The 121,896-nt window shown below is 47.1% G+C and overlaps 2 protein-coding genes across 2 annotated transcripts in view; both read right to left on the bottom strand.

Moving 5' to 3' along the window:
- Positions 1-881: 881 nt before the first annotated feature.
- Positions 882-70,014, bottom strand: CSGALNACT2 (chondroitin sulfate N-acetylgalactosaminyltransferase 2). Its single transcript, XM_060241032.1, has 8 exons — positions 69,930-70,014; positions 36,969-38,214; positions 20,397-20,613; positions 19,277-19,378; positions 16,107-16,285; positions 8,548-8,642; positions 6,203-6,284; positions 882-2,421 (listed from the first exon to the last, which is right to left on the bottom strand). Exons 2-8 carry the CDS (start codon positions 37,624-37,626, stop codon positions 2,129-2,131), a joined length of 1,626 nt encoding a protein of 541 aa, XP_060097015.1. The 5' UTR covers positions 37,627-38,214; positions 69,930-70,014; the 3' UTR covers positions 882-2,128.
- Positions 70,015-87,641: 17,627 nt separating this feature from the next.
- Positions 87,642-121,896, bottom strand: part of RET (ret proto-oncogene) — a 209,657-nt gene continuing 175,402 nt past the window's right edge. Inside the window, exons 16-22 of the mRNA XM_060242607.1 lie at positions 121,825-121,896; positions 121,611-121,733; positions 117,520-117,590; positions 108,709-108,846; positions 102,926-103,025; positions 91,835-91,982; positions 87,642-89,930 (exon numbers count right to left, since the gene is read on the bottom strand). The exon at positions 121,825-121,896 is cut by the window's right edge and continues 143 nt beyond it. Of these exons, the coding sequence (XP_060098590.1) occupies positions 89,773-89,930; positions 91,835-91,982; positions 102,926-103,025; positions 108,709-108,846; positions 117,520-117,590; positions 121,611-121,733; positions 121,825-121,896 (810 nt within the window). The 3' untranslated portion in view covers positions 87,642-89,772. The remainder of the gene's footprint in view (positions 89,931-91,834; positions 91,983-102,925; positions 103,026-108,708; positions 108,847-117,519; positions 117,591-121,610; positions 121,734-121,824) is intronic.

Here is a 121,896-nt window from a genome sequence, read left to right as displayed (position 1 = left end):
GCTGCAGCGATCTGCACTAGCTGTAGTTTCAGAGTCAGGGTCAAGGGTAGCCCCGTGTAGAGAGTATTACAGTGGTGTATTCCCGAGGTAACTGTAGCATGGATCACCACTGCTAAGTCGTCATGCTCCAGAAAAGGGGCCAGCTGCCGAATCAGCCGAAGATGAAAAAAGGTGGATTTGGTAGTGGCTGCTACCTGGGCCTCCATAGCCAGAGAGGACTCCAGGAACACTCTTGACCTTAGGGGCCGGTATTAGTGGCACCCCATCAAGAGCTGGCAAAGGGATCTCCCTTTCTGGGCCACCCCGACTCAGATAGAGACCCTCCGTCTTTGTCGGATTCAACTCAGCCAACTCAGCCTGAGCCAAGATGCTACAGCTTGTAGAGCCAGGTCAATTGTCCGGGGTACAGTCGGACGGGCCACCCATCAATAGACAGAGCTGGGTGTCATCTGCATATTGATGGCATCCCAGCCCATACCTCCTGACAATCTGGGCAAGGGGGTGCATATAGATGTTAAATAACATCTATATAACAGGAAGGAAGGAAGATGGGGAAGGAAGGTAAGAAGGAGAAGTGGAAAGAAAATAACTTTAAATGCATTTTCCAAGCCGCTGGCTGGCTTGGCTTGGAGAAGTGATCTAAAGAGAGAAATGCCTTCTCCAAACTGGCCGACAGGATGGTGGGGGGCTTTGAGAGCCACACAATAGGTGTGAAAGAGCCACATGTGGCTCTTGATCCACAATTTGGCCACCCCTGTTCTAAGCTGCTCTGAGACTCTGATTCAGAGAGAAGGGTGGGGTAGAAATCTACAGTCTGCTGCTTCCTCAGCAATACAAGCACACGGGTCTCACGTCAAATAAGTAGCCTCAAGTCCAAAGAATTAAAATACACAGGTATTCAATTTATTTATAAAGAGAACACGGCAAGCCGACTTGCGTTCCATTCTCCCCATATTTCGGACACGTCACACTGTTCTCCACGTTACATGAAGGCAAAACTATATGTTAAAAATGCAGCAATGTCTGGACCTCTTTTCAAACAGTAAACAGTTGTTCCGAACACAGAGCTGTATCTTTTAGTTGCCGAGGAACAAAAACGGGCACAACGGGTCCGACGTTACCTTTGCAAACCCTAGGAATGACCGGAGCCCAACTCTGCCTCTAGGCCACCACTCTGAAGTTTCAATGGGGCTTGAACAAGAGGCAATCTTGGGCCCTCTGCGGGAAGCAAAATGACAAGAAAACTAGACCCAGGAGGGCAGAGTCAAAAGAGGATACCAGTCTAATATTTAAATATCTCTTCCATTCCCTTTTACCTGGGAGACAAGCTCCAACCTTTGAGGAACAAAGGATATCAGAAGTGTCACGACAAGCCAGTGAAGTGAAAACTTTTGCGTTCAAGACAGTCTCTCTCTCTCTCTGTACATCTTGGAACATGCAAAAAAAAAAAGTATTTGGCTAGTAGCTAAGATTAAGCAAATAGCACACAAGCTCAATTCATTTACAGTCTGATAAGAAGCAGCATGACCACATTACTGTAACTGTTCCGTAGCCTCTTTTAAAAGAACTGAAACATATTTTTAAGTTAATTTATGTACCTGACGGTTAATAAGGCAAGTTCAGGAAGTCTAGTTGCACTACATACCACCACGTTTCTGTATAGGAACCCTCACTGGCTTTTTTGCCTGTTTTATTCTTCCTTCACGGAGTTTATACATATACAGTGGTCCTTTTTCTTTAAAAAGCTACAGTGAAATGAGCAGCGCAGAGTAACTGCAGGCAGCGGAGAAGACGGTTTTTGCTTGCTTGCAATTCTTACTGTCGCATAATGCAGATCTGAGAAGTGAAAAACATTTGAGAAGGAAAACAACAGAGCTGGAGGAGTTAATACATTCTGCTCGTTTCCGCCCCCCCACAAGTAGAAATGCTCCCTTCCACGCAAGTGCCTGATCTATGGTGAAATGTACCCAAATAGGCCAGACGAGATCTCGAACTCAACTTCGCAAGGGAGAGAGGCACTGCGTTTTTTTAAAAAAAGAAAAACAAAACGAACTGAGTTAATTAAGGCTTTAAGAACGATGCTGGTCCGCGGTGCTGTGGAGTCCTTCAGGTTGCGCTGTGGACTACTTCAACCTATCGCTTCGCTGCTAGTTCGGTAGGCCTGCTTACGCAGGTGAGCCTCGATCTCCTCCCTGAAGACCAGCATCCCGAGGTGAGAGTGAGACGCCTCGTTCATGGCTTTAGACTGAATGCACATGCGATATTGCTCGGGAGTCAATTCGTCGGCGCAGTGCTTCTCGTGCCAGAGGTGGAAGAGGCCCGGCACCGGAGTCCTGACCACCACCAGGTCGCTGTGCAAGTACTTCCGGTAGAGGTGGACATCCTCTCCGCCCCAGCCTTTGACTTCCAAGTCAAATCCTCCTAGGAGGGAGGAAAAAAAAAATCCTGAGCGAGCAAATAGAAAGCACACCTTCGGAAGCAGGGAAAAAACAGAGCAGGGGTCCCCAATCTTTTTGAGCCTGTGGACGCTTTTGGAATTCTGACAAAGCACGGTAGGTGCAGCCAGGGCCAGCCCTAGGACGCAGGATGCCCCAGGCAGCCTTGCTGCCCCCCCCCCACGCCTTCCCTCCCATTTTAATGCCCGAGAACGGACGGTGAAGCTCTGCGCTCCCAGGCCTCTTTCAAGGCCACCCCCGCTGGAGCCCCGGGAGCACGGCGCTTCACTGCCCACTCCTGGGCATTAAAATCGGGAGGGAGGGGGAGGCAAATAGGGATTTGCCTGGGGGCAGGGGCCGATTTTGAAGCTCCCGCCCTGCCGGCACCCTAGGCAAATGCCTATTTTGCCTAGTGGATGGGTCGGCCCTGGGTGCAGTCACAAAATGGCTGCTGAGGCTTACCAGCAGTTACGCAGCAAAGATCCTTGTGCTGCTGTAGCAGCTGCTGCCAAAGCATTTTTAAAAATATAATGTGCATGGCCAATCAATTCTCCAATGGACAATCAGAAAACTCGCCTGGCAGAAGCCCCACTTGGATCCGATTACTTACTAAAAACCACTTGGCGGGTGCCAGGAAAGGTACCTGTGGGTGCCAGGGTGCCCATGCTCACCATGTTGGGAACCCCTGAACTGGAGCATAAGTCAAGATGAGAAGAGAGGTTGTATCAGTTTATATGAGAGGTCACACTCCCTTCTCAAGCAGAACCTCTCATTTTTTATTTCTTATTTTTAAAAAAGAAGGAAATGGAAAACAGTTAAAATATGGTTTTGTGCTGCAGCATGAAGATGAAGATTCTGTAATCGCACCTGAGATTCATAAAAACGTTTCATGTGCCATCAGTTTAGCTGAAAGCTCGGCGACCAGTTCAGCATGGCATATCATTCCGTTTCTCTCAACTGGAATTATTTCATTAGATTTGTGTTCAACGGTTACTCTCTATTGTGAAACACTTTTTTAAAAAAAAAAGCCAGGGCCATTGAAACTGACCCTTCTCGACGCTGCTTCTTCATAAGCAAAGGTGGAGTTAATTCTAAATTATTTCTTTAAAACATTTCTATTCTGCCTTGTCTTTTCTGACTTAAGATGGCTCGAGATGGAACCACTGGCCTGCTAGGACACAAACAGCCCCCATAACAAGGAGATAGATTAAAATACACATATTTACAACACACAATTAGTGAAAATATTAGAATGAGCGTAGTCAAAACCTGCTTGAACAATTTGTCATCCACCACACCAGGGACGGTCAAACTTGCTTAATATAAGAGTCACAAAGAATAAACATCAGATGTTTGAGAGCCACAAGACATGAACATCAGATGGAGGGAGGGAGGGAGGAAGGGAGGGAAGGAGGGAGGCAAATAGATGGGGGAGGGAGAGGTGGAAATAAAATATCTTTAACTTTAAATGCATTCTCTGGCTGCCTTGGTTTGGAGAAGGGATTTAAAGAGAGAACTGCCTTCTCCAAGCCTGCTGAGTGGGCAGAGGGGGCTTGAAGAGCCACACGATATGTGTGAAAGAGCTGCATGTGGCTCCCGAGCCTCAGTTTGCCCTCCCCCCCCCCCGCACCACACGCTCTCTGGAGCAGAGAAGCAGGAGTTCAGAAGCACCTGAAAGACTAACAGCATGAATAGCAGGGGAGGAGCTCGCGTGAATCACCGCTCACGTCTTGATTTGAAGAAGTGACCGGGGGTTCACAAAAGCTCCTCCCCTGCAGCCACAAATGTAGTTAGTCTTGAAGGTGCTCCTGGACTCTCCCTCTTTTCTACTGCTAAGAAAAAAAAAGAAGGTAAAGGCCAGGTCCCCTGCACAAGCACCGGTCGTTTCCGACTCTGGGGTGCCATTGCATCACGTTGTTTTCACAGCAGGCTTTTTTTACAGGCTGGTTTGCCATCTCCTTCCCCAGTCATCTAAGCTTGGCCCCCAGCAAGCTGGGGACTTATTTGACCGACCTCGGAAGGATGGAAGGCGGAGTCAACCTGGAACTGGCTACCTGAACCCAGCTTCCGCTGGGATCGAATTCAGGTCGTGAGGAGAGAGCTCGGATTGCAGTACTGCAGCTTTACCACTCTGCGCCACGGGGCTGTTTTCTACTGCTACAGGAAGACTAATACGGCTACCCATCTTGAGAGCCAGTTTGGTGTAGTGGTTAAGTGTGCGGACTCTTATCTGGGAGAACCGGGTTTGATTCCCCACTCCTCCACTTGCACCTGCTAGAATGGCCTTGGGTCAGCCATAGCTCTGGCAGAGGTTGTCCTTGAAAGGGCAGCTGCTGTGAGAGCCCTCTCCAGCCCCACCCACCTCACAGGGTGTCTGTTGTGGGGGAGGAAGGTAAAGGAGATTGTGAGTCGCTCTGAGACTCTTTGGAGTGGAGGGCGGGATATAAATCCAATATCTTCATCTTCATCTTCTTCATCTCCTTGGCAGACAGGTCCAGCGCTACTGAGTAGACCAGGTAGGTGGCTGTCTAGGACGCCATCTGGACTATACAGGTGCCAGGCACCCCCTCCATCTCCCTGCGCACAGCCTCTCTTTGCTGCTCACTCTGCTGCAGAAGCAGCAGGAGGGGCGGTGGTGGTGCAGACTACAATTCCCGCTGCTTGGGGAGTCAGGCTAATGAGATACAGAGCTGGGTGTCATCAACACATTGGAGACCACCCACCCCAAAGCTCCTGATGATTTCCGCCAATGAATTGTCTTACACAGGGATTAAAACATATTGGGGATAAAACAGATTTAAAGGGCATTCAAATAGCAGACCTTTTAGGGGGAGTGTGAGCAAGTGTGGCAGAGATCGAAGAGGCTCAATAAAGTACTTGGCTTCATTTTTGCTTAACAATAATGTACTTAACTTGATGGACCTAACCTACAAAACCTGGAGGTAAGAGAACACTACTTAAAGTGGTTGTGTATTACCGTATTGCTGTGCAAAACGCTACTGCCAATGAAACTAAAAATCCAGTGGAGAAGAATCCAAGTGGGCGGCTGTGTTGGTCTGAAGTTGTAGAACAAAACAGGAGTCGTTGCACCTTTAAGACCAACTTAGTTTTATTCAGAACATATGCTTTAAGCACACTTCATCAGACGAGGAATCCGGTACAGTGAGCAGAGCCATACTTAGCTGGTAGGCAGTGGCTCAGAATGCAAAATGGTTCAAATTTAAGATCCAATGACAGCATAGTAAAATTATTTGGTAGGCAGCGGTTTAGAATGCAAAATGGTACAAAGTTAAGATCCAATGACAGAATAGTAAAATTAACAAATTGAGCAAACCTTTGATCTGCATAGCATGAGCATGCAAAAGCAATAAAACAGTAATATGTCAAAATGTGGGAATGTCTGTTCCTGGGCCAAAAGGAAGGCATTTCTATATCAGAATAACTGGGTTAAGCCACAAGATGGCGCTGAAGAACACTGAGCGAAGCAGTTCCAGTAATTTATGCCAGCTTTTCGAAGGCTAAGACTGAAATAACAAGAAGTCATATGAGCGAATAATTCACATGTCTTTACTGCCATGTTTAGAAACCCAGGATTAAATTGCTTCCGGAAAGAAGGATCTATTCCAGCTTTAAAACTACAGTAAGGACCACATGCCATAGAGCAGGAAGTGGCGAGACGCATTCTCGACGAGACCAACGACAGAGGATGTTGGACAAAAAACCCCCCGAAATAAAAACTGAAGATATTTACGTTGGATGCATCTTACCGACAGTCAAGAAGTCTGTTCGATACTGACAGGTCATCCCAAAGCCAAAATCCCGCCAAAAGCCAGAGTCCTTTTTGTGCACCTAAAATTATAGACGCATATTGTAGGTTTTGCCTGAGTATCTAGATGTTACAAAAGATAGACTTGTATAACTTAATTCTATGAGGCATTTGTTGTTTCACACAGACAACCCCCTCCCCTCAACACTCCCCTTCTGTTTCCATTCTTCTAGGGGACCTGCCGACTCCATTTGACATTCAGGTATTTATTTAATTGCTTTTTATATATGCAACGGAGGGTCCAATTGTTGTCTCACATATTTCTTCCCAGAAGCCCAAATTCTTCTGCCTACGCTCTGGTTTCCATGGAATTATTTAATTCTATTTATCAAAGGAATTTAAAAACCTTTCCCTTCTGGCCAGGGCTTTTTCTGTAGCAGGAACTCCTTTGCATATTAGGCCACGTACCCTTGATGTAGCCAATCCTCCCAGAGCCTACAGTAGGCCCTGGACTAAGAGCCTGGTACAGTCTTGGAGGACTGGCTACATCAGGGGCGTGTAGCCTCATATGCAAAGGAGCTCCTGCTGCAAAAAAGTCCTGTTTCTGGCTAAAAAGAGTGAAGTCTGTATCGGCAAAAGGCCTCACTGCCTTGAAACATCCTTTTCTCTTCTCCCTTCTGCTCTTTTGGCACCCTGCCTGACAGAGTTCCAGAGAGCTTGAAATCTCAATCTTTTGTGACACTTCACTTGGGTCAATAAGAAAAAAAAAACACTTCATGGCTTTTATTTTGGGATTATTTTTGGGGGGGGGGAAGCAACTAAGCTACCTGGAACCTCTATCGAACTGACAGCACAGAGGGTGAAAGTTGATAGGGTTGATTTTAAAGAGCGCCCGCGGGGTTGCCTCTCGAAACGCCAGCCTTCTGTGAAGCTGGTTGGGTTTTTTTGGTCAGAATGCCCATATCTTCGCGTCTGCACTCCCACTCGCTGTCTGCACCAGGCAAGGCTAGAAGGTTGCAGATTAAGCTGTGGTTCAAAAACAACCAGAAAAGCTCCCACGGCATGTCCCTTCAATGCTTCCTCCACACCAATAATGTTTTATTTGCTTTTGACCACTGCAGCTGTGATCGGTGTTCCCTCTGAGTTAGTGCGAGCAAGCTCACAGATCTTTAGTCCCCAGCTCACACCTTTTTGTCTTCGCTCAGGAAAAATGGCTCCAGAGCAAACAACTTTACGCAGGAGATTACAGCTTTCATGCCAGCAGCTCACAAAGTAGAATTTTTGCTCACCAGATGCCACAGCTTAGAGGGAACACTGGCTGTGATGGGTTCAGAGGCAGGCTGCCATGCTGGTCTGCAACAGAAGAGCTGGATTCAAGACCAGCTGCCCCTTAGAGGCCAACAATTTGGGGTGGGGGGTATGAGCTTTTGAGAGTCAAAGTTCCCAGATGATATCCCCAGACCGGACTCAACTCTAGCTCTGATGCCCATGTGCAGCCCAATCCTCTTGCCTTCTTTATCAAAGCATGGGGGTGAGCGCCGGCAGGATGCACTGAGATTTCTCTCCTCTCTCCTCTCTGCTGCAAGGTCTGAGGGTGAAACCTGGAAGGAGGCAGGTTTCGATATCGATGGAGATGCCAATGCAGGGGCTCCCTAGGGCAGGGGTGTCAAACATGCAGCCCAGGGGCTGAATCAGGCCCCCGGAGGGCTCCTATCAGGCCCCAGAGCAACTGGCTGTCGTCTGCTTCCTTCTCCCTCTCTCTCTCTTGCTTCTGTCGGCATCACAGCTTGCTTTGCCCGGCTTGCTCAATCGCACAGACGCTACAGAGCAAAGCCTCTATTTTCTCCATTGGCTGAGGTTCCTCCCTTGGGGAGGAAGGGGTGGGGAGGCACAGCTTGCTTTGCAAGGCTCTCTCAGTCCCACAACAGAGCTACTGAGCCAAGTCTCTCTTCCTTCTATTGGCTGAGGCTCCTCCCCCTCCTGGTCCCCTGAGGAAGGACGGAAGGAGCCAGAGCTTCCTTTGCCCTGTTCTTTGGGTCCCATGGGAGAGATACAAAGAAAGCACCTTTAAGACAGAGTGCTAACGTTTTAATCATGCTTTAAGTTTGATTTGTCTTTGTCCCTTATAAAGTTGACATCTTTGCTACCTGGCATTACATTTTATGACACACATGGCCAGCCCAGCAAGGTCACATTTATGTCAGATCTGGCCCTCATAACAAATGAGTTCGACACCCCTGCCCTAGGGCTTCCTCTTTACAGACCATCTAGCTCCCACGCGCACCCCCCCCCCCAATGTCCTGACATGGAGAGATGCTTAAGCTTCTTTAGATTCCAGCCGCTTACCAACTGCTGCTCCACGGGGGGTGGCACATCTTGATTAGCGTAGACAATGGCAGGATTATAAAGGCTGAACACCACGGGGTAGAAAACTTTCTTGCCTGTGGAGACAGGAGAGGTTTGTTAATTCAGCGTAGCGGGAAAGTCAACTGCACTTCTTGCACAGGAACCCCAAACTGCTAATTGGATTTCTGTCGATGACTTATAATGCCAAAAGACTGGCAGGTGATCTGCCTTTCAGGGACGAGATTGTTGAATGTGAACCCAGAAACAGCAGCACTTCCCCGGCAAAGGGAATTTTTTTTTTAAAGGAACGGGACGCTGTAGCTTAACCATTCAACTACGAAGTTCCTGTGTGACACTTCCCCAAGTGTTCCAAGTCAAATGGCCAGTTTGGACTATATCTGAGGACCTTTGGGAGGCAGGAGTCCTGATGGCTGACCGTCACCTCTGATGGTCTCCTCCACTAATATTGGGGGGAGGGGGTTGACTTCACATTTACAGTGCGCCCTTGACTCTTCTCTTAAGGTCACTTTTTGCAAACAGGTCTTCCCTGCTCCCCCTTTGTTTTCTGGTATAGTTGGCCATTAGGCCTGTTCACCTTTGCACAACTCCAGACTTCTGCAAGCCCCTATGCCAAACTTAACAGCATGTCAAACTCAATAGCACTAAAAATTGCCTGGTCAACACATCATGTTATGGAGGCAGGTAATTATTCAGGTCTTTGCTTCCTGTTATCCAGCATGAGTACGGTTTCTCAAAGCACCATGTTCTAGAAGCCAATCACCTTTCCCAAAAGAAAACGTCACTGCGAGATCACACTATCCGTTCCTCCAAGTTTGCACAGTGCGTCAGTCAAGCATGCGGTTTCAATGACGAGTCAGGTTTGATACAAAACTACGTTTGTTGATAGACCGATACTTTCTGCGTAACAGTTTCTTGAGAGTGAAGCTAAAGATACATTGATACAATACTTTTAAGGCACACTTCAAAAGGATTCCAAAAGGTGGGGGCGAGGGATGCGCTCTCACACATAAACTATCATAAATGTCTGCATTCTCATAGCGTTATCAGGACTCCATCCTTGCTTTCCCCAGATGTGCCACACTCCCTAACAGGAATGTATGGGAAGGTGCTGATTACTCTTTCTCAAGTTAGTTTCGTTTCTCTCTACTTCTACTTCGCAAGCAATAAAGCAAGAAGGGGGAGGGGGAAAGAATAACAGAGCTACTAGACCTTGGTCCTCCATGATATTTCACAGGCCAGCTTTATGGGGGATTCTAAAACAATCAATTACCAGTGGAATTCTACCATGCTTGACATACTGCCCCCCTTAACATCAACATCGGGGTTTTTGAGGGAATGCTTTATAGAACTTGTTTACTAAATCAGGGGCTAGGACATTTTGTTCTGCCACCCATTCATTCTGGCTAGCAGGGAAATGATTCCACTTAATCAGATAATACAACACTCCACGTTTCACTTTAGCATCTAAAATTTCTTCTACTTCACGATGACTCTGATTCCCAATCTGGATAGGTTGTGGAGCTGGTGGTCGAGGGTGCCAAGGAGTACCACCCCGGTCTCTTTGCAAAAGACTGCAATGAAAGACAGGGTGTATTTTACTAGACATCTTGGGTAACTCCAGTTCAACTGTCACTTTATTGATTACCTTTTTTATTTTGAATGGACCCAGAAACCTATAAGCCAAATTCTTTGAAGGCTGATTCAGAGGAAGGTTTTTTGTTGACACAAGCACAGAATCACCCACTTTGAAATCCCACATGGGCACATGGGATTTATCATATTGTTTTTAATAAGCTTCCTTGGCCAGTTCTAGATTTTCTTGGATTCCCTTCCAGCTTCCCTCCAATTTGCCCCACCATTGTTCGAAACAGGTGGAGTCTCGGGCCCGCTCTCCCCCCAGCAGCAATGGGACAGGCTTGCCTTCGTAGCCATTCACAATCTGAAACGGGGAAGCTTTGGTTGAGCTATACACACTGTTGTTGTAACCATATTCGGCAAATGGCAAGAGGCCAATTAGATTGCTGGTGGTTCACATAGCACCATAAATACTGTTCTAAAAGCGCGTTCATCCGTTCCGTTTGTCCGTCGGTCTGGGGATGGTATGCTGAGCTCAACCCCTGTTCTATACCCATTAGCTTGCAAAACTCCTGCCAGAAGTTGGCAACGAACTGTGGGTCTCTGTCACTAATGATCTTATCGGGGAATGAGTGGAGTTTCACAATATGGTGGAAGGGCAAATAAGCTAGCCTCTTAGCTGTTGGCAGTTGCGAACAAGGAATGAAATGCGCCTGTTTGGAAAAGGTGTCTACTACTACCAGAATTACGGTCTTCCCCTGCAAGACTGGTAGTTTGACTATGAAATCCATTGATACTACGGACCAAGGATGTGTAGCTGTTTCTAGAGGCTTCAACAATCCAGGGGGCTTCCCTCCTCTTCTCTTCGCCATTAAGCAAATACGGCAAGAAGCCACAAACTCAGAAACGTCCTTTTTCATAGAGGGCCACCAGAACTGCCTGTTAATTAGTTGCAGTGTCTTCACATACCCAAAGTGCCCGGCCAGTTTATTGGAATGGCAAAATTGCAGGACCTCTGAGCAGAGGCTCTTAGGGACATAGAGGTTGCCATCTTTATACCAAAATCCATCCTCCCCCTTTTGCACTTCACCCGGCCGGTATTCCCCTTCGGTGGCCAGCCGTTTCCGCCCCCCCCCCCCACACACGCACACTTCTCTGTCTGCAGATTCTGCCTTGATTTGGACCGTGTGGTTACCATAGCGGCTACTTGGGAGGGGGAGATCAGGGAGTCCACTACCTCCTCTTTCTGGCTATTGTGCTGAGGGAGGTGTGAGAGGGCGTCTGCCAAGAAATTTTTTGTTCCCGGGATGTGCTTTAGTACAAAATCGAATTTAGAGAAAAATCCCGCCCACCTAATTTGCTTCACAGTGAGTTTACGGCAGCCAGTGAGCTCCTCCCAAATTTTTGTGGTCGGTCCAAATTTCAAATGGCAGCTTGGCGCCTTCTAGCCAGGACCTCCAGGTTTTTAAAGCATAGGTCACTGCAAAAGCCTCTTTGTCCCATACCGACCAATTGCTCTGCTCCTGAGAAAATTTCTTAGAAATATAGGCACAGGGTTTCAGCCTCCCCTCCTCCTCCCTTTGCATGAGGATGGCTCCGACAGCAATGTCGGAAGCGTCACACTGCACAATGAAAGGCCTTAATTCATTGGGGTGACTCAAGACTGGCTCACTGGTGAACAGTCTTTTAAGCTTATTGAACGCTTCCTGACATTTAGGCATCCAATTTAGCTTTGCTCCCATTTTTTTGGAATCTGGACCCTTCTCCTTTGTCTTCAATAATTCAGTGAGGGGCAACATTATTTGAGCAAACCCCACTATGAAGGTACGGTAAAAATTGGCGAACCCGAGGAATGATTGGAGCTGTCTACTTGTCCTCGGGGGAGCCCAATCTAGTACCGCCTGAACCTTACTCGGGTCCATGGTCGGTCTCCGCCCAGACACCCTGAAACCCAAGTAATCGAGTTCGGATTTATGGAACTCGCATTTGGACAACTTAGCATACAATTTGTGCTTTAGCAGTGTGCTGAGAACTTCCCTCACTAGCTTCACATGTGATTGGAGGCCTTGAGAATAATTATGTCATCCAGATACACCATTACCCCCTTAAACAGATATTCTCTCAGCACTTCATTGATAAAGTTCATGAACTCTCCTGGCGCTCCTTGCAACCCAAATGGCATCAAATTGTCCCATTGGTGTATTGAATGCTGTTTTCCACTCATCCCCCTCTTTGATGCACACCCTGAAGTACGCATCTCTCAAGTTCAATTTAGTAAAAATCTTCCCCTCCGACACTGTACTGAGTAAGTCCTTGATGAGGGGTATTGGATATGCATTAGAAATGGAAATCCCATTGATCCCACGAAAATCAGTACAAAGCCTAAGCGAGCCGTCCTTCTTTTTCCTAAAGAGGACGGGGGCTGCGTGGGGGGCCGTGGCAGGTCGTATGAAGTCTCTCTTCAGGTTCTTATCTAGGAACTTCCTCAGCTCCACCTTTTCAGCCCACCCCATTGAGTACAGCTTTGCCTTGGGCAGGGTTTGCCCCGGTATCAGTTCAATGGCACAGTCCACGTCCCTATGGGATGGGAATTCATCGGCCCCCTGTTCACTGAATACCCCCCTTAAGTCTTGATATGCCTTAGGGATCATCTGGACTTCCTCCATTGTCAGGCAAATCTTCTCATTTTGGGGTGGCGGACTGGGGCCCCACTCCTTATTTCAATAATGGGCTCCGCACCTCGTATCATTGAACTCTATTGTCTGGTCCCCCCAGTGGATGTCTGGCTCGTGCTTTGCCAGCCACCCCACTCCCAACACTACATCGTAAGAGGAGGATGGGGCTATTACAAAAGCCTCCTGTTCCCAGTGTCTTTAATGCCCACCGGCACCAATTGAGTCTCTAATACGCATGGCTCCCCCCTCATTACTAACCCATCCATTTGCTCGAATTGGATGGAATGCAGCAAAGCCACTGTGGGAAGCCCCAATGCGCCCACCAGTTTAGGGGTGATTATGTCTCTCGTGCCCCCCAAGTCAATCAAGGCTTTCACCTGAATGAAGCTCCTGAGTCTGCTGTTTAACAAAATCACTGGTACAAAATATAGCGACCGCGTTACTCTCGCCTGGAGTGGTGCCGGTTTGTCGGCGACCTGCTGATTGGCACCATTGAGAGCAGGTTGTCCTCGTTTCCCGCCAGCTCGTCCTCCCAGGACATTTCACTCAGCTCATCGATAACGATGGTCGAATCCAGCACCGAGCTCGCGGCCACGCTGTTCTTCGCCGCATCCTTAGGGCGGCTGGTCTGCTTCCTTGGAGTTGGAGTGCTTGTCTTGGTGGTGGCTGATGCTGGCCTAGGGGGGTTAGGGCAGCTGCTGGCCAGGTGGTTCGGGTCCCTGCAATGGAAACATTTGCGGACCGCCGTGGACTTTCCTGCTCCTCCTCCCACCTGGGTCGTCTTCTCCTCTGTCTTCACCCTAGGTTTCTGATCACGGCCCGTCTTGCCGCTCTGCTGCTGGCGCTGCATGGCCACTCTCTTCGTGTTGGTCTCTACCTCTCCCGCCAGCTGTATCCACGCCACCAGGGTGGTTGGCCTCGCTTGTTGCAGGGCTCGATCCAGAACACTTGCATTCAGCCCCCGGGTGAAATGCTTGATCTTCATCAGCTCACTCCACCCCCTCACTTTAGCTGCGTTGGTGCAGAACTCGGCCGCGTACTCACGGATCGACTTAGAGCCTTGTTGTATGTCCCTTAGGGTGGCCAATGCACGGGTCTCCTGAAGGGGGTCCTCATATTGGGCCAGCAATGCTTGGAGGAAGGTGGCCACATCATCCAGTTCCGGGCTCATGGCCTCGTAGAAACTCATGTACCATTGCTTAGCGGCTCCCTTCAGTTTCGATCCCAGGTAGTCCACACGGCTAAATTCATCAGGGAAGGTGTTTCCCCAATAATGCTTGTAGCTATTGGCCTGGATTGTGAAGTACTCCACCTCTTCAGGGGCCCTGTCGAAGGTGGCCTCCAACTCCCTCCCTCGGCCGCTCTCTAGAGGGGCCAGGGGTGCTGCCGGTTGCGCCCGGGGCGGTATTGCCGAGGGTCTAGCCACAGGCGATTGCGGGGCTCTTCTCGGGGCAGTCGTCCTCATAATATGGTCGACTTGCCTGTTGAATTCTCCGGCCATCATGGTGGTCATCGCTTGCATCACTTCCCACAACCCCTTGGCGACCTCTTCGACTTCCTTTCTTACCATCGAACGGAACTCTCGAGCAATCTCGTCTTCCTCATCCCCCGGGCCCATTATTTCATGGGTCCCAGCCGCTTCCACCTCTACCAAAGGTGGATCGCTTTCCGTGCAGGTCGCTGCTGCGCTCCCCTCCTCTCCAGGCTCGGCCGCCTCACCTGCTCCTGTGGCCATCTTCACCAGGTGCATGTGCCTGGTTAGGATGGCATCTCTGCACGCCGGGGCCTCGTCCATCATAGTGGTAGAGGTGCGCGGTTGCCACTGGCGTGGGGTGACCGAGAGTTGTTGAATATGGAGCGGGGAGCCCTTCCCAGTGACTCTCTGGGCGTCCAGCATGTGCCACGGTGGGGTTGGTGCTCTCGCCCCTTCTTCAGGTTCTGGAAGTTCACTGCTCACTGGAATCTTTTCAGCCATCCAGTTACAAAGTTGCCAGGGCTATTAAACTTCTTATAGGATCACTCTCAAAATGTCAAGCATGCGGTTTCAATGACAAGTCAGGTTTGATACAAAACTACGTTTATTGATAGACCGATACTTTCTGTGTAACTGTTTCTTGAGAGTGATGCTAAAGATACATTGATACAATACTTTTAAGGCATACTTCAAAAGGATTCCAAAAGGTGGGGGCGAGGGATGCGCTCTCACACATAAATGATCATAAATGTCTACATTCTCATCGCGTTATCAGGACTCCGTCCTTGCTTTCCCCAGATGTGCCACACTCCCTAACAGGAATGTATGGGAAGGTGCTGATTACTCTTTCTCAAGTTAGTTTCGTTTCTCTCTACTTCTACTTCGCAAGCAATAAAGCAAGAAGGGGGAAGGGGAAAGAATAACAGAGTTAATAGACTGTCTGTTGTGGGGGAAGACAAAGGAGATTGTAAGCCACTCTGAGTCTCTGATTCAGGGAGAAGGGCGGGGTATCAATCTGCAGTTTTCTTCTTCAGTGACATCCCCCCCATCCAGAAGCTGCAAGGAAGCATGGCCAAGCTATCCCAGCACAATTCCTTTGGACTCCTCGACTGCTGCTGCTCCCTGTTTCTTTGCCAAAGGCAGATCTCCCAGGCAACCGACAGTCAGATGGCTGGTCACTCCATATGCCACCTGTTGCTGATCAGCTGGCTGGTGGGTGGGTCTTTAGAGTGTATGCTTACACCCTCTTTGGGCCTGGGGGATGCTGACTTGGCACTGTAGAGTGCCAAGAGGGAGGTCTGGCATTGTCACTGCACCCTTCCCACACATGCAGCCTCCTTTGGGAAGGCGGCAGCTGCCCTTGCTGAATCCAGGAGTTGTGTAACCAAACAAGAGAATCACGGCAAAACAGGCAGGAGAATAGAAAGCAATGCTCCTGTGAAACCCAGCCTTCAAAAAATTACAAAATGAATTACAAAGTAAATGTTATAATAAATACAAACGTATAATATATTCAAGTTCCATCAACATACTGAACTCAGTCTTTCATACACTCCAAGGAACTAAAACACGAGAACACCAGTCCCATTGTTTTTTCAGCAAATGAATGCCCAGACTTCTTCAGGAAAGTTCTGATGAAAATAACAAATGTTCAATCAGTCCAAATTCATAACAAGTGCAGCCAGCAATCCAAAGGCAACAGGTTTGTACTTGTGCCCCTGTTTCGCATATAGCTTCTTCAAGCTTCTAATAAAGATTTTGATACATCGGGTAAGAATGCCACAAACCTTCATCAATGAATAACCCTGACATACCTGGCTCGGCGTTCAAGCGACAGCTATTCAAGAACTCGGCTGTGAAATAAATATCAACGTCGCAGAAGAACATCAGGACCTCGCCTTTCTCCCAGGCTCTGGCGCCGACATCTAACCCTCGGCCACGATTGAACTCTTCGTTCAAGGACACAAGTGTGTAATTATGAAAGTTCGTATCTCTAGAAAGAAGGAGAGAGAAATTAATGAGAGGACATTTTTTCCCACGGTCCCTGGCACAGCAGCTTAATGATAAAATACATTCCGTAAACCAGGGACCTCCGTGGTGCTTGGTGGCCATGGTGCCCCCCCCAACACATTTTCTGGTGCCCGTTTTTAGAAAGCGGGTGGGGCAAGGAGGGTCTTTTGTTCAACAAGGCGTCTGATTGGCTGTGCAGGTTTTTAAAAACCTTGTTTTGGTAGCAGCTGCCACCACAGCACCATCTTCACTGTGTGACTGAAAGGTAAACAACTGCAGCTATTCTGTGACTGCCTCTCGAGGCAGCCATTATGGGGCAACTGTTCTGTGGCTGTGCCCACCACTGTTTCAGAATTTCGAAGATGCCCCCAGGCTAAAAAGGTTGGGGACCCCTGCCATTGGCTTTGCACAGTCATGGCCTAACACACCTGAGCTTCTGAACAGTGTGGAAAAGAACTGGCATGGCCAGACACCTGCTCATGATGTAGGTGGTCCCACCTTCCTTACTAATAATAAAACAGCATGCATACTTTGTTGTTTCTTCTGGAAAGCCCTCCTCCCAGCTGGAAATGGACGATTATGGAAAGCAAATGCACATCTTCTCCTTGAAGCATTTAACGTATTTGCCCCAGAAATGCTTTAGCAAACTCTAGGCAGCCTGCCATTTCTAGCTAGAAAGGACATCCAGAATCCTTCAAGAGGCATATGCAGAAAGCGTAAGCAATATAAGGTAACCACCGGAAGCAATGAAACTTTCACGCCAAGCGTGTAAATATGCGTTTTTAGCGAAGTTAAACAAAACAGAACTCAGGAACACTGAACATTCTTGAAATTTTTCAACCGACTCTAAGGAACCTAGTATTCTCTCCGCACCATCACGGGTGGAACACTTAAGAAATTAAAGGCTTCACCCACGTCTTCATTAAGTCCTATTTGAAGAGGCTATCGTTCTTTGTGACTGTTGAGAGACTTGGGGAAAATTTCAAGAATGTTCAGTGCTCCTTAGTTCTGTTTTTGTTTAACTTCACTAAAACGCACATTTACACGCTTGGCGTGAAAGTTTTATTGCTTCCGGTGGCTATTTTTTGCTTATCTTCACACCGGTTCCAGATGTATTTACTATATACAGAAAGCATAGCTCTCCGTACAAAGCAATTCCATACATGGAATTGTGTGTGTGTGTGTGTGTTCACCTTCTCTTCTTCAGCTTTTCTGCTGAACATTATGGAAAGCAAATGCACATCTTCTCCTTGAAGCATTTAACGTATTTGCATAATTCCAGGGGGAATGCATTTTGCCTCTTTACCATCACCAGAAAGAGAAGCTGAAGAAGAGGCGGAGGAGGGGGAACAGTCTTTAGCTTTTCCTTTGTGCAGCTTTTTAAAAGGAGCTTAGTTTGATAAGCTCCTGGGCTGCACAACGTCTTGTCCCCAAGTCACTGGTGCATCTGCAGTACGAATTAGCAGCGTGAGGGAGGCATGGGCGAGGGCTTGAAAAAGGCTGGAAGAGCTGTGCTCAGATGCGTTGCCCCAGATGCCCCTTGTCATGATCTGTGCAGGCCTGGGAGACAAGGCCTAGGGAGGCCTGGGTCTAAAGACCAGTGTGGGAGTAGAAAGCAGACACAGCCTACAATCCCTACAATGCTTGGTGCCCGCTGTAACCGATCATTGTCCAGGGATTGTGTGAGGGGATTGATACATAAACTTTGTGGGCTGTGGAACTGCGTCCTTTTCTCTCAACGAGTCAGGCTGGGAGGACAGTCTGGGGCGGAGAGAAGGATCCCTCACTCAGAAGGTAGCGTGAGTCACAGGCAGTCGGCCTGGGGGAAAGGGCTGTGGGCCCTGACGACTAACAGGCTAGGGGGAAGTACAGGTAGCCGCGTTAGGGTTTATTTTCCTTTTCCTTTATCCACTGTTTTATCTATTAAGCACCGTGCCTTGTTTAAATACCCATCCCTATATTAATAAACCTTTATCTTTTTAATGTTCTCTGCCTGGTCCTCACGCCTGTGTTTCTCGGCTAAAAGGGGCATTTTTGGTTGGGCTCGGGAGGGTGCTCTGGGCCTTCCAAGGGACCTTCAATCCGGAGTGGCGGCAGTGTTGGACAGCAACCCATCTGGGTCATGACACCCCTCCTTGACGGAAATGGCAGATGACTTCAGAGGCTGCTGCTCTCCGGCTGAATACTCCTTAAGTTCAACAGAAGCTGCCTTATTTGAATGCATCTTAAACTGAACCGGTGAGTAAGAATCAACGATCGAGGCGAATTCGACAAATTGGTTCTAAACAACACAAGCCAAAAGGGTACATTGGTGCCCAACATAGATACTAAAAAAACAGGCTGCCAGAGTATGCTGGGAACTATAGGGCGAAGCACAGTAAGTCAACTACTTGAAAGGTCATACCCAGTTTCTCTTTACTCCTAGCTCAGCAAAACACATGCAATAATATCTCAATATGTTCATTTGGAACTTCTCGTTTGCTCATCTCAATCCACCTTTCCCAGATCCAGGCACTGAAACTTTCCCCGCTTTACATGGGAAAATAATTATGGCAAGACACCAGCTTCTTCTCCCAGTCTAAAGAGCCAGTTTGGTGTAGTGCAGAGGTGGCCAACGGTAGCTCTCCAGATGTTTTTTTGCCTACAACTCCCATCAGCCCCAGCCATTGGCTATGCTGGCTGGGGCTGATGGGAATTGTAGGCAAAAAAACATCTGGAGAGCTACCGTTGGCCACCCCTAGTGTAGTGGTTAAGTGTGCGGACTCTTATCTGGGAGAACCGGGTTTGATTCCCCACTCCTCCCCTTGCACCTGTTGGAATGGCCTTGGGTCAGCCATAGCTCTGGCAGAGGTTGTCCTTGACATCTCTATCTTCTTCTTCTACTAATAAAAACCAAGCAACTGATTGCTAGGCCACAGATACACATCCATACTAAGTGTTTTTTTAAAGTCATGTTTGATTTTTCTCCACTCACCTAGCAACCAACTCTAAGATACTCTTGACTTCAGAAAGCCCTTCTTGGCCAAAATATACTACAGTGAGGTGAATCCGCTTGTCCTGATTAATGCACACGTCCCTTAAAGAAAAAGAAAAATGACGTCAGGTGATACGCTAACAAGAGGTCTTTCAATCAAACATTTTTGGTTTAGAGGTGGCAAGTATCAAATCAAACACACACAAGCAGAGCCCTACAGCTTCCAACCACATTTAAGAGGATCCCTGCTGGGTTTGGACCAATAGTCCATCTAGTCCAGCATCTCATTTCACACAGTGGCCAACCAGTTCCTCTGAATGCCCAACAACAGGGCATAGAGGCCGAGGCCTTTCCCTGATGTTTCCTCCTGGCTCTGGGACTCCAAGGTTTAGTGCCTCTGAATGTGGAGGTTCCCCTCAGTCACCACGGCCAGTAGCCATTGATAAGACTTCTCCTCCATGCATCTATCTAGTCCCTTTGAAACTGCTTATTCTCTGGTAGCTAATTCCATATTTTAATCACTCTCTGTGTAAAGCAGTATTGCCTTTTTTTCCATCCTAAATCAGCTTCATTGGATGCCCTTGAGTTCTAGTATTTTGGGAGAGGGAGAAAAATTGCTCTTTGTCAACTCTCTCCCCCACCATGTATAATTTTATATGCCTTTATCACGCCCCCCCCCCCCAGTTGTCTCTTTTCTCAACTGAAAAGTCCCCGATTCTTCAGCCTTTCCTCAAAGAGAATGTGTGCCAATTTAGGAACCAATCTAAATTAATCAGGAGAACAGTGTAGCGTCTGTCTTGAATTATAGCAATACGTGGGTGAAGTCTCTTCCAAACGAACAGCAGCGTTCCAATTTAGGCTTCTCCTGGCTACCACTCGGTTAAGAAGGGGGAACTGCTGATTCACTGACTAGTAAGGATTACAATCCACAAGGTCCGAACTCTAGCATGCAGCAGAGACCAATGACGTCTTACACATTTTAAAAGAAACTACTTCTGGGTAGGAAGTTTGAAAAGCTGGTGTTCTCCAATTTGTCTGGTTCATACCCAAACTAACCGGCACCCTAGAAAGAAACACAATTACACTCAATGGCTGAGGGCATAGTTTCCAATGCACTTACCTGAAGTTTTGCATGAACTGGGCAAAAACTTCTGTCCTTCCAGCGAGGGGAACAATAATGTCGATTATGGACCTGGAAATGTCCACAGTTTCACTCTTTACTTTCATTAGGGGCCCAAAGGGACGGAAGAGGGTGACATGCTTGTACTCCATATCCTCTGCCTTCTTGTAGAACAACTCATACTGTGTCCCTTTGTCTCTCTCAGTGCGGTAATAGCCTTAGGAACAATCCACAAGAGGAACTGATTCAGTCACAAACTTAAAACTTAGCGACAACAAAGAGTCTGCTGTTTCAAGAATTACTACACAGGAAAAAACATGGCAAATTTCAGGTTGTTAATCGGTCAGATGCATTACAAGATAAAGAGGAAGGAACAAAACAAATCCCAGACATAACTGTGGATTATCACTACGATTAGGTTATTTATAGTCCAGCTTTTTCACTGAAACCTGAGGCAAATTGCATAGTGTAAGACAGGCACAATCAACAAGATGGGGACATCCAATGAACAATACAATATTGAAATCTGAAAGCAGACATTTCTAACAGAGCTAATACACAGCATGAGGTTTTCAGAATGATATATTAAGTGGTGTATAAACTACCTAGTCTGGAACATACTCTCAATAATAGGTAGCCATACCGTGGGGTAGGTCTCAGTCATTAGGACTTTAACAAGGCAACTTTCTGACCATTTCTATACAGTCCTATTTACCTAAGCATAAGCCCTCTTGAACAATTCTGCTTTGCATAGTTTGCAGAAAGTCAGGAAAATGGGAGCCTTTCTAACTAGGGAGGGGCACAAATCAAACCACAAAGCAAAATCCATCACAAATTTTGCACTGTTCATAGTTTGCATGAAGTTCATGACATGTCTAGTGTCACCAACTTCCACAAACATTTAAAGTACTTTGTGGTGGTTTGCAGCTGGAGTAGAAAATGAGTTTAAAGGGACTCTGAGTCCCTTTAAACTCCTGCTTTCTGCCCTCTGCAAAACAGCTGAGCAGTGGGGAGGCCCTCCCTGCCACTCAGCTGTTTTGTGCTGTTTTTAAACGGACTGCTCAAGATAGCCCGAAACATCTGTACTGCGTGGCAAAAGCTGCTCCTCACTGCTTGGCTGTTTTTCATGCTTTCTGCAATCTCTGTTTAAAGGGACTGTGGTTCCTTTCAACAGGGTTTACAGGTACACGAACCTCAAACCATCTGTGGTTTGGTTCATGGTTCGGCCACAAACTGAACTACATTTTCCTGGTTTGTGCCCATCCCTATTCCGACCCTCCTCAGGGAGGCCATTCCATAAGGTGGGTCCACAACAGAGAGTGCACAAAAGCAAGCATGGCTACCAATTCTGCCCATTTGCAGGATAGTACTTGCAGAAGGCCTTGCTGGGATGAGCAAAGTTGTCATGGAGGAGCATAGAGAGAGAGGAGGTCCCACAGATGAGGGATCAAGGCCATGAAGGTCTTTGTGATAGTTAATATCTTGAATTGAGCACATAACTGATGGGCAGTCAACAGAATGACAGCAGAATGGGGGTGATAGGCATGTTCTCTCAATCATAACCTAGCTGCAGCATTTTTCTGGTTCACAGAGGTCAAGCAGAGCACAAGGAGAAAGCTTCATGTTCGATCCCTGGCATTTCCACTTAGAGGATAACGGAACTCTAGAACGACCTTTGCCTGAAACCCCTTGGAAAGCTGCTACACATCACCAACGGAACAATGAGCCCACTGTATAGCGCAGTGTCTGAACCACTCCTGCAAGAACACAAACAGGCAAATTTCTCATGGCCTTAAGAAACTGGCCAGACTGCTTAGTGCAGACTTTGCAGAGTCAGTGCAGAAACCCAGTGCTCAAAATAAAAAGTCAGCACACGCGCTCATTATCTATCGGAGAATTTTATCGACAGATTAAGATGCCTAGTAGGTCAAGTTCCACCCTGAGCAGATGACGACTTGGCTCGACCGTGCTAATCTGCAGCTCTAATCCTTTTGAGAAGATCAATACCTACAATCAGTTTACTGACTTTCGTAGTACAAGTTCATGATGTTGCTTTTTAACATTCTAAGCAGGCGGCTTCGGTGGGGAAATTTAGCCCAGCTATATTTGAAAGGGTTTTATTCATGCAAATGCACATTTTCAATCTTTTCCCACAGACGCTGCTGCTTCTACAAATTAATTGCAGAGAATGCTGCCAAATGAGGACGGTGAAGCAGCAGAAGAAAAGTACCTTATATATATATATTTAAAAAAAAAAAAAAAAAAGGTTACCCCATCATCTATAATGCAATCCAGCGGTATTCAGAAGCCCTGGACTAAAACGACTATGTAAGGGGCAATCAATGACAACGAGATTGTTGTTTGAAGGAGATATGTCTAGTCAGGCACTAAAAGTAGCTATTGTTTCCCCTAGCTTGCTTCAGAACCCTCTTGCTGAAAGAGGTATATTATTCCCTTCCCGTTTATTTCCTTGATAAATGCATCGGGAAATCAACAGTGGCAGATCTTTAACTGAACAAGCACGCTTGTATTTGCAGTACATGCTGCTCAAAATCCGGCCTTTTGAATCTCTGCCAGGCTGGAAAGAACAAAAAGGGGAAATTGCTCAGGGAAAAAGTTTTGAGCGTGGAATTCTTTGTGAGCAATCTCATCTCATTCGCTTAATGAATAAAGTACTCTTCATCTGCCTAGCTGTGTGACCGGAGGACTAGGTACCCAGAGCTGGTATCTGAACCAATCATCCTTAAACCTTGGTCTTCACATATTTTCTTTGGCTTGACGAGCCAGCCTGGAAATTTAGACGTTAGACATACTTTTTTTCAGTTTTCAGGGCTTATAACTTTATGGCCATGCTTTCTAATGACTGCTACCACAAAACCTAACCCTGAATTCTTCAGTTTCATGTCATTTTTAAAAGAAAAGCTATCAGTGTTGTGTAGCATATAAATGGATATGGAGTAACCCTGGTTGTCATCATAACAAAAAAGCTAATTGGCTCTCACCTAAATAAAATTTGTGCTTCTATTTAGATTAGATTCAATTAGCCCAAGGGTGACAAACTCATTTGTTGTGAGGTCTGAATCAGACATAAATGACACCTTTTCAGGCTGGGCCATATGTGTACTTATTTAAGATTAGGTAACAGAGACAAACATTTTTTAAAGACACAGACAAACACAATTAAATGGTTATTTTTTTAAAAAATATATCTTAAAACATTAGCACTCATTGATCTTAAAGGTGCTTTCTTTGTAGCTCTCCCATGGGATCCAGGGAACTGGGCAAAGGAAGCTCTGGCTCTTTCCTTCCTTCCCTAGGGGATGAGGAGGGGGAAGAACCTCAGCCAATAGAAGGAAGAGAGGCTTGACTCAGTAGCTCTGCTGTGCGATTGAGAGAACCTAGCAAAGCAAGCTCTGCCTCCCCTCCCCTCCTCCCCAAGGGAGGAGCCTCAGACAATGAAGAAAATAGTTTTGCTCTGTACTTCCTGTGCAATTGAGCAAGTCTTGCAAAGCAAGCTGTTATGTAGAAGGAAGCAAGAGGGAGGGAGAAGGAAGCAGATGTCAGCCAGTTCCTCGGGGACTTGATAGGAGCCCTCCGAGGGCCTGATTCGGCCTCTGGGCCGCATGTTTGACATCCTTGAATTAGCCCAATCTGGATGGCCCAACCGTACCCGATTTCAGATCTTGGAAGCTAAGCAGGGTCCATCCTGGTTATCAGTCAGATGAGAGACCACCAAGAAATTCCCAACACTGCTAAGCAGAGACAGGCAATGGCAAACCACCTCTGAACATCTTTTCCCTTGAAACCCTCACAGGGACAAAGCACCTTATACATAAGAGGCACCTACAATAAATGACTGTTCAAAGTACCATACGCCACAATGAAATTACTAGAGACTACAACACCCTGGGATTTGTTGAGCCCTGATCTAATAGCGACCTGGTTGGCCTCTTCGTGACCGACAAGAGCTCACTGAACAACTGCACAACGTTATGGGTTTCAACCTACTTTGGGGGCTCTCCACATCTGCAGAAAACTTTGACTTTGCAAAACAAACAATGCTAAATGCTTGAATGCTGAGTCTCAGTTAAAAGGATGGGAGGGAATGCATCTAATCAAGCCTCTGGGAGGGAGAGATTTTGGAAGCAGTGGGGATAATTTCCAGGATCTTGCTCTCCATGAGATAAGCGAGGTCTGGCATACACTTTAAAGCATTAGCCGATCGTACTACTTGCATTTGTACAGATCATTTCACAGCTTCTGGCACAGGTGCCCAGTCCGTTGTGGATTAGGTTATGTTATGGGAATGGGCTGCATTTATGTTTTTAGAAAGAGTTCTAAAAAAAAAATCATCTGCAGAGATCTCTCTCTTGCTCGCTCTTATAGTAAGCAGGACTTTGGGAAGTGTTATGTTGTACCAGGTATGTTGACTGCCACTAAAATCCGTATCTAATCTCTGTTTGAGCTTGCAGTGCGGCAGTGCCAATTGTTTATTCATCCAACATCATCTCCTCAGCCCATGCTCCTTTCTTCATTCTGGAGTCAGCTACAAAGCACTTTACTAATAGTCTCAAGCAACCTCATGCACAGTATGAAGAATTCATTTCTATTACTAATGCTTTTTGGAAACTGACCAACTTGCCCCAAGGATTTTTTTTTTTTTTAAAAGAACTTTTTGCAATTAACCTGGGACGTATAATTAAAAAGCAAACGGCGACTCAAGTGTTCTCCTAGACTTTCATTTCTTTACAGTACCCTTGCACTATAGTTACCAAGATGAATTATGGACATCAGTACTTAAAATAATTATTTGGCGCTTGAATTCAAAAGCATTTCTCAGAAGAGAGGAGACGAAGGGAAAATGAACATGATTTATCAACCAGCATATTTTGTATTAAATTATAACTCTTAGGAGGCAGAGCATGTAGATTGTGTGTCCTCCACAATGCAGCTTCTGTGTAGATAGATCCAAGAGGGCAGCCGGGTTGGTCTGAAGCAGCTGAACAAAGCAGGAGTCAAGTCGCACCTTTAAGACCAACCAAGTTTTATTGAGAACGCAAATAAAACTTGGTTGGTTTTAAAGGTGCGACTTGACTCCTGCTTTGTTCAGTGTAGCTTCTGGACAAAGCAAATTAATTTAAACTGCGATCCTGGAAAGATTCACTCCTTTCTAAGTCCACTAATTTCAACAGACCGTGACAAGCGTCACTCCAGTTAAGACTGCCCTGTTAAAAACTGGAAAACCTCCCAGGTCCCAATAAAAATGCTGGACACTTATCGACCCCATTTCCAAGGAAAAGCCTTCCCATGTACAATAATAGTTGTCCACAGGAGCCTGGAGAGGAGATGACTGAGAGGTGATACGACAGGCAACTTCAAGCATTTGAAGGGCTGCAACACAGAAGATGGAGTAGAGTCGCTTTCTGCTGCCCCAGAAAGTCACACCAGAACCAATGGACTGAAATTAAATCATGAGTTTTTGTCTAAACATCAGAAGCAACTTTGTGCCAGTCCGAGCAGCTCCTCATTAGAACAGGCTTCTGCAGAAGGTGGTGGGCTCTCCTCCTCTGGAGGTTTGTAAGTAGAGGCTAGATGGCAGCAATGCTGATTTTATGAATTCAGGCAGATTGCGAAGGAGGGGCAGGAAGGGGTGAGCCAGTGCTCAGCTCTCATGGCCCTTTCTTATATACCCAGGTTAATGCTGATCGCCACTTTGGTTCATAGAACCATAGAGTTGGAAGGAACCTCCATGGTCATCTAGTCCAACCCCCTGCACAATGCAGGAAACTCACAAACACCTCCCCCTAAATTCACAGGATCTTCATTGCTGTCAGATGGCCGTCTAGCCTCTGCTGAAAAACCTCCAAGGAAGGAGAGCCCACCACCTCCCGAGGAAGCCGGTTCCACTGAGGAATCGCTCTAACAATCAGGAAGTTCTTCCTAACGTTGAGCTGGAAACTCTTTTGATTTAATTTATCTGGAAGGAATTTTCAAATTGGCCGAGGGATCCGGGAGAGTTTTTTTTTACCTTCCTCTGGGGTCCCTGGGGGAGTGGAGGGCAGCTGTGACCTTCCTGCATGATGCAGGTCCGTGGCCTGTTAGCAACCAGGCCACAGAGAGGCAGAGGTGCCGCACCACCCCTTTCGATCCGCCCGAATGCAGCGAGGCAGAGCAGCCCCATTGCTCCTTTCACCTGCCCGGGATCTGGGAGGATGACAAAGGCACTGTGGCCTTGCTCCACAGGACCACTTCTGTAATCTGCCCTGGTCCCAGGTGGATGGAAGGGGCAGCATGGCAGCGACCTTTGCCTACTCCTCATTTAAAGACCCCCATAGGGGGCAGGGATAGGGCTGGGGGCACCCTGGAGTGGCAAAAGCCCCAGCATCACCACCCCACACCGGTCTGTGGAAAAATGGTCTTCCACGAAACCGGTCCCTGGTGCCAAAAAGGTCGGGAGTCACTGATATAGGGGGTTGGACCCTGAAGGGCCCTTCCAGCTCTATATTCCCATGTTTAACTACAGTCTTCTGCTGAGGTGCATCATAATGTTAGAAGCGGACAGAAAACTGTATTTAAACTGCCAAAGCTATTTCTGCTTGCTTCTCACAATTACGAACGGTGATATTTGCACAAGGTCTGCTGCACAATAAATTCGATCCCTTGCCACCACTGACTAGATCGTGATCATTTCGAAGATATACCTACCAGCAGGCAAAGGGCTAAAGCAGTGAATAGGCGCACTGAATAGCCGGTTCTGACGCAAGTCTGCAGCTATCGGTCTGCAGTACAGACTTCCAGCGCAAAGTCAGGGGGGCGTGGGAGGGGTTATCCAATTATGGTGCGGTGGGAGCCGGGCCTTGTTGTGCAAAACACTGCAGCATGTGTTTGGGACATAAAGAAGGCAGCTTAGTAAGAGAAAACTGAGAAGTACTGAGTCATGTTCGTTGATTCCCAGAAGATCTTAAAACGGAGACCAGTGGCTTTTATACAGAGGGGGAAAGCATCCAAGCAGTTATAGAACAGTAGCAGGGAAGAGGTAGCAGGCAGTTAAAGGCCACGGAACTCAGGCGATCATGCCTATGAAGACTGCTTTAAGGCCTGGTCAATAACAATGATTCCTCCTTGAGCTATGGCTTTGGTTTAAGTTTAAAATGCTTCTTGCTAGCGTAACATCTTGTACACTGCTTCTGAACCTGCTATCATCTATTTACATTTAGAGATGAGGTACAAAATAGTCATGCAAGGGTTTAATTGGCAAACAAGCAAGAAAGTCCCAACTGGAACAGGAAGTTAAACTAAACCAGTCAGTTCAAAGACAGCAATGGACTCTACTAAGGCCTATATTTAAGCCACCCCGGATTTCTCTACGCCTCAGGAATGTTAATATACTTCATGGTCAGAGAATCTTCAACAAATTCTGCAACGTGATACAGACTGCATCTCCCCTGCAACCGAGTTGGCTCCCTATGTCAGCGGTAATAACTCAGTTGCTCTCAGACAGGGCTACCAAGTCCCTGCCACAGAACAGCTGGCCAGAGGGGACTTACTGGCAGCAGGGGGAGGCCTAGCCTAGCCTGGCATGGCAGTGACATCGCTGGCAATGTTGCCTTCAGCATGCACCGGAAGTGAACGCCATCACATAGCTCGTGACAGAGTCACTCTGGTATCCAGGCAAAAACTCGATGGTAAAAGTTCTTAGACCATAGAGTTTTCCCCAACTACCGGAGCACCCCACATCATTGGCAACATGTCACTCCCGGTAAGTGCTGGTGTTGACGTTGTCAATGATGTTACTGTCATGCCAGTTGACGTTGTGGATGATGTTACTGTCATGTCTACCCCTGCTGCCAGTTTGAGAGACCCTTTATTTCTATCCCTGGCACAAGGCCCTTTAGGAAGCACCCAGCTCACCCCTTCTCCAGTCTATCCAGCATTGCCTGTCTTAAGGTGGGAACCAATCTCCAAGCTTCATCAAATGGTCTTGCCCACTTTCCTGAAACCAAGGCAATAGATCAAGTGTCTTCCAAGTCACAGAGTATCACTGCTCTAGGTTATTCCCTTAATCTGCCTCCCCACAAAAAGATTAAACTGTACAATGACGGCATCTGAGCTTTCCCCCTTTTTAAATTACTCTTGAGATTAATTGAGGTACTTTAGACACCATTTGGAAAGGTAGGGGGCAATTTTTTTTAAAAAAACCACCCAAACAGCTAAAGCGGCAGTTATCACAAACACTGAAGCGGCAGCTCACTGGAATGATTGTGACAGCTGCAAACCAGGTCACCAACAGACCCTGTAGAGATCTCATCATGCTTGGGAACTTCACAGATATACAGAAAAATGTGACTTTGTAAATTAAAGACTGGCGGTCCAGACCATTTCCCTTCCTGGACGCTCCTAGTTTGCCTGGACTATTTTACAGATTATATTCGCCAGGGCTTTTTTTATTTGTAGAAAAAGTCCAGCAGGAGCTCATTTGTATATTAGGCCACACCCCATGACACCAAGCCAGCCGGAACTGTGTTCCTTTTTTTCCCCGCCAGCCTCAAAGGGTTTTTTTTTTTACTTTTCAAAATTTTTAACAACTTTTAAACCACAATTGTCCAATACTCACTACAAAATTAAAAAGGTAAATGTAGTCCCCTGTGCAAGCACCAGTCGTTTCCGACTCTGGGGTGACGTTGCATCATGTTTTCGCGGCACACGTTTCACGGGGTGGTTTGCCATTGCCTTCCCAGTCATCTACACTTTCCCCCCAGCAAGCTGGGACGCATTTCACCAATCTCTGAAGGATGGAAGGCTGAGTCAACCTCGAACCAGCTACCTGAACACCCAGAAGCTGGGATTGAACTCAGGTTGTGAGCAGAGAGTTTGACTGCAGCTTTACCGCTGCAAATTAGTTAAATACAGAATTAAATAACTAAATAAAAATAAATCAGTTAAATACAGTGGATTTTTTGGAATAATATCATATTGAACTAAATATTCCACTATATATTTCATCATTTTTAAGGGATAAATTGGAGCATGCATAGGCCATTTTAGAAAGGATAAAGTAGTACCATATTTTAAGTAACCACTGTTGGGTAGTGGGTGGTTTTTCTAACAATTTCATAGCTATGACATTTTTTGCGATAATAAACAGATTAATTCTGTTTTAGAATTTTCTGTGTGTAGTAGTTTCCAGTTTTCTAATAGTATTACTTCGAGTGCAGAGGATAATGTTACATTTGTGATTTCTTTTATTTTGGCTATTATTTGTTTCAGCCTCAAAGTTTTTGCAGTCTGTCCTTATCCTTTCATTCTGCCTTTACGACTTGGGTTACGGACCCCCTTTAGAGAATTCTAGTCTGTTTCTTCATTTAAACCACAGAGTTTTTAGGTTTCACCATATGACTAAAGAGCTAGCTGTTTTGTCAAACGGTTAACGTTCTCAAAGAAGTTGCTTCAGACACTGCAATATTAACTTCAGACACTGCAATATTAAAGTTTGGATCATTTCCTGCCCAAAAGCTACATTTTATTTAGTGGCTGATTGAAACAAAATTCCTTCACAAAGTGACCAGTTTCCAAATATGACTAATATCCTCCCATTTATAAACCCATAGAACCGTGAGTCTCCAAAGCAATTTGCTCAGTTCAAATCCTGCTTGTGATTACATTGATGCTTGACTGAATGATCTCAAGACAGTCGATGTGTGCTGTTATTTGGTCATTGCTTTGCAAGCGGGCATCACCTCCAACAGGACGTCTCCGCTTCACATATATGTCGGTTAATGAGAGAGATTGCCAGCATAATCTGCTGTCTCAGCCTATTCTTCCAAACTTGCCTCACCAAGCAATCACTCTTTAAATCCAAATTAAACATGTATCCGGGCCAAGTCAAAGGCTGCTGGGTCAGCTAAATATTTAGCCGCGTCCCTTACTATAGAAATAGCCAACAAAAATGTTTTTAAATTAAAATACAGACGTTTACCTAACTGGATGACGAAAGATTCAGGTGAGCAGCTGTGTTGGCCTGAAGCAGCCGAATAAAGTTTGAGTCCGTGGAACCTTTAAGACCAACGAAGTTTTATTCTGAGTATAAGCCTTCATGTGCATGAACACCTTCTATACCAGGGGTGGCCAAACCGTGGCTCGGAAGCCACATGTGGCTCTTTCACACATATTGTGTGGCTCTCAAAGCCACTTCCCACCCTCCATCAGCTGGCTTGGCGAAGACATTTCTCTCTTTAAAAATCACTTCTCCAAGCTAAGCCAGTCGGCAGCTTGGAGAATGCATTTAAAGTTAAAGGTACTTTCTTTCCACCTCTCCCTCCCTCCCTCTCCCCCTTCCTCATCAACTTAAGTAAAGTAAATTTATTTTTATATCCCGCCCTCCCCTGCCAAAAGGCGGGCTCAGGGTGGCTCACAGACATGGGATAGCCATGATTTGGATAAAATACAGTCAACATAAAACAGGTTAAAATACAATTAAGTTACATAGGTTAGTTAAAATAGATAAAATAGCTATTATAAATTAAATTAAGTTAAGGTGCTAATTAAATTAAGTCAACTTGCTTTCTTTCGACCTTTCTTTCAATTTTTCCTTGCTGCCTTCCTTTCTGTCTTGAAACTCTAAAACATCTGACATATATTGTGTGCCTCTTAAGTTAAGCAAATACCCCTGTCCTATACCCAGAGTAAAACTTTGTTGGTCTTAGAGATGCCACTGGACTCAAACTTTGGTTAATAATTAAGATTTCTTTTAACTGAATCAAGAGGACGGGGAGATTCTCAAGACAAGCCAGTAAAATATTCTGCAAGGCTGCTGAATGTTGCTGGGGAGAAAAACACTGTGCTTCATCCAAGCCTGAAGCATTCCAAGTGGGTTACAAGTTTATGAAATGACCAGCTACACAAGATGTTAAAACCATTAATGGGAACAAAACATTAGGGAAGGTTTGGTCATCAGGGATGCTTAATTCTGACAAAACTCGTATTAGTTTTTTGCCCAGTGCTGTCTGCTCATGCACACTGAACTATGGATTAACTGTAACTCTCTCTAAAGAAAGGAATGTTATAACTTAAGAGTTGAAAAGGCCCAGAAAAATAAGCGGGAAGCATTCAAAGCACGCATAATTTCCCCCAAGCCTCCCCCCCCTCCCAGTTTTTTTCCACAATAGAAAAACTGGAAATTTCTGTAATGCGTCAAGTGCTTAAGGCAAGATATTACTTAGTCAAAACACACGGTAGGATGATGTTTTATATAAAACAATCTGGAGTCTATTTTCAAGGATACGATGATCGTTTAAATGTGACTGGCACTGTCCACAATTAACAAGTTACCATGCCTATGCTACTATACGACTGAAGGACTTCGGTGTTTTCAATGTCAACAGTTTAACTTGATATCCAAAATATGCTGCGCGAGCCCTATTATAACTGTATGAGGCAGCTTCACGTGGGTGCTGCCCTCTAGCACAGTCTGGAACCTCCCTCTTGCCCTCATTTTCATCTTTTCATCTAAATCACGCTGTGGTGCTACAGTGCAGCTTGGCAGGGAAAGGGGGGGGGGAAGGAAGCCCTTTAAAGGGCGGAAGGGTGTAGAGCTGCTGGGCCCCATTCTGACAACAGAGCTTAGCCGCAGCCCAGCTCCTCATAGCAGCAAGGGGCAGAGGCCAGGCAGATTCTCACAGCTGCTCCACAGATTCCACTTTGAACCAGAGAAGAACAAGCCTATTTTGTTTTTAACTGCTGCTTACAGTGGAAAACTCCAGGAACTGCAATAATTATGCTAGGAATAAAGCCCGATGGCATGCCGTTGCTCCCCTTTAATGTAGGAGCTTCCTGGTTTCCATGTGGGAATTCTTCCATGTGGAAGAATTCCCACATGGAAGCAACCTCTGATAAGAAAGCATTGCATGCAGTGTTCCCTCTAAGCTGAGTTAGCGTGAGCTAGCTCACAGATTTTTAGCCTCCAGCTCACACATTCGTCTTCGCTCAGGGAGAATGGCCCCAGAGCACACTGATTTATGCAGCAGCTCACAACTTTAATGCCAGTAGCTCACAAAGTAGGATTTTTGCTCACAAGACTCTGCAGCTTACAGGGAACATTGATTGCATGTATTTCATTTCCCCCCCCCAAAATGTTCTTTAGGGTAAAGGGAGGATCCAGGTTTTCCTTCCACGGTTTCAAGATTTCCAGAAATTACACATCTTTAGTTACATCACTGTGGCCAGCCGCTGGCCCATCCAAATGATTTCCTGCTACAAAAGAATTCAAGAGCTTCCTAAATCTGAGTATGAAGACACTGGCTTGGCCACAGAAGAAATGCGATCTTTTCTGCAGGCACTGTTCTCGAGCGAACTACATTAACAGCGGCACTTTGGGCTTGCGTACACTTTGCATGTATTCAAAGTACTTCTCATACATTATGTACAATACAGTAAGTATGCTGTAAAACGAAGAACAGAGTCGATGAAATGCTCGAATGCCTCGGAAGAGCTAACTTCAAATATGCATATGGTTAGGGATATGGCAGATGCAAAAAATTAGCACCCACACATACACAGAGCAGTACTTACCACTGTAACGTGCTACGGTGAAAATGACAGTCTAAGCTGTGGAGTCTTGTGAGCAGAAATTCTACTCTGTGAGTTACTGGCATTAAAGTTGTGAGCTCCTGCATAAATTAGCTTGCTCTGGAGCCATTTTTCCTGAGCTAAGACAAAAATGTGTGAACCAGAGGCTAAAAACTGTGAGCTGACTCATGCCAACTCGGCTTCAAGGGAACACTGGTCTCAAGACAATCTTGGACATGAAGATTGTCAACCAGCTTAAGCAGGGACTGCTTTGCATTTTAGGCCACACATCTGATATAGCCAATCCTCCAATAGTTTACAAAAAAGAGCCTTGTAAGCTCTTGGAGGATTGGCTACATCAGGGGTGTTTGGCCTAACATGCCAAGCAGCTCATGCTAGAATTCCACCCCTGAGCCTAAGGAGTCATTGCTGTATTTTATGATTGCGTTTTGGAAACTAACACTGCATGATTAAAAGAAAAAGATTCCTGCTGCGCTTGGCTCAAAGCATGATTCTGGCCCATTACATTACAAAACTGCAATGGGAAGTGCCAAGTGCTCCTAGCCCAGGATTACTGAAATATGCTCCACTACAGTACTCAAAAAATGGTTGCTAAGAACACTGCTAAAACTCAGTGAGACCCATCAAGCAGAGCTTGGGACTTAGGGCAAGCTACAGGAAGGCGAAATCAGAAGGTGAAATAGAATGGCCTTCATAAGATCAGAGGAAGGAAGGAAGGAAGGAAGGAAGGAAGGAAGGAAGGAAGGAAGGAAGGAAGGAAGGAAGGAAGGAAGGAAGGAAGGAAGGAAGGAAGGAAGGAAGGAAGGAAGGAAGGAAGGAAGGAAGGAAGGAAGAAAGAAAGAAAGAAAGAAAGAAAGAAAGAAAGAAAGAAAGAAAGAAAGAAAGAGAGAAAGAGAGAAAGAGAGAAAGAAAGAAAGAGAGAAAGAGAGAAAAAGAGAAAGAAAGAAAGAAAGAAAGAAAGAAAGAAAGAAAGAAAGAAAGAAAGAAAGAAAGAAAGAAAGAAAGAAAGAAAGAAAGAAAGAAAGAAAGAAAGAAAGAAAGAAAGAAAGCTCTCCAATTCAAAACACCAGATTTGTTCAAGCAAAATATGATAGTGAGGCAAGGAACCAAATACCAAACTGGGAAAGTAACGTACTTGGTTGGTAAAATTTTCCACCAAATAAAATGTAGGCTACGTAGTGATGTACCTTGGTCTTCTAGAGGCTTCCAACCCCCCCCCCCCAAAAAAAAAAAAACCCAGGGGAGATTTCAAGTCCCAGGCAGGATTATCTGACTCTGCCCACCCTAGACCATCATACACTGTTGTGGGCCACAGGTAACTTTTGCAAAATTGAATGCTAAAAGACTCCAGATCTTCAAACTGCTGGCTATGACCTTTAAGGCCCTTCACAGCTTTGTACCCCAATATCCGGATGAACCAATATTCCACATGCCCCTGCTGTGTGTCTGCTATGATCATCAGGCAGCCATCCGCAGCTATTCCACCACTCAGAATGGTCCATCTGGCATCAACCAGAGCCTGGCTCTTTCCATTTGTGGCTCTGTGGAATGGGCTCCCAGAAGTGAAGCCCCCCCCCCTCCTCCTTGGAGATGTCCAGGAGGTTCTTCCAGGCCTGTTTGTTTCCCAGGGAGTTGAGGGTGGTTGAATGGCAGGCATCTTTCAGGGATCGCAGAGGGAAGAAATCTGGGGTTTGCAGTTTTATTTTGGTTGTAACTGAAAATGTTTTTAACTATTATTGTAAGCCGCCATCAACCAAGAGGAAAGGTGGAATATAATTGGTTTAATAAATAAATATAAGTAAATACCTTTACCTGATGTTGGGGTTAAGTTTTGCCGCACAACTAGCAAAGAATGACACACAAAACAGCTAAGGTACAGTCCCAACCTCTGCCAACTTGGTTCCAAGGCAAAGGCTCATGTAGGTCTGGTGCTACAGGAATGACTGTGGGGCGAAGCTCGGGCTTGTGGTCTCTCAAATTCCTACTCCTCTCGTGCCCTGTAGTTCCATCACTCCCTCATCAGTTTGTGCCACACCGGGGTTTGCACTGCGCAAAAAGCAGCAGACTGCAGTCGGCCAGTTCATTATAGAAAGCACACAACTCAAGCCAAAAAGAGAACCACAAAACATGAGGGGGAGCGAAGAGCACACACACACGGCTCGTTCCACAGCCATTCGTGGGAAGTCAAACTACAATGTGGTTCTACCCTTGAATGCTGCCACTGCAACATCTGTACGCCTATGAGGTTTTTTTCAGGTAGGAAGAATGCACAATTGAAAGTGTATGCAACAGCTGGCACAATATGATACAGCCAATTATTCTGGTATCCTGAATATTTACACATTTTTAAAAAACACAATTGTTTGTTTATATATCAACACTATTCTGAATAACCTAATTGAAGTCTTAAACACTGGGGCGAGATTTTTTGTCCCGCTACTTTCTATTTTTGACTTTTTGTTACATTTGGTGTTCTCTTATTGATCTTACATTCTGCTTTTGTTTTAGAAGAAGAAATTGGATTTATATCCTGCCCACCACTCTGAAGAGTCTCAGAGCGGCCTACAATGTCCTTTCCCTTCCTCCCCCACAACAGACACCCTGTGAGGTAGATGAAGATATTGGATTCATATCCCGCCCTCCACTCCGAAGAGTCTCAGAGCAGCTCACAATCTCCTTTCCCTTCCTCCCTCACAACAGACACCCTGTGAGGTAGATGAAGATATTGGATTTATATCCCGCCCTCCACTCCGAAGAGTCTCAGAGCGGCTCACAATCTCCTTTACCTTCCCCCCCACAGCAGACACCCTGTGAGGTAGATGAAGATATTGGATTTATATCCCGCCCTCCACTCCGAAGAGTCTCAGAGCGGCTCACAATCTCCTTTCCCTTCCTCCCCCACAGCAGACACCGTGAGATAGATGAAGATATTGGATTTATATCCCGCCCTCCACTCCGAAGAGTCTCAGAGCGGCTCACAATCTCCTTTACCTTCCCCCCCACAGCAGACACCCCGTGAGGTAGATGAAGATATTGGATTTATATCCCGCCCTCCACTCTGAAGAGTCTCAGAGCAGCTCACAATCTCCTTTCCCTTCCTCCCCCACAACAGACACCTTGTGAGGTGGGTGGGGCTGGAGAGGGCTCTCCCAGCAGCTGCCCTTTCAAGGACAACCTCTGCCAGAGCTATGGCTGACCCAAGGCCATTCCAGCAGGTGCAAGTGGAGGAGTGGGGAATCAAACCCGGTTCTCCCAGATAAAAGTCTGCACACTTAACCACTGCACCAAACTGGCTTTAATTGTTGTGTGTGTGTGTGTATTAATAATTTAAACTTCACCATCTGAGGTCCCTAACTGGGTTGGAAAGGCAGTACAGAAATTCTCCTCTCTTTTTTTTTTTTTTAAATTAAACATACTCCAGAGCTGGGCCAATGATTGTACTATTTGAGCCCCCTGATTTTTATCTATGCGACTATTTACCTGCACAGTTCAGTGTTAGCAAAATGAATACTGCATATAACTGAAGAATTACCTGCAATACCGTTCTACATATCTGGAAAGGAAAGGGTTCAGGAGCCAAGCTCGTGGGGCATCAGTGATCAAGCCCCGACTGAGCCTTAACAATACATTAGGGTTCGGAGTGGGCCACAGGACATGTGTGGCCTTTGCCTCCAACATGCACGCATGAACCCTATTGCATTATTCTGGCACTGAAGTTGCCATGAAATTGCAGCAGGAAACTCCCCTAAACTCAGTTGGTGAACCAGATTTAGGAACATACCGAACTACCAGAAAAATAAAAAATTAGTGGATCTTCCAATTCCTTGCATCTATCCCTAAATTAACTTAACACATTTTAAGCTCCATTAACAATGTATTTCCCAACAGCTAAAGCAACTTCTTCGTGGGTTTACTATTTTTCCTAATGAGGCTGATTCATTCTGTTCTAAGCACCCAAACTAGAATCTGAAGTTTTATATGGAGTACCTTCCACGAAATCGTTTTCACTGTACAGCTGTCTCTCCCCTATTTCATCATCTTCATCTTGTCCATCTTCTTCATCTGGGTTATTGATTACCTCGAGGCCAGCCTCAATTACTTCTACCAGCTCATCTCGCTTATCTTTCCTGACGGGCTTCTCCTCCGGGTGCCGCGTGAGCCCCATCTCCAACTGGAACACCTTCGTCGAGGTAAAGCTTTCAAAGGGGACGACGCCGTACTCGCTAGGCAGTTTGGCCCCCATGCTCACTTCTGCTTTATCGATCTGAGAATGCAAATATTCTAGGAGATCGTTGGGCGTTTGCTCTTTGGTGGCCGGGTAGCCCATGCTGCTGACTTTAGGGCTTTTTTTCTCCTGTAATAATTTCAACTTCTCGCTCATTTCCTGGAGCTCCTGCTTCAACTGGGCAATCTGCCGCTTGAGGCTCATCGCCCTGGTCTGGTAATGCTCCTCTTGTTCCTGCAGAAGGGCTTGGTAGTGTTCTTTGCCAAAAGTCTCCCCTACGATGCCCGGAAGGGAGCCATTGCCGTCTGTCTGGGGAGCGCACTCGAGAAGATACATGAAGAGCAACAGACTTAAGAGTAAAGCAAGACCAACCAATAGCCATCGAGTCCTGGCTTGAAACAGGAAGCCCCTTCTGGGCATTCTCAGAACCCGTTCGTTGTCTTCCAACTAAGCAGCTGATAATTTTGGTCATCTCTTGCTTGTGTTACTCACAAGGAGACATGGTTTCAAAGAGGATTCAAAACAACTCTCGCCAATGCCCAAGTACATCCATTTCTGTGCGAGCCATTGTCCCCCCTCAAAAAATCTTGTCTTGTTCAAGCAATACTGTAGAGAGTCCCAAATCCAGTATTATTACATTTTCCATTACTGCATGTAGCTACAGTCTAACCTGTCAGGTACAGCCTCCATTATGTTCATGGCAATTTGTCTAAGCACACGATGGGAGCTATGAAGGGCTCATAATGCCTTCATTTTCTGAAAGCGGCCGGCTGAAAACGTGTCATCAAATTCTGAGACATATAAAGTGCAAAGAAAAAAACCCGATCTCAGCTTCTGGGCTTTCTTACAGTCATGGCCACTCGTTGCTCTTGTCCATTTATGTGGCCCATAAGAAACATCAATGATGTAGCTGTAATTTTTGCTGGACGGTCTGAGATATTTCTCTCTGGCGCTGTGCTTCTCTCTCCCACTGCTTCACAATCTGAATCAGCAAAATTAAAGAAGAGCCTAAAATTAAATGAAAAGTACAGTTGATTAGCACTACAAAGTAACCAGACATCTGGAAAGCGCATGAAGGCAAGTCATAATATCCCCAAAAATGTAGACATGATAAATTACTGATTTAATTTTTGGGGCTGGTCCAGAACAGGGGAAGAATTACACAGCTTCAGTCCTTGCTACTGTGTTAGACATCAATGATTTCCTTCTTGTGAAAATGTCTGAAATAAGCTCATACAAAGGGCTAATATAAAACAGCTTTTTCTTTTCAACCACATAACTAGCTGACAGAATTCTTTCCCCATGCTGTTCTGTCATTTCTGGAAAACACAATTAGCCATTTAAAAAAAAAAAAACAGCAATGACTAAGAACTTTGCAAATGTAGCTTCCATTTCTGATTATACTTCCCAACTCAGTGACTTGTGATTTTAATTTCTGGAGAATGGACATTGAACACATTTTAAAAGGATTTAGAATTTTGTTTTCAAAATAAGAAAAGATTTGAATTTGCACTAGTCTCGGCAAAAAATTTAAAATAAATCAGAAGTAAAAACAACAGGGAGCTGCTACAAGCTCTGGAAGTGTCTTCCAACCTGAAGAACATTGTACCATGATTAAAGTTGCCACAGCGGAGAGAAAAGATCAGGAAAAAGAAGCACATGTCACCAGGAGAGCACAGAAGCAAAAATGGGGCATGTGGAAATGTTAAGGGGCAGGGAAGTGCATGGTAGGGAAAACAGAAAGGGATACTGGAGAAAAGAGGAAGAAGAGACATCGATCCTATCCTGTCTGATGAAGGGAGCTTTAACTTTCGAAAACTCATACCCCCAAAATCCTGTTGGTCTCTTTCGTGCTGCTGAACTCGAAACTAGTTCTTCTACTGAAGACCAACACAGCTACCTGTGAAACAATCCCATCCAAACTTTCTATATCTGGCATGTCTAACATGTGGCCCGGGGGCCAAATCAGGCCCCTGGGGGGGCTACTATCAGGCCCCGAGCAACTGGCTGTCATCTGCTTCCTTCTCCCTCCCTCTTGCTTTCTTCTGCATAACAGCTTGCTTTGCAAGACTTGCTCAATTGCACAGGAACTACAGAGCAAAACCTCTGTTTTCTCAATTGGGTGAGGCTCCTCCCTTGGGGAGGAAGAGGAGGAGGGGTAGCTTTGCCAGCCTCTCTCAATCGCACAGCAGAGCTTCCTTTGCCCAGTTCCCTGGATCCCATGGAAGAGCTACAAAGCCTTTAAGACCAATGAATGCTAATGTTTTAAGTTTTTAATCCTTTAATTGTGTTTGTGTCCTTTATAAAGTTTCTGCTACCTAATCTTAAATAGGTAAACACATGGTCCAGTCCAACATGACCTGGCCCGACCCAATAAGGTCTCATTTATGTCAGATTCAGCCCTCATAACAAATGAGTTTGACAACCCTGTTCTAGATGATCTTTCCTTGGAGCCCCTGTCACTGCTTTCAAACATCTGTCTGCAGCTCCCGCTTTACTCCCCTTCTTGTATACATCAGATTTCCCAGCAGCACGGGGCAGATTTCGGCATACTCATTGCCAAGGCCTGCCACAGGCAATACTCCCAATGTATTACAGCCTGGTCCTCCTTCAACCACCGCCAGCGCAAAAGAACAGGTATACGTGACTCTCCCAGCCCAGGATCCCCAACCTTTGGGAGCGTGCAGGCACCTCTGGACACAGCATAATGGGTACAGCCACAAGATGGCAGCCATGGGATGCAAAGACAGCCACAAAATGGCTGCCCCAACGAGCATCAGGTGAAGAAAGCACCGTTTTAAAAATAAATAAATAAAAATATGCAATCAAATCTCTAATGGTCAAACAGATGCAGAGCAAAAACTACACCTCACCCTGACCACTTTCTAGAACTGCTTAGAGGGCACCAGGAAATGTGCTGGCAGCACCACAGTGCCCACAGGCACCACCTTAGGGATTCCTACTTTCAGGGGTGGAATTCTAGCAGGAGCTCCTTTGCATATTAGGCCACACCCTCCTGATGCAGCCAATCCTCCAAGAGCTTACAAAAAAGAGCTTTGTAACCTCTCAGAGGATTGGCTACATCAGGGGTGTGTGGCCTAATATGCAAAGGAGCTCCTGCTAGAATTCCACCCCTGCCTGCTCTAAACAGCACAGGAAGTGAACACTATACCCCAGGCTAGTTGCAAATGTGAGGCTTCAAGCCCTGCTCCCTTGTTGCCTCTTTTAGAACTTCTGACTTTCCTGCATGTGGTTAGCATCTGGTGATCTGACCTGGCATTCAAGGGCAGGGGTTATAGTCATGATTTTCATAGGATCATAGAGTTGCAAGGGACCTCCAGGGTCATCGCGTCCAACCCCCTGCACAATGCAGGAAACTCACAAACACCTCCCCCTAAATTCACAGGATCTCCATTGCTGTCAGATGGCCATCTAGCCTCTGCTGAAAAACCTCCAAGGAAGGAGAGCCCACCACCTCCCGAGGCAGTCTGTTCCACTGAAGAACCGCTCTAACGATCAGGAAGTTCTTCCAAATGTTGAGCTGGAAACTCTTTTGATTTAATTTCAACCCATTGGTTCTGGTCCTACCTTCTGGGGCCACAGAAAACAATTCCACACCATCCTCAAGATGACAGCCCTTCAAGTACTTGAAGATGGTGATCATATCACCTCTCAGCCACCTTCTCTCCAGGCTAAACATCCCCAGCTCCTTCAACCTTTCTTCATAGGACGTGGTCTCCAGACCTCTCACCATCTTCGTCGCCCTCCTCTGGACCCATTCCAGCTTGTCTATATCCTTCTTAAAATGTGGTGCCCAAAACTGAACACTTCAGGTGAGGTCTTACCAGAGCAAAGTGATACCATCACTTCGCATGATCTGGACACTATACTTCTGTTGATACAGCCCAAAATTGCATTTGCCTTTTTAGCCACCACATCACACGGTTGACTCATGTTCACTGTTGACTCATGTTCATTTTAACTCATGAGACAATCACAACGCTTGTGTGAATTAGACAATAGTGAGTAGGGATAAGAGCCTAGCCAAAATGAGAACATTTATCCCAGAGAAGTTACCTGCACATGCTTTTAGAAGTGATTATTACCAGGTGTGTCACTGAGTGAAACATGTGATGTGATCAGTAACAGGCAGAGAGAAGAAAATTCAGCAAGCGCTGATGCAAAACCACATCTATTTGTTCACTTTATCCCAAGGATATGAGGAACATGTCATATGAACATATGAAGCTGCCTTATACTGAATCAGACCGTGGGTCCATCAAAGTCAGTATTGTCTACTCAGACTGGCAGCTGCTCTCCAGGGTCTCAAGCGTAGGTTTTTCACACCAATTTGCCTGGACCCTTTTAGTTGGAGATGCCGGGGATTGAACCTGGGACCTTCTGCTTACCAAGCAAATGCTCTACCACTGAGCCACCATCCCTCCCCTTAGACATATGAACATATATGAATATATGAAGCTGCCTTCCACTGAATCAGAGCCTGGATCCATCAAAGTCAGTCTTGTCTACTCAGACTGGCAGCGGCTCTCCAGGGTCTCAAGCGTAGGTTTTTCACACCTATTTGCCTGGACCCTTTTAGTTGGAGATGCCGGGGATTGAACCTGGGACCTTCTGCTTACCAAGCAGATGCTCTACCACTGAGCCACCGTCCCTTCCCAATTCAAATATGGATTTGAATTTCGGCCACACATTTAGTAAAGATTTTCTGTGTTAACACCATATGTGGTTCTCCTTCCGAACGCTGAAAAGGAAGCAGCGCACACTTTGTAACTATTTGGTTCCCTTTTAGAACAGAAATATTTTTAAAAACATCTACAAGCCAAGCATTGTGCACGCAGTTTCTAATTAAATAAGTGCTTCAAATATCTCATTTGGGCAGAGCAAAGAAGAACAGGCAGGGCACCGTTCGTTTACAACAGCAAGCCAAAACTCAGCAAAAGAACCCGGTATTTTTTGTCTTGAAGAAATCCTTAAAGCATTCGTTCATTCTTGTGACAATGATGGAACATCCTTTGGGCTGCACTCGGTTTCTCAATACACAGGAAGGACATCTGTTAAGAGCTCACAGCTGTATTTAACAGTAAACTCAACCACAAAATGTATTTTGAAAACCTGATGTTCCTTTGAAGAAAGCGTATGATAGGTAGCCAGTGAGATGTTTTAGAAAGAGCCAAGGACGCCTGATCATTTAAACCAGGGGCAATCAACTGTTGGCTCAAATGCCAGATCTAGCATCCAGAACAACTTTATCGCGCTTAAAAGGTAAAAGTAAAGGTAGTCCCCTGTGCAAGCACCGAGTTGTTACCGACCCATGGGGTGACGCCACATCAGGGCATTTTCTTGGCAGACTTTTTATGGGGTGGTTTGCCATTGCCTTCCCATGTCATCTCCACTTTCCCTCCATCAAGCTGGGGACTCATTTCACCGACCTCAGAAGGATGGATGGCTGAGTCAATCTTGTGCCAGTTTGGTGTAGTGGTTAAGCAGACTCTTATCTGGGAGAACCGGGTTTAATTCTCCACTCCTCCACTTGCAGCTGCTGGAATGGCCTTGGGTCAGCCATAGCTCTGGCAGAGGTTGTCCTTGAAAGGGCAGCTGCTGTGAGAGCCCTCTCAGCCCCACCCACCTCACAGGGTGTCTGTTGTGGGGAGAGAAGATATTGGAGATTGTAAGCCACTCTGAGTCTCTGATTCAGAGAGAAGGACAGAGTATAAATCTGCAATTCTTCTTCATCTTCAGTGAAAAATGTGCTTTCCACATTTGTTATATATGTGATCAGTAATGTGTCTATTATATGGAGTTCTTGCCTGGCTCAGTTTGGTGTAGTGGTTAAGTGTGCGGACTCTTATCTGGGAGAACCAAGTTTGATTCCCCACTCCTCCACTTGCACCTGCTGGAATGGCCTTGGGTCAGCCATAGCTCTGGCAGAGGTTGTCCTTGAAAGGGCAGCTGCTATAAGAGCCCCCTCAGCCCCACCCACCTCGCAGGGTGTCTGTTGTGGGGGGAGAAGATGAAGAAGATTGTAAGCCGCTCCGAGTCTCTGATTCAGAGAGAAGGGTGGGGTATAAATCTGCAGTCTTCTTCTTTCTACCTGAACCCAGCTTTTGCCGGGATCAAACTCAGATCGTGAGCAGAGCTTGGACTGCAGTACTCTGCATCACAGGGCTCCTTTATCGAGCATACCAACCTTTAAAACCACTTGAGAGGGAAAGTTATGTGTTATAATGATCATACTATGTTGATTAGTGTAGGGCAGATGACCACCATGAACTTGCCCGTGGTGATGACGTTTCAGAAGGACAATTTATTCTTCCATCAATAACCTTTTTCTGTTTTATAATCTGGACTAGTGACTAGAGACAGTTTAACAGAGCCCCATAACCATTTTTAACCAAAGTAAAAACATGTGACCATGCAGGTTTCCAGGCATGATTCCTGGAGGTTCCAGGACACTGTACAACCCCTGAGCTGCCTGTCAAGTCTGATATGTATAAAATGATGGTTCTGTAACTTTGGTTCATTGGTAAAGGATTCTGGGTAAAGCATACTGTAAACTAGCTGCTGAGAACTACCCCTCCTTCCCCTCTGCCTTGCTATGTCTTTGTTGTGTAGTCGCTTTGAAATGCTGATATGGGAACAAGATAACTGAGCCCTCTCAGGCCGAGTGCATGTAGGAGTCCGGAGGCGTCAAGCCCTCGCACTGAGGGAGAAAGTAACATCCTGGTGTGAAAGTAGATTGTATAGAGGGCCCCCCCCCCGCAGGAATCCTTTGATCTGTACCTTGAAAAGCTGGGTCAATGTATATGCTCCCCAGTCCTTCAATGACTATCTTGCTCTGTAGTTCTGTATTCAATAAACTATGATACTTTGTTTCTACAAGGACTCGTTATTGAAATCAGCAGACTTGACATTTTGAAGGACTCCCCTTTTTGGAGTTCAACCGTTCCGGCAACTTGAAAAGGCGATGGCCGACCAGATTCCGGACGACGGAGAATTCCCCATCAGGGAGGAGGAGGCTGAGACACCCTGGCACATCCACACTGCCAGAAGGACCGCGGCCTCTCCTCCCCACTTCCAACTGGTGGTCACCCCACGGCAATACCAGCCGAGGACATCCACAGCGCTTATGGAGCAAGCCCCGGTGCGCCAGGAGGCTATTATGACCCGCCACACCAGGCGCGTTCAACTGGCCGAAGCCGCGGCTCCCGACACGGGTGAGCCGAGCGAGGGGGCAGAGCCGATCGTAACCCAGGCCCTGAGTGGAGAAGGGGACGGCGCGGAATGCCCCGCGGACGACGGGGGGCAAGAGCCTAAAGACCCGCACGATGAAGACTACGAAATGTTTCGAGCGATGGTCCGTCGTGAGGTAGATGGGGCCATGAAAGACCTCAAGGACCAGATGCAAACGCTGACGGCGCAGCTGGGGAGAGCACTAGGAGTAACCAGCGCCCGACAACCGCCACGAGGTCGCCCAGCCCCGCCAGGACCGGTCGCACCGGCGAGGCCAGCAGCTCCCCCCGCACCGGCAGCGCCCCCTCCCCCTCCGGCTCCAGCCCGACAGAGAGATGTGGGGGGGGGGGAGAACTGGACGCTACTTTCGACGGGGACCCCGAGGAAGTGAACTACTTCGCGATCCAGGCCAACAGTTACATGTACTACTGGGGAGACTCCTTCCCTGACGAGATGAGCCGAGTCGACTACCTGGGGTCGAAATTGCGAGGGGCCGCCAAGAGATGGTATGTGAGCCTGTGCGAGACCAACGACCCGGTGCTGCGTTTCGTGAACACGTTTGTGCAGGCTTTACTAACCCAGTATGAAGACCCGCTGCAAGAAGCCCGGGCGCTAGCGGCGCTGCGAAATATGAAACAAGGGTCCCGATCCATCCGGGATTATGCCGCGGACTTCCAAGCCAACGCGGCTAGGGCCCGGAACTGGAATGAGGTGATCAAGATTGAACACTTCGCCAATGGGCTGAACCCCAGCATCTTAGACCGGGCCCTCACTCAAGCGAGCCCCGACACGCTAGTGGGCTGGATCCAGCTGGCGGGCGAAGTGGAGACCAACTTAAAGAGAGTAGCTATGCTGCGCCAGACGATGGCCACAGGGAAGGGGGTGCCTAAAACCACCCCGGGGAAAAGCGAGGCCCCAAAGCCGAAGAGACCTCCGGCGACCGTCCCTGCTGCTCCCCGCCGCTGCTTCAGGTGCGGAGACCCGAATCACTTAGCGTCCAACTGCCCGCAGCCCCAAGGAAGATCCGGCCCCGCACAAACAGCGCCTAGGCAGAGCACCCCAGGACCAAAGAAAACCCCCGGCCGCCCTAAGGATGCGGCTAAGAGCATTGCGCTGTTGGCACCGGAAGAAACGCTGGAGGAAGAGGTCCGACTCTCCGCCGCCCTAGCCGACCTGGCATGGGAAGAAGAGCCAGTGGGAAACGAGCCCGACCTGCTGTAAAGGGCGCCGGAGAGCAGGTCGACCGGGAGAAGGCGCCACTGACGGTAAAGACCACGGGGAGACTGTATTTTGTGGTAGTAAAACTGCTAAACCCAAAGTTAAAGAGGTTCCTGCAGATTAAGGCCCTCATAGACTCGGGGTGCAACCGGGAACTAATTTCTCCCAAAGTGGTGGAAGCCCTAGGGTTGGAGCGCTCACCACTACCCCACCCCATGATGTTTGCCCAGATGGATGAGTCGGTGATGGGGGGGGAGCCGTGTACACAAGAAAGTGAACCCTGCCCGCTAGGGATCGAAGGCCACTGGGACTCCGAGACTTTTGTCATCGCCCCAGCTTGCAGCTACCCCATTGTACTGGGGGTGGGGTGGCTGGAGAAACATGAGCCGCTCATCCGTTGGAAAGCTCAGACCATCCGGTTCCCCGACCCAGACTGTAGGCAGCACGTGTGGAACCCGGGGTGGGGGCCGAGAGAGCCCGCAGCGCAAGAGAGGGCCTGCGTGCTGGTAGAGGAAACGCACCCCGTGCCGAGAGCTTACCGCGACTTAATGGAAGTGTTTAGTGAGCGGGAAGCCAACCAACTGCCCCCCCACAGAAACACGGACTGCGCCATAGAGCTCATCCCGGGTGAGACGCTACCGCGCGCCAAACTCTACCAGATGGGGTGGGCCGAAAAGAAGGAACTGCGGAAGTTCCTAGACTTGAACTTAAGCAGGGGATTCATTAGACCCGCAACGGCCCCCCACACGGCCCCCGTACTGTTCAGAAAGAAGGATGGTACGCTTAGACTTTGCACAGATTTTCGCGGGTTGAACGCGGTGTCGATGTCCAACGCCTACCCCATCCCCCTCATCAAGGATTTACTAGGCACGGTGGCGGGGGGAAAAATCTTCACCAAACTAGACTTGCGAGACGCGTACTTCAGAGTGCGCATCAGAGAGGGGGATGAGTGGAAGACAGCGTTCAACACCCCGATGGGACAATTTGAATATCTAGTAATGCCATTCGGACTGCAGGGGGCCCCGGGGATGTTCATGAATTTCATAAATGACGTGTTAAGAAAGTTTCTGTACAAGGGGGTGGTGGTGTACCTTGATGACATCATTATTTACTCGCAAGACGAACAATCACATGTGAAATTGGTGAGGGAGGTGTTGAGCACCCTGCTGGAGCACCAGCTATACACCAAACTGTCCAAATGCGAGTTTCACCGCACTGAACTAGACTATCTGGGCTTCCGGGTGTCCGGGGAAGGGTTGGCAATGGACCCAGAGAAGGTGCGGGCGGTAGTAGAGTGGGCTCCCCCGAGGACACGTAGACAGCTCCAATCATTCCTCGGATTCTCCAATTTCTATAGGGGGTTCATTGAGGGGTTCGCGCAAATCTCCCTACCCTTAACTGACCTCCTCAAGACCAAGGGGAAAGGGGCGGAGGCGAAGCGACCCGGGGCCAAGTTAAATTGGACCCCCCACTGCCAGGCAGCGTTCGACCGGCTTAAGCAACTGTTCACTAGCGAGCCAGTCCTCATGCACCCCGATGAGCATAAGGCCTTCGTGGTGCAATGCGACGCCTCCGATGTCGCCGTAGGAGCCATTCTCATGCAGAAAGATGGGGAGGGGAAGCTGCGACCCTGTGTCTTTATCTCTCGAAAGTTTTCTGATGAGCAAAGAAACTGGTCAGTGTGGGACAAAGAAGCGTTTGCCATTATGTTCGCACTGAAAACATGGAGGTCCTGGCTAGAGGGAGCTAGAGTACCGTTCGAAGTATGGACAGATCACAAAAACCTCGAGGCACTGACGGGGAAAAGGAAACTGAGTGAGAAACAGATCAGGTGGGCGGGCTTCTTCTCCAGGTTCGATTTTACTCTGAAGCACATTCCGGGGACCCGGAACTTTTTGGCGGATGCTCTGTCCCGGCTCCCACAGCATGAGAGCCAAAGGGAGGAGGTGGTAGACTCACTAATTTGCCCCATGCAGGTGGCGGCCATGGTCACCACCCGTGCCCAAAAGAGGAAGGAGCTAAACGGGCTCAGCCGTGAACGTATTGCCCTAGAAGCCGAGAGGGAGGGAGGTGGGCGGCCAGAGGGCGTGCAGAAACGCAAGGATGGGTTGTGGTACAAGGGAGAGAAGCTATACATTCCGGAGAAACTGAGAACAGAAATACTGCAATTGTGTCATGCCTCAAAATTAGCCGGGCACTTTGGCTATGTCAAAACACTGCACCTAGTAAACAGGCAATTTTGGTGGCCGTCACTAAGGAAAGATGTGTCAGACTTCGTGACAGGCTGCCCGGTGTGCATAATGTCGAAAAGGAGGGGAGGGAAGCCTCCCGGGCTGTTGCAACCCTTAGAAACAGCCACACGCCCCTGGTCAATTGTGTCCATGGACTTTATTGTAGAGCTCCCCTCTTCAAGGGGGAAAACTGTGATTCTAGTGGTGGTAGACACGTTCTCTAAGCAAGCCCATTTCATCCCCTGCGCACAACTACCCACGGCCAAGAAACTGGCAGCATTGTTCTTTGACCACGTAGCCAAACACCATTCAATTCCGGACAAGGTCATTAGCGACAGAGGGCCTCAGTTCGTTGCCACCTTCTGGCGGGAGTTTTGCAAATTACTGGGCATGGAACAGGGGTTGAGTTCAGCCTATCACCCCCAGTCGGACGGACAGACGGAGAGAGTGAACGGGGTGCTGGAGCAGTATCTTCGTTGTTTTGTCTCCCAACGACAGTCTGACTGGGTAGACCTACTCCCGTTTGCAGAATACGCTTATAATAACAGCACTCACAGTTCCACCAAAACTTCCCCCTTTGCAACGGTGTTCGGTTATGAAGGGAAACCGATCCCAATGTTACCGGGAGGGGGAGACCCCACTACAACTTCTCCGTTTGAGCAGTGGTGGCAAAACCCCAGTCAGTGTTGGCCCTCAATACAAGAGAACCTGAGAATAGCTAAAGAGACTTACAAACAACAATATGATAAGTCTCATGTGCCAGTCTGGGAGTTAAAGGTGGGGGACTCTGTGTTTCTATCAACCAAGAACTTGCCCCTCTCCCAGCCATCTAGGAAATTGGCGCCGAAGTTCGTGGGTCCGTTTAAGATCAAACGGGTGATTAATTCAGTAACTGTAGAGTTGGATCTGCCCCCCAGCCTTGGTAAAGTTCACCCTGTGTTTCATTGCAGCTTACTCCGTCGCTGTCCGGCCCCATCCAAGTGGTACCCCGGGGGACCAGAACCCTCCCCCTCTTTGAGTAAAGTAGGGGGAGTGACTTCAAGGAGCACCGGAGAGCTGAGCTGCATCAGAACCCAACTCCGTCCCACCCGAGGCCCCGCTTAGGGGGGGCAGTATGTCAAGTCTGATATGTATAAAATGATGGTTCTGTAACTTTGGTTCATTGGTAAAGGATTCTGGGTAAAGCATACTGTAAACTAGCTGCTGAGAACTACCCCTCCTTCCCCTCTGCCTTGCTATGTCTTTGTTGTGTAGTCGCTTTGAAATGCTGATATGGGAACAAGATAACTGAGCCCTCTCAGGCCGAGTGCATGTAGGAGTCCGGAGGCGTCAAGCCCTCGCACTGAGGGAGAAAGTAACATCCTGGTGTGAAAGTAGATTGTATAGAGGGCCCCCCCCCCGCAGGAATCCTTTGATCTGTACCTTGAAAAGCTGGGTCAATGTATATGCTCCCCAGTCCTTCAATGACTATCTTGCTCTGTAGTTCTGTATTCAATAAACTATGATACTTTGTTTCTACAAGGACTCGTTATTGAAATCAGCAGACTTGACACTGCCCCCCAGCAAATGAACTTGCAGATCTAGTCCAGATCCCAAGCTTGTCTAAATTAGCACTAGGAAGCCTTCCATCTCAACTGAGTTGCATGAAAGGGCTCTTGCTACATTGTCAGCAAGCCCTACCAGTAAGTTGTGTGATTTTCTTTAGAACGGGTATCCCCAATGTGGTGCCCACCACGCCAATGCCTTTCCTAGAGCGTGCCAAGTAGTTTTAGACAGTAGGAAGGGTCAGCTGGGGCTTTTGCCCAGCAAAGCCTCTGACTGACCACTGGAGATTGCTTTGGCAGCAGCTGCCACCACACCACAAGGCTATTCACTGTGTGACTGGAGGTAAGCCGCGGCAGCTGTTTTCTGTCTGTTTCCACCTCCTGTGGCAGCCATTTTGTGGTAGCCATTTTGGGGCTGCGCCCACCACAGCATATGAGAATGCCAAAGGTGCCCACTGAAACAAAAATGGAGAGCCTCACAACTGGGTCTAATAAATAAAACCATTTGACTGGCATTTAACCCTGAGATTTTGAGGAGAAAAAGTTCAGGGGGTTACTATAAGGTACCAAGTGCCAAGAAAATAGATGTTGATCTACAACCTATACTTGGGAGCTACCTCATGCTGAAAAGTGCAATCACACGCAACGGGGGAAAGCAAATATACAGTTCATTCAGGTCACGAATCCTCTTTGAACCTCAGTCAGACAAGCACCAGGGCTGCAGAGCTCCCATTTGCCTAAAGTTTTAGAGCATCTCCACATGGTGCCCAGCAGCTCTGGGACTGTATCCTTCCTGACAGCCTGGAGAATGCATTTGAAGTTAATGTTGCTTTCTTTCCACCTCTCCCCCCCCCATCTATTTGCCTGCCTGTCTGCCTTCCAGTCTTGCGGCTCTCAAACATCTGACATTCGTGTCTTGCGGCTCTCAAACATCTGACGTTTATTCTATGTGGGTCTTAGTTTGGCCACCCTGTCATAGAGAGTTTGAAGGAGCCATACAGGCCATCTAGTCCAAACTCCTCCGCAATGAAAGGTCAGCCTAAAGCATTCCTGACAATGTGAAGCATCCCCCCTTAAACATACTTCTGCACCCGCATTCACAAAGCACCCTCCACAATGCCTTATGAACATATGAAGCTGCCTTATACTGAATCAGACCCTCTTGGGTCCATCAAAGTCAGTATTGTCTAAGTCAGGGGTCCTCAAACTTTTTAAATAGGGGGCCAGTTCACTGTACCTCAGACTGTTGGAGGGCCGGACTGCCGTTACTGTACAAGGCCGCGGGCCGTCAGTTCTCCGTCTTCTGCATCTCTCTCCCTTCCCCACACCACACACCCTGGCCTGGGAACTCACCTCACCTCGGTATCACCTCACACTCTGTCTCCGCCGCCTCAGCCCAGTGCCGGAAGTGTGCGTTGCTAACGCGAGTTTAGGTCGAACGTCACTTCCGGTCTGATTTTGCCATAACCCGGCGGGCCGCATAAACGTCCTCAGCAGGCCGCATCTGGCCCACGGGCCGTAGTTTGAGGACCCCTGATCTAAGTAGACTGGCAGCATCTCTCCAGGGTCTCAAGCTGAGGTTTTTCATGCCTATTTGCCTGGACCTTTTTTAGTTGGAGATGCCGGGGATTGAACCTGGGACCCTCTGCTTCCCAAGCAGATGCTCTACCGCTGAGCCACCATCCCTCCTCTGCTCTCCAGGGTCTCAAGCAGAGGTTTGTCATGCCTACTTGCTGGACCCTTTTTAGTTGAAGATGCCGGGGATTGAACCTGGGACCTTCTGCTTCCCAAGCAGATGCTCTACCGCTGAGCCACCGTCCCTCCCCAATAGGTGCATGTGGAGGAACTTTCCAAGGTGGAGAACATCGCTCAGGAAGATTAAGAACAAGGACATCTAAGCATCACAAGCTGACCAAATTCATAAGCCAAACTGGGCAATTATGAACTGCAGTAACATCTTAATCTAGGTTCCAGTTTCAGCCCTTTAGGTTCCCAGTTCTAGCTGGCTATCCTCAGTTTACCCACTGCCATAGATTCTCAAGCCCACTCCTGCAGAATGCAAGATACACACAGGTTAGTCTGCGCTATTAAAATAAATAGCACCTTGCTACTTTTAAAAGCCACACAGCTTTTTATTACACCAGCCAAACAGTCCTATTCTTATAAGTAAATTACCTCGACTTCATTCTTTCCTCCAGGCCATTGTGTGGATTTTTCTGAAACACTTAAACCTTTCCACAGGCTTCAAGACGGCCCTTTTGTTTAACTGCCTGGTGGTTATCGGATTCAATCAGGAACAATAAGTTACCAGTTTACAAACCGAATAAGCTTTATTCCCAGGGGATAATATGTCGAGTTTCCATATTTGCACTTTATTTTTCCATTTTAGCAGAGCAACTAAAACGCATCTCCATCTGTAAGGGCTGTTATCCTTCATTAATCTTTATGGGGACATATCAGAAAAGTTTGCCAATTATTACTTTTGAAAACAAGCCACACAATTTGTATTGCCGGCTCGTCCACAAGACCCTTTGCAAAGTCATCGGGCAGCAAGCTGAACAGTCGTAAATACTGCAGGTCGCACACAATAAAGCTCTCATCTTCGGCAATGCGTGTCACAAAAGGATTCTTGAAAGATGGATGTTGCATGTTAGGTTGGAAAAGCTTAATTCAGCAAAGTATGTCTGTGGGACTCGTTTAAAGGCCCTTGAAGTCAATAAAGGAATTTCTGTCAAAGTTCAGGGAGCGTGCAATTATGTTTGTCCTAAATCCAAAGGGTCTACTGAGCCAGCAATATTGATGGCTCATCTATAGATTATCCACCTACCGTCTGATTTCTGCAGAGAAGCTCTCTGCCAAGGAGGAGGATCAAGATTGGAAGCTTTGCTAGTCTGCCACAGCAGCAGAAAAGAGCAAGAGTCCAGTAGCACCTGAAAGACTAACAACATTTGTGGCTGCAGGGGATTAGTTACGTACTCACAAAAGCTCATCCCCTCCCACAAATTTTGTTAGACTTTCAGGCGCTACTGGAGTCTTGCACTTTTCTACTGCCTAGAAGGGCATCCATTTAAATACAGCCACTGCAAACACACAGGGGTGTCAAATATGCAGTTTGGGGGCCAAATCAGGCCCCGGAGGGATCCTATCAGGCCCCCAAGCAACTGGCTGTCAAATGCTTCCTTCTCCCTCTCTCTTGCTTCCTTCTGCATCACAGCTTGCTTTACAAGGCTTGCTCAACTGCACAGAAGCTACAGAGCAGTCTCAATTTTCTCCATTGGCTGAGGCTCCTCCCTTGGGGAGGAAGGGGGGGGAGGAATAGCTTGCTTTGCCAGGCTCTCTCAATTGCACAGCAGAGCTACTGAGCCAAGCCTCTCTTCCTTCTATTGGCTGAGGCTCCTCCCCCTCCTAGCACCCTGGGGAAGGAAGGAAAGAGCTTCGTTTGCCGAGCTTCCTGGATCCCATGGAAGAAATACAAAGAAAGCATCTTTAAGACCAATGAGCACAAACATTTTAAGCATGTTTTCTTTTTTTGAAAAAAGATATTTGTGTTTGTCTGTGTTCTTTATAAAATTTATATCTCTGCTCTCTCTCTCTCTCGGCTTGACTTCGCGAACGAAGATTTAAGAAGGGTGCAGTAGTCCACGTCTGCTGCAGGCTCGCTGGTGGCTGACAAGACCAATGCGGGACAGGCAGATCCGGCCACAGTGGCTGCAGGGAAAAGTCTGATTTGAGGTTGGTGCTGTAGCAGTGCGATTCTTCCTCAATCTCCTTTTGTCCTCAAGACCAGCTATGCGTGCGTTCTCAAAGGAAGAGACAGCCTGGTGGATGGTGTGCCTCCATGCTTTGCGATCTGAGGCTAGGTCAGACCACTGGTGATGGTTGATTTGACAGGTGCCAAGGGATTTCTTCAAGGAGTCCTTGTACCTCTTCTTCGGCGCCCCTCTATTTCGATGGCCGGTGGAAAGTTCGCCATACAGAGCAATCTTGGGAAGGCGGTGGTTTTCCATCCTAGAAATAGGCCCTGCCCAGCGCAGCTGCGTCTTCAACAGCAGTGCTTCGATGCTTGTAACCTCCGCCCTCTTGAGGACTTCAGTGTTGGTCACAAAGTCACTCCAGTGGATGTTGAGGATGGTGCGAAGGCAGCGCTGATGAAAGCGCTCAAGGAGTCGCAGGTATCTCTGCTACCTAATCTTAAATAGGTACACACAACATGGCCCGGCCCAACAAGGTCTCATTTATGTCAAATCTGGCCCTCATAACAAATGAGTTTGACACCCCTTCACAACATTTTTCATAATCATTTAGTCACCCAAAGTCAGCATGTTGTTGGTTCTGGTGGTTTTAATTTACCTGCAACGTGACACACATTCATCATAATGCTCTGTTTTGAAAACAATCTCACAAGTGGGGGGGGGGGGGAATCATCAGCAAGATATTAAGTCACAGCTGTGGCAACAGAAGTTGAACCTACCGAATGGAAACTACTTACTCAGATCTCTAATTTTAACTACTCTAATCTTACTCCGAACTCTAACTAATATCACACACTTATTATTTATATAAATCTAGTCTTCAAAGACAGAATCTGACCGACTGATCGTTCACTTGCCATCTAAGGCAATAACTCTTATCCGAAGAAAACCCCAAGACACAACAATCGTGAGGTTTGACTTGTGATTATTTTCCATGCAGATATGCAACACAGTGGGAGAACGGGCAGAATAACAATCTCCCATGAAGTCAGTTCCTGTGGATTACATCATTGGGACGCAGCTTTTTGCATTCCAAAAAGGAATCTTTGAAGTGAAAAATAAATCTGATAACCTTCTGTTTCATCGTTTTGGAAGGGATGGACTAGACTTTCAAATGTTCAGAGCGCAATCAAAGAGAGCCTATGAAATGACATTTTTTTTAGTATGGCAGAATGGTCTGCATGCTGAAAACAGGAGTGAGTATATATATATATATATATGGTCTCAGTCTTCCTCTAAGCAGTTCATCATGTTAGTCTTAAGGCACTCCTCTGCGCTAATTCAAGCTAGAGGAAAGTAATACAACTAAAACCATTCAATAAGCTTCATGGCTAAGCAATATTCGGAATTTGGACTTCCAGTGCCCAAATCTTAACCCAGGGGTGGCCAAACTGCGGCTTGGGAGCCACATGTGCCTCTTTCACACACACTGTGTGGTTCTCGAAGCCCCCACCACCCCGTCGTCAGCCAGCTTGGAGAAGGCATTTCTCCTTAAATCACTTCTCCAAACAAAGCCAGCTGATGCCTTGGAGAATGCATTTAAAGTTGCTTTCTCTCCACCTCTCCCTCCCCCCATCTATTTGCCTTCCTGCCTTGCGGCTTTCACAGGTGCGGCCACCCCTGTTCTAACCTCTCCACCATCCTGGCTTTTAATATATCAATTATAATTTTTTTTAAAGGATAAGCACTCCTCCCTTTTGTGAAATACTGACCTGAATGCAAATTATTTGCACCCCGCCTAGAGTACCCTGACATGAAGTGAATAGCATAACTCGCCAATACGCAGAATGCCTGATCAGCTCTTATTCTGTATTCAAGTAAGCCGAGGAACAAAAAGGACTGACATTTTAAAGATTACAAACAAAACTATGTGGAAAATAACTACTGTTTCTTTCTTGCAAAGAGACAAGGCAATTGCACGGAATTGCATTTCCAGTACCCAGAAACGTCTCTTCTTCCCTCCCATCCACATGTATGAACCAAAAACAAGCTTATTCTTAACAACAGTAGCAACATCTACCTAGTGGAGTTTATTAACTAATCATCCAACTACAAATGCCTTCCTTCCAGGACCCACAAGAAACGTTAAAGTGTTTGAGCCTAAATGGCTCTCTCACAGTGGAGACTCCCTACTGCGTCTTTCACTGCACTAGGAACCATTAATTTTGCCAGGCTCCTGCAATGCATGTAACTGGAAAATCCACTTCCTTCCCAATACGGAGAAATAGCAGAATAAGCCACACTCAGAGAAAGCATATCTAAAAAATGGGTTCTCCCTGTAGACATGTAATACTAAATCAACCCTAAACCAATCCTTTAGTTGAGTAAGCTGTGCCCAGTTCTGAATCCAGAGAGTTGAATGCTTCAGCCATTTTGTAGTTGCGCCCACCACATAGTGTAGGGTTGCCAAGTCCAATTCAAGAAATATCTGGGGACTTTGGGGGTGGAGCCAGGAGACTTTGGGGGTGGAGCCAGGAGACATTGGGGCGGAGCCAGGAACAAGAGTGTGACAAGCATAATTGAACTCCAAGAGAGTTCTGGCCATCACATTTAAAGGGACAGCACACCTTTTTAAATGTCTTCCTTCCATAGGAAATAATGAAGGATAAGGGCACCTTCTTTTGGGGCTCATAGAATTGGACCTCCTGGTCCAATCGTTTTGAAATTTGGGGGATACTTTGGGGAGAGGCACTAGATACTATATTGAAAATTTGGTGCCTCTACCTCAAAAAACAGCTCCCCCAGAGCCCCCGAAACCTCCAGATCAATTCCCCATTATACCCTATGAAAAGACGTTTCCCTCTCCACCCCCCTCCCCCCCCCCCTTTCTGGGAAATCTGATGCAGGAGACAGAACTCACTCACCTCCGGAGGTGCAAAGGCACATGGTCCTTTGGGGGCATGGCTGGGCTCCCCTCCCTTCACCGGCCAGCTGACTGGGGGCGGGAAGGAGCCTGAGAAAACGGAAGAGCTCTGGCTGCTGCGATCGGGGCTGGGTGGGAAGGGCTGCCGTTCTCCCCCTCCCCCCCCCCCCGCTTTCCCTTTTATGGCCAGCGGGAGGAGGAGGCTCCAAATCGGGGGTCTCCAGGCTTAGCGGGGGATTTGGGACCCCTAACATAGTGCCAGAATCCCAGAGGGGCATGCAGGCTCAGAAAGGTTGTGGATGTCTGGTTAAATGTAGTATAATGTGCTTCTTCTACAAGAGGCACATTTGAGTATGCAGATATGAAGGAGCATTAATTGCTACTCTGAACACCACTCAGCTTTTCAGCATCAAATGTCAAGAACAGTTCATCATTACGCTTGTCAAAAGCACTTACGGAGAACTAAAATTGCCACAGTATTAGGACACCACATCTGTACTACCTAATAATGTAGAATGGCCGCTCTTATGAGTCAGGTATCAGGAATACTCATAAAGAGCCGTTTGAAGATAAGCGGATTTTCAAGCCAGGCCTGGAAAATCGTTCAGGTAGCAAAGTCACCTCAAAGCAGTGCAATTAAATGTGGAGCTGAATGTATAAGTCAATGCAATAAGAATTTTCCACAGTATGGCATAGTTCCCAAATCCTTGGGTCCAGCTAGTCCCATAGGAGGAGCATGAAACTAGAAACACCATTAAAGACACACAACAGACTGGGCACATGCACAATGTGATAAACAATGTTCCCTCTAAGCTGCAGAGTCTTCTGAGCAAAAATTCTACTTTGTGAGCTGCTGGCATGAAAGTTGTGAGCTACTGCATAACTTAGTGTGCTTTGGGGTCATCCTTCCTGAGCTAAGACAAAAATGTGTGAGCTGGAGGCTAAAAATCTGTGAGCTAGCTCACACTAACTCAGCTTAGAGGGAACACTGAACACAACTGAATTCTTCCAGCTGCCTGCCTAGGTTTTCAATCACAATGCCGTAGCTCTTTCCATTTTTAAATACTTCCTGTCTGCTGTCCTAAAACATTAAAAACACAACAAAACTGGAGATGCCGGGCATTGAGCCTAAGGCATTCTGCATGCGAAGCAGATACACTGACACTGAATCACAGTCCCTTCCTGTAAAGCTCAGAAGTTGAAGATGGGATGATGTGCTCTTTCACTTCCTGCTCACGTCATCTGCAGCATATATTTCAACATTAGCCACGAAGACAGTGTCAGGTGGGTAGCCGTGTCAGTCTGCAGCAGAGAAGTTAAATTCGAGTCCAGGGACATCTTGGACACCAACAAGATTTGGGGGTATAAGCTTTCAAGAATCAAAGCTCTCTGAGAAGCTTTCCTACCTGCCTGACAGCTTCCCGAGCTGCTGCCAGACTGAGCAGGTAAGACTTCAGGTGAGCGCTGACTCTCAAAAAACATATACTCAGAAAATGTTGTTGGTCTCTTAGGTGCTACTGAACTCAAATCAGGCACTAGCCACGCTTAGCATGACCCTGAATTTGATTCCAAATGCTGAGTTGCAAACCCCACCCAAGTTTGGGTGAGTCACCGTGACTGAATTCAACGGAGAACTTCCTGACAGAGTGGGTTCCTCAGCGGAACAGGCTTCCTCGGGAGGTGGTGGGCTAGAAGGCCACCTGACAGCAATGCTGGTCTTGTTAGTTTAGGGGGAGGCGTTTGTGAGTTTCCTGCATTGCGCAGGGGACTGGACTAGATGACCCTGGGGGTCCCTTCCAACTCTAGGATTCTATGGGAAAGAAATTTATACAGCCTAGCTCACAGCCCCTTACTAATAATTACAGGCCAGCAATGATTATTGTCTTTTAGCTGCTCCAGGCTATCAGTTCTATCAGAACAGTATTGATTGATTGATTTATACCACACCTTTCTTCCCAATGGCTTACATCCTTCTTCTACCTTAGGGACCGCCTCTCCCCATATGTTCCCCAGAGAGCACTGAGATCCAGTTCCCAAAACCTTTTAAAAATCCCTGGGCCAAGAGAGGCTAGATTGAAAACAACGAGGGAGCAAGCCTTCTCAACAATGGCCCCCCGATGGTGGAATCAACTTCCAGAGGTGGTACGAGCCCTGCGGGACCTGAATCGGTTTTGCAGGGCTTGCAAAACCACCCTCTTTCAGTTCGCTTTTAAGATAGAACCCGGCTAAATTGACTTCTAGCCATCTTATATATGTCTGTGAATTGTAGCACCTTAATTACTAACACATAACGGCTGTCTTATCTAATTTTAACCTAATTTATAAATGTAATTTAATTGTATTTTAATTTGTTTTACTGTATTGATTGTATTTTATTGAAATCATGGTTGTACCATGTCTGTGAGCCGCCCTGAGCCTGCCTTTGGCGGCGGAGGGCGGGATACAAACATAAATTTATTATTATTATTCTCTCCTCCATTTTATCCTCACAACAACCTTGTGAGGTAGGTTAGGCTGAGAGTGTATGACTGGCCCTAGGTTATCCCCAGCGAGCTTTCATAGCATAGTGCAGATTTGAACCTGGATCTTCTATAACCTACTGCGACACTTTTAACCGCTATACCACTTTCTTTGCTTAAGAAAAAGATGGGCAAAAGTTGATTTTCATCACACCGCTGCACAACATGCAAAGGGGACACAATTTTATCGAACACGATTCAAATCTTCCTCTGCAACTGCTGCAATTACATTTTCTTCCCAAAAAACAAAAGTAGACAGGAACAGATACGTGAACATTAACCTTCACTGAGGAGTGGGAAGACAACTGTCAGCTGCAATAGTGATGCTTTCCTTAATACGTAATTATGAACTCAAGTGGTTTTATAACCAGCAAAAGCTACTTTAACCAGTACTGTGCCAGCTGCAAAGATATTGGCAAGGTAACATTGAGAGCATTTCAAGAACCTGGTTTGAATATACTGCAGTACAAGAAAACTGCATGGAGGGAGGTGGCGCTCACACTTTTAAATCTATATTCTGGCTTTCCTTCAAAACAGCATAGTACCAATCACCTTTGGTGTTCTCTGTGACAGGGAAGAACTGCAGTATCAAGGGGGATAGCAGATGCCAGCTTCCCAAAGGTCTTATAGTCTATTTCAGTTCTGATATGAGAAAATGAACAAAGATAAAGGTAGTCCCCTGTGCAAGCAGCAGTCGTTTCCGACTCTGGGGTGACGTTTTCATGGCAGACTTTTTACGGGGTGGTTTGACATTGCCTTCCCCAGTCATCTCCACTTTACCCCCAAGCAAGTCGGGTACTCATTTTACTGACCTCAGAAGGATGGAAGGCTAAGTCAACCTTGAGCCGGCTACCCGAACCCAGCTTCTGCCGGGATTGAGCTCAGGTCATGAGCAGAGAGCTCGGACTGCAGTCAAACTCTGTTTGATCCTGGCGGAAGCCGGGTTCAGGTGGCTGGTTCGAGATTGAAGATGACTGAGGAAGGCAATGGCAAACCACCCCGTTAAAAAGTCTGCCGTGAAAACGTCGTGCTGTGACGTCACCCTACAGTCAGAAATGACTGGTGCTTGCTCAGGGGACTAAAAAGGTAAAGGTAGTCCCCTGTGCAAGCACCAGTCGTTTCTGACTCTGGGATGACGTTGCTTTCACAACGTTTTCATGGCAGACATTTTACGGGGTGGTTTGTCATTGCCTTCCCCAGTCACCTACACTTTCCCCCCCAACAAGCTGGGTACTCATTTGACCGACCTCAGAAGGATGAGTCAATCTGGAGCTGGCTACCTGAACCCAGTTTCCACCGGGATCGAATTCAGGTCACGAGCAGAGCTTAGGACTGCAGTACTGCAGCTTTACCACTCTGCGCCACAGGGCTCTTACACAGGGGACTACCTTTACCTTTTTTAATGAATACAAACTTGCATTAGAACACAAGAGCCCTGCTGGATCAAACCAGTGGTCCATCTAGTCCAGCATTTGTCTCACAGTGGCCAACTAGCTCCTCTGGAAGTCCCACAACAGGGCACAGAGTCCTTCCCCCAAGCTTGCCTCCTGGCACTGGTATTCAGAGATTTACTGCTGCTAAACAAGGGAGTCCCTTTAGTCACATTGACTAGTAGGCACTGATAAACCTCTCCTCCATGAATCTGTCTAATCCCCCTTTTAAAGTTGGTAGCCAACATGCTATGTTCCTGAAACACCTTTTTTTCCTTAGGGCAAAGAGACGACAGAAGTTAACGGTGAACAACCAGAATCAGTTTGCCCTACTCCAATGAGATAGGTCACATGCTGGATATATTCTTCACCAGTTTTTCCTGTAGGAGTGTCTGGGAAGTTTATTAGTTTGAAAAGACCCATGGGTTTATGTACACAACCTCATCACTAGATTCCAAGGTACTGCCAAGAGATAGGTAGCAGTAAGCAGAGAATAAAGCAATTCACTGTGAAAGGAATTAGACAAGGAAAGTGCTTTTGAAAGCGCAGCAAGCCAGAAAACATGTTGGGCAATTTTCTGAGAAAGAAAACTGTCTTCTCTAGAATCCTGAAATATCTTTCCCTTGTTTTAACATGTGAATAAGGCAGATTAAAATGGTAGGTTCAGGTCAAGAATTTCATCCCAAGTTTGCCAATTTTCAATTCTCCTCCCCACCGTTACTTATTTTACAGGTGGGGGGAAATACTTTCAAGAATTAACAGTACTAGCCCTCAAAATGAGAAGAAGCTGAAATGCCTCGCATAATTTATTGATTTTCCAGCTGACTTCAAAGTTTCATGTATCAGCCAGAGAAAAACCCTTCAAATAAACACAAGACAAACGCACACCAGATAGAAGAAGCCTAGCACTTTAAGGTTTTTAAATGTACTCCACTTGCCGTTTTTCATTTAACACTTTTCTTATTTACATAGATTCATGAATGAGACGCCTTCCCTGAGCGACACACTGCTTACACAATCAAGCAAAATACTTTGATAAAATGTTTGTGCGCCAGAAAGTTGAACCACGCGCCAAGCAACCTCGCCACCTGTTCCTTATTTTTTTTAGAAACAGAGAAAAAAAGAGACATTAACGAAAAAGACACATTAATGACAAAATGCAAATGTAGCGTATGCCCACCCTGCCACTCATAAAGGACTGAGTGTGTTCTGACACATTAGACCTTTTTCTGGTCTCGCAACATGCTCCTTATTTCAGACAGCAGCAGCCCCTGATGAAACCAACATTCAGAAGGAAGGGCTCATCACTGTCGCTTGGCCCAGCAGGCAAGGAAAGCAGATGGAGACGAAACATGTCTCAGGCTTTTGAGTCCTGAACCAGGAATGTTACAGCATTCACTTAAGGACAAGCTTTCCTTAACCACATCCCTGCCAAGAAAAGTCAGGCTGCATTCAAGACTTCTCCTTTACTATCTCATAGCTTGGCATGGAAGATCCACCCCCAAGCTATCTTTTACAGGAAAGAGGAGGGAAAGGAAAGCAGTGCTCCGACTGTTGGGAGTGGGTGGGGGAGTCTCCTGCTGTGCTGGATTGTCTACACACACACGGATCATCATACACCCATGAGCAAAAGAACTCTTTGCAAAACGCTACCACTCATCTTTATGGTTCTCTTCTCCGGGGTCAGAGTTGGAGGGTGCATCACAGCATACCTGTGTGTGCATTCAGAGCACAAAGCTTTCACTGTCCATGCATGTGCACTGCTTTATAAAGGCAGCTACGTAGTATGTACACATCGTTAATTGGTATTCCTCTTCTTTCTCCAAGGAACTCAGGCCACTGTACTTGGTTTCCCACTTCCTACGTATCCTCTCAACAACCCTCTGAGGTAGATTAGGTGGGAAACGTGACCGGAACAAAGTATTTCAGGGCAGGGATCTGAACCCAGACCTCTCTAGCCTCAGCTGCTAGAACCACACTTGGCACAGCAAGAGTTGTACAAAAGAGAAGGTTTTTATACCCTGCTTTTCTCTACCCTCAGGAGACACAAAGCACCCTTCTATCGCCTCCCCTTCCTCACCCCCACAACAAGCAACTTGTGAGGTAGGTGAGGCTGTGAGTGGCTCAAGTCTTCACATGGAGAAGTGGGGGATCAAATCAGGTTCTCCAAATTCAAGTCCACTGCTCTTAACCACTATACCACACTGGCTCTCCCAGTTCCTCCCACCCACCCACCCCCGCTCCAATTCTGCACCCTTTAATTTTAGTGGCTGACCAAAAGGAGCTGCAGGGCAGAGAGGCTCCCGGTCCTAAACAAGGTGTGCAAGATTCTGATTCCTGCAAGACTGGGGGGGGGGGAGCAAATTTTAATCCTGTTCCTCTGGGGTTTAAAAAGAAAAGCATACTGGATTTAACAGTAGACTGCCACTTTTGCCCTGACCTGAGTCGCCCAGGCTAGCTCGACCGTGTCACATCTCAGAAGGGTTTGCCCTGGCTAGTATTTAGACGGGAGCCGACCACGGCAGTCAGGGTTCAGAGCTGTGTTTAAGCTGTGTAACTGTGAGCTAGCTCACAATTTTTAAGCCTCCGGCTCACCCATTTTCGTCTTAGCTCAGGGAAAATGGCCCCAAAGCAAACTAACTTCTGCAGTAGCGCCCAAAGTAGAATTGTTGCTCACAAGACTCCACAGCTTAGAGGAAGCGTCGGTACGGAGACAGGCAATGGGAAACCACCTCTGAGCCTCTCTTGCCTGGAAAACTCTGTGGGGTTGCCGTAAGTCAGCTGTGACTTGATAACAGACTGCCACTAACACATATTCTTGATTCCGTGGAATACTCGATATTCACCATGGTCAAATCGGCACATTGAGCTCTATAGTCCAGCACAGTTGTTATGATTTTAAACATACCAATGATGTACTTAAGAAATTTTAGAAGTGAACCGTTTTAATCTGAAGATCTGCTTTTTAATTATGATTTTTGGAATGCAAATTTTTATACTGTAATTTTATACTGTAATGGCCAATGGCCTCGTACAATAAACCTATTGCCTACCTATCTAGAAAGCAGATCAACTGACTGGTCTATTAACATTCAACTTAATTTCTCAGTAGCAAGTCAGAACCAGCATTGCAGCTTAAATGCAAACCACTCCTCTTAAGGTTTTTTTTAATGTTACATGAAGGATATTTTCTGATAACAGGGAACTCTGGTTGAAGTACCTACAGCAATTCCACCAAAAGAAGACAAAGGTAATCAGTCCTTAAGGTTCAAAAAGTAAGAATGACAATTACCAGATCCAATAAGAAGAAAAATGGCAATGTTCTCACAAAGCAAGGGTTTTTTTTTATTTTAGCCTTTTATATATAGTTTTTCCTACCCCCCCCCTTTCTTCTTGTTTTGCTATTCTTTGTTGTTATTCATTCTTTAATGGAAAAAAAAATTAAAACCACAAAGAAAGCTTGACGAGAGACACTCCCAGCCACCTCTACAACTGAGGCTTTCTGGCAAGTCTTCAGTAACTCAGTTGATTAAACACAATGATGAAGGTACCAATCCCCCATCCTTTCTCATTTTCTTTTCTTCCACCTTGATTAGCAGGAGTAATATACATTATTATATACACGAAGAGCCTCGTGGCGCAGAGTGGTAAAGCTGCAATACTGCAGTCTGAGCCGTCTGCTCACGACCTGAGTGCGATCCCAGTGGAAGCTGGGTTCAGGCAGCTGGCTCGAGGTTGACTAGTCTTCCATCCTTCCATGGTCAGTGAAATGAGTACCCGGCTTGCTGGGCGGAAAGTGTAGATGACTGGGGAAGGCAATGGCAAACCACCCCGTAAAAAGTCTGCCGTGAAAACATTGTGAAAGCAACGTCACCCCAGAGTCGGAAACGACTGGTGCTTGCACAGGGGACTACCTTGACCTTTTTAATAGACATTACCCAAAATTTTGACGGATTGACAAGTGAATAATTTTATTTTCCCTCTTCTATCAGCTTCCAGTTCGTTAGTAATACGACTTCAATACCACTTTACCCAACTAGTACCAAATCTGCACTATGTTAACTAGAAAGCAATCTAGTTTCTTTGTTTCAAAGTATTTCTACCCTAAAATGATCCAGGAGCCGCAAGAACAAATTGTCAATTTCCCATGCACTTTCCCATGCCCGATAGGCCTGGTATTCGAGACCCGCTGTTGATAATTGCATCCACTCACCTCTCCTGACAGGAGTAACCCTTTTAAATCTATTTCATTGTTTATTAATACCATACTGTAATAGCAACCACCATTTACTATTCACGCAGCACTCTGGAGGTTCAAAACGCTTCACACACTTTACGCTGTCACAGTCCATACAAAAACCCCTTTAAAATGATCATCACAACCTTGGCGTAGAAATGAGCTGAGCAGGGAGTGGGAGTGGGGGACAAGAGAGAGCGCTCATTTGAGAGCAGGCAAATCCATGCCAGAAGTAAGGCCTGAACCCAGAAAGCTTCCTGATTTACAGTCCTCCCACCACAACACACCAACTCCATTTCTGCCAGCTTGATTGGATCTTCTTATATTTACATCCCACCTTTCTCCCTTATGGAGACCCAAAGCAGCTTACGGTCAGTCTCGTCTCCATTTTATCTACAAAAGCAGCTTACATCATTCCCCTTCTGGTTGTTGCGCCCCAGGGTCTCCGTTAATTACTCTCAGCATTCCACAACTAAGAAGGATACATTTACACACCAATCTCCAATTCTGATATAGTTGCTTCACTATGTGAGATAGCCAATTTGGTGAAGTGGTTAAGTGTGCAGACTCTTATCCGGGAGAACTGGGTTTGATTCCCCACTCCTCCACTTACACCTGCTGGAATGGCCTTGGGTCAGCCACAGCTTTCCATAGGAGTTGTCCTTGAAAGGGCAGCTGCTGTAAAAAGCTCTCTCAGCCCCACCTACTTCACAGGACATCTGTTGTGGGGGGAGGTAAAGGAGATTGTGACTGCTCTGAGACTCAGAGTATAGGGCGGGATATAAATCCAATATCTTCTTCTTCTTCTATGTCCTCCACCCCCTGGAATTGAATTCAAACAAAATAATAATCATATATACTAAGCTTGTTATTCCTGTTTGTTCCTTGCATCTGTTAAGCATCTTCATTATGCTGTATGCTAATTTGCTGCTTACCCTCTACTTATATGTATGGACTGGTAACTTCCATTTCACTGTATGTGAAGAACTGTGTGCGCACAAAAGCTTATACCATAAATACAAATTCTGTCTTAAAGGTGTCACTGGACTCAAATTCTGTTCTTTTGCTTCGGACCAACAAAGTAACCCATCTGAATCTCAACCAGGTCTGACATTCTAACCACTAAACAACAGTGGCTCTTATTTGAGAAATGAGCATCTAACAGGAGAACAGAGGGAAACTGTTTCCTTATTTGTTTCCACTTTTAAAAGTCCAGGATCTATTTTGAGTGATTAAGGGCCACTGTAGGAAAAACTCTGTTCCTTCTTAATAAAGCATTCTTTTTCTGAAAAAGAAATACAAAGAGTACCTAAGATGCAATTCACTTACCACTATAGACCTCATTTAAGTTTCCCCATTCATGTAACACCCCATAGAAAACAGTAGCTTATGGCCGATTTTCAAAGACAGATCACAGTGTACAAGATTATGGGGATCCCAAATGCAATCTGTGAACCCAGTTTCACAGTCACACATTACTTCCATGTTCTTCTCTCTTCCTATGTATCTGCTGATCCCACTCCAAGTCTAGACCATGATGTGGTGTACAAAAAACTACACCCCACATTCCTGCCACAACTATGACCCCAAAGAGATACAGCACAGGAAAGGAACTATTAGGACACAGGATCTTCTGCAACTGGTTAAATACACACACCTGGACCATATCTGTTTGGGGTAACAGTGGAGGAGAGAGGCCACACTCCTACTGTACCCCACCACAGTCCTGATCCGTAGCAGAAACAGCACATAGAGGGAGGGGTGAGAGCACAAAAGTAATGCATGACTGACAGAGTTCAAAGAGTGGGTCTAGGACCCCCACCCTGCAAGTGCTGTCCTCACGCAAGAAGGATTTCATGTAGAAGCAGCTCAAATCTAAAGATGCAGTAAGAAGAAAAACTTCTGGAAAGAACTGAAGAACCGGATGCTGAAACCACTAAGAACAAAAACTAAATACCAATCTGAGCCTGAACAAAACACATAATATCCAAAGTGTGCAAGAGTAGTCCAACAGTGCACGTCCAGAAGTTATTTACCCAGACAATTTACTCGTTAGCATCTGCCACAGAACACTTTGCCTTTAAAAACTGCAGGACATGAGGATGAAGAAAACGATTTGATGCCATTATCTTAAAAAACAAAAACCCTTAAACTGAAATCAACAAGACTATGCACAGAGCAAAGACACCTGGCATTATTAGAATGAAAGAGAGACTTGTGAGGAAAAGACAGCAAAGGGGGTTTTGCACGTATTCAGTATGAGGTCTGCAGCACTGAAAAGATGGGGATGGAAGAGGGGGAAGAGACTCCATTTCCATCCTGACTTAACCACCCCTAGTCTACACATGGGCGCTTTTTTTTTTGCGCGCTCAAGAGGCTCCTATTCCAAGATCACCTGCCAGGCATCCTAGAAAAGGAGGAAAGGAGAAGGAAAAAAAGGTTTTGTTTAGGGGGAAGGGTGGGAAGTGGGAAGACCAATCAGACAAGGTTGCAGCCACAGGTGAACAAGAAGGTTAGGGTTTTAAAAAATGGAAGACACGTGTAGGTGTGGATGCAATGCCACCTGTCAAATTATATCTATAGATATATACAAACATGAAAAGAAACCCAGTAAAGGTGGAGGGAGGGCAAATGGGGTTTCCATGCTTGCTTTAAACAGAGCAGGCTTCAAAGAAAGAAGAGGAGGGGGGGTATCTCTATAGGACAGACGTGTGTAGGTGTGGATGCAACGACACGTGTTCTATTACATATCTCGATATATACAAACATGCAAAGAAACCCAGTAAAGGTGGTGGAAGGGCAAATGGAGTTTCCATGCTTGCTTTAAAACAGCCCGGATTAGGTGTCAGTGAGGGAAGAGGGGAGTGTTCCTAAATATGGCAGACACACATAGGTGTTAATGCAACTACACGTGTTCTATTACATATATAGAAACATGCAAAGAAATCCAGTAAAGCTGGAGGGAGGGCAAATGGGGTTCCCATACTTGCTTTAAAACAGCCCAGATTAGGCTTCAAAGAGGGAGGGGGGGGCTCTCTATACAGCAGACACGTGTAGGTGCGGATGCAACGACATGTGTTCTATTACATATATAGAAACAAGCAAAGAAACCCAGTAAAGGCAGAGAGAGGGCAAATGGGGTTCCCATACTTGCTTTAAAACAGCCCAGATTAGGCTTCAAAGATGGAAGGGGGGGGTCTCTCTATACGGCAGACACCGGTAGGTTTGGATGCAACGACACGTGTTCTATTACATATCTAGATATATAGAAACATGCAAAGAAACCCAATAAAGGTGGTGGAAGGGCAAGTGGGGTTCCCATACTTGCTTTAAAACAGCCCAGATTAGGCTTCAAAGAGGGAAGGGGGGTCTCTCTATACAGCAGACACCCGTAGGTTTGGATGCAACGACACGTGTTCTATTACATACATAGAAGCATGCAAAGAAACCCAGTAAAGGCGGAGGGAGGGCAAGTGGGGTTCCCATACTTGCTTTAACACAGCCCGGATTAGGCTTCAAAGAGGGAAGGGGGGGTCTCTCTATACGGCAGACACCCACAGGTGTGGATACAACACGTGTTCTATTACATATATAGAAACATGCAAAGAAACCCAGTAAAGGCGGAGAGAGGGCAAATGGGGTTCCCATACTTGCTTTAAAGCAGCCCAGATTAGGCTTCAAAGGGGGAAGGGGGGTCTCTCTATACGGCAGACACCCGTAGGTGTGGATGCAACGACACGTGTTCTATTACATATCTAGATATATAGAAACATGCAAAGAAACCCAGTAAAGGTGGTGGAAGGGCAAGTGGGGTTCCCACACTTGCTTTAAAACAGCCCAGATTAGGCTTCAAAGAGGGAAGGGGGGGTCTCTCTATACGGCAGACACCCGTAGGTGTGGATGCAACGACACGTGTTCTATTACATATCTAGATATATAGAAACATGCAAAGAAACCCAGTAAAGGTGGTGGAAGGGCAAGTGGGGTTCCCACACTTGCTTTAAAACAGCCCAGATTAGGCTTCAAAGAGGGAAGGGGGGGGTCTCTCTATACGGCAGACACCCATAGGTGTGGATGCAACGACACGTGTTCTATTACATATCTAGATATATAGAAACATGCAAAGAAACCCAGTAAAGGTGGTGGAAGGGCAAGTGGGGTTCCCACACTTGCTTTAAAACAGCCCAGATTAGGCTTCAAAGAGGGAAGGGGGGGGTCTTTCTATACGGCAGACACGCGTAGGTGTGGATGCAACGACACGTGTTCTATGACATACATGGAAGCATGCAAAGAAACCCAGTAAAGGTGGTGGAAGGGCAAGTGGGGTTCCCACACTTGCTTTAAAGCAGCCCAGATTAGGCTTCAAAGAGGGAAGGGGGGGGGGTCTCTCTATACGGCAGACACCCGTAGGTGTGGATGCAACGACACGTGTTCTATTACATATCTAGATATATAGAAACATGCAAAGAAACCCAGTAAAGGTGGTGGAAGGGCAAGTGGGGTTCCCACACTTGCTTTAAAGCAGCCCAGATTAGGCTTCAAAGAGGGAAGGGGGGGGGTCTCTCTATACGGCAGACACCCGTAGGTGTGGATGCAACGACACGTGTTCTATTACATATCTAGATATATAGAAACATGCAAAGAAACCCAGTAAAGGTGGTGGAAGGGCAAGTGGGGTTCCCACACTTGCTTTAAAACAGCCCAGATTAGGCTTCAAAGAGGGAAGGGGGGGTCTCTCTATACGGCAGACACCCGTAGGTGTGGATGCAACGACACGTGTTCTATTACATATCTAGATATATAGAAACATGCAAAGAAACCCAGTAAAGGTGGTGGAAGGGCAAGTGGGGTTCCCACACTTGCTTTAAAACAGCCCAGATTAGGCTTCAAAGAGGGAAGGGGGGGGTGTCTCTCTATACGGCAGACACCCGTAGGTGTGGATGCAACTACACGTGTTCTATTACATATATAGAAACATGCAAAGAAATCCAGTAAAGCTGGAGGGAGGGCAAATGGGGTTCCCATACTTGCTTTAAAACAGCCCGGATTAGGCTTCAAAGAGGGAAGGGGGGGGCTCTCTATACAGCAGACACGTGTAGGTGTGGATGCAACGACACGTGTTCTATTACATACATAGAAGCATGCAAAGAAACCCAGTAAAGGCAGAGGGAGGGCAAATGGGGTTCCCATACTTGCTTTAAAACAGCCCAGATTAGGCTTCAAAGAGGGAAAGGGGGGGGGGGGTCTCTCTATACGGCAGACACCTGTAGGTGTGGATGCAACGACACGAGTTCTATTACATATCTAGATATATAGAAACATGCAAAGAAACCCAGTAAAGGCGGAGAGAGGGCAAATGGGGTTCCCACACTTGCTTTACAACAGCCCAGATTAGGCTTCAAAGAGGGAAGGGGGGGTCTCTCTATACGGCAGACACCCGTAGGTGTGGATGCAACGACACGTGTTCTATTACATACATGGAAGCATGCAAAGAAACCCAGTAGAGGCGGAGGGAGGGCAAGTGGGGTTCCCATACAGCCGGGATTAGGCTTCCAGAGGGAAGAGGAGAGGCTTAGGCGGGGGTCTCCCTCCAGGGCAGACAGGGGAGGGGAGGGGAGGGAATGGGCGCCCCCCCCCGCATCCCGCTCCCCCCCCCCGGGGGCGCCCGCCGAGCTCACCTCGCCTCCTGCAGCTCCTTCTCCGCCGCCTTCCTCCAGCTCTCCTCCAGCAGCGGCCCCACTTCCTGTGAGGCAGCGAGGGAAAGAGGCGGCGGAGGAGGCGGCGACAGGGGCCGCCTCCTCCTCCCTTCCCTCCCCTCCCCCTCCCGGCTGACGCCACCGACGGAGCTCCGCCCCCAAACTGCCACCGGCGCCCGAGACCCGACCTGGGGGGGGGGGAGGGGCGCGTCGCCACAGGCGCGGAGCCGCGCACGCGCGCGCGGCCTCGACCGCATAGGTGTGAGAGACAGCGAACGAGGGAGGCGGGGGAAACGGTCTCGCCTCGCCTCAGTGACCTCGTGACCGCCCGAGCTCGCGGCGCGTGGCCAACCGCCAGGTTCTTCCCGCGCTTTTTTTGAGGCTTGCCCACTCCACGTGCGGAAGTACCTGGAGATTTGGGGGTGGAGCCTGAGGTGGGCGGAGTTTGGGGAGGGGAGGGACTTCAGTGGGGTAGCCACCCCTCCGAAGCAGCCATTTTTTTCCAGCGTAGTGGTGGTGGCATAGCTTGATTAAGAGCCGTGTAAAAGAAATGTCAGATGTTTGAGAGCCATAAGGCAGAAACGAAACAAAACAAATGGAGGGAGAGGGGGAAAGAAAGCAACTTTTAAATGCAGTCTCCAAGCCAACTGATGAGGGGGCGGGGGCTTTGAGAGCTGCACAATATGAATCCTTGCGAGTAGGGTTGCCAAGTCCAATTCAAGAAACATCTGGGGACTTTGGGTGTGGATCCAGGAGACTTTGGGGGTGGAGCCAGGAGACATTGGGGGTGGAGCCAAGATCAAGGCTGTGACAAGCAGAATTAAACTCCAAAGGGAGTTCTGGCCATCACATTTAAAGGGACGGCACACCTTTTCAATTCCTTCCTTCCAAAGGAAATAATGAAGGAATTATCTTTCGGGGCTCATAGAATTGAACCCCCTGGTCCAATCTTTTTGAAACTTGGGGGGTATTTTGAGGAGGGGCACTAGATGCTGTACTGAAAATGTTGTGCCTCTACCCGCAAAAACAGCACCCCCCCCCGAGCCCCAGATACCCGTGGATCAATTCTCCATTATTTTCTATGGGAATAAATATCCATAGGGAATAGTAGAGTACCCAGCAGACATTTCCCTCCCCTTCCCCCACTTCCTGACCACCCTGAAGCGGGGGGAGGGCCTCCAAACCAGGGGATCCCCTGCCCCCACCTGGGGATTGGCAACCCTACTTGCGAGTGAATTTGAAATTGGACTGTATATTTTTAAATGCTTCGAACTGTCAAATTGTTTTAATGATTTTTCTGTATCTTGTTTTTAACACTGTGTTCTGTTAATTATTGTTAGCCGCCCTGAGCCTGTTAGGGGAGGGCGGGATAGAAATGCAATAAAATAAATAAATAAAAATAAATAAAAGAGCCACACTTTGGCCACCCCTGCTCTAGCAGAGGTAGCATAAATGTTTTAAATAAAGAACATTGAGGCGAGTAGCCACTTGATCTGAACCTATGGAACAAAATTTGAGTCCTGTGGCACCTTTAAGAACAACCAAGTTTTATTCTGGGTATAAGCTTTTGCGTGCATGTGCACTTCTTCAGATGTCTTAGGAGTTGTATCTGAAGAGGTGTGCCTGCACATGAAAGCTTCTATCCAAAATTAAACTTGTTGGTCTTCAAGGTGCCACTGGACTCAAACTTTGTTCAAATAATAAATAAGTGATGTAGGTAGTCATAATTCCAGGGGACCTCCAGCTCAGCGTCTGGAGGTTGGTGACCGTTTCATGTTTGGTCTACAAAGGACAAAATGGCCGCTTCTGTGACATCACATCCTGGCTGATGTCCCTCCTTTTCCCAAACCACACCCTCAAGAGATTCCACCCCCAAAAAATTTCTAGGTATTTTCTAATCTAGAGCTGGGAACCCTAAGTATTGTCTCTCACACAGTCAAACACACGCTTTGCCTCACAGCAGACAGGTTGCACTGCAGATCCCTTAGGGGTGTCAGCTCCAAGTTGGGAAATTTCTGAAGATTTGAGGGTGGAGACTGTGGAGGGGATGAACGTCAGTGGGATACAATGCCGTAGAGTCCACCTTCCAAAGCAGCCATTTTCTCCAGATGAACCAATCTCTGTAGGCTGGAGATCATCTGTATTTCAGGAGATCTCCAGGTCCAACGTGGAGGCTGGCAACCTCACATGTATACCACTTCACACATACAAGCCCGCTGAGTTGTGAGAAATGTTGCTACATACAAATGTAAAATCACCTCACACAGAACCATGTCACCTCACATATGTATGTTAACCTCACAGGTATGCAGGCCTCGGATTCAGTGGGAGCTCACAGGAGCACAGCTCCTGAACCTTTCAGAGAGTTCCACCTCCTTCTGAGAGTTCCACCTCCTTGTCCACTGAATAGTATTGCAGCTGCATAACAATCCCTGGATGAGCTCCACCACCTATTTTTCTACAAAATAACCCTTGCAGGTATGCAACATCTTTTGACAGATATTGGTGTGCTTTTTACACACTTTGTCCCACACGTGTCACTGGACACATACAGTGTGTCTCATAGTGTAAGCATGTTACTTTGGGCACACAGTTGCCTAACATGCACACAGAGGCAGGCTGAATGGCTGGATGGTTCTCACTATTTCAGAGACTGGGGCGCTGTCTTCCTTCACCAACCTTCCAACGAGTATTTGCTCTCTGCAGATTGAAGATTTTTTTCATGCTCAGCCTTTTCTCCATGGGCTTTGGACTCTGTTTTCTTTCTCCAAAAAACTTCCTGAATAAAATATCTTCATAGTGCAGATCCACTCGTTACAGATGAAGAAATGAGTGCTTGTCCATCTAGATTTATGTTGGAATAAAATTATGTTAGTCTTTGAGGTGCCACAAGACTTACTATTTTTTTTCTAAAAAAATAATCTTTCTTTGGACATCTCTGGCTCTTGTTAAATTTCGACTGCAAAGTACTTCACTGCAATGAATTGCTTCTGTGGCACTTTTTCAAGTGTTTGAAGGGCTTCGCACCATTTTATTTTTATTTATTATGGCATTTCTGGCCCATTCTTTTCCCAGCAAGGCTCACGCTGGATCATAAAAGTTGAAAACCAGCCATAAATACAATGAAAAGAATAAGCTTTCAGCGCTCATTAAAACCAGCCACTACAATATCTGGTTTTTCTAAAGTTTCCCTCCTAAATAGTTGCATTTCGTCTGCTGTGCAAAATAACAGTTATGTGGGGGCTTTCTCGGGTTCATTAAGTGTGCCATTCTACCAGCCTCCATCTGATAACCATCTTGTAAAATAGACTGAGAAGATTATTCCAATATTGTAGATTGTAGCAGAAGCACAAAGAGAAGTGACTTGTAGTAGTAAGTAACAGGCTGCATTCAGATGGGCAATATGGCCAGACAGTAGGGCTGCCAGCCTCCAGGTGAGGCCTGGAGATCTCCCGCTTTTACAACATATCTCCAGCTGGCAGAGATCAGCTCCCCTGAAGAAAATGGATCATAAAAGGGAATCACTGGACACAATGTAACTTTCACAAAACAGTGTACAAATATATTTAGTGCAAACTGAATTGAACAAAAAGAACAGAACGTTGCGTATACAGTATGAATAATGTCCCCACAAAGTCTTTCCACAGCCTGAAAGGCAGCTTCTTCTGATGGACACCGGGGTGGGCAGAATCCTTTGAACTCAGCATTCAACTTCAAATGGCACGGAGGAAGTAAGGAGGAATCGCTTATTGCAGGACTCCTTGTGATGTCGACAGAATATACTTTATCAGCCTCCTTCTTTCAACGTTATGCGGCGCCTTAACTAAATGTTCTTTATGCATGGATTAACGCATGCTCTTCTACAGGTGCTGCCAGCTCAGGCACATTTAGACACACATCTGGGCCCCAAGCCTCTGGTGCACCCACCTCATCTCCAGCCGCCTCAATTCCGCCTCAAAAAGCCACCGGGTACTTCCCAGTGGCAAACTGCTGAAGTGCTTTCACGGTATGTTTCCAAGCCATCTGAACGGCTAGCAGTGGTGGAATTCTAGCAGGAGCTCCTTTGCATATTAGGCCACACATCCCTGAGGTAGCCAATCCTCCAAGAGCTTGCAAAAAAGAGCCTTGTAAGCTCTTGGAGGATTGGCTACATCAGGGGTGTATGGCCTAATATGCAAAGGAGCTCCTGCTAGAATTCCACCCCTGATGGCCAGGGCATGTTGTGCAGCACTTTCCAAGCACATGAGTGGCGTGACCACTCCTCCAGTCCCACGCAGCCTGTGCCCCTCTTGCCAGCCGGGAGTGTGCCGTCTGCTTGCAGCGGGGCACCTCAAACTGCTGGCTTTAAAAAAAAAAAAAAACTGAGAAGCTGCCTTTCTGAACCCAGCCCAAATTTGAGCCCGGTGGCACCTTTAAACCTAACCAGGTTTTATTTTGGGTATAAGCTTTCGTGTGCATGCATACTTCTTCAGATAGCTGAAGAAGCATGCATGCACACGGAAGCTTATATCCAGAAGAAAACCTAGTTGGGCTTACAGGTGCCACTGGACTCAAACTCTGTTCTGCTCAGAGCCTTTTTTTTTTCTTTTAAAAGCCCAGCAGAAATCATTTGCATATTAGGCCACACCTCCTGACATCACCTCCCAGATAAGAGTCCGCACACTTAACCATCACACCAACCTGCCTCTCCCCTTGCCAGGGCCGTAGCCAGGATTTTGAAGATCGGGGGGGGGGCATTTCCATTGGGGGGGCACTGATGCCCCCAGCACCCCACATGACCTTCCCTCTAGTTGTTCTCCCTCTGACACCCTCCCCTCCCCCCCCAAGGAAGGGAGGGTGGCGATGAGAGTGACGGGCAGGAGAACGGGCAACAGGGAAGGAGGCGAGAAGGTGGTGATCAGGGCTGGGAGGGACGGAAAGAGGCCAGGAGAAGACGGATCGGGGCTGGGACTGGGAGGGAGGGGAAGGAGGCGGGGAGAAGGCAGCGATCGGGGCTTGGAAGAGAGGGAGGGAAACTGGGAAAGAGGCCAGGAGAAGCCGGCGATCCGGGCAGAAGCAGCCCCCCACCTCCCCGCCAGTTAAAGGGCCCAATGATCAGCTGTTCCGCAGGCCCTTTAACCAGCACGGGGGCTGGGGCTGCTTCTGCCTCCAGCCCCACAGTGCTAGTTTAATGGCGGGGAAGGAAGGGAGGGTGGTGGCGAGGGGCAGGCAAGGAAGAGCTCCCTTCCCTTCCCTCCTCTCCTCTCCCTGCTGCTTTCCCCACCACCACCCTCCCTCCCTTCCCCACCATCAAAATAGTGTGTGGGGCTGGAGGTAGAAGCAGCCCCAGCCCCTGTGCTAGTGAAAGGGCTCGCGAAACAGCTGATCGAGGGCCCTTTAACTCCAGCAGGAGGCTGCAACTGCTTCTGCTCTCGCCTGCCAAATGCTCACGGGGCCAGCGGCAGCCCCCAGAACCATGGCAGAGGCCCCGGGGCCTTGCCCAGAAATCGGGGAGGGGGGCTGTGCCCCCACAGGCCCCCTCGTAGCTCACGGCCTGCCCCCTGCCTAACTGGTGATATTATGGCACCTGTCGGGCAAAAGAGATTAACTCAGCAAGTGGTGGCAGCGTTGCCTAAGGGTCTGGGATCAGTTTGTTTGGTTTTTACAACAGGCGAGTCAATTCCTCTTAAATGTGTTGAGGAGAGGACGGTGGGGAGCAGAGCTGCCCTGCAGCACAATTAGTCGTGTAGATTTGTGCCACTAAGGATTTGCTCTTTCACAGCTCAAGTTCTTCGAGGGTTGCACGCGGAAGTCATTTCGGCAGGAGACGTTCTTGCCGTGTTCCAAAAGGGGAGGAGAGCCCACTCAGGAAGTGTTATATTGCTGAGCTGCCACCAGGGCCGGCTCACTAGGCAGCTGTCTAGGGCGCCAGGAGGGGGCGCTCCTCTGATCGATGGGTGGGGCGATGGAGCACTGTGCAGCGGAGTGAGGGGGCAGGGGGCAGTGAGCCTGCCTGGGGCGTCATGTGCCCTAGAGCCGGCACTGGTCCTGTGGTCCAGGAGTAGGCTTGCCAGCTCTAGATGGGGAAATACCTGGAGGTTTGAGATGTGAGAACTCTTGGGAGAGCAGGGGAGGGGAAGGACCTCAGCAGGTTATGATGCCATAAAGTCTACCCTCCAAAAGAGCCCTTTTCTCCAGGGGAACGGATCTTTTTCAACTGGAGGTTGGCAAACCCCAAGCAGAGGTCATCCCGTGTCAGAAACAGGTGGCCAAAAATGGCAAAATTGGACACTGCAGGAGGTTCTGACGTGTAGGGCCAGGCTAGCCTGATCTCATCAGGTCTCAGAAGGGACCGGTTATCTAATAAAGCCCATTGTTTGCTTCACTGACCTCCCTGGCCCTACAGTAGCAGCTGAGGACTGCTCACCTGGATGTTCAGTTCAGGGACAATGCAGCAGGGGACCTAGTTACAACCACTGTTTGCTTCCTTGATTCCCAGTGACCCTACAATGCTGACTCGAGCACAGCGAGGGCTCCTCAACCTGCCAACCGGTTTGCTGGATGATGCAGTGGGGTATCTAATAAAGGCCATTGTTTGCATCACCGAACTGCTTGGCCCTACAGTGCAGTCGTGTAGCACCAGAGGGCTGCTCACCTTGACTTCCAGTTTGGGGGATAAAGAAGAAGAGAAGAGAAGACATTGGGCTTGTACCCTGCCCTTCACTTGGAGTCTCAGAGCGGCTTACAGACTCTTTTCCAGGGGAACTGATCTTTTTCATCTCCCCACAACAGACACCCTGTGAGGTAGGTGGGGCTGAGAGGGCTCTTTTGAGAACTGCTCTTTTGAGAAGGAAGTACCGTATTTTTCGGACCATAAAACGCATTCCCCCCCCCAAAAAAGTGGGGGGGAAAGTGTGTGCGTCTTATGGAGCGAAGGTACCTTCCTCGGGGGGCGCGATCCGTTGCCTCCGCCTCTGATCCCGGCGCTTCCCCCGCGCCTGCCTGCCTGGCTCCAGCTTCTTCCAGCAAGCGCTGGGATCGCTCCACGCTGCCCCCACCGCAAACCCAGCGCTTCATGAGCGCCGGCTGCGGAGAGGGCAGCGTGCTTCCTCTGTGCCTGTCTGCCTGGCTCCAGCTCTGATGCTTACAGCAAGCGCCAGGATCGCTCCCTCCGCCCTCCGAGCCCAGCGCTTGCTTTAAGCATCAGAGCTGGAGCCAGGCAGACAGGCAAGGAGGAAGCACGCTGCCCCCTCCACAGCCGGCACTCGCGAAGCGCTGGGTTTGCGGTGGGGGCAGCGTGGAGCGATCCCAGCGCTTGCTGGAAGAAGCTGGAGCCAGGCAGGCAGGCGCGGGGGAAGCGCCGGGATCAGAGGCGGAGGCAGCGGATCGCCCCCCAGGAGGAAGGTGCATCCTATGGTCCGGAGCGCCTTATGGTCCGAAAAATACAGTACTTCTTCACCCAAAGGGTGATTAACATGTGGAATTCACTGCCACAGGTGGTGGTGGTGGCTACAAGCATAGCCAGCTTTAAGAGAGGATTGGATAAAAATATGGAGCAGAGGTCCATCAGTGGCTATTAGCCACAGTGTGTATATAAGTGTCTGTGTGTATATATATAATTTTTTTGGCCAGTGTGACACAGAGTGTTGGACTGGATGGGCCATTGGCCTGATCCAACATGGCTTCTCTTATGTTCTTATGTGACACAGAGTGTTTGACTGGAGGGGTCATTGGCCTGATCCAACATAGCTTCTCTTATGTTCTTATGTGACACAGAGTGTTGGACTGGATGGGCCATTGGCCTGATCCAACATGGCTTCTCTTATGTTCTTATGCTTTTGAGAGAGGAGCTCTAAAAGAACTGTGACTGACCCAAGATCGCCCAGCAGGTCCATGCAGAGGAGTGGGGAATCAAACCTGGTTCTCCCAGTTTAGAGTCAGCGCACTTAACCACTGCACCAAACCAGCTCTGAACCACTACAACAAACAATACTCATTGTTGATAGACCCAGTAGGGCAGCCGGGTTGGTCTGAAGCAGCTGAACAAAGCTGGAGTCAAGTTGCACCTTTAAGACCAACCAAGTTTTATTGAGAACGTAAGCTTTCGTGTGCTCTATAAGCACACTTCATCAGACATACCTGATCCCCTCATCTGATGAAGTGTGCTTAGAGAGCACATGAAAGCTTACGTTCTCAATACTCATTGTTGGCTTCATTGAGCTACGATGTTGGCTGGCAGCACAGTGAGGGCTGCTCAGCTAGCCATCCATTGGCTGGATGATGTAGTGGGTTATCTAATAAAGGCCATTGTTTGCATCACTGAACTGGCTGGCTGTACAGTGCTGGCTTGTAGCGACAGAGGGCTGCTCAGCTTGACTTTCAGCTTGGGATGATGCTGTGAGTTGACCTTTTTGCTTCATCGCGCCAACGGGTCTACAATGCTGGCTTGGAGCAGAGTTTGCTGGATGATGCAACAGGTCATCTAATAAACTCCACTGCTTCCATCCCTGAACTGCCTGGCCCTACAATGTTGGCTTGTAGAACCAGAGGGCTGCTCAGCTTGAGTTCCAGTTTTGGGGATGATGCTATGGGTGAACTAATAATACCCACTGTTTGCTTCCTTGAGCCCAGTGGCCCCTATAATGCTGGCCCGGAGCAGAGCAAGGGCAAATCAGCTAGCCCTCCAGGGTCCAGGTTTTGGATTTTTTTCTGGGGGAATGTGGCAGAACGGAGTTCCAGAACCTCTTCATGGAAACAAAGTTCTTTTTAAAATGCTTAAAAGTTCATGAGGAGCACCCATGTGTTTCTCCTTTATTTTGCTCTTGAGAGTTCCAGAACCTCTTTTTTTCTCAGAAGAAAAGCCCTGAGTACCTGGGTCAGTCCAGGTTAGTACTTGGATGGGAGACCACGAAGGAAGGCCAGAGTTGCTACACAAAAGAGACTGTGAGCCAGCCACTCTGAGATTCAGAGTGGAGGGTGGGGTATAAATCCAATATCATCATCAATCATCTTCTTCAAAGATGAAGGCCCGTTGTTCTCATAATGCACTGTAGGGGTACTCATTTTTCTAATATATGAACATTCTCCATTGTGAGTCGAAATGAAAAAAGAGAGCAATAATTTAGATACAATGCGGGGGTGGGAATGCAAGCCTGTGGGAGTCGCCTGAGAAACAACCGAAGAAGGAAACGCAGTGCTCAGAAAACAATACTTTTAGCAAAGGGCTGTTTCTGAGAAAACACAGATTGTGTTTTGCTTTTGGGGAGCTCTGAGAAATGGAAAGCGTAGTCATTAGCCCAATTTGCCAGAGGGCCTTTTCTAAAATTCCACACTTCGGAACTTAATGGAAGCCTAATTCCAGCAAGGATCCCCGTGTGATGCGGCTTTTATTGCTGCAAATTAGTTATAATTGGCAAAGCCCAAACGTAAGCAGAAGCATTCTGAAAAAGGCTCAAGAAATCAGTCCCCCCGCACCTGAACATCATTGAACCGTTTGTGCTACAAATGAATGATTTGGAACCTTTCATTTTTAAATACAGGCGTTGCTGAAGTCTAGCCATGTTTTCTTCTCCCAAATTTTGTCAAAAATGTATTGCTACATGTAAGGTTATGTAATAGTCATGGGGTGGACTGTCCAATCGCCATCCTTTTGTCCTCAAGCTATTTTTCTCCAGATCAGGTAGGTGTTTGGTGGAAATGCTGGGTATTCCTCTCGTTTCCTGTTGTGTATGACTCAGTATTAGGGCCAGTGTCAGTGTACTTTGAGGTGGGGTAGCTCCCAGGGCCCAGGGTTTCTGGTGGGGCCCACTGCAATGAACCATGCATCTCACTGACTGCCAACCTGTCCTTTCCCCACCTACTAGAAGCAGCGCTGGTTCAGCCACTAGACAAACTAGGAGGTTGCCTAGGGCGCTGGGAGGGGGTGCGCCTAATTGGACTCCCCCCCACAGTGCCCAAGGAAAGGGAAAGGAAAGGTCCCCTGTGTAAGCACCACTCGTTTCCAACTCTGGGGTGACGTTGCTTTCACAACATTTTCACGGCAGACTTTTTACGGGGTGGTTTGCCATTGCCTTCCCCAGGCATCTACACTTCCCCCCCCCCCCAGCAAGCTGGGTACTCATTTGACCGTCATCAGAAGGATGGAAGGCTGAGTCAACCTGGAGCTGGCTACCTGAAAGCCCAGCTTCCACCGGGGATCGAACTCAGGTCGTGAGCAGAGCTTAGGACTGCAGTACTGCAGCTTTAACACTCTGCGCCACGGCTCTTCAGTGCCCAAGACAACTGCCTAAATTTCTCTCTCCGCCCCACCACTGCCAGCTCCCTCCCTTCCCTTCCGCCGCCCTCCACCGGCCCCTGCCAGAGGAGCGCACCACAATAAGGCTGGGCCCAGCGGCTTTGAAGCAGCTGGTATCTGAATGTTTTTTGAAGAGAGAGCTGGAAAAGGCTTCGCTCCCCCTCACTTCCGGTTCCGGAAAGGAGCAGGAGAAGCCTCCTCCAGCGCTCTCTTCAGAAAACGTTCAGGTGCCAGCTGCCTCAAAGCCGGTAGGGCCCAGCCTCATCGCGGCGCGCTCCTCTAATTGATGGGTGTGTGTGTGTGCACGACAGTGCGCAGTGCTGCAGAGGGAGGGCGGGAGGCAGCAGGCAGGAGTCTGCCTGGGGCGCCCTAGGGCCGGCACTGTCTAGAAGGGTTGAGATTACTTCCGCTTGAAATTGTGGAGCCGTATTACAAAGTATGCCCTTGGTTATGTGGAGTTGTCATATCAGAGATTCTACTGACAAATGTTAATCCAAAGAAGAAGAGGAGGAGGAAGCCACCCTTCAAAGCAGACATGTTCTCCAGGGGAGCTGATCTCTGCCAGCTGGAGATTAGTTGTAAAATGGGAGATCTCCAGGCCCCACCTGGAGGCTGGCAACCTACAGGTCAGGCACCTTACTTACTCAGGAATAGATGGTTGAATATGTTCTCCAAAATGACTCTGGGTTTCTGGCCCAGGAGCAGAGCTGTGTCTCCTGCAAGCTCCAACAAAAAAGGGCAGCCTTGAGATGCTCTTTTCCCACCCCAAAAACACTTAGTATCAACTGCCGTTCCCACCCAGGAATTGGCCCACCCTCCTGCAGCATTCATTGTGACAGACAGGTTAGGTTCTGTCTGTTCCCAAGAGTGATGAATGAGAGCTGACAGAATGGAGTGGAGAGCAGTTGGCAGCTGGGGAGTTGAGAGAGAAAAGAGTATGTTGGATTGAGTGAAACTGTGGAGAAGAGCCACCTAGAGATGGCTGAAAAGCGTCAGTTTATAACAAAGGATTCCAATTGTAGGACTAGGGAAACAGTTTAAAAAGTTCAAGGGAAAAGAATTGTTGCTACCTCTCCCTTGCTTTCTTTAGTGTTTAAACCATAAATAAAAGCTAACTTTTTGTTTTGTTTAACCCTGTGGACTTTGTGTCTCAAGGAAAGAAACACACACAATGTCTCAGGATGGACGCTAGACAGACAAACAGACACGATACGAAGAAATGGTGACAGTGTGTGAATGGAACGGCGTATAAGCCCGCGATCGCAATAACTCAGTGAAGCAGTTGAATGAAGGCCTGTTATTAAAGGGGGCTGGGCTACCATGTCTGTAGATATTTCTGTGAGAGGAAAACAGAGAAGTGAAATGGTCATGGCTCCCTATATATATTAACAAGCAACATTTTACAAAGTTCTGATGTCTAAAAGAAACAGGAACATCAGTTTTGTTTCAGAGACCTGGGTTTCCTTTCCTTTACCCTTGCAATCTTTTAACAGCTCTACAAGATCCACTTTTCTGATAATTTAATTGGCTGTTCTTGAAATGTTTAATCAGAATATTACCTTGTACCAGTATCAGCTTTCAACTTCACCTGTCCCCTAGGGTCCTTGCATTTGTTCAACAACTTTAAGAAAATGTATGCTAATTTTGCTGATCGCCCCATGGAGTAGTAACTTCCATTTCAATGCATCTGAAGAAGTGTGTGGGCATATGAAAGCTTATACCTTCAATAAGACTTCCTTGGTCTTAAAGGCACCGCTGGGCTCTAACTTTGTTCTCTTTTCCATCCAGTTACGTGTAACTTAACTGCTAAATTCTGTTGATCAACAGTCGGACACAGACCTGCCCTTTCAGAGAGCCAGTTTGGTGTAGTGGTTAAGTGTGCGGACTCTTATCTGGGAGAACCGGGTTTGATTCCCCACTCCTCCACTTGCAGCTGCTGGCATGGCCTTGGGTCAGCCATAGCTCTGGCAGAGGTTGTCCTTGAAAGGGCCCTCCCACCTACCTCACAGGGTGTCTGTTGTAGGGGAGGAAGATAAAAGAGACTGTGAGCCACTCTGAGATTCGGAGTGTAGGGCGGGATATAAATCCAGTTCTTCTTTATCAGCTCCTCCCTTTCCATTGAGATTTACTCAGACTTATGGTATAATTTACACCAAACCTTGACTTTTCTTCACTCTTCCCCCACCTTCCACATGAGATCTCCCAGCGTAGATTTTCTGAGCTGGATGTTTCAGGCTAGCCTGAGGTTGTCAGATCTTGAAAGCCAAGCAGGGTCAGCCCAGTTACTACTTGGATGGGGACCGCCAAAGATGTCCAGGGGCGCTATGCAGAGGCAGGCAATGGTAAACCATCTCCGTTTGCCATTATCAGCTGTGATTTGATGGCACTTTCCAAACCATCTATCTGACAAAGTGGGCCGTGACTCATAGAGAGCCAGTTTGGTGTAGCGGTTAAGTGTGCGGACTCTTATCTGAGAGAACCGGGTTTGATTCCCCATTCCTCCACTTGCAGCTGCTGGAATGGCCTTGGGTCAGCCATAGCTCTCGCAGAGTTGTCCTTGAAAGGGCAGCTTCTGGGAGTGCTCTCTCAGCCCCACTTACCTCAAAGGGTGTCTGTTGTAGGGGAGGAAGATATAGGAGATTGAGCCGCTCTGAGATCTGGAGTGGAGGGCAGGGTATAAATCCAATATCATCATAGAAGTTCATATTGAAATAAATGTTTGTCTTTTAGCTACCAATGTGCTTTATTTTTTCTGAAATACATATTATTGTCCTGTCTACTTTAAAAGAAAGAAAAAAAACTGATTCAGATTTTGCAGCTATGAAAAGCTTGGAAGGTTCCAAACGTCTAGTCTCGTTTCTCGCATGTCCGGTGGCTGAGCGTGATTAACAATTCTCATCAGATCAGTAACCCTTAAAAGTGGAAGCACTTCAGAGAGATTCCAGGATTATCTGGTGCAGATTAAAAGAGTTGTACAGCATCCCGACAATATCTGCCGTCCACTAAAGAATCCTAAAACGTTTCAACTCCTTTGCAGCATTTGGAACTGTTGCTCTCGCCTGTTGATACGGCCCCATGCACTGCACTGAATGAAAATCTTTTCCGCCCATTTCGTTCATATACAGGGAACCTTAGTCAGCTCAACTACTGGGTCCAGTTGGGCCAAAGTCAACAGACCTTATAGGGGAAGGATTGCAGGCAACAAATCTTAAATTTTTGAGGTAGTGATACAATGTGCCTTCCAGAGGAATGGTTGTAATCAACTAGTAAGAAATATGCAAGATAGGTTAGATAAGGTTTACCTGCCTGGTGTAATCAACTAGTGAGGAACTTGTAAGACTTTTCTTCTGCACTGGCTGCCGATTGTGTACCAAGTTCATTATAAGGTGCTGGTTATTACCTTTAAAGCCCTATATGGCTGAGGACCTGCCTACCTTAGGGACCGCCTCTCCCCATATGTTCCCCAGAGAGCACTGAGATCTAGCTCTCAAAACCTACTACGAATCCCTGGACCAAGAGAGGCCAGATTGAAGGTAACTAGGGAGCAGGCCTTCTCCACAATGGCCCCCAAATGGTGGAACCAACTACCAGAGGAGGTGCGAGCCCTGCGAGACTTAAATCAATTTCGCAGGGCTTGCAAAACCACCCTCTGTCAACTCGCATTTAAGACGGCACCCGGAGATGACACCTAGCCATCCTATACACATTTTGAACTGTGGCACTTTAATTTAATTTTATATCTGATAAATTTTTAATTGTTAATTAACTTAATTCTGAATTGTATCTAACTATTTTAATGTATTGATGGATTTTAGTGTAATCATGATGTAAACCATGTCACGTGAGCCGCCCGGAGCCCGCTTCGGCAGGGGAGGGCGGGATATAAAAATAAATTTATTATTATTATAAGATAGGTTAGATAAGGTCTAACTGCACGTATAAAATACGGACGTTCAGAGGATTAGGAAAGGCTGGACAGAATACATGGCTTTGAAGGGGAAAAGAGGACATGGCGGCTAGATAGTGGGATGCTATTTCTGGCAGAAGCGGCAGCAGCTGGCAACACCATGAGGATGGAGGACTTTGCACACTGTGGAAAGAGCAAGCAAGGGACTGTGGATCTTGAACCTTGTAAACAAAGGTTAAGATGTTGCCCCGGGAGCTATCTGGAATGGTGCTGCTTGGAGACTGCCTACTTGAGACTCAGAAGAGATGCGCAGTGCTGGCACTTCTGACCGGTAGGCAGCATGGGGATTCTGGCTCGGCTAGGGAGCACAGGGGCCTGGCCTCCCATTCTTTCCTGATCAACAGAACAGCGTCTTCAGCCTGCCGCACTTCAGGTCTCAGCTTCGGTTCCTTTTAACCTCGGGATGCCTCTCTGGTAACTCACAGCCACGAGCTTGCAAATGCAGAGAATTCCGGATGTGCCTTAGTTTGTCAGCATCCAGGTTCAGTTAAAAAAAAAACAAACCAGACATTTTATAGCTAACGGCATTCTAAAAGATCTTCTAGCATTGGGAAAAGTGCACAAAAGGGCAGCTAGAACGATTAAAGGGTTTGGAATACTTTCCCTATGAGGAAAGGTTAAAACGCTTGGGGCTCTTTAGCTTGGAGAAACATCGACTGAGGGGTGACATGATAGAGGTTTACAAGATTATGCATGGGACAGAGAAGGTAGAGAAAGAAGTACCTTTCTCCCTTTTTCACAATACGAGAACTCAAGGACATTCAATGAAATTGTGGAGCAGTTGGGTTAGAATGGGTAAAAGGATTCACCCAAAGGGTGATTAACACATGGAATTCACTGCCACAGGGGGTGGTGGCAGCTGCCAGCATAGACAGCTTCAAGACGGGATTGGACAAACATATGGAGCAGAGGTCCATCAGTGGCTATTAGCCACAGCGAATTGCTGGAACTCTCTGTCTGGGGCAGTGATGCTCTGTATTCTTGGTGCTTGGGAGGGGAAACAGTTTGAGGGCTTCTAGTGTCCTGGCCCCACTGGTGGGCCTCCTGATGGCACCTGGTTTTTTTGGCCAATGTGTTACACAGAGTGTTGGATGGGATGGGCCACTGGTCTGATCCAACATGGCTTCTCTTATGTTCTTACAAACTTGTTGGTTTTTTTTTTTTTTACAATTCATACTCTTTTGATGATTCCTATTATTTCCCTGTTTGTTCCTTCCCATGCACACGAACATCCCGTAATTTCTGACTGGAGTTTTTAGATGAATGTTGTCATCGAAATCTCCACTAGTGGGACATTGGACTGGGCTTGGTTCTTCCCTGGGTAGTACAACCCGTATTATTATTTAGAGGGCAGTGCAGGATGTGAATGAACAATTACAGTCAAAGATGACTCAGAACTAAATACAATAACAGCAGATACAGAATGTGCCTGTAGATTTTTATGGCAACACAATGCAGTATCAAGAAACGCCTGTGATTTTGCTGAATTGGCTTTAAAGCCGTAAAGGCATTAAGATAATAGAGTAAACTATGCCCATTAGTAGAAAGTCAGCTCTGACCTTTCTCTAGTTCCTCTGGCAAATTAAACTTGTGACTGTTAGATTACATTACGTAACACACTAAACGGGGAAGTGTCTTTGAAAATGGTTCAGAAACTTAAATTGTTCCAGTGTGCAGCAGTCACTGGGCTCTTTCACATTTTCATTGATTGTGTGTCCCTGTTTTGTTTTGTTTTCTCTCTTTTCCACATGTTTTGCTCCCTCTAGTGACCAATTCAATATTACATCAATGTATGTCTGGCATAAAAAGAACATAACGTAAGAACATAAGAGAAGCCATGTTGGATCAGGCCAATGGCCCATCCAGTCTAACACTTTGTGTCACACAGTGGCCAAAAAAATTATATTATATATATATATATATAAACACACACACAAACACATATATGCACACTGTGGCTAATAGCCACTGATGGACCTCTGCTCCATATTTTTATCTAACCCCCTCTTGAAGCTGTCTATGCTTGTAGCTGCCACCACCTCCTGTGGCAGTGAATTCCACATGTTAATCACCCTTTGGGTGAAGAAGGACTTCCTTTTATCCGTTCTACCCTGACTGCTCAGCAATTTCATCGAATGCCCACGAATTCTTGTATTGTGAGAAAGGGAGAAAAGGACTTCTTTCTCTACTTTCTCCATCCCATGCATCATCTGGAGAAAGGGAGAAAAGGACTTCTTCCTCTACTTTCTCCATCCCATGCATCACTCCGCAGTCGAAAAAGCTGCAGATTAAATGTAATATCAAATGTTGTATTTTAGCATGTTATTGTTAATACTATTATTAGGGAAACGTCTAAAACAAAAAAAAAGATTTCTTTTTTACATCAACCACTACAGTGAGCCAAACACACATGGAAAAGGACTGCCCCCCTCCCCCAAGGCAATAGAGACACACAAGCGTGTAAAATCAGAATGAAGAAGAACCAATGTCTACTGGCTGCTGTTAGGGTAATCTGCACTGGCTACCCTCTGTTTCCAGGTACAATTCAAAATGCTGGTTCTTACCCTTTATCTCTACCCCAGAAAGTCAGACCAGAGCCAACGGGTTGAAATTAAATCAAAAAAGTTTCCGGCTCAACATTAGGAAGAACTTCCTGACTGTTAGAGTGATTCCTCAGTGGAACAGACTTCCTCAGGAGGTGGTGGGCTCTCCTTCCTGGGAGGTTTTTCAACAGAGGTTGGATGGCCAGCTGACAGCAATGCAGATCCTGTGAGTTTAGGGGGAGGTATTTGTGAGTTTCCTGCATTGTGCAGGGGGTTGGATTAGATGGCCCTGGAGGTCCTTTCCGACTCCAAATCATATTCTTCAAAGCCTCTAATGGTTTGGGGTCAGGGAACCTGAATACAGCTCCTGTCTTGTGCAATCAAGGGCGGGAGAAATAAAAGGACAAACAAGAACATAGGGTAGTGTGATGAGTTTAGATGGAGAACCTCTTAGTCAGCTTGGTGTAGTAGTTAAGTGTGCAGACTCTCATCTGAGAGAACCAGGTTTGAGTCTCGATTCCTTCACGTGCAGCGGCTGGTGTGAACTTGGGTCAATCACAAGTTACCTCAGAGCTGTCCTCTCAAGAGCAGTTCTCAAGAGAGCTCTCTCAGCCCCATCTACCTTGCAGGGTGTCTGTTGTGGAGAGGGGAAGGGAAAGGAGATTGTAAGCCACTCTGAGACTCTGAGTGAAGAGCAGGGTATAAATCCAAACTCCTCTTCTTCGTCTTAGTTACTCAGAACAACCATTAAACCTGACTCAGACGTTTTCACAAGGCTCGTGTATCATTTGACCCTCTTGGTAGCACACTTAACGAATCCTGACCCAACCCCTTCAGATGCTATTGATACCCACTGTGGCTCTGAGTCCTTTCGACGTCATTCCTCTTCAGAAAAAGAACGAACCAGAAGATCTATTTACTTTTTTTATTATTTGAGATGATTGCTTGTTACAGTATACTCAGGGCTGTTTCACATCTCTGTAGGCAGTTATATCGAGTTTTTTTTGTTTTTGTTTTTTGTAAACACAGTATCTAGCATAGTAATTAGCTTATAGAAAGAAAACATCGCCCTGTCTCCTTTGTCTGAGCAGAGGCCCTCTTTCAAACCATTTTTTTTAAATCCTAATGAGGTGTTTGGACCTCTTGCATGAAGAGAACAGTTACTATGTTTTGGCAATCTGACTCATGGATTCCTGGAATAATGGAAACAGGTAATGGAGACACACAGAATCACACAACAGAAACCAAAGAGACAGAAGCAATACTTTGGTATTATCTTTGACTACGCAAGAGTACCCCCAAAAGAACATTGGGTGACAGTTCCAGCATTCTTTAGAAAAACAAGTGTCCCCCCCCCCCAAAAAAAAAATTCTCCCTCTTAACATTATGAATTTACAAATAACAATGCAGTCATGTGATGCCCCGTCTGTGAACCATCTCCTAAAAGCTCCGTAAGAGATCGTCTTTCAAAACACCACATCAAAGTTAAAACGTCACATCCATTATTAGCGTTACCCTTAAAAAACAAACAAAAAAGAACCCCTTGAGACATGTTTTCCGTACTTGCAGAGAAAAGCGAACACAAGCAAACAATGAAACAGACTTAACAATAATGAACACTGTCTGCAAATGTTTTGCAAGAGAAAATGATTTGGAGTTGTGTCGACTGCACGTTCTCTGGAGGCCGGGCCCAGATGGAAAGCTGGCTGCCTTTTAACCAATCGGGAACCAGCCTTGAGAACACACGCTTCCTGCATCAGACTCCCGCCCCTTCCTTATAACCGTACTCTATTTGACAGCACTAACGTTAACCATGGTTAAGTTTGGATAATGATGGTTTCAACTTATCCAGGATTTGAAACTGCAGAATACAGTGTTGTTTTGGATCTTGGGATAGAGAAAAACCTGTTTACCCTTGAATGCGATTAACATTAATTGTCAATAAGTTGCAATGAAGCAACAGGGAGAAGGACACACAGGGAAATGAACTGTTAAGGAAACGTGCTTTCTCGAAGCTGACTCGCAGCTTGTCGATCACATTTTAACACAGAGCCAGCTTTCCACCCGTGTCGGCCCCTCTGGCTCTGCAACGGATGATAGAAATTAAGAATTTGAGTGAGAGAATGAAAACCCGGTGGGCATGACTGCAAACTGGGCCTTTTCCCTTTTCACTCATTTCGAGACATCCTGAGGAGATTTTGAGACGTCACTAAAAAATAATACAAATGAAAATAATGTTACGAGATCAAGTCTCTAAATACAGCATATCGGGTATTAAAGTTTCCCATTGTGCTAAAGGTTAGAACAGTTTAACCTTGATTTAAAAAAAACAAAACCCTTTCTTTTTGCATTAAGACAGAGCAATATATATATATATATATGCATATATATATATATTTTCCTACAGGTTTTCAAGATTTCTAACGTTGACTCTCAACATCACCTGGATCACTCAAAACTCTTGAAAAATCAGAACTTGTTAACTGCCAACGACACGATAACGCTGAAGTCTAGAGCAAGCTCAGGGATTTATTTTTTTTTTAGAGCAAATTGTTCCCATTGTATAATTTGTGCTTCACGCTTCGCTCAATTTGCCTTCACATCGAGCACAGAAGTAGCAGTTTGTAAAGTGACATCAGGGTTTCTTCCCGTACCCCCTTTTCCAACAGTTCCAGCTCTGGGCTGTTGTCCCAAAACGCCGTAAATCATGAAGTCCACCGGCCCGCAAGTGATAACACAGATACCAAACCGGACTACCTGGAGACTGGCACGAACCAAAAACAAACACCGGAGCTGTAACGTGACCCAGTTTGATATGCTTTTAACGGGGAAGAGAGTCAATCAGAGTATTCGTCACGACAGAGAGGGGTAGGGGGAAGCCACAGTAGGAACTACCAAAAGGCAGGGGAAAGGTTCCCCGGTCTAGAAACTCCTGTTGCCATAACCGGTTATTATACAAAGAATGTGCCAAGGGGACGGCCCCTTTTGGGACACCTGCTCCCCCCACCCCTCCTGAGTCCATTACCTTTCACCAAGACACTGTTAACTATCAAACTTGTCCATAAATTTTGCCGCTGAGGGTGAAACCATCCAGTTAGCATATACACTATCATTTGCATATCTTGAAAACACAGACTTAGGGCCATCGCATCTCGTGAGTGGAACGGGGCTCTCCTCAGGCCAGTTCGGGTATGACATGCCTAAAAATGAAAACAGATAATTTTTTCTGCACCGAAGAACCACAACTTCATGTGCAGACAGTACGGCCCTTGGCAAAACTCCCTTCGCAACAACGGCGAGCCAAATTTGCAAAATGGGGTGGTGTAACGTGTGTGTGTGTGTTTTTCCCTCCCCCCCCCCTAAAAAAAAGCAGAAAGAAGAGACCTGTGTTTCAAAGGCACTGAAAAAGAGCAAAAGTTGCAATGCGAGCCAAAAACAGGATGGAGAGAAAAAACAAAACAAAATAAAGTGCTCTTTGGAGACATCCCAGGACAAGCGAAACACATTTGCGCCTGATAAGTCTTTGGCTATTTTCATGGGAATACAATGGCAGGTTGGTTATTGCGGTGAAGTATTCCTTGGATAGATAAAGTGCTCAAAGTAGTAATAGACCTATGCGATCCTGAAAATACTTAGCATGCGTGCTTCAGTCCCAATAGGACTGCATGTACGAAAATGGGAGCTACCTGTTAGCTTGGGGCTCACCAACATTTCCCTTGCAGCTACTGATTTCTGTGAAGCCCAACACTCTAGCTCTTGTGGCCCCATTTTCCTGAATGGCTTTAGTTGTTTCGGCTTTGCTTGTGGGAAAGAATCATGACTGCTCAGCAGCAAGGGCCCTGTTAAGACTTTCAGACCGAAAAACCAGATTCAAGTGTCTCCGTTGGAACCTGAATCTAATTGCGATAGTCCAAAGCCATTCAAAGGGGGTATTCAATTAGCTCCTTGGCCTCTAGCCTACAATTATTATTATTTTTTTTAACAAGACGACCATTAATTTGGGAACCCATGTTGCATCTGATTGGACAATCCGGGCTTTGAAACGAAACCCTGAATCAGTTCTCTAGATTAGAGGATGGCAAATTAAAAAAAGATGGCACAAAGGATGGATGGGGAGATTATACGGCTTGAATCAAAATAACGTCCAAGAGTAAAATGGCACGTATTGGATTACGAGGCCAAAAACAAAGGAAAAAGTAGGAGTTTTGGCAAGAACCGTCTTTACTGTCCATCTCACCACCACAATATTAAAGCACATTCCTTGCGACAACATTCAAAAACATGGCTTAGACGCTGACATCATCATGAGAAACCAAAAAGAAAAAGAAAAAAAAAGCATGTGAAAACAGCAGAGAGTGCTCTGTTATGGGCTCCCCCTCGTTCGACTTCCCAAAGAACTCTACAGCTGCACCCACTTTGCTGTGATTTCCTCGTATTATATGTGGATTCTCCTCTAGCCTCCAATTCACCGTCCCCTAAATTTCACTGCTTACTAAGAAGCCATTTGGCTGATTGAAAAAACTTTAACAATATACAGAGGACAGTTGGGGTTTGGGAATCCACCAGAATAAAAATGAGAAGACTATGCAATCGATTCTAATGGCGAAACATGAGAGAAAACCTCAAACCTCAAGCAGGTAGCATGAATTAAAGAAAAAAAAAAACCCCACCGCTTAAACTTTGAGATGTAAAACGTAAGCGTTCCCACCCTCTAGATGCACAAAAGCACAGACTGGATTGAATATCTGCTTAGCATTTGTTTTGAACTCCCCCTGAGTGTATTTCCCTGATCTGGATTTGTTTTTTAATCGTACAATATATACCTAGTAACGTTGCGTGTTTTCACATCCTTTTAAGTTTTAAATGCAGCTGCCAAAAAAACGGCGAAAGGAAGAACCCAACGCGGAGTTGGACAGTGACAAATGAAACAGACGAACGAACAAAAAGAAAAGACTCTGCCAAGCAAATTTCGGTGTGTTTCATTCAGACAAATAACACTCTAAAGGGCGTTACAGAGAGTGTGAGGACAGAAGAAAATCACTTGGGGGGGGGGCGTGTGTGTGTGCGCGTTGCTAGAATCTAGTAAATGCATGTGAAATTCTACCATAGAGTTTGTTTTCAATCCATGTGGAAGGAAGGGTTCGAGGGAGGGGAGCATTATTACAATCCACGAGGGGCGTCTCCTCTTCTGAGAGTCCATCATCGTAAAGCAAGGAGTCGGAAGGAGTGGAAGCGGCAAGATCTAAATAGTCCTAAGCAGACAAAGAGAAGGACAGAGTTAGGGCTGGTGAGCAATGCAGTTTTTAGGTGGGGTTGCCAACCTCCAGGCAGGAACAAGGAAACAAAAAGCAGAAAGCCCCCCGTGAAACCAGCTTCTATATCAAATTACATAAACAAGAAAAACCATTTATATATAAATAATTGTATTTAACCCACATATATTACTTTCATCAGAACAACAGTAATGCTCAGTCCTTAGAACAACAGGAAGCATTTACACCAAGAGTTCTTTTCCTTTATATGGTAAAATTGTCCAGCTTTTCCATGTAATCCTGGCGTGATATTCCAAATGATGAATGTCCCTCAATGGATGCAGCCAAATAATTCCATTTTCAAAGAGGAAAGGGACAAGGTTGTACTAATACCCTTGTTTTGCAAAAAGCTTTTTCAAGCCATAAAAGACCTCTTAGCAGAGAACTTCTTCAAGCTGCAAGACACCTCTCGGGAGAGAGCTTCTTCAAGCCGGAATGGACATCTTAACAGAGAGCTTCTTCAAGCTGCAATAAACCTCTTAGCAAATTCTTAAAGCAAAGGCAATCGTAGCCCAAATGTTTTCTAACTGAACACCCAAAGAATGGTTTTTCTTATCAAAGATTTCAGGTTTTTCATGGCTGGTAACATCATTAGGGTTTGTAGAATCTTTCGGGATCAAGTGCCGTGTTCTACTGGAGAAAGTTTTCCTTCCAGACATTTTGTTCTCAGCTGCGGAGAACATCCTCAGTGGAGTTGCAGCCGGAGCAGGCGCTCTGACCTTCTTGGCTGCGGTGCATTGAGTGGGGCCAGGGCTCCTTCCAACCTTCAAACTCCTTCCAACTTTCCCAGCAATTAACACAGAACAATGGTCACATTCAACAGCCAGTTTCCTTATCACTACCCTTCCAGGAAGCCCCACCAAACAATGGGCACATCCACAAACCAATTGCCCTTTCATCACACCCCCTCCAGCCTACAAATAGCAGTTCTCCAGCAGCCCTGGCCCCACTCAATGCACAGCAGCCAAGAAGGTCTGAGCGCCTGCTCTGGCTGCAACGCCACTGAGGATGTTCTCCGCAGCTGAGAACGAAACGTCTGGAAGGAAAACTTTCTCCAGTAGAACACGGCACTTGAGCCCGAAAGAGTCTACAAACCCTAATAATGGTTTTTCTTGTTTATGTAATTTGATATAGAAGCTGGTTTCACGTGGGGCTCTTTGTTTCCTTGTTCCTTTCTGCCGTGATACTCTTTGTATGTTGTACTAACCTCCAGGCGGGGCCTGGAGATCTCCCAGATTTATGACATCTCCAGGCCAATGTTCCCTCTAAGCTGCAGAGTCTCGTGAGCAAAAATTCTAATTTGTGATCTACCGGCATTAAAATTTTAATTTTTTGCTTCGTGAAACACCAAGAGTCCCTGTGATGTACACCTTAGCTAAAATACATAAAGGGATCTTGCCCCCTTCCTGGGAGACCAATCATATCTGCATCGAATTCCATACTGGAGCTGCTCTCAAAGTACGTTGACTATTTTGAAAAACCATTTGTATCACAAATGCCTTCTTCCATCAAAGGTAGTAGAGATTTTATTCAAAAAATAGAAGGCATGGCTATACCAATAGAAGCATGTTCCTTAACCTGAAATGTTACATATTTGTACACCGGCATTGCACTCAAAAATCTGAGCAAAAATGCTACTTTGTGAGCTGCTGGCATTAAAGTTGTGAGCCACTGGTGCTCTGGGGTCATCCTTCCTGAGCGAAGACAAAAACAGATGAGCTGGAAGCTAAAAATCTGTGAGCCGGCTCACGCTAACTCAGTTTAGAGGGAACACAGATCCAGACGACAGAGACTGATTTTCCTGGAGAACAAACACTGCTTTAGAGAGTCAACTCTGCAGTATTATACCATTTTTAGATGTATTTATTAAAAACCTTTATTTGCCGCTTTACTTCCTGACGGAGTTCAAGGAGGCTTACAACAGATGAAACACACAAAATAACTTTATGCTTCTTACCAGGGGTGGGATTCTAGCAGGAGCTCCTTTGCATATCAGACCACACCCCCCTGATGTAGCCAATCCTCCAAGAGCTTACGAAAAAGACCCTTGTAAGCTCTTGGAGGATTGGCTACCTCAGGGGGGCGTGGCTTAACATGCAAAGGAGCACCTGCTAGAATCCCACCCCTGCTTCTTACTTATGCCGTAAGCCGCCTGGAGCTCCGTAAGCAACAAGGGGAGCAAATAAAGGCTTTAAAAAACATAAAAATGTACAACCCAAAAGTGTTAAAATCACAACTGTCAAAATCCTTCACCTCTTCAAAGCCCAGCCTCCCCAGTCTTTACTCCCCAATCTCCAGGACTTTCCCAATGTGGAGTTGGCAACCCAGTCGCTTGTCACCAGGGCTTTTTTTGTAGAAAAAGCCCAGCAGGAACTCATTCGCATATTAGGCCACACCCCCTGACACCAAGCCAGCTGGAACTGCGTTCCTGCTCAAAAAAGCCCTGCTTGTCACCAATTGTTTCCACCTTTATTTCCCATCCCTCAAACCCAACAACTAAAAGGCTCTCAGCAGCGGGGATGAGATCACCGGCGACTTCTGCTGCCTCTGAGTGTAGTCTCCTTGGTGACACATTTGTTTGGAGTAACACCAGCCACGCTCCCTCAGACATATGCTCAATTACTGCTCCCCAGAAGCCGAGCGAGCGCCATTCCTTGCCAGCGAGTTAACACAGTAAACCTGGCCGGCAGCCTTGGAAACCCGCCTTCCCTCCCCCTTCCCCCTAATCCAGTGCCTCTTCCAAGGCAGCGGGTGAGATGATCAGGGAAGATGCCCCCTAAACAATTCATGTGGCCTCCGGAAGCTATTTTATTCGGAGAGCCAGTTTGGAGTAGTGGTTAAGTGTGCGGACTCTTATCTGGGAGAACCGGGTTTGATTCCCCACTCCTCCACTTGCACCTGCTGGAATGGCCTTGGGTCAGCCATAGCTCTGGCAGAAGTTATCCTTGAAAGGGCAGCTGTTGTGAGAGCCCTCTCCAGCCCCACCCACATCACACAGTGTCTGTTGTGGGGGAGGAAGGTAAAGGAGATTGTGAGCCGCTCTGAGACTCTTCGGAGTGGAGGGTGGGATATAAATCCAATATCTTCATCTACCTCACAGGGTGTCTGTTGTGGGGGAGGAAGGTAAAGGAGATTGTGAGCCGCTCTGAGACTCTTCGGAGTGGAGGGTGGGATATAAATCCAATATCTTCATCTACCTCACAGGGTGTCTGTTGTGGGGGAGGAAGGTAAAGCAGATTGTGAGCCGCTCTGAGACTCTTCGGAGTGGAGGGTGGGATATAAATCCAATATCTTCATCTACCTCACAGGGTGTCTGTTGTGGGGGAGGAAGGTAAAGCAGATTGTGAGCCGCTCTGAGACTCTTCGGAGTGGAGGGTGGGATATAAATCCAATATCTTCATCTACCTCACAGGGTGTCTGTTGTGGGGGAGGAAGGTAAAGCAGATTGTGAGCCGCTCTGAGACTCTTCGGAGTGGAGGGCGGGATATAAATCCAATATCTTCTTCTTCTTCAGGAGGGCTGGATGTCTGTGATGAATCTGGTACGTTAGCAGAGGGTAGGCTTACCAAAATCACAGTGGGGCCCTCAGTTCTCCTGGAATTACGACGGATGTCCAGGCTACAGGGATCAGTTCTCCAGGAGGGAAAAAAAAGAGCTTTGGAGGGTGTACTCTATGGTATACCATAGAGCAGGATTGTCAAACATCAGGCCCCCAGAGGTCTCCTATCAGGCCCCCGAGCAACTGGCTGTTGTCTGCTTCCTTCTCCATCACAGCTTTCTTTGCCAGGCTTGCTCACTTGCACAGGAGCTACAGAGCAAAGCTTCTATTTTCTCCATTGGCTGAAGCTCCTCCCTTGGGGAGGAAGGGGGAGGAGGGATAGCTTGCTTTGCCAGGCTCTCTCAATCGCACAGCAGAGCTACTGAGCCAAGCCTCTCTTCTATTGTCTGAGGCTCCTCCCCCTCCTGGTCCTCTGGGGAAGGAAGGAAAGAGCCAGAGCTTCCTTTGCCCAGTTCCCTGGATCCCACAGGAGAAATACAAAGAAAGCACCTTTAAGACTAATGACTGCTAATGTTTTAAAGCATGTTTTATTTTAAGGGGTTCTTTTTTTAAAATTTAATTGTCTTTGTGTCCTTTATAAAGTTTATATCTCTGCTACCTAATCTTAAACAGATACACACAAGGCCCGGCCCAACCTGATATAGCCCGGCCCAACAAGGTCTCATTTATGTCAGATAATGTTATGTCAGATGTCATTTATGCCCTCATAACCAATGAGTTTGACACCTCTGCCACAGAGTCGAGGGCAGGGGTGGCCAAGCTGTGGCTCGGGAGCCACGTGTGACTCTTTCACAAATGTTGTGTGGCTCTCAAAGCCCTCACCACCCCATTGGCCCGTTTAAAGAAGGCATTTCTCTCTTTAAATCTTCTCCAAGCCAAGCCAGCCAGCAGCTTGGAGAATGCATTTAAAGTTAAAGTTGCTTTCTTTCCACCTCCCCTCCCCCCATCTATTCTCCTTCCTTCCTTCCTTCCTTCCTTCCTTCCTTCCTTCCTTCCTTCCTTCCTTCCTTCCTTCCTTCCTTCCTTCCTTCCTTCCTTCCTTCCTTCCTCCCCCTCTCTCTCTCCCCCCTTCCTTCCTCCCTCCCTCTCTCTTTCTCTCCCTTCCTTCCTTCCTTCCTTGTCTTGCAGCTCTTAAACATCTGACATTTATTCTATGTGGCTCTAACGTTAAGCAAGTTTGGCCACCCCTGGTCTAGGGGAAATGGATGTCCTACAATAATACCACATCCACAATAGGGTCTCTTTCTCTCTCACCTCCTTCACCACCAGATCTACAGGAATTTCCCAAGGCGGAGTTGGCAACCCTAGCAGAAGGCCTACTGGCATCCGAAAGATTCTGCCTCCAAGAGCCATGCTTGAATTTTACATGAAGCGTCAGAGCTAGTTAACAACTGTGGGGCGGGGCTGGTTTGTGGCAAGGATGAGAATGCAAACACTATTTCCTCCTGGAGAAGCCCGGAAGGAGATTTGTGCTCAGCTGGCAGGGTCATTTTCAATTTGGGATGCTCTGGAAGGCACAAGAAAGGAGACCTCTGCCTTTGTGTTCTCCAGACACAGAGCGCTAACACTAGTTCGATCTGATCCCACAAGACTCTTTTCAGAAGAATGCAAGAAGAGCCCTGCTGGATCAGACCAATGCATCCATCTAGTCCAACCTCCTTTCTCTCACAGTGGCCAGCCAGTTCCTCTGAAGGGCCAACACACAGGGCAGAGAGGCCCAGGACTTCCCATGACCGGTCATTCTATCCCCAAGTGCTACATTTGCGGACAATAAGGCACTTCCCTCCAACTGTGAAAAGCACATTATTTCGGGGTGAACCACTTTCCTAGCTCCAGTGCTTTACTCGGAGCACACCAGGGGTTTCTTGGTCATGGCACCAAAACGTCGGCACTCCCTCCCCAGGGAGATATGTCTGTCTCCTTCTATCAGTGTCTTCTGCCAGCAGGGGAAAACTTTTTTGTTTCATTCAAGGCAGGGCATTTTTTTGTAGCCAGAACTCCTTTGCATATTAGGCCACACACCCCTGATGCAGCCAATCTTCCAAGAGCTTACGGGGCTCTTAGTACAGGGCCTACTTTAAACTCCAGGAGGATTGGCTACATCAAGGGGGTGTGGCCTAGAAGGCAAAGGAGTCCCTGCTACAAAAAAGGCCCCGCATTTGATATACCCTCAATCATGGTTACTAGCCCCTTCCATCCTGGTTCTGGTCGTCTTTATGTGCTCTGCTTTGATTATTTTATAATTTTAAATGTTATTTAATTAATCAGCTGTTTTAAGGATCGGATGGAAAGGTAACATAAGACAGGTTGAAAGAAATAATGGATGGCAGTGTCTTTGTGCAAGGAATGCACCAGAACAACCAACCTCCCATCTCTCCTCCAGCCTCCCACCTTAAGTACAGTATTCAAAAGGCTATTTACTGCAGGAGGTTGTCATGACGGCCATAATCGTTAGAGTTTCGGCTACCTTGACGTTTTGGCTTCCATATACAAAATCCAAAATTCCATTTTTGGCACTCCCCGAAGCTGGACCGCTTTATGGATTTTTTTTGACCATCTGTCCCATACCGCAAGACACCCAGCACACGTTCCACCTGTCGTTTCAGGAACAATGTGCATATTGCCTTCATGTATATGCGAAGAAATTCCTAACTATGCAGCAACAAGCTAGCCAGCTGAGCCTTTGGCTGTATAATCTTCCCTGGCTGACATTTCACAGCTCCTGCTGATGGCTGTTCTGTACAATATTGACTGGCAATCCCACCAGAGATGAGGGGGGCACACTTGGCCAGTCCTGAAAGATGTAGATTTTTTAAAAAATGTTGGACTGAATCTCTCCCTTATGTTCATTCTAGTGGATGGTCAGATGAAGCACGCATCATGCACAAATGGCTTAATCCAAATCACTTGGCGTTTACATCCAGCGGGGTAGCGGTCTTGATCTGCAGTCAAATAGCTGGATTTGAGTCCAATGGCGCCTTAGAGACTAATTGAATTTTTTTTGGGGGGGGTGGCAGGCCTCAGATTCAGCAGGAGCTCCCAGGAGCAGACGCGTTAGGGCATTGGTTTATTTTCCCTTCATCCCTTTTACTGTTTAATGTACCTTGTTTGTTATATTGCATTGACTGATCTTTTAAATAAACCTTTTTTTTCCTGTTGTTCACTCTGCCTGGTCCTCATGTCTATTATTTGGCCTAAGTTAAAGGAGGCCTGAAAGGCTTGGGAGGAGGGGACTCTGGGCCTTCTCAAGGGGAACCCTTAACCCAGAGTGGTGGCAGCATTTGGCAATACCTCCCTGAGTCATGACACCTCTTTTTCCAGAAAAAAAAAAAAGCCCTGCCTTTAGGCCAGTTGAGGGCAAATAACTTTATTTTTGTCAAAAGCCAGATTCAGAAATATTTTCATTTTCTGTGTGAAGGCTCAATGAGGCCGCTCTCCCGATTAACTTATTTTGTCCGTTGCCCTGAGGTGCCTCTGGAGTTTTAAACCCTCTGGGCCTGCTTTCACTTAAATGGCACCGTTCTAGCGTACTTCAGAGAAAAACAAGCCCGTCTGGGTGCATCGCCAGATCCCCCAGCAGGGAAACGGAATCCCTGTTTGTGACGCTGCAAGTGAAAACTTAAGAGCGGCCACGGTCTGTGGGGGTGTGGTTTTTTTTAATGTGCTTGGGAACTGTGAGTCAAGAAGGTCTGTCAAAAAATCTCCACTTGACCCCGGCGGTCGTGGAAAGTGCCTCTAAGCAAGGCCGGCCCTAAACTGTCCGGCATGCTAGACACGGCTAACTTCTGGTCCCCACCCCACCCCATACTGATAATATCACTGAGTCACATGGGGGGGGGTGCCAATCTGGTGCCCCCAAAGGCCAGCAACCCAGGCTCTGTCTCCAAGTCACTTACAGAGACCCCTCTAGGGTTTTCAAGGCAAGAGATGGTGGCTTGCCATCCTCTGCTTCTGCACTGTGACCCTGGAACTTCCTTGCTGGTCTCCTATCCAAGTACTAACCGGGGCCGACCCTGCTTAGCTTCCAACATCGAATAAGATAAGGCCAGCCTAGGTCACCCCAGTTGGGGGCCTTGATGTAGGATGAATGTAGTTTTCAAATCCTTCCCTCATGTTCCTGAAGGGCTGGGCGGAGAGGAAAGCTCAGTGCCACTCGAACATTTGTGACACGTTGTACGCACGTCTTTTTTGGTAGAAAAAGCCCAGCACAAACTCATTTGCATATTAAGCCACACACCCCCTGGTTGTTTGAATGGACAAGCATGTGGTTGCCTTTACTGAATCAGACCACTGGCTCATCAAAGTCGGTGCACTCGGACTGGCAGCAGCTCTCCGGGGTCTTAAGCAAAGGTCTTCCACATCGCCTACTTCCTGGAGATGCTGGGGGTTGAACCTGGGACGTTTCCGAGCAGATGCTCTGCCACTGAGCCACAGGTCATATGAACATATGAAGCTGCCTTCTACTGAATCAGACCCTTGGGCCATTAAAGTCAGTATTGTCTTCTCAGACTGGCAGCGGCTCTCCAGGATCTCAAGCTGAGGTTTTTCACACCTCTTTGCCTGGACCCTTTTTTGGAGATGCCAGCGATTGAACCTGGGACCTTCTGCTTCCCAAGCAGATGCTCTACCACTGAGCCACCGTCCCTCAATGGTGTTGCCCTCTTAGAAAACAATCATTTCACAAGGTTTGCGACGTATATCTGTGTCTGTGTGATGCCGTTAAGCCAGTTCATTGCAATTTTAATACACAGGATCCTCTTTCTTCCTTGAAGCAGCCGGGTTGTCGCAGCTTCGGCTAGCCATGTAATTACTCTTGCAGCTGCTCAAGGGAAATTATTTCGGGCTCCTCCAATGAACAACAGAGACCTATTTCACATGTTGCACAGTAACAAGCGCCCTAGCCTGCATGGCCCAGGCTGGCCTGAGCTTGTCAGATCTCAGAAGTTAGGCAGAGTCAGCCCCGGCTAGTCCCTGGATGGGAGACCCCCAAGGAAATCCTGAGTTGCCACGCAGAGGCAGGCAATGGCCAACCACCTCTGGATGTCTCTTGCCTCAAAAGCCATATGGGGCTGCTCTAACGCGGCTGGCACTTTCTACCACCGACGTTCCCGGTTTCTTGTCTCTTGAAAGGACAAGAGGAGGGAGAGGAAACGGTATCTCAGCAATTAGAAGAAGACCCAACACAGGAGGAAGGTTCCTGGAAAAATGTAACCCGACGGAGAAAGAAAATCAGGAGATGTTCTGAGCCCCTGCTACTCAGCGACAGGTTCCAGGATCTCCCCACAGTAACTGATTCTGAACCACTGGAACAAGGGCTACTTCCCCAGCCTCCACGAAGCTTGAAGGAAGTTTCTCAGGATCCTGTGGATAAGAAGCCTGGAGCTTCTGCTCCCCAATATAGGAAGAGGAAGGTGGTGGTGATTGGAGACGTTAAACTAAATTGTATGTGGAATTGTTTTCTTTGGCCCCGGAAGGTAGGACCAGAACCAAGGGGTTGAAATTAAATCAGAAGAGTTTCCGGCTCCACATTAGGAAGAACTTCCTGACCGTTAGAGCGATTCCTCAGTGGAACAGGCTTCCTTGGGAGGTGGTGGGCTCTCCTTCCTTGGAGGTCTTGAAACAGAGGCTAGATGGCCATCTGACAATGAAGATCCTGTGAATTTAGGGGGAGGTGTTTGTGAGTTTCCTGCATTGTGCAGGGGGTTGGACTAGATGACCCTGGAGGTCCCTTCCAACTCTATGATTCTACTCCGACAGCCCAGGTGAGCCGGATCTCTTGGAAGCTTAGCAGGGTCGGCCCTGGTGAGTCCATGGATGGGAGACTGTCAAAAAAGTCAGCTGAGACTTGATGGCGAAAAATAAATAATAAATAGAGCAACAGTATGGAGTCTCCACAGTCAACAGGAAGTGTAGCCAACTGTGGCTCAGATGAGTGACACTGTAAATCTGAATCCAAATGCTGGTTTATCATACTTCTATTCTGTGTAAGTGCACACACAAAGAAGAAGAAGAAGAAGAAGATGATGATGATATTGGATTTATATCCTGCCCTATACGCTGAATCTCAGAGTCCCAGAGCATTCACAATCTCTTTTATCTTCTTCCCCTCGCAACAGACACCCTGTGAGGTAGGTGAGGCTCTTACAGTAGCTGCCCTTTCAAGGACAACCCCTGTGATAGATCTGGCTGACCCAAGGCCATTCCAGCAGCTGCAAGTGGAGGAGTGGGGAATCAAACCTGGTTCTCCCAGATAAGAGTCCGCACGCTTAACCACTACACCAAACTGGCTCTACGTATGTGAGATGACCCTTGTTCTTGTAGCTATGCTACCTTTAACCTACACTGAAGACACGTGAACATGTGAAGCTGCCTTGTGCTGGATCAGACCGTTAGTCCAGCAAGATCAGAATTGCCTACTCAGACTGGCTGCCGCTCTCCAAGGTCTCAGGAAGAGGGCTTTTCCGCTTGCTACCTGCTCCTTTTAACTGGAGATGCCGGGGATTGAACCAGGGACCTTCTGTATGCCAAGCTTGGCCACTCAGCCATTACATTCTCTGTTCTCTCTAATCATTATGTGATATACAGTTGCATCCCTTCTTTCAGATGCGACTGCTCTTTCAAATGTTACTGCTGTGTCCTCATGTTCCTGGTTGCTTGTGCTAAGACAGGAGTGCAAAGGATTGGTTACATCAGGGGTGTGTGGCCTAATATGCAAAGGAGTTCCTGCACATGCTGGAATGGCCTTGGGTCAGCCATAGCTCTGGCAGAGGTTGTCCCTGAAAGGGCAGCTGCTGTGAGAGCCCCCAACCTTTTTGGCACCAGGGACTGGTTTTGTGGAAGAGAATTTTTCCAGGGACCGGAGGGGGATGGTTTTGGGATGATACAATTATCCATTTTATTTCTATTAGTTTGGTGTGGTAGTTAAGTGTGCAGACTCTTAACCGGGAGACCTGGGTTTAATTCTCCACTCCTCCACTTGCAGCTGCTGGAATGGCCTTGGGTCAGCCATAGCTCTCACAGTTGTCATCCTTGAAAGGGCAGCTGCTGTGAGAGCCTTCTCAGCCCCACCCACCTCACAGGGTGTCTGTTATGGGGGAGGAAGGTAAAGGAGATTGTGAGCCATTCTGAGACTGAGTGGAGGGCGGGATATACTGTAAATCCAATATCATGTTCTTCTCATTTGAGTTCTTTTCAGATACGAATGGTGACAAACAGACAAAGACACTTAAAGTCTTACCAATGAATTGCATATAAATCCTCGCACTGGGAAAAAAATTCCCTGGCTAGTTTTCGTGAAGAGAGCTAAAGCGTGGAAAGCACTTACCCTACTCTTTACCATCATTTTCTCTAATTCTTTACTGATCTCAGCAAACGTCGGCCTCTTATCTGGTTCCTGTTTCCAGCAGCGGAGCATCAGATTGTACCTGTGGGAAATCGTAGAAGAAGAGACTATTTGTTAAACAAAGGCTTTCAGGGGTTCCCCCCCCCCCCTTTGCCAAACATTGCTAATTAGCAGTATGTTCTAGTCCTCTGGACATGCAGGAAGAATATCCAGACTCAGACACTGATGTCTACACAAACAGGGAAACGTGATGCCAACAGCACCTGAATCCAGCCTCCTGTATGAGAAACTAACACTCATGCAATTCAGCACTAGGCCAAGACACGGTAACAGAAGGCCCTCTGCATTCCCTGGTTTCTGCCTGCAAACAGAGTTTGATTCTGCTCAGATCTGTGTGTTTGTGTGTGTGTGTGTGCACATGAGGGTGCCCAGCACATGGGTGTGTACGTTACTGGTTGCTTGCGCTAAGACAGGAGTGCAGAACTGGTTACATCAGGGGTGTGTGTCCTGATACGCAAAGGCGTTCCTGCTACAAAAAAAAAAGCCCCGGGGAGTCAAAAACTGCAGAACCTCATTTGTATTGTTTGCCCAATAATACAGGCAAGGTTGCCAGATATCTGGGATTGACCCGAAACGGATGGCATTTCCACTGCCCAGGAAAAAAGACCGTGGCGCTTTCCCAGAACAGTCAGTGAAAATACTGAACTGTCCAGCTCAATACTGGACACTTTATCAAGATCAAAAAAGTGACGCCTGCTATCTGAGATTAGAGGAGGCGATGCTGAGACAACCCAAAGGTGTAACAGCTGACACAGATGCTCAACACTGGAGAAACGGCACGCTTTGCGCTGTTTGCCCTAGAAGGAGTTAGCACTGAGCCTCAGTGTGTCCTGTATTTTTTTTTTTTAAAAAAATAATAACTAGCAATCCTACATAGAGAGAGCCAGTTTGGTGTAGTGGTTAAGTGTGCGGACACTTATCTGGGAGAACCAGGTTTGATTCCCCACTCCTCCACTTGCACCTGCTGGAATGGCCTTGGGTCAGCCATAGCTCTGGCAGAGGTTGTCCTTGAAAGGGCAGCTGCTGTGAGAGCCCTCTCCAGCCCCACCCACCTCACAGGGTGTCTGTTGTGGGGGAGGAAGATAAAGGAGATTGTGAGCCGCTCTGAGACTCTTCGGAGTGTAGGGCAGGATATAAATCCAATATCTTCTTCTTCTTCTTCTACATACAAGCCACAGAATTCAGCTCTACCGGTTCAGATTCATTCTTTCTGAATTTCTTTCATTCATTCGTTCAGGTTCATTCTGCAGCTCAGGAGCTCCGTGTAACTCTTTTACACGTATTGTGTGGCTCTCAAAGCCCCCAGCGCCCTGTCAGCAGGCTTGGAGAAGGCATTTCTTTCTTTAAATCACTTCTCCCAGCCAAGCCAGCGGGTGGTTTGGAAAATGCGTTCAAAGTTAAAGTTGCTTTCTTTCCACCTCTCCCTCCCTCCTCTCTCCCACATCTATTTTCCTTCCTTCCTTCTCTCAAGCATCTGACGTTTGTGTCTTGTGGCTCTCAAACATCTGCCATTTATTCTATGTGGCTCTCACATGAAGCAAGTTTGGCCACCCGTGATATAGATAAATCCTGCTACTCTCCTTTCCCGGGTAGGGAAAGGAAAAACATACAGCGACTGGCAGGACAGAGCAGCCAGGAAGCATGAACAATAGGCAAACCCCTAGTCAAATCGACTTTGGACCAATCTTTTTAAAAATGCCAAACCTCTTTTGTAAGCTGCCCTGTCACCAAAACTCCAGCAGCACAGAACCAGTTTTGCTGGCGTGACCCAGAAAAGAAAGCTGCTGTGGAAATTAAACCGAGGAATGTATTTGCGCGCCTCTCTGAATCAGAGACCTTTCTGAATCTGGAAGATCCGATCTCTCTTCAAAAGGAACAGAGCAAAAGCCCTCTGCTGGGGCCCTTTCAATGCTATCCGAGCTATGTGGGAGCTGATTTTATGAGAACATCTTCTGGGCGGCGAGGGGAACCATTTAATGTTCAGACCAGATGGATGGGGGTGTCAGCATGTGTCCCAGTCACAGACATGATGCACTGCAAGGGAGAGGGGAGGAACGATGCCGCGTGGTCCATCTCACGTCATAGGTCCCTGTGATCCTTTAATTGTTCTCCCAGCCATGGGGGAGAATAGGCTTGCTCACAGTTAGGGCACTGTTTGAATAAGCCTCCATGAAAAGGCACGGCTCACCCAGAATGTGTGAAAATTGAGGGCATTCCTGTCCATAAGAGCAGGGCGTTTTTTGGACCAGGAAGTCCTTTGCATATTAGGCCACGCCCCCTGATGTAGCCAATCCTCCAAGAGCTTCCAGGGCTCTTCGTACAGGGCCTACTGTAAGCTCCAGGAGGATTGGCTGCATCAGGGGTGTGTGGCCTAATATACAAAGGAGCTCCTGCTCTAAAAAAAAGCCCCGGATAAGTGTGTGTACTACGAAACTCTGACCGATTCCCCACTAACCTTACCTTACTCTCACAGTCTTCTTCTCTGCTGGGCTTCCGTCAGATTTCACACTATCTGCCCCAGGGCTGCAACTAGCTTTGCCTTTTTCGCACGGATCTTGTTTGCTGCGCGAAAGAGGCGGAGCAAGTTGCAGCCCCGGGGCATAGAGTGCGAAATCCGACAGAAGCCCCGGTTAGAGTGAGCGGCATAAGGCTAGTGGGGAATCGGTCTCTGTCACCTTCTAAGCTCATAATGCAGCATCCTAGTAGTCCGTCAGGAAAACCTGTTGGGTGTTCTATTAACCACATTGCCTCCCAGCTCATGCCCTCGTTCCGTTTGTATGCCAAGCTATATGCCCGAGCTCACTGCTTGTGCAATCTGGAGCTGATTAGAGTTGCAAGGGCTGCCTTTCCCCGCTTTTCATTCTTTTCTTTCTTTCTTTTTTAAAAAAGAAACTCATTTAAGCTTGGTTCTATTAACTGCGATTCAACGCTCTGCGGCAATGAGCAATTAACATTAGAACATAATCAGGAAAGAACAAAGACTCCAGATAATTTCAGTAGACTCCGGCTGATGATATGGAAATGGCCTGTCTGCTGAGCCCTTCTGTTTCTCACAGAAAGGCTCCTTAGGGTGCTGCCCTCACCAGCGTTCCCTCTGAGTTAGTGTGAGCTAGCTCACAGATTTTTAGCCTTCAGCTCACACATTTTTGTCTTAGTTCAGGGAAAATGGCCCCAGAGCACAATAATTTATGCAGGAGCTCACAACTTTAATGCCAATAGCTCATGAAGTAGAATTTTTGCGTCATACTTTTAAAATAACTTTCTCCTCTGTGGCCACAGTGGCATGATGAAGATTTCCATCTCTACTTTATATGTTTTGGTTATTTTCCCATTTTTTGCAGGGAAAATATTAGAAAGTTTGTCAGCTCTTTGAGTTCAGCAAATGTCTCACAGGAGGGTTGAGCAATGGAACCCAGAAGGAAGGGGTGTTTTTTTTGGGGGGGGGGGGAGGTAAGAAAGAAAGCACAATAAAATTTAGAGGTTCAGGAGCTCCATTCCTGTGAGCTCCTGCCCAAAATGAGGCCTGAGAAAATATAATATAATCAGGCCAGTTTGTTGAGTGAATATTCCTCTCTCTCTCTCCAGTTTGGTGTAGTGGTTAAGTGCGTGGACTCTTATCTGGGAGAACTGGGTTTGATTCCCCACTCCTCCACTTGCACCAGCTGGCCTTGGGTCAGCCATAGCTCTCTCTGGCAGAGGTTGTCCTTGAAAGGGCAGCTGCTGTGAGAGCCCTCTCAGCCCCACCCATCTCACAGGGTGTCTGTTGTGGGGGGAGAAGATATAGGAGATTGGAAGTTGCTCTGAGTCTCTGATTCAGGGAGAAGGGCACAGTATAGATCTGCAGTCTTGAACATATGAAGCTGCCTTATACTGAATCAGACCCTGGGTCCATCAAAGTCAGTATTGTCTTCTCAGACTGGCAGCGGCTCTCCAGGGTCTGAAGCTGAGGTTTTTCACACCTATTTGCCTGTACCCTTTTTTGGAGATGCCAGGGATTGAACCTGGGACCTTCTGCTTCCCAAGCAGATGCTCTACCACTGAGCCACCGTCCCTCCCCAAGTCTTCTTCCTTACAACTTTGACGTCTGCAGCTCACAAAGCAGAATTTTTGCTCACAAGACTCTGCAACTTAGAGGGAACATAGGCCTTGACCTGGATGGCCCAGGGTAGATAGATCTTGGAAGCTAAGCAGGTTCAGCCCTGGTTAGTACGTGGATGGCAGACCACTGTGGTCCACGGTTCTCCCTCCAGGAAGCCCCCTGGGCCCTTCCTCCGGCATGCAGAAGGTTTCGTGGTGCAGGTGTCAACGGGACAATGCCATGACACGTGCCATGAAACATCACAGAGGGGTGGGCTTAGAATGTTCCCAGATGCATGTGACACAGAGCATCCCATGACCCTCCAAATGTTGGAATCCCACCAATCTTTTTCCCCCCTCATCAAAAATCATGCACTCGCCCTTTGCCCCTAAGGCATATGTCTACCACAAGTATATTTCCCCCAATACTTCCAAGGCTAGCTCAACCTATGGCAAAGAGTCTTTGTAGATGGGGCGGGATACAAATCTAACGTAATAAATAAACCGTAACGTGTCTCTCCAGATGCTTCATACAGTGTTAGCCACGTTAGTCAATGAGGGGTCATCTCCTCGCCAGATAAAGTCCTAAGATGGAGCTGCTGATCTTCAGCTGGGTCCAGAAGGTCAGCATAAGCCACCTCAAGAATGCCCCACGACCGGCCCCCAAAAATGTGTTCAGATGTGCACATCTGGATCCTGTCCTGCTCCTGCCTTCACCCCATCCTTACCCGTTGCCCTGCTGCCTCAAAAATCTGCCACCTACAAAGTGATAGCAAATTGGTGGCAAACTGGCAAGGCTCTTCTGGAGCACCTTTCCCGGACATCATGCAGCCCGGAGGCCGTCAGGCCCCCAAGCAACTGGCTATCATCTGCTTCCTTCTCCCTCTCCCTTGCTTCCTTCTGCATCACAGCTTGCTTTGCCAGGCTTCCTCAATCACACAGGAGCTTCAGAGCAAAGCCTCTATTTTCTCCATTGGCTGAGGCTCCTCCCTTGGGGAGGAAGGGGGGGGAGGAAGAGTTTGCTTTGCTAGGCTCTCTCAATTGCACAGTACAGATACTGGGGTCAAGCCTGTCTTCTTTCTATTGGGTTGAGGCTCCTTCCCCTCCCGGTCCCCTGGGGAAGGGAGAAAAGAGCCAGAGCTTCCTTTGCCCAGTTCCCTGGATCCCATGGCAGAAATCCAATGAAAGCACCGTTAAGTCCAAGTGCTAATGTTTTTAAACAATCTTTGTGTTTGCCAGTGTCCTTTATAAAGTTTATATATCTGCTACCTAATCATAAATAGGTACACACATGGCCTGGCCCAACCCAACATGGCCCGGCCCGAAAAGCTCTCATTTATGTCAGATTCGGCCCTCATGAGTTTGACACCCCTGATCTAGACGGCGGGGGAGTGCCCGGGAAGCAGCGGTCAAGCGCATGAGCAGTGTGACCGCTCCTCCAACTCCCTGTTCTGGGGGCGGGCCACGCACTGTCTGACTGCCCCAGGGTGCTTCTTTTCCCACCAGCTTACTTCCAAAATGTGAGGCTGCCACCCCAAACCAGCTGTCTGTACTCAGCCTTCATGTTACGATCAATGAGTAAAATTTTGCTAAGCTTGTTGGAGCGACAAAAACCCCACGCTACTTACATTTCTTCGCTGCAGTTTTCCGGCTTCTCCATCCTATAGCCTGTTTTCAGGAGGTTAAACAGTCTCTCCGGCGCAATACCCGGATATGGGTTACCGCCCAAGGTGACGATCTCCCAGAGCAGAACTCCAAATGACCATCTGAGGAGAAGAGAGAAATGCATTCATCACTAGGAGCATCAGGATTCAATGGGCTGGTATGAAACGTCTCTCCTGTCCTTGTAATTGCATATGAATAAAGATTCAGGACGACGGACAAAAGGAAAGACCGCTTTACACAGAGAATGATTAAAATGCGAATTTGCTGCCGGAGGATGTAGAGATGGCCAACAGGAATAAACAGGTTTAAGGGGGTATTAGTGAGATTCATGGAGGATGAGTCTATCAATGGCAACTAGCCAACTGGGGAGGGTCGGTGGCTCAGTGGTAGAGCATCTGCTTGGTAAGCAGAAGGTCCCAGGTTCAATCCCCGGCATCTCCAACTAAAAAGGGTCCAGGCAAGTAGGCGTGTAAAACCTTAGCTTGAGACCCTGGAGAGCTGCTGCCAGTCTGAGTAGACAAGACTGACTTAGATGGACCCAAGAGGGTCTGATTCAGTAGAAGGCAGCTTCATAGGTTCAGTGTCTAAAGACTCAGGGGAACCTCCACATTCAGAGGCACTAAGCCACTTAATCCCAGAGCTAGAAGGCAACATCAGAGGAAGGCCTCAGCCTCTCTGCCCTGTTGTTGGGCGTCCAGTGGAACTGGTTGGCCCCTGTGTGAGACAGGAGGCTGGACTAGATGGACCACTGCTCTGCTCCAGCAGGGTTCTTCTTATGTTCTTATCAAGGCCTTGGCCTCTCTGCCCTGTTGCTGGCTCTCCAGAGGAACTGACTGGCCACTGTGTGAGACAGGAGGCTGGACCTGATTGGTCTGATCAAGCAGGGGTCTTCTTATATTCTTAAATTAAGGTTACAGGGGGAGTGGCTTTGACCCATTACCAGGTTGGAAGCCATTGTCCAGCTCTTGCTCAGCCTGCTTAAAAAGTAAATATTTTTATCCCCTATGACATCAAAATTTAAAGTTTAAAAGATGGCTCTGAAGGGGGGAATGAAAGGCAAAAATAAAGACGAAAGATTGCAACCTTTAACAGACTTTTTTCCAGCTCCAGACATACCATCCACCTCCTCCCCAATGTTGGGGAGGGGTGAGTCAACAGCTGAAGAGACTCCTCTCACTGCAAATTTTTTAATGCAGGCACCAGCCAAACAGAGGCAAGAGCTGAGAAATGATATAACAGAAATGCTACAACCAGTGACCCAACGTCTGGAAGAATTAGAAGAGCTTCATAAACAGCCATGACAAAAAGCAGAGACAGCTTTTCAGAAAGTTACTGAGCTCGAGAAAAAAATATCTGAGACAACTTCAGATACTTGGGCGAGGCAACCTATTCTGACTCTGGACTATCGAAGCCGTGAGCTGCGCCTAAAATTCAGAGGGTTCACATCAAACACCGAGGCTGGAACAGAGCTGACTATATTTATGGCAAACTGGCTTGCAGCTACGCTGGGTCTTGAAGCTGGAATTGCAGCCCTTCTGCAGCGAGCTTATTGCATTGGCAAAGTACATGAAGAATCCACTTCATATACCAGAGATATATTGGCAGAATTTAAGGATTTTCAAACACGACGCAGGATTCTTGCAGAGGCCAGCGAAAGGGGCGGTTTGGATTATCAGGGGCTAAAGATCGAGGTGTATCCTCATCTCCCTCCTGAGTTCTTAAAGATCAGAAGAGATCTTAAAGGCACGACAGCTAAACTGCAGGACTTAGGAATAAGATATCTTTGGCTCCAAACGGGCAAACTTTGTGTGCAACAAGGTTCAACTTATTATACTGCCCATGACTCTACCTCTGGGGAATTATTGCTGGCTGCTTTAAATCTCCCCTCCCCGCATCGAGAGCAAACAAAAGGAAGGAGCGCTCTCCTCCTACTCCAGTTAAAGCAAGTTGTGTATGCACTTCTGAAGATCATGGAGATTTGGAGGAGAGAACAAATGAGGTTCTCTCCTCCAACAATGAGGTTTTGGGTACAATTTATAATGGAAGCATAACTCTTTGAAATTAGAGAGTGGTGGAAGTATCTGGGTATGTTCCCCCAAGGTATAACCAGCCCATGGAAGGTGGAGTTTTATTCTCCTCCAGTCCTTAATTTTTAAGGTCTCCCAGGGCTGTGCTATATTATATTATTTGTAGAATAACTTAGCTCAAACTTGATTTGAAATATATAATGTAAAGCTAATCTAATGAGCTAAGATTAACTAGTGAATTTTATAAATCTGATTATTTAATCTTTGAGAGAAGACTGAAGGAGGAAGAAGATGAAGAAAACATGAAAACACAATGCTTAAGCGATATTAAGTTTGTACAGCGTAAAAGATCTTGTTGTTAATTTTGAAATGCTTCCTTAAATAAAGTAAGAAAATGCAAAAAAAAAAAAGTAAGGTTGCAAATGTAAAACCGCACAAGCTGTCCCACTGCTGTATCCCGACGGCCATGGTTCAAACGGAGTGCAACGCCGCAATTTTGTTGTGTATGTGGACTAATGACACTATTACAAGTGTTCCTGCCTGGCTCTTTGGAGCCTGTAGGACTGAGCTTGGGGACTCGGGAACAATAGGTAGTAGGATCGAAAGCCCTGCTGCCCTGCTCCAATCACGGGCCCCCTTGTCCGGGAACCTTGAACTGGCCTCGTAAAGCAGTCTTCTAGTTTGCCAGTTACCACGCTGTAACTAAAAAAGAGAGCTACGATCACTGCAGCCGCGGCTCCTCCTTGCATTGAACCCCCAGTATTATAGATTTCCGCAAGGCCTGCATAACCACTCTCTTCCAGCTGGCTTTTAATTAACATGGCGCTTACACCGTAGAAGGAGTACTGTCGCCCATGAACAACTTGTTGTGAGCCGCCCTGAGCCACTTTGTGGGAAGGGCGGGATATAAATTATAGAATAAATAAAAATAAATAAATAAATAAATAAAAAAACTGAAATATGTATAACATCAAGACCTAGCACCAAATGAGTTTGGATTGTTTTAACTATTGAATGGATAATTTATAGAATGTACGATTTATAATATGTATTGTTTTAACTGTTTTTAATGTTTTCATGCGGTGAGCCGCCCTGAGCCTGCTTCGGGGTTAGGGTTAGGGTTATCAAATAAATAAATAAATAAGATTTCAAATTTTTAGGATGTGAAATTTGACCACATTACAAACAAAGCCTGTGATTTATTTATTTTTTAAATAAAAAACCCTGAAATTTAGCGGAACTGCAGTCTAGGGTTGCCAAGTCCAATTTAAGAAATATCTGGGGACTTTGGGGGTGGAGCCAGGAGACTCTGGGGGTGGAGCCAGGAGACATTAGGGGTGGAGCCAAGATCAAGGCTGTGACAAGCATAATTGAACTCCAAAGGGAGTTCTGGCCATCACATTTAAAGGGACAGCACACCTTTTCAATGCCTTCCTTCCATAGGAAATAATGGATAGGGGCACCTTCTTTTGGAGCTCATAGAATTGGACCCCCTGGTCCAATCATTTTGAAACTTGGGGGATATTTTGGGGAGAGGTACTAGATGCTGTACTGAAAATTTGGTGCCTCTACCTCAAAAAACAGCTTCCCCAGAGCCCCATATACCCGCGGATCAATTCTTCATTATTTTCTATGGGAATAAATCACCATAGGGAATAACAGAGTTCCCAGCAGACATTTCCCTCCCCTCCCCCCGCTTTCTGACGACCCTGAAGCGAGGGGAGGGCCTCCAAACCGGGGGATCCCCTGCCCCCACCTGGGGATTGGCAACCCTACTGCAGTCTGAACGTCCAGGTTTAACTTTAAAAAGAGAGATCTGTTCACTCATAAATACACAAGGGAACAGTAATCGATCACAAAACCCAACCCAGGGAAAGCTAGGCATGGCTGTCTCACGGCAACCGGTTGTACCCAAATGCTTAGGCATTCCCCTGTTGATTTGCGAGAGACCTGCGGCATGTTTAACAGCCAGGGCCGAAGTGGCAGGGATTGAATCATTAGGTTTCACATCTCCCAGCTGGGCTTAGCTCCCCGACATCCCTCAGAAAACCACACCAAAACTTTCTTGGCAGCGATCGCCTTTGCGTTTTCCCCTCCGTTAGAAGCATTTGCTTCGCTTCACAGGTTCTGAGCCATTTACTTCAGCGAGAACTGGCTGCATAGCTGAATGCTGCAAAATGCTCCCCTCGCTTGGTCATATGATGCTTTATCTCTAATAAACCATGATTAGCATAAAACAAAACAAAAATCCCTGGCATTCCTTCCTTGGAGCCTGGAATCATTGTGATAACCCTTTTATGGTATTTTTGAAGTCCATCTGTTCTCTCTTCATGCCTTTTCTTTGAGTTAATACCTCCTCCGCACCGTGTTCCAACTCTCTTTATGGCGATGCCAAACAGGTTTTCCACTGATTTGGGGTTTATTCTAAGGATGGCATTAGTTCAAGTAAAATATTGTTTTCATCTCTGCTGCCCACTTCCTTTAAGGCCTCGGCCCCAGGTTTATCCTCAGACCAAGGGGTCCCCAGTCTTGTTAAGCCTGCAGACAAATTTGAAATTTTGAGAGGGGTGGTATGTACCCAAAATGGCTGCCACAAGAAGTAGAGGCAAACCCAAAATGGCTGCCACAGGAAGTAGAGTCAAACCCCAAATGGCTGCCACATAGGCTTCCCAATCTCCAGTCCCAGCAAGGATTCCTCGGTTTTGCTGGCTCCTTCCTGCCCCCAGTCAGCTGCTGGTGGAGGGAAACCCATCCCAACAGCCACCATGTGCCTTTCCACTTCAGAAGGCTAGAAGAAGCTTGGAAACTGCTTGCTAAATAGAAGGTATGTGTGCTTTTAAATCTGTAGCAGCCAGGCTGAATGGGGTGGGGTGAGCTGGCAGAACAACATGGTTGTTCCCAGTGAACTGCTAGAAAGGAAGGAAAACCAGCACAACAAACAGAGGGTTTGTGTTACATTCCTTTCAGAAGTCGTTTCCACAATAAAATAGATAGTAAAGAGTAAACTAGAAAGTTGGTTTTCCTGTGTTAATCTGAAGAACGTGGTTGAATATACAGATGATTACATTCAGCAACTCTGTGAGTAAATTGCACCACTAAGATCACAAAAATGTGGGTCTGCAACCGTTTATTTTGGATGAGAGAGAGAGAGAGGGAGGGAGGAAGAGAGAGTGAGTGAGTGAGAGACAGAGGAAGAGGAACATGTGCTGCTGGGGATGAGGAAATGAAAACTATTCAGGAGAACTGCACTGCTGTATTTATTTATTTAAGAAACTCCTGGCTCCACCTCCAAAGTCCCCAGGTATTTTCTGAGTTAGACTTGGCAGCCCTACCGCCACAGTAGGTGAAGCTGAATGGAATACCTCCCTCCTCACACCTCCTGGGGAAAAAAGGAAAGCCAGATGGGGGAATGAAACCACACATTGACTAAGGAAAGCCCAGCTGCTTGCCACTCCTGCTGATTCTTTTACTCTTTGAATGAAGGCAGTCAGTAACAAGTCTTGCCTTACAATGACCCCACCCAATTTCTGAAAAGCTCAGAAAGTGCCAAGAGAAGTAATGTCAGGTGCCATGGTGCCCACGGGTACCATGTTGGGGGACCCGTCCCAAAACCTTTCTTTGCACCAGTTCAGAGATGGGAACTGGCCTCATTTCACACAGCATACTTCCTGGGTAAGCAGAGTTTTGAACCAGGGTCTCCCCAGTCAAAATCAGACCCAGTCTATCACACTGGCCCTCAGTTTTAATTTTCTTTCAAAAGGTAAAAAGGTGCAAGCACCAGTCGTTTCTGACTCTGGAGTGACGTTGCTTTCACAACGTTTTCACGGCAGGCTTTTTACGGGGTGGTTTGCCATTGCCTTCCCCAGTCATCTACACTTTCCCCCCAGCAAGCTGGGGACTCATTTGACCAACCTCGGAAGGATGGAAGGCTGAGCCAACCTCAAGCCAGCTACCTGAACCAGCTTCCACTGGGATCGAACTCAGGTTGTGAGCAGAGCTTTGGACTGCAGGACTGCAGCTTGACCACTCTGCGCCACTGGGTAGGGGATTGCAATAATGATGGTAATTTTTCCTCCAGGCCTCCTCTCCAGCTGGCCAACTGTGGAGGAGGGGGAATGGGGGGGGGGTGTTCTCTCTTAATGCATTCGTAGTTTGGTTAATCCTGGGGGGGGGGAAACATGTGAATGATGGAGGTGGTGGGAGAGCTTCTAGTATTTTAGGAGCCTCCCAGACGAATAAATTACCCTGAGAACAGCAGAGCGTGGGCTGTCTCCAACGTACTGTGCATCTGAGTTGCAGGAAAGACAAGCTGTGGGGGTTTTATTGAGCCAGATTGGAAAACAGAGTAACTTGCAATAAATCCAAGCTGGCTACATAGAAGTGTCCTTAAAAGCCGTGGTGGGGGTGGGGAATAAAACTTCTGCAGGAAAAGGCAAGAAAAGATGGGAAGCTCTAACTATGCTCACGGTGAGCATAGTATCTTGCAGAAGCTCCTCATAATGTGGTAAAATTTACATTCCTGACCCTTGGCTTGGGCAGTCTTTGCTCCTTGGTTGCCAACTACACAGAGTAAACAATGGCAACACAATATAGACAGAAATATAAAAAAGATTGTGTCAAGAATACACTTTGACAAATTTACAAAAATCTATATATTATATTGTGCAAAAACATCCAGATTTCATTCCAAAACCATAAATCACACAGGGAGCATAAAGTCCCAAGCAGAAACACTTTCAAAAAGTCTATAAGGAGTACTACTACTCAAAAGTAAGTTCCAAACAGAGTCCTTCCACTGATGCCGGCTTCCAAAGGAGAAAGTCTTGCCTTCATGCAATCACCAGCTTAAATCCGATGCATTTGCAGCTTCTTCAGAAGCTAACTGACAAGGTCCTCAGACCGGCTCTCTCAAATGCCCATTGAAATATCTAATATGGGCATTTGAGAGAGGCCGGTCTTAGGACCTTGTCAGTTGGCTTGTGAAGAAGCTGCAAATGCAGCGGAATGCGATTTAAGCTGGTGATTGAGTGAAGGCAAGAATTTCTCCTTCCGAAGCCGACATCAATGGAAGGACTCCTTTTGGAACTTACTTTTGAGTAGTAGTACTCCTTATAGACTTTTTGAAAAGAATTCTTCAGAGTCATCCTTAGGAACAGTGTTTCTGTTTGTGATTTATGGTTTTGGAATGACATTTGGATGTTTTTGCACAATATAATACATAGATTTTTGTAAATTTGTCAAAGTGTATTCTTGACACAATTGTTTTTAGATTTCTCTTCAACTACACAAACAGGGCTAAGATGGAAGGTGACGGTGAAAGAGTTGGCGCGGGTGTCACAAAAGCTCTGCTAGCTCCCTAAAGCAGTGATATCCCTCCAAAGAGAAAGGCCATCTTGGAAAAGGGTCATCTTACATGAGGGCAGGGGTGCGCTCTACTAGATGAAACATTGTAGGCCTCCATTACACCCCCTCTCACCTTTCCCTGAGAGTTTTTCCGGCTCATGTAGGAAAAAGGACACCAGGACAGAAATTGGATGCCACCAGGCTCTGTGTGTGCCTCAGTCCCGTTCACTGCTATAACTTAAACCTCTCGTATCAGATATAAACATGTAAGTATCTCCTTGCCATTTTAGATGAAAGGTCTGTCTACCCCAGTCTTTGGTTTCCAAGAGTGGTCTCACAAACAGGGCATGAAGGTGATATAGCCACACCTCACGTTTGTTCTTTGGACCTGGCATTCACAAGCACTAAAGGGAAAATCTATGGCTTAGTGGTAGAACCTGTGGTTTGTTCACAAAAAGTCCCTCTCCCATTGAAGGATCTTAGCCAACAGGTACTGCCAAAGAGCTTTCTCTCTTTAGGTTGCCACTGCCAATCCGAGGAGGACACTGAGGAGACGACACTATGCCATGGTGCCCTCAGGCACCATCTTGGGGACCCCTGTCTTCATACCTGGAGGTTTTACAGAAGGTCACAACCAGCCCAGGTCATCAGCAGGGCTTCAAGCAAATGCTCACCAAAAAGGTAAAAGGTAAAGGCGCAAGCACCAGTCGTTTTCGACTCTGGGGTGACGTTGCTTTCACAACGTTTTCACGGCAGACTTTTTACGGAGTGGTTTGCCATTGCCTTCCCCTGTCATCTACACTTTCCCCTCAGCAAGCTGGGTACTCATTTTACCAACCTCGGAAGGATAGAAGGCTGAGTCAACCCGAGCCGGCTACCTGAACCAGCTTCCGCTGGGATTGAACTCAGGTCGTGAGCAGAGGGCTCTGACTGCAGTACTGCAGCTTTTTACCACTCTGTGCCACGGGGTTCTTAAATGCTCACCAGCAATGCTGCAAAAGAACTGTTTAGTGCCTGCTAACGTATCACTGCAGATCAGCTGTTGAAACACATGAAGCTGCCTTATACTGAATCAGACCCTCGGTCCATCAAAGTCAGCATTGTTTAACTCAGACTGGCAGTGGATCTCCAGGGTCTCAAGCTGAGGTTTTTCACACCTATTTGCCTGGACTCTTTTTAGTTGGAGATGCCGGGGATTGAACCTGGGACCTTCTGCTTACCAAGCAGATGCTCTACCACTGAGCCACTGTCCCTCTGCTTGGCTTTCATCACCCAAGAAGGATGAGCAGAACAACACTGGGGCTGAAGCAGAACAAAGCTGGTCAAAGGATATCTTCAGAGAAGCACACAGAAAAACGACCAGGCTGGAGAGCTCTTTGTTTAAAAGTAAATACACAAACTTACACGTCGCTTTGCGTTGTATAGATATGGTCGAAAAGAGATTCTATCGCCATCCATTTGACGGGTATCCGGCCCTGAGGGAAGAAGCAGGAAGATTAATGCTTGCAAGGGGCCTTTAGGGTGGCTTTCCCTAACACCCTTGACAAGGACACTTCGCTTCTGCCAAATTGATCTTGTATGTATTACCAGCCTCTCTTCCGTGACGCTTCTGAGAAAGTAAGTGCCTTTCCCCTTACATGGATATCAGGGATACCTATTCTGAGAAAATTAAGCCTGAAAAGCCTTGACTAGACTAGCCCGATCTTGTTAGAGATCAGCCCTGGTTATTACTTGCATGGGAGACCACCAAAGAAGTCGAGGGTTGCTACGCAGGGAAAAGGAATGGCAAACCACCTTTGGGGTTTGGATAAACCTATGAAGCAGAGGTCCATCAGTGGCTATTAGCCACAGCGTACTGTTGGAACTCTCTGTCTGGGGCAGTGATGCTCTGTATTCTTGGTGCTTGGGGGGGGGCACAGTGGGAGGGCTTTTAGTGTCCTGGCCCCACTGGTAGACCTCCTGATGGAACTTGGTTTTTTGGCCACTGGGTGACACATTGTTGGACTGGATGGGCCATTGGCCTAATCCAACAGGGCTTCTCTTATGTTCTTCTGTGACACAGAGTGTTGGACTGGATGGGCCATTGGCCTGATCCAACATGGCTTCTCTTATGTCCTTATGCTAATCCCTTGTCTTGAAGACCACATGGCCCTGGGGTCACCCTGAGTCAGTTGTGAGCTGACGGCACACAATTATTATCATTATTATTTTGAGAAAGGCACCTGGTGTGGTTTTCAAAACTCATGTTACCCAGTGCCAAAGTCTGTGAAGAGATAAGCCAAATACTGTGATTAAGTTACTAAACAACATGGCAGAAACTTTTGGGTACTTTCTTAATCCTGTTTTTGCTTTGCCAATATATGGGCAGTGGGGGAGGTGAAGAGAAAAGGTCCCTGGAATCACGGCATTTGGCATGTGAAAAGGCAGCGTGATGCAATTTCATTTTCCTTGTTTGTGTGTCCTTGCTTCTACGGAGGGATGTTCTGATCTTCGTGTGTTTTGCTGCCTCTAGTGGTCAACTCAATATTACATCCGTTTATGTCCAGCATATCTCCCTGCAGATTTAAATGGAAGGTTTTTATGCTGGGCATAAAGTGATGTAAATACTGAATTGACCTCTAAGGCAGCAAAACACTGGTGGAACAGACCCCCCCCCCCCCAAAAAAAAGCAACAAGAACACATAAGAGAGAAAAATGAGAACGAGGAAAAGCCCTAAGTTGATCCCTGAGATTTTAAAGGAAACTCTTCTGTATAATCATGAAGGGTAGAAACTTGCTTTGTTTAAAAACAAACTTTCATAAAGGTGTGCTCGGTTCCATAACAGCAGACAACACCATTGCATTTGAAATGTGTGAATTTCTCAGTATGTCATCATTTGTGTACAAATTATGCTACGTGGTTTTAGAGTATCAACGCTCTTGTTTTATTTCCTCCATTATGTGTGTGTGTGTGTGCCTGGAAGTCCTGGTAAACTTTTGGAGACCTCTACTGGGGACTTGGACATTCAGCGAGGAGGCTTCTATTGTGTACTGCCTCTGTGTCCCGACTGCTGGTTTTCCAAGGAGGTCTCCCCTCCAAGGACTTGTCAGGGTTGGCCCTGCTTACTTTCCAAGATCTGACGAGATCAGGCTTGCCTGAGATGCCCAGGGCAGGGCACTACCAACGTTACTGTGGTAAGCCATTTGACTGGGCATCCTTTTGGGTGAAAAAGTGAGATATGAGTTAAACTCTGTGGGTCAGCTTCCTGGATGGCAAGCAGTATTGGGCTCAAGAGCAGGGGTGGCCAAAGTGGCTCGGGAGCCACATGTGGCTCTTTCACACAATTTGTGTGGCTCTTGAAGCCCCCATTGCCCCATCAGCCAACTTGGAGGAGGCATCTGTCTCTTTAACTCACTTCTGGAGAGCCAGTTTGGTGTAGTGGTTAAGTGTGCGGACTCTTATCTGGGAGAACCGGGTTTGATTCCCTACTCCTCCACTTGCAGCTGCTGGAATGGCCTTGGGTCAGCCATAGCTCTGGCAGAGGTTGTCCTTGAAAGGGCAGCTGCTGGGAGAGCCCTCTCCTGCCCCACACACCTCACAGGGTGTCTGTTGTGGGGGAGGAAGGGAAAGGAGATTGTGAGCCGCTCTGAGACTCTTTGGAGTGGAGGGCGGGATATAAATCCAATATCTTCTTCTTCTTCTTCTCCAAGCCAAGCCAGCTTGGTGACTGCTTTCTTTTCCACCTCTCCCTCCCCGTTTATTTGCCTTCCTCCCTCCCTCATCTTGCAGCTCTCAAACACCTGATGTCCATGTTTTACAGCTCTCAAACATCTGATGTTTATTCTGTGTGGCTCTTACGTTAAGCAAGTTTGGCCACTCCGGCTCTAGAGCACGGGTGGCCAACGGTAGCTCTCCAGATGTTTTTTTGCCTACAACTCCCGTCAGCCCCAGCCAGCACGGCCAATGACTGGGGATGATGGGAGTTGTAGGCAAAAAACATCTGGAGAGCTACCGCTGGCCACCCCTGCTCTAGAGGATGTTTTTCACGTGCATCCATGGGTGGAAGCAGGGAGAGCTGTTTTACCTTTCTCCGCCCAGGGCTAGAATCAGCGCACTCGGAGGTGGGGCAGCTGCCAGGGCCCACAGGTTCTGGCAGTACCCACTGCTGCCGAGTCTCTAGTCTCATGCCTGTGCCCACACCCTACCACTGCCTGCTTGTCAGGCTCCCAGCTCTATGTGTTGCATACTGTTGCCAGAGAAGGGTACATGGTTGGTGCACAAAGCATTAGTGTTCCAGGGGATCATGGCAATAGTACTCATAGCTACACCCAGCGCCACTGAGAAAAGGGTGTGCGGGCAGCTGCGACTGCAGATGATGGGAGATCTTGGAGGTAGGCAGTGGAAGGGGGCACAGGCTGGGCACAGAATCATAGAGTTGGAAGGGACCTCCAGGGTCATCTAGTCCAACCCCCTGCACGATGCAGGAAACTCACAAAAACCTCCCCCTTGATTCACAGGATCTGCATTGCTGTCAGATGGCCATCTAGCCTCTGTTGAAAAACCTCCAAGGAAGGAGAGCCCACCACTTCCTGAGGAAGCCTGTTCCACCGAGGAAACCGCTCTAACCGTCAGGAAGTTCTTCCTAATGTTGAGCCGGAAACTCTTTTGATTTAATTTCAACCCATTGGTTCTGGTCCTACCTTCTGGGGCCACAGAAAAGAATTCCACACCGTCCTCTATACGACAGCCCTTCAAGGACTTGAAGATGGTGATCATATCACCTCTCAGCCGCCTCCTCTCCAGGCTAAACGTGACCAGCTCCTTCAACCTTTCCTCATAGGACTTCGTCTCCAGACCCCTCACCATCTTTGTTGCCCTCCTCTGGACCCGTTCCAGCTTGTCTAGATCCTTCTTAAAACATGGTGCCCAAAACTGAACACCAGACTCCAGGTGAGGTCTTACCAGAGCAGAGTGAAGTGATACCATCACTTCACATGATCGGACACTATACTCTTGTTGATACAGCCCAGAATTGCATTTGTATGTATGGGTGGGTGGGAAGGGGGGCCTAGTAGTAGGCATAGGGGGCTCCTGGACACTCTCCCCCTCGAATTGGCCCTGTCTCTGCCCACTGCTTTTCCGCAGGCAAGCTTCTGCTGGCAAGCTTTTTCCCAGGGGCAACTTGTACTCTTAAGCTTCCAGCATCTGCACGGACACTTTAGGGCACGTGGTTAAACGGATCACGCTCCTAGTCTATTTCCAATGACAGCTAGCAGCTTCTGAGGCCCCCTTCTATAGCGAGCAGAAATCTGTAGGCAGAGAGTCCTATTATAACCTGGGCTGCACTGTGATTAATTCTAACACTTCAGGCAACGTTTTAAAAATAAGTGTAGGTCTCTGTTCCTCGGCTCAAAATAGATGTTGCAACGTGCTGAGGCTAGCGGTTTTCCTGGACACCTGTCAAACTTCCTCAGCAACAAAATCAATGACAAATATTGGTGATTCTGGGCTCTACCTTGCTCCGCTTGACATAGGAGTCCTCCTCGTAAACGTCACGGGACAGACCAAAATCGGAGATCTTCATCTTACGCCCCTCCGCCACTAACACGTTTCTGGCTGCTAGATCTCGATGCACGAGCTTCCGAGGAAAAGGAGAAAAGGCATTTAGCCATCACACCACCCTTCGCTGAAGAGCCCACAGAAAGGTAGCGGAGGGAGGGACACCGTACCTTCATTTCAGCTAGATACTGCATTCCACGAGATATCTGCCAGGCAAAAGAGATGAGGTCCCCCATGGTTAA

The sequence above is a fragment of the Heteronotia binoei genome, chromosome 6 (assembly GCF_032191835.1).
Source record: "Heteronotia binoei isolate CCM8104 ecotype False Entrance Well chromosome 6, APGP_CSIRO_Hbin_v1, whole genome shotgun sequence".
Lineage (NCBI taxonomy): Eukaryota > Metazoa > Chordata > Lepidosauria > Squamata > Gekkonidae > Heteronotia > Heteronotia binoei.
This window is presented reverse-complemented; position numbering and strand designations above follow the sequence as displayed.

Bases quoted from the DNA above. Each gene is read 5' to 3' on its own strand.
- CSGALNACT2 (XM_060241032.1), bottom strand. From the start codon at position 37,626: ATGCCCAGAAGGGGCTTCCTGTTTCAAGCCAGGACTCGATGGCTATTG. The intron at 19,379-20,396 runs GTAAGTGCATTG...TTTTTCTTTAAG, and splicing joins CAGTTCATGCAAAACTTCAG to GGACGTGTGCATTAATCAGG. The intron at 6,285-8,547 runs GTAAGCGGCTGG...CTATAATTTTAG, and splicing joins CCCCCGTGGAGCAGCAGTTG to GTGCACAAAAAGGACTCTGG.